This window comes from Pipistrellus hanaki, assembly GCF_964339955.1.
Source record: "Pipistrellus hanaki genome assembly, chromosome: 4".
Lineage (NCBI taxonomy): Eukaryota > Metazoa > Chordata > Mammalia > Chiroptera > Vespertilionidae > Pipistrellus > Pipistrellus hanaki.
In genome coordinates, this window is record NC_140506.1 from 4,591,334 (window position 1) to 4,734,473 (window position 143,140).

The window sequence follows — 143,140 nt, forward strand, 5'->3', positions numbered from 1 at the left end:
TGCCTCCCCCCAACCCCACCCCACCCCCACCCTACAGGATATAAATGCTTTAGAAGCAGCCTTTCTGACAGGAGCTTGTCCAGAACATAAAGTCCTGTTCACCAGAGGCCAGAATCACACTCTCCCACCATCGTATCTTGTTGATGTTGACACCTGTGCCTGAACATGAACTTTCTCTGCTCCTCCCTACTTACTCTCAAGGTGAAATGGGGTCCTCTCTTCCACAAATGACAAACACTTTATTTCTACCCAGTTTTTCCTGGATGCTTTACTGCAGCAGGGAGCTGGGAACCTCTGAGTCCCTCGTAACACCAAGGTCATGGTGTCTGTGACCTAGTAACCCGTAGGAAGCTAGCTGCCTGAAGCCGTGTCCAGACTCCAGGGTCAGGAGAGAAGAAGGGTATTCACTTCCAAACCCTTCACTCGTATCTAATATTCTCCCCTCTCCTAGAATGGGTGGGACATAAGAGATCATGTAAAAGGCTAGGGCCACAAGGTGGATGTGCCCACAACCAATGTACCTGCCCTTGACTGGAATCGAACCCGGGACCCTTCAGTCCGCAGGCCGACGCTCTATTCACTGAGCCAAACCGGTTTTGGCATCACAGCTTTTTTTGACGGACATGTACACTGCTTCCAAATCCTGGCTATCCTATTAATAAAAGGCTAATATGCAAATCGACCAAACAGTGTAAAGACTGGTCACTATGATGTGCACTGACAACCAAGGGGCAGGCACTCAATGCAGGAGCCGCTCCCTGGTGGTTAGAGAGCTCCCACAAGGGGAGCACCACTCAGCCAGAAGCTGACCTCACGGCTGGCGAACACAGCAGCAGTAGCGGGAGCCTCTCTCACCTCTGCTGCAGGCAGGTGGTAAGGAGCAAGGGGTCCCAGACTGCAAGAGCCCCAAACTGCAAGAGGGATGCCTAACTGCTGGCTTAGGCCCAATCCCCCGAGGGATCCAGGACTGTGAGAGGACGCAGGCCAGACTGAGGGACACCCCCTCCATGAATCTCATGCACCAGACCTCTATTTATAAATAATGCTGTGATGAACATAGGGGTGGTAAGAGACGCCACTTGGAATAGTGAACACTTAATACAGAATTCAGATGATGTGTTATATAACTGTGCACTTGAAACCTATATAACATTGTTGACCAGTGTCACCCTAATACATTCAATAAAAAGGAAAATAAAATAAAATAAAATAAATTTATGAATTATTTTTGGAATTTCCCACTTAATATGTTCAGACCAAGGTGGACCATGGGTAAGTAAAACCACACAAAGTGAAAGCATGGCTAAGAGGGGACTATTGTAGTCAAGTGTTCATACATCTGTCCTTCCCAGCCCTTGAGGGGAAAGTCTGTCTCATGTAGCCTACATAGCCCGGTTTCTAACCAAATACAGAGGACACATTCCATTAATATGTGGGACTGAATGAGAACAGCCAAGAGGCTATGGAAATGGACCCAGTGCCACACAGTCCCACCCAAGTGGAAGTCCAGCCTGGGGCGATACTCCGATGCTTCTGAAGCTTACTAGTGAGCCCTATCAATCCGCTATTCTTCCCCTCAGCTCTGATAGTCACTCTGCCTATGTTTACTCTGAGGCCCATTGCAGGCCCACTCCCCTGGCTTTATTTTTTTTTTTTTTTAAACTTTGTCTGCACAAGCCTAAGTATTTGCCTGCTACCTCTGAGCCTCAGTTTCTTCATCTGAGCACCACTGTACAGAGGAAAATAGGATGTGTATGTAAAAAGTGTTTTGAATTGAAATATCAATAATGCAAGCAAAAGAAACTTTAGTGTGTATTTTAAGGTAAAATATATTGTATTTCTATACAGGCAGCTAGTCTCCCCCAAGACCTCTGGACAAAGCAACTGACTAGATAAGCTTTTGCTTGATAGATATGGGTTAATTTCAAAGGACAAACCCTTCGTTGTCAATTGCCTTGACCACATGCCAACAGGTGATTGCATTTAAAGAACCACACGTGTTTTTAAAGTTTCTTAAAATGCTCTCATCACTGAAATCTCCAAGGGCAGATAAACATTTCAGAATGAATTCACTGACCCAAACAGAGTAAAAACAGATCACAGAAACAACTCCTAGTAAATGCAGCCATTAAACTTAGTTCTCAGTGTTCTTTTCTACACACAAACATCCTTATCATCGGTGGCAACATCTAACCAAGCCCAGATTTATACCAGGAAAAATAAGACATTCTAAAATTCTACCTTCTTCCAGAAGACATGCAAATGAAATGAGGATCGCGTCCACTTCGTAAAGTATTCTCAACAAAACTTTCTGCCCTAAAATCGCCAAAATTGAGAGAGAACATAACATAAGCAATAATGCCAGTGTTCCTGTTGACTCTGCTGCCTGTGGTTTTAGGTAAATCTCTTAGCTTTTGTGTGTGTGTGATTGATATGTTCTTCTTTCCCAATGTGGGGTATAAAATTAGGCTATCTTTTTTTTAACATTCGCATTCAATCACTATGCATCCTATTCCTCTACTGTGAAAAAGTATGCCTCCGCCAAAACCGGTTTGGCTCAGTGGTAGAGCGTCGGTCAGCGGACTGAAAGGTCCCGGGTTCGATTCTGATCAAGGGCATGTACATTGGTTGCGGGCACATCCCCGGTAGGGGGTGTGCAAGAGGCAGCTGGTTGATGTTTCTCTCTCATCGACGTTTCTAGCTCTCTATCTCTCTCCCTTCCTCTCTGTAAAAAATCAATAAAATATATATTTTTTTAAAAAGTATGCCTCCATCTTCAGGATGTCTCACCTCCCATTCCAAGAGAGAAAAAAACAGCGAGTCTTACTCACCCATGAGGTTGGTCCAGGTTATTCTCCTCATGATGGAAGAAAGCTGGAAACTAGGAGAAGTCCATCCACTGACAGGTGCGAGGGTCTGTGGCAATTGCTGATGGAGTATCTGTGGAAAGCGGGTGGTTTGATAGCTAAGGCAGAATACTCGGTCATTGTTGTGAGAACAGTGGTAACTTTGACACATGTGCTGGCCACCAGTCAGCCCATGGGAGAAAGGGACCGGGCCAGCAATCCACAGCTATGCCCCTAGTCTGGCAGGAGTTTCTCAAGGTAGAACATGGGAAAGCAGAAAGAAATGTTAAGGTCAGCAATACTCGACTACACATGAAGGGCACACTTGTTAGTTACCTGGCTTTTCTACATGAGTGTACACAGCACTGGAATGTATCCTGTGGTTCTGGATTGAACTGGATGTATCTGCATAATTCTTGGAAATAGAGAGCTTTGTTGTTGCTTCTTTTAAGAACTACAAATTTTATTTTTTATTTTTTAATCTTTATTGTTGACAGTATTACATAAGTCCCACTTTTTCCCCCATTTTCCTCCTCCCACCCACCCCTGCCCCCAACCAGGCCCTCACCACCCCATCGTCTGTGTCCAGGGGTTATGCAAATATGCATACAAGTTGATTGGTTGATCTCTTCCCACCCACCCTCCCCAAGCCTTCCTTTGAGGCTCAACCGAGAGAGAGCTTTGTAAATGTACATGTGTGTGCGCTTGTGTATACGACTGTGAGTTAGTACTACCACTGAGAAGGCCTGCAAACAATGACATGTGTGCAACAACAAGCATGCCTGGTTCTTAGATCTTGGTTTATAAATACCTTTATTTACTAAAAAGCCAGCGTTACTTAGAGAAAAGGCCGATTCCAGGCTTGGAGCAATAAGATTACAAGAGGATTTTGTAATACCTCGTGATGAAAATTAAGGAAATGCTTAAAGAATACGAGATCATAATCAAAAGAACAAAGACCAGTTTGAAGGGATTTCCATTCACTGTATTTAAGGCAAATGATAAAATCAACTGAGGTTAATATAATGGGTAAAAACTTGATTTACATAATTCCAAGTAATCCTCACAAAATGTATCTCCACCTTTCAGGGGAGAGATCTGGTGACCACATCACTAATACTGGCACAGACTGTACCCTGGGCCTCCAGCGTGATGCACTGAGAAGGACATATCACTTCACCCCTGCCAACAAGGCATGGCCTGAAATCACGGAGGGACATTCTACAGAACAACTGGCCTGTTCTCTTCAGAAATGTCAAGGTCAAGGAACACAAGAAAAACCAAGGCACTGTTTCAGGTCGAAGGGACCAGAGACCTGACAAGTCCTGCTGAGAGCTGGACTGAATCCTGAACATTGTAGCGACAAGTGATGGCATTTGGACATGAACTATGGCTTAGTCGTGGTATTACAGAAATATTAAGTTTCCTGAATGTAATGTCCTTATTTTCAGACAATCCCCACGAAATGATTTAGTAGAAAAGGGACTGTATTGTCTTGAACTCGTGCCCAAATGGCTCAGGGGGGAAAAAAAATACTGTTTACACATAAACACATTGATTTGAGTGAGAGAAGGAAAAATGCTAAACTAAATGGAGCAGAGCACTGACCTCGGCGTCCCAGCTCCGTCTCCTGCTTCCACGGGGTTTGGTCGGATCAGCACCAGGGACGCCCCTTCCTCCAGCCCCCATCTCTCCCGTGTCTCACCGCGTCCCGCCTGCAGGGCCACCTGGAGACCAGCCCCCAGCCGGGTTTTCCCCCTTAAGTCCTCACTGCTCAGCTGCCAGGAGCTCCCACATGGGTCCGCATTACCACGCCCAGGTGCAGGCTGGGTCACCGCCTGGCCCCGCCTCTGTGGGCCCCACCCGCCTCGGAGGTCCCCACCCACCTCCGGGGCCTCCATTGACCAGGCGGCTCTGGCTCTGGGAGGCGAAGCTGGAAGGTTCTGAGCCTCGGCGCCCCCCGGGGCGAGGGGGCCAAACTCGGCGCCAGGGAGCCCCCTAGGCCTCGGAGAGGGGCTGACCACGCCCCTCGGAGCTGCAGGCCCCAGTTCTCCCGCACAGGCCCTTTGAGCTGTGACTTCCGGCAGAACCACTTCCGGCAGAACCTCTTCCGGGGCGAGCATGTGACCCACCACCAATTGGAGGGGCTGGGCTGGGGGCATCTCTCCGAAAGGCGCCCCTCAAGTGGCCCAGGAGCCCTCGGAGCCCAGGGGCCTGGGAGGGGCCCTCTGCACCCCTGGGGTCTGGCATCCCCCCCAAATACTGCCATTCTTACCCACCTGAAGCCCTCCCCCAGGCATGGGACCAAATGCAGCAATGAAGCTTTTCACAGCAAAAAACAAAAAAAATAAATACTTGAATAAAGTACAATAAATGGATCCAAAGTGAAAACTGGTGAAGGAGTATGGAAGCTTCTTACAAAATTCCTGAAACTTTTCTGTAAGTTTGAAATTGTATAAAAGGTAAAACTGAACACGAATGGTTAAAAGTATATAGTCTTTTAAATAGGTATTAAGTGACCAACAAATCAGTGTCATTTTACTGGAGAACTTGTGAATTATTTTATCAAAAATTATTTTCAAAAATAAAATTATTCTTAAAAAGTTAAAATGATACATCTGAGTATTTCATGACAAAACTTTTAAGTCTTTATATTAGTTATCTGAACATTAAAATAATAATATGGCACATATTCAATTGTTGAGTAATTTTTTATCTTTGTCTATAATACCATGTCACTGTTTTTTGTGAATAATTTTTAAAATATGAAATTATTATTTTTAATTTTCTCATAAAATTACCCACAATGTTTTTCATTGTTGAATTATATGATTAATAAATTTGAAATTCATGACAGCTTCAATTGACCCTCCTTCTTTTGACCATAATATTTTTATTTAAGAAATCACTCTTCTCTCTAGAGGTGCTGAATGCTCTGAGCAAAGTCTGCAACACAGAGCCTATTCCAAATTTTAATTTTTAAATTGAGATCTGGAAATTTTTCAACCTAAATACTTTTACAGGCATTTTTCTTTTACCCCAAAGTACTTTCTTCAACAAATATTTTTATGAGGTGAAATTTATTTCAAAAGTTGTCCTTTATAATTCTTCTAAATGTTTCATTAAATTTAGATTATGCAATATCACAGGCCTTCTCAATTTCAATCCATTCCAAAATGGAATATAAATGTATCAAATTAAAAATAAAATCTTTGGGGGGTGGTTCAATTGGGGAAAAAAGAGACATATGTAAAACTTTAGACAATTTAAAAATAATAAAAAAATAAAATAAAATCTTTATTGAAAGTTTTTTTCCACATGTTGAGCTTTTTCACCATTTGAGTTCTCATTAATTTTGTTCACTTCTTCCCTTGCTTTTATATGGATAAATATCATTTTGCCATAAATATTTATTTCTTTTTTTTTAAATTGTTGTCAGTATTATGGATGTCTCCCATTTTCTCTTCCTTTACCCCACTCTGCCAACCCTTACCCACCTCTGCCCTCATGTCTTCACAACCCTATTGTTCATGTCCATGGGCTAAGTGCCATAAACTTTAAAAGCTAAAGAATTTGGCTATTCCCTTTGTTGAATAATTTGATAGAATATTTCCAACTAGCTTTTTAACAAAATGCAATAAAAATGTAGAGGATTTATTTCCCATGGTTGATGTTTAAGTTGATTTTCCATGTAATTCTTCAAAAAGCTCAAACATTTATAAAACTTTAATTGATAAAGACTAAAAGAAAGTACATACTGTCATGCTAGCATTTTTGTTTTTTGTTTGTGTTTTAATATCAGCTTCATCACACATATACATACAAAATTATAATGCAGTTATTCTGTGTACATACAAAAATATTTGCAATATTAAACCAGTATCGGTTTCTATTTCAATTGGTGAAAAATACAGACATTTGTTTGGATGCAATTAGGAGTTGTATGTGCACCAAAATTCATTCTAAGTATAGGGTGTCCCCAAAAATTGTACATTGGCTTTTTTTCTGATAGTTTGATGTTTTTTTCTTTTCAGATTTAAACTATTGGAAATGATAATTATTCAAAGTGTGTATACATTTTTGAGGACACCCTGTATAATTCTGCTCCATAGTTATGATTAGAACATTGTTTTTACCAGGTTTCCAGGCTCTGTCAAAATTTATATTCATAATATCATCACAGCAACAAATAATTTCATTGTCAATGTTGAATTTTAACTGAATTTATCACAGTATTACAAAGATGTCAGATGTTTCACTGTCAGCAGATGAACTTCTGAAAGCTTCACTTTGATTTCATGAATGGTCAGATGGAAAAAGAATTGAATCATTAACTTGACTGACTTCTTATTTGAAGTATCTGATGACCTTGACATAAAACTGGAATTATTTAACTCTTTGCAAAATTATTCTATTGCTAATGAAGGCAACACTATAACATTGCCTGGGACATGCACAGGAAATCTTAACATTGAAAATGACTGAAATTAATTGAGAAGAACAGACACTCGATCTAAATGAAAAGTCACACTTCAAAGAGTGAAGTGTAGATGGCACCTTTCCAGGGCTGAAATGCTGTTTCCTTTGGCCACAATCCTCTTAAAATAATTCTCAACTTGGAAGTAGGTGCTGTTGCTTCTTTGGCAGATGTGTGTCTCTGCTTTTTATATGTTTAGTGATGTCACTAAAACCCGGGATGTCAGCAACCATTTGTGCCGTTTTGTATTTGTTTATCAACTTCCTTGAGAAAGGAACATTCGAGACCTTATTTTTCATTAAATGGGTTCTTTCAAATCTTTGGCTTTACATTGTTGTCGTAGCTTTTGCTTTTGAGTTTGTTGATGCTAAAATTGCGTGTTGCACAATTTTGAAGTAGCATTACCATTACTTTTTTTGTGTATGAATCTGTCTCAGGACTGTTCAACCTTTAAATCCGACACCTAACCTGTGATTTCCTGTGTTCCCTGATAAACAGCCTCATGGCTTTGTGAGTCTCTCTGTCCATGGTACATGCCTGGGCACGGCTGGCTGGTTGACCAAGTGGCCAAAAGAGGCAACCACTTGTCAAAGAGCAAAAGGAGTTAGCTCAAAGGGCACTGAGAAGGTGGCCTGGCGCCTGGCAAGAACGGTGATGTGCCCCTAGTCAGGTGCTTCACCTATGTCAACCCATCTGATCCTCTAACAATCCTACCGCTGACACTGCTCTGACCCCATTTCACAAACTAGGAAACTAACGTCCAGGAAGGTTGTTTTGTCCAAGGGGCAGAGCCGGGTCACAAACCAGACAACGTGGCTCCAGAGTCCCTGATTTCAGCATTTATCCATGCTGCCCCTCTGCGGGCACGAGCCTGGCAGTGCCTCCCCCAGGGGTCTCACCAGGCACCTCCGCTGCCCTGGGGCAGACAGAAATCTGCTGTGTGGGAAGCAGGCAGGTGAACACACCCCAAAACAGCACATCGCAAGTGTGTGAATACCTTTCCATTCAAAACACGCCACCCATTCTCCTCTCTGCACACGGAGATGCCAGTCACTGCCCTGCCGGGTGGCAGACCCCTGTCCCATCCTGGAGCCCTGGAGAGGGAGCACCCCAGGACAGCCTGCCTGTCACCTCGCTCTGAGCTCACCCTCTCTCTTCCACGTGGTTCTCAAAGCACCCACAGCAAAGGCATCCTCTGTGTGTCGGGGGGCAGGAAAGAGGGTGCTGGGGGTCCCCTTGGATCTTGTCTGAGGTCTGAATGCTGACCAAGCCCAGGGCTTCTCGGGCACTCTCCTCCGGCCCAGACCAAATACCAGCGTCCTGGCAACCCCCGCCTGCTTTCTCTTTCCCCTGCCCTACTTTTTTTCCCCAAGCCCTTTCAACACAGCTTTCCCTCTGGACCAGAGCAAGGGGGGACAGAGGGAGAGTGATGGCGGCTCCTGGGCACATTCTCGCCGGGACTTGGTGGCCTGCACTTCAGGAGCGGTCACCCCCATCCCTAGACCCCATGCTGCCTGAGTGCCACCCCTGCTGGCACTTGGGCGGGGCTGGGCTGCAGTGTGGTCAGCTGACACTGTCCCCTTCCCCTTTGCTCCATTTCCCCTTCCTCGGAGAGCTGGAGAGCTTTGCCACGGCCACCGCAGCTCCGGGCCCAGTTCCAGCAACTGCTGCAGGACCATGGGCCACAGCTCCCAGGCCAGTGCCAGAACCTTCCTTAAAAAGCTTCCTGGAGAAGCTGTTCCTTACGATCCCAGCTCATAGCCTCCTCCTTCCAGAACCACAGTGACGCTCTGCCAGAGCCAATACCTCCACACTCAGGACTGCCTTTGTACTCCCTCCGGGAGGAATTCAGTGCACACCCTCAGGGGAGGAAACTGAGGCAAAAAGACTAGTGGCTCCAGGGAGGGAGAAGGGACCAGCTTCTTCGGTGTCTGAGAGAGACTCCAGCTCTCCCTGCACGATCCCCAGGTAAGTGTGGCTGTGGCTGTTGACTAAAGCTCACAGCCATGAACCTGGGCCCTCCAACTCCAAACCCAGCTTCTTTCCACCAAGCCAGCAAGAACACTCTCCGAGATCTCCGGGGAATATGACTCCTCGCTCTCCCACACACACTGTGGAAACACTCCCGTCTCCCAGCCCCCATCACTGTCATGGCTGCCTTTCTTCATGACCGTCTGGGAGGAAAGGCCAATGTCTTGTTCCTCTTAATAGACAACTCCCCTCTTCCATCTTGGAGGTTCTCAACAGGACTTGCTTTAAGGATATATATTAAGACAGACAGAAGAGCAGGGCCCCGGGCCACAACACAGAACCATAGATCCCACAGAGCTAAGGGTTGGCCATTACCCATTGCAAAACCTCCCTCCACAGATAAAGAAAGAGGGTTCAGGCCCCCACTGCTTCCCCTGGAATGATGCTCTTCCCCTGGTCCTTCGCCCCACGGCCAATGCTCCGTTTGCCTTGCCAAGCCCTGTGCTGTGCAAACATCTCCACCAACTTCTCCATCTCCTATGCTCACTGCTGCAATGAATTGCTTAAGAAATTAATTAATAACATCAAGAACCTCTATTGATACTTTCTGCATCCAACCTTAGCCAAGATTTCAAACACGGCTTTGCATTCCTTTTGTTCATCTCTATTTAATTTCTTACTGGAATCCATAACTTCAGTCTCAGATGCTTACCTTGTAGTTTTCCTGAATCTTCACACACCCTCTTTCCTCCTGCGGGGAACATCTGTAAAGTTCTGTTTTCTGGCATTGGAACCACCCATACACCTTTTTCATTGGGGATTTTCCCACCATGGAAGGCAGACGTCTAAAATAGCCTCTAGGACTCCTGGCCACTGCTGTACACATGCCTTCTCCCAGCTATTCAGACACTCACACTTGAACTCCCAGTGATTCAAACACCAATTTCAGATATAATTAAACTCCTGAGTTAACTGACTTTAAAAGAAGATTATCCAGATGAGCCTGACCTAGTCATGGTAACCCTTTAAATCTAGGTCTAGCCGAGACCGGTTTGGCTCAGTGGATAGAGCATCGGTCTGTGGACTGAAAGGTCCCAGGTTCGATTCTGGTCAAGGGCATGTACATTGGTTGCGGGCACATCCCCAGTAGGGGGTGTGCAGGAGGCAGCTGGTTGATGTTTCTAGCTTTCTATCCCTCTCCCTTCCTCTCTGTAAAAATTCAATAAAATATATTTTTTTAAAAAATCTAGGTCTAAAGATCAGAGACAGGAAGTCCAAGATTTTTAAATCACCAAAAGAACAGAAGGAAGGGGGGAGATCAACCAAAGTACTTGTAGGCATGCATATAAGCCTATCCAATGGACACAGATAATAGGGGGATGAGGGCATGGTGGGGCGGCGGGGGGGGGGGGGGTAATAGGGGAATAAGGACACATATGTAACACCTTAATCAATAAAGAAATTAAAATAAATAAATAAATAAATAAATCACTAAGAGAGATAATAAATGAGAAAATCTCAATCACTGGCTTCGAAGATGGAGGGGCCTCATAGCGAGGAATGCAGGCAGTCTCTAGTCTGAGTGGTGACGAGCTGAGAGCCGGCCAGGAAGCAAAGCCCTCAGTATCACCCCCACAAGGAACTGGATTTTTCCACAACCACGTGAGTCTGGAAGAGGACCCCAAGCTCTAGGTGAGCGATCAATCTAACCAACACATTGATCTGAATCTTGGAAAACCCTGAGTAGAGAACCCAAGGCCTCTGACCTCGGAGCTCTGAGCACTGTTTGAAGCCATTAAACTTGTGGTGGCTGGTTATGCAGCAGAAAAAAGCTATCTTACCGTTACAAGCAGAAAACAGTCCCCTGCAGGAATGTGACTTTTTCCGAAGCTTAACGATATCATGGTTTTAAAAAACCACAGGTCAGCCCCAGGTCACTCCCAGAGTATGGTGCCTTACACATGTTCTTGAACATTCCGCCCGCCCTGGAATACAGGTGGACTGTGTGACGAACTGAATGCAGTAGAACTGCCACTGTGTGACTCCACAATAAACAGCGTACAGCTCTCCTTGACTTCCTCCAAGAGGCCTGCTCTGGAACCCCATCACCAGGCTGTGAGGAAGACCAGGCCACAGGGAGTGGTCACAGACCATGTCCTAGCCAGCAGTCCCAGCTGAAGTCTCAATCGATAGTCACCATCAACTGCCAGACACGTGAGCTTTTGGGATGATTCCAATTCTAAGCCTTTGTCTGGCCACAACTGAATGAGAGCGCCTGACTGATAATCACCTCATTTAGCTCAGACGACCCTAGGAGCCAAGAGAAATCATCATAATAAATAACTGTTTGGGTCTGTTTTATGCCAGAGTTTGAGATGGTTTGTCATGCAGCAGAAGATGGGTTTATAGTCTAGTGGAGAAGAGCAGCCGTTAAACAATCATCCAAAAACATAAATTCAATCATAAAGATCCCGTGGAAATCTCGCCTCCCCTGGGTCACAAGACACTCCCCCATCCCAGCTCTCCTCCTCCCTTTCCCAGCACCCCTTCCTTAGTGTATCACTGTCCTGGCAAAAACCAAGACTGCTAAGTTTGAGTCATTCTTGACCCCTTTTCTTCATATCCATACTCAGTCAATGATCACATCCTGTGGATTCTACTCCCACAGGTGCCTCGCCTCTGGCTGTGTCTTACTGAACCCCCCACCGCCAAGGCCTAGTTCAAGCCCTCAAAATCTCATCCCTGCTTTAGTGAAATGTCTCCCCCAATTAGTCATTCACCGCCTTGCCTGTTCAGCGCTGTCTTTTCCTCCCCTGCTTCACAACAAAACAAAACAAGACAAAACAAAATCAAGCAAAACAAACAAAACAAAACGAAACAACTGTACTATCTCTCCAGTGGCTTAAACTTGCCGTCCAGCTAGCTCAGGCCCTTCCTGGCCGCTGCTGGCCCATGCTCTACTTTCTTCCCACACAGCTCTGCTATTGCCCACTGCATTAGGAGAATCCGGACTCTCTGATGCCTCTGAGCACTCCATCCCTCTACTGCAACTGCCGTTTTCTTACCCCATGTGTCCAGGGGTCCACCTCCTATGAACTGCCAAGGCTCCTCTGCCGTGGTTGGCACTAGACCTATGGCTAAGTCGTAATGACAGCTGCTGCCGAGTTGGCTTGCGGCCCACTGTTTCATACAACAGATGTTAAGAGTTTTACGTGAGCTCATGGCCAGCTAGACCACCCTTCTAATGCAGCGCGACACGTCATGTGAGTAAGTTCTGGAAAAAGGAATATAACCAGAAATGGTACATGCCCTCGGGTTATACCTTTAAAAGGAACAAGCATGCCCTCCCCTGGCCTTTTGCCTTTCTTGTGGGCTGGGACATGGTAAGGGCTGGAGCACCATCTTGGTTTCAGAGATGGAGCTCCATGTTGAAAATGAATGAGAGTCTGACCTTTCACCTCTGAACAGAGAAAATGAACTTCTATTATTCTGTTATTTCTCTTCTGGACAGAGAAAATGACCTTTCACCTCTGGATTTGGGGTTCTCTTTGCTACATCCAGCAGCTTCATCCAGACCCTACCTAATGTCATAGCTAATCTTTATAGTGAGAGTTTGTTATGTGGAAGACATTGCAGCCACATCATTTAATCCTTACAATATTATGAGGAAGAAAATAGGAGAGATGAGAAAACTGAAGCTCAGAAAGGCTTTGCAATTTTCCCACGGCCACACAGCTAGTAGGTGGTGAAGTTAGAACTCAAATGTCATCCACTTGATTTTAGACACTGTACTTTTAATCACTGCTTGTCCCTTCGCTTTGATCCACTGCCATAAGGCATAGGCTGTGGATCAAAGTGAGATTTGCTAAGTGTCCACATAAGCACTTAGAAAAAAAATGTGTTGTATGTGGTGGATACTCCATATACGTTTGTTGAATGAATGATTGGTTGGGTTTAGAGAAACAGTCTTTCTGAAAGTCCCCAACTCTAACAACACGATAGTTGTTCCTGGCTCGTTAGCAGTCCGGCATCCCGGTTTATACAGAACACTCTCCGAAGGGCTTATTACCAGACACTTTTCTCTCGGACCACATATCGCAGCACCTTTGGTCCGAGTCTGTATCCGTTCCATCCACAAGCACAGAGGCCTCTGTGAGGACAGCAGGCAGTGGGGGAAAACGGCCGGCTGTTGCAGTCACCTGCATCTATTTACACAGCTGTTCTTCCCCGTGGCCCAGCAGAAGACTCTGGCCCAGAAATTGGAGATGGAAATAAAATTAGGGGCCTTTTTGAAGACTGCTGTGCAGTGTCCTGCATCCTGGGCTCTCAGCGGGCATGCGGGGTCCGGGGACTTTCAAAGTCTTCCTTTGTGCTGCGTTAAGGGTCCCAGGACAAATGAGTGGTGCTGAGAGCTTGGGGCTGTGGGAGAGGTTACTCTGAAGCACACACGTCCTGCTGGGAGGGCTGAATGCGTTCCCTTCTCCGGGCTCTTATCTGCAGCCCCTCGACAGAAAAGAAACGAACAGAGCGCTTCAACTGTTCTGGGGCTGCCGTCAGCGCTCTCCTGGGAAAACTTGTAGCAATAAACACAAACCACGAGGAAACTGAAGAACGTGTTTTTTAAAGGGTCTTCAAACAGCCAGGCTTTATTTTTTCAAGTGGGGGGACTGAAAGACAAAATTAGAGCCAACTTTCTTTCTAATTAAGTTCTACGGACCTCCCAAAACACAGCCAGATGCCGGGATGACCATGAAGGCGCCCCTTCCACGAAGTGTGCTTGAACTCAGTCGCACTCAAGATAGAGAATGACTTTTCAAACCAGAGAGGAAAACATAAAAACCATCACGCAGAGACAGAGAGAGGCCGTAAAAACTGGTTGTAATCTCAGGGCTTGCATTAGTTCTTTGGGGGGTTATGCAACAAAGCGGAGTGCCTTTTCATCCGCACACGCAAAGACAAAGTCACTCGCCCCTTCTGACTCCAATAATGATGCGCCTTGAAGATTATTCTTTCTTTTTTGTGAGCACCTACTGTAGTAAAAGTCAGCACTGAACCACATAAACTGATGAACAAAAATAGATCCAGAGACATAGAAACATCAAACAGATCATCAAACCTCAGAGGGAGGTCGGGGAGAAGGTGGGAGGGGCGTAAGAGATCAATCCACGCATATGAGCTTGACCAATAACACAGACAATAGGGAGGTGAGAGCATGTGTTGGGTGGTGGGAGCAGGAGGGGAGAGGTCAATGGGGGGAAAGGAGACCTATGCAAAGCTTTCAACAGTAGAGGATTTTTTTAAGTCAGCATTATTTTGTTTCAGAATATATGGTTGAGAATAACGCCCCTGCCCTAGAGTTCCCTGGAGCCCTGTGTCTCAGGGCTGAGGGGCGAGGGTTGGAGAGGTCAGGTGGATGGACCACCTGGAGGAATGTGTGGATTAGGAGAACCTGGGTAATTATCGGAGAGGCGTGTTTGACTGGCTGGTGGTCAGTTTTCTGCAGTTAGATCTCATGGGCTAGAATAGAACGGATGCAGAGTAAACGATTGTCCCTGACCTCAAGGTCAAAAACTCAGAGAGGGTGCTGGGTCTTCCTCCTCACACTTTTAGGGTCCACAGCTATAATCCCATCAATACCATCCAGGACATGAAAAATACCATGTGTAGAGGGAACCATGTATGATATCACTTGGAGGTTAATTCATGTGAGGTGAGAGAGTCAGAGCCGAGCTATGAAATCGTTGCCAGGAAAGATGGATGATGCTGTCTTGAAATAAGCAGCATTGGAAAAAGTTGAACTCCATGTCAGAATGTTAACTGGAAGCAGTTGAAGTTTGGGGTGAATATTATTTGTCAGTGAGACTGTATTGAGGATTATTTGTACGTCATTTTAGTGTAGGGAAAACGCCAATGGAGAAATGCATCTTCATGAGCTTTCTCGTGCTGACTTTGGGTGAGAGAACATGTCAACATCAGTGATGTAGGGGATTTGTTGATGTAGGCTTTGCATATGGAGTGAACTGAGGTGGAAGATGAACGTTTCAGTGTCTCTTCTTAGTATCTCTGTATTATGCCTCTCATCGTAAACAGTGAAATAACAATTTAATCCTACCAGCATGGAATCATCAGAAGGGAAAATCTGTTTCCTTTCCTATGAAGGGTAACTTCCTAGGGCTCTTTCCAAGCCCTCACTCACTCTTCTTCAAAGGCAAAACTCCCCACTACATCCATTCTACACACTACAAACTCTATCCATTCTACAGTGTGAGGGCTAAAAAATAGGCTATACTTTCTCTCCCACTTTCTGAGTTCTTCTAGCTGGACTAATCATCAAACTCACAGAGACAGATTAACAGGAGAAAATCAATGTTTTCATACATGAGCACAGGAATCCACCGGGGCATGAGAATGCCAAAGGCAGGGAGGCAACTTGGGGCACAGAAGGCATTTCGCACAAAGGAGGGCAGGCAAGGTGGGACAGAGTAATGGTTTTCAGAAGTAAAAATGGGTGATTCACAGGTAGTTGAGGAAGAAGGGACCATACATGGCAAGGAAATCCTTACTAGTCAACTCAGAAAACTTGGGACGCAGGGGGTGTCTAGCCAACAGGTGCCACCCTGAAGCCCTCTATTTCAAATGAGGCTAAGGCAGCATCCTAAGGTCACCTTCCTGGAGCAGATTGCTCTGTCTGAATCTCTTGGGCAGGAATAAGGAAAGGATCAAAGGTTCTTTCTAAATCTTGTTTCTTAATAAACAACTTTAAATAAGTATCCCAAAAAGGCAACTTCAGGGTGGCAAAACTTTGATTCTCTTCAAAAGTAAAAGCAAACCAACAAAACCCTTAACAATTCAATAGATAAACAGGTGAATGATATGAAATAGAAATGGGACTTACAAGTAGAAAAAGATGCCCAGTATCATTCATCAAGAGAAACATCTAAATAACTCTACAATTACTTTTTTTTTTTTCCTTTTTTTGCCTATCACTATGGCAAAAATCAAACACCTACATAGAACAATACATGGGAGAAAAAAAGGGACATATGTAATACTTTCAACAATAAAGGTTTAATTTGAAAAAGCAATAAGAATCAATAAAAAAATCCTCTGGTGAATATTAATAAAGGATATTACATCATATTTAGATATTATGTATAAAATGTAGATGTAAGTTTTATTGCATTACAATTGAGGAAAATGTTACCAAAACCATGAATTATCTTGTTTTACAAAAAAATCATTTTATTGCATTAATATTGAGAAAAAATACTACTATAAAAAATAAAACTATTTATTTTTAGGGAACTAATTAAATAAACTATGATAAGTATTATTAAAATATAAGCTCAGTGAGGAAAGGTATGTTTATTTGTTTTGTTCACTGCTATATCAGAGCTTAGGAAAGTGTTTTTATAGTCAATAAATACTTTTTGAAATACCATGTGTGAAGCACATTTCTAAATTCTGATATAGTAGTGAACACACAAATAAAAATACCTTCCCTCATTGAGCTTATATTTTAATAAGATTTATCCTATTTTATTTTAATTAGTTCCCTAACAATGAATATTTAGCTTAAATACAGATGTGAAATGATGTCCAAAATATATTAGGGAAAAATAGGAAGGTGAAAAACAATGTGTATTATATACTATTGGGTGTGTGAAGAGTACATATATTTGCCTATATATACACAAATATTTCTATTTGTGAATAGTCAACCTTTTGTTTACCATAATTCAGCAGCTTTGTGTCTTTAATTTTTGACCCAAGTGAATGTATTCACTATTCAAAAGATAAATATGTAAAATTTAAACTAGCCCTAGCCAGTTTGGTTCAGTGGATAAAGTGTTGGCCTGCAGACTAAAGGGTCCCAGGTTCGATTCCAGCCCAGGACATATGCCCAGGTTGGGGGTTAATCCCCAATGGGGGGTGTACAGGAGGTGGCCAATTGATGATTCTCTCTCATCATTGATGTTTCTCTCTCATCATTGATGTTTCTAACTCTCTCTTCCTTTCCCTTCCCCTCTGAAATCAATAAAGACATACATTTTTTAAAAAGTTAACTATTAAAAAAATTAAAAAATAGTTCACTATCTTGATGTGGACATATATCAAAGCATTAATTTGTAGTCTTTAAATATGAAGAATTTATTGTATATCAATAATACTTCAGTAAAGCTGCTTTTATAATATGGTAAACGAGGAAAACACTGACTATTCAATAAATGATGTTGGAATATTTGGCTACCATTTTAGGAGAACAAGTTAAAATTAGATCCTTACATCACAGCAGACAAGAAAACAATTCCAATTGAATTAAAGTGCTAAATAAAAAAATAAAATAAAACAAAACCCTATAAAAATGTTGGAAATGTCCAAACCTGTAAGAATTTTTATGAGTTTATTTGAGCCAAACTGATGACAATTGCCTGGAAGCAAAATCTCAAGGAGTTGAGAACAAAATCTCAAGGGATTGCGCCTTATTTTATACATTACATTCAAAGGAGGAAGCTTACGGGGGTTATAGGAAATTCATTGGTCATAGATTATCGAGGCAGAAGAAATCTCTGGAATTGAATAAAAAAATAAAACAAGTAGACACATATTTCTTTTACATAGGTGGGGTTAGGGTAGTTAACAGTCAACAATTAACCTGATAACAACAACAATGAGGGGCTCTGTTGGAAGATTGTGCCCTGCGGGGTCTGGGAAAGGAAATTACCCTGGCATTTCAAAAAGGTATGTAATCACAGATGCAAAATGACAGTAGACAAACTCAAGTTAAGGAAAAGATTGACCTTCGTCTAGAAAGATACCTTTGGGAGGTGACCCCCTGCCATGACCTCCTTTTAGTTACGTTGCCGGTGGAAATGGGGTCATCCCATGAAGTCCCAAGAAAAGCATTTCTGGGACCCATGCATGGGAGGATGAGGCAGGGTGGTGAGGTTTCTTGAAGCTGGAGCAGACGCAAGGGACTGCCCCCAGGTGCCTGGCACCTGGGTCTCCTCCACAGCCAGGCGGTTCAGTGGCAGCTGCTGTGAAAGAACTCCAGCCCTGTCTTCAGCAAGCCCAGAAGGGCCAAGGGCCAGAACTTCTGGGCCTTCAGTTCCGTCCATGCCACAGCTGAGTTGGGTTCAGCCTCCGTTCCCTTCGGGCTAGCTTGCCAGTCAGACCAGGCTCTCACGTGGAGCCTGCACTTGACCCCGTGCTGCTGCTAGGCCCGCGAGGCTGCTAAGGGGAGAGAACAAGTGAGAGGGGGGGAAACAAGTGAATGAGCACAGTTACCAAGAGAGAAGCCTTTGTTACACTTTGAATATATTACCTCAGGCTTTCCAATTGACCAATCTCTGATCCAATCCATCTCCGGATTGTGCTGGGCCCTCCCCCTAGCTAATCCGGCCCCTTTCCCAGATCAGATTCCTCCTCTTTATGGTCTCTTGCTGGGTTCCCACTGAGCTTTCCTCAAAGCAAGCCTGCCCCTGTGCCATCTTGGCTTCTCCTGGGCGTGCACCCAGCAGAGGAAACCTCGCCCCCATAGCCCAGGGAAGTGAACTGGTTGTACCCCAGGTAGACTGGAAAGCCAGTCCTTCCTCCCTCAGTGTGAGGGTGGAGGGAATGTGGGTGTTAATCCCCACGGCGGGCAAGGCTGCTGTCCCCTGGAGTTTGTGAAGCTGTAGCTTCGCACCTAACTCAGTTTGGCCAGTTTTGCTCCCCTCTCCTTCATTAATGCCGACGCTAACAGAAAGTTCTCATGTCACACAATCCTGTGTTGTTACTTTAGGCCCTAAATGTGTAAGGCTGCCAGGCAGGCCTCCCCTAAATTGGTCAATCTAGTATGTGGCCCTTGCACTGAAGAATCTAGTACTTCTATATCTTTAAACAGGGAAAGGTCTTTCAATAAAGGGGATTAACACCCCTCCATCACCCTGCGAAGGGAGGAAGCACGGGCATTCCAACCTGGGGGGGTGGGGGTGGGGGGATACAACCAGTTCAGAGGGGCCATGGAGAAAAAAGTAACAATATCAAGTTTCACCGTCTAAAATTTAAAACCTCAGATGAGAAAAGACACCATGAACAAAGGTAATGTCTTTGACCAAAGCCTCAAGATGCTCAGTACACTCTCATCCCATCTTGAAGAATTTCGAGGTGCTGAGACACCACATGTGGAAATGATCTGAGACAGCGGGTGCTCTCCACCTTCAGACAATTTAATGAGGTCTTTTCTCGGAATAAAATAAAACACGTAAGTACATAAAATCAAACACAACACACATTTGAAGGGCTTGTCGTGTTTAAGATAAGTTGACATATTAGGCAACACTCCTGCTTTTTCCTCCCCGCCCTCATGGTCTCTCTTCCAATGCCTCCATCTCCTCCCCATGAATAGACAGTGGAGAGCCCCCAGGGCCAGTCCTTGAGGATCTCTTCTTAATCATCTGTCCTCTGGCTACACTCACTGCGGTTAGGATGACATCCACCTCATTAACATTAAACTGCAGTCCTTTTAAACACTGTCTAGATGCCGATTATTCTCAAACTAGACCTCTCCCCAATTCCTTCCTTACAGCTGACGGCCTATTTCACGGCTTCACTTGTTTTGATTTCCTGCCTGACCATATCCCACACCCATCTGCTCCTGGCCTTCCCCAAATCAGCAAATTACAACTATAGTCTTACAGTTTATCAGGCCAAAACAAAACAAAACACCTTACTGTTCTTTTTTTTAATATATTTTATTGATTTTTTACAGAGAGGAAGGGAGAGAGATAGAGAGCTAGAAACGTCGATGAGAAACATCGACCAGCTGCCTCTTGCACACCCCCTACCAGGGATGTGCCCACAACCAAGGTACATGCCCTTGACCAGAATCAAAGCCAGGACCTTTCAGTCCGCAGACGACACTCTACCACTGAGCCAAACCAGTTTCGGCCACCTTACTGTTCTTTCTGAGTGTCCCTCCTCCATCCCCCCCCCCCCCCCCCAAAAAAAAAAAGCCTAAAAAATGTTGGCTATCTAATTTAGCAATTTTATTAGGTATAATTCTAGTCTTTGTAATGATGTCATAGTACCCTGTGCAATAGTGTATTTGGCATGGACAGTGTTAAACAAAATGACCGTGACTCTTTTAGTTTCAGTGCCATTCCATTTCCATTGTGCATCTTCTGCCTTCATGCATGCTCGTGCACGCACTCCCTCATGCTCTCCTGCAGAGCTGTGGCTTTTAATTCCAGGGATTCCAGCTTCCTCTCTATCTTTTTATTTATTTTATTTTTAGAGAAGCACTATATATATACATATATATATATATATATATATATATATATATTATTGATTTTTTTTTTTACAGAGAGGAAGGGAGAGGGTAGAGAATTAGAAACATTGATGAGAGAGAAACATTGATCAGCCGCCTCCTGCACACCTCCCACTGGGGATATGCCCGCAAGCAAGGTACATGCCTTTGACTAGAATCGAACCTGGGATCTTTCACTCCACAGGTCGATGCTCCATCCGTGAGCCAAACCAGTCAGGGCTCCCTCACTATCACTATTTTCAGCTGTGGAGAAACTCCCTCGTTTTTTAGCGTTCTTGTTGAAATGCTGCCTCTTCCATGAAACCCTGCCCTTTCCCCACAACTGAAATAAATCTTTTCTCCTTTCTGCCTAGAGAATTTTATTTTTTAATCTCTTTGGGTCTTGTTTTGTCACGTATTTCACATCTGTTTTCCCTCTGATGCTTGAAGATGGCAACTATTTGGCCATCCTCTGTGTATTCCACCCCTCTGTAGGCCTTCAGCATCGTGGGCATTTGTCGAGCTCCGAGGGCAGAGTTTTCCTCGGGAGTGGGACTTGCAGCAAAGCAGATTTGTGTGGCACTCAAGTGCCCGAGCTTTCAATGTAAGCGGCCTGGGGTGGCTCCCAGTCCAACCACTTAACCAGGTTGTGACCTTGGCTGGTTGCTCAGAACCCCAATTCCTTCCTTGGTAAACTGGGAATAATAAAACTTAGTAACAATAGGTTGTTGTGACAAGTAAATGAGGCAAATGTAAAGCACTTGGCATAGTGCCTGGCACATAGAAAAGACTTAATAAATGGTAGCCGTTTTTATTATTATTATTATTACTAATGCCATTAGCACTAAATCTCTACAAAAATATTCTCACCGTATATCACTCTATTTAAACAAATTGGGAGAGAATTAACTGGAGAGGGATTTTGCTAGTTCTGCTAATTCCAAGGATTCCCCTATAAAGAGCAAAGACCTCTATGCTAGTAAAGAGTAATCACTATAAAACAATGCTATTCCATAGAAATATGAGTCCCAAATGTAATTTAAAATGTCCTACTAGTCCCAATAAAAGAGGCAAAAGAGGTTTACCCGGTTTGGCTCAGTGGATATAGCATCAGCCTATGAACAGAGGGTCTCTGGTTCAATTCTGGTCAAGGGCACATGCTAAGGATCCCCAGTAGGGAGAGTGCAAGAGGCAGATATTCAATGACTCTCATCATTGATGTTTCTCTCTCTCTTCCTCTCCCTTCTTCTCTGAAATCAATAAAAATATATTTTAAAAATTAAATTTTTAAAGGGGGCAAAAACAACAGACAAAATTGATTTTGTTATATTTTAATAATATATTTTATTTAAACAATATCTAAAATATTATCACTCTAACATGTAATCAATATAAACCATTATGAATGAGATACTTTACTTTTTTATTAACCCTTCAAAATCCTTTGTGTGCGTTATACTCGCAGCACATCTCAGTTTGCACTGGCCACATGCAGGTGCTCACAGCGATGTGGCTAGTGACTACCACGTTGGACAGCACAGCTTTCCGATACTAGATTTAAAAACATCTGTCTCAATACTGACTCAAAGCATTCCCAGCTTTCACTGAATATAGTTGTGTTATTGGACAGCATGTGTCTCTGAAAATGACTGGGGCTGCCAGTGAGCACTGGGTTCTGGTCTTGACTTGCACATTCACTTGTTTGACTTTGGACAAACCATTCATTTGTCCTGTGTCTTAGCTGAGTCACAAGGTCATACAAAATATGGCTTGTCCCTCAATCCAATCTGTCTTATCCCCACCACCATCCCCACACTTCGAGGCCCAGGCTGGAGACCCGCGGCACATACACCCACACAGGTTACCTGTGGCTGAATATTCTAAACAACTCATGCCTCTAGAACAGTGTTTTGTTTTGTTTTTAAAGGAGTTAACTCAGGAGCACACCACAAATCTCAAATGCATGTCTTAAAGCATACACTAACTTTATTCTGACCTTTTCCCAGATTATCATAATAACATCCAATAACCAAACGTTATTTCAGCCACGAAGATGGATTTGTGTTCAAGGCCCAGACAGCCTCTCCCATTCACCCTGTTTTCTCAACTCAAAGCTGCATTTTCTCTTGCTTAAAAAATTTGCATATTTTTCTCAGTGCCTGGTTTCTGACTCACAATAAACAATGCCCAGACCTCCTGCCAAAAAAATGTCCAACTGCGAAATAGTTGCCATAATGGTCGTTTTTGTGATGGCAACTTTGCGCCGGGTGCTTTTAAATTGTAATTACTTTTTATCCCTTACAAAAGATGTGGATCTGTCGTGATTGCTGCAATTATGATTCCATATGAGCAAACGCTTATGAAAGACTCATGTCATCGCTGCGCTTCAGAAAACCCGGGCCCTTCAGTAAGCGTCCCTTGGTGACTGTTTACATGTTTGTGTTTAATTTGTGGCTGAGAAATCTAATGAGAAGCCATTAATCACTGAGTGCATGTAAAATTCTGTGTCTTTGATTGAATAGGCCAAAGTGAATAGGGCAAGCCGGTTATCGGCATGACTTGATTTAGAATCTCGGGATGCTAATAGGGAAAGCGACTTGAGAAAAATAATCTATCTAACCTCATTTTACAGATGATATTCAAAATTAGGAGGGAGGCACGTGTGGTGTAGTTATTGAAAACCCAAGCGCGAAGCAGGGACCTGGCGCTAAGGAATCATGGCACAAGACAGTGTGACTCCTCATTCACGCATGTTTTTAAGGCAGATAGGTTGGATCCATGCATTGATGAAGTGCTGTAGGGGCCTACCAGAGGGAAGACAGAAGGGAACCCTGAGCTGGGCTCTGATCCTGCCTCCCACCTCATCCATGAGAGCAGCCCCACCTGGGTCTATTTTATCTGTAATAATTGGAATGGGAGTTCCTTGGCTTTCTTCACCATCCCCTTTTTTAAAAAATATGTTTTTATTGAGTTTAGTGAGAGAGCAAAGGAGAGGGAGAGAGGGGGAGAGAAGCATCAACTGGGATCAAGCTGTAACCCAGGCATATGACCTGACAGGGAATAGAACCGGTGACCTCTCCGTGCATGGAACTGTATTCAACCAACTGAGCCACACTGGCCAGGGCTTTCTCCCCCCTTTTTATTTTATTTTTAAAATATATTTTATTGGGTTTTTACAGAGAGGAAAGGAGAGGGATAGAGAGTCAGAAACATCGATGAGAGAGAAACATCGACCAGCTGCCTCCTGCACACCCCCTGCTGGGGGATGTGCCCGCAACTAAGGTACATGCCCTTGACCGGAATCAAACCTGAGACCCTTCAGTCTATAGGCTGATGCTCTATCCACTGAGCCAAACCAGTTAAGGCTCTTCTCCGGTTTTAAAGTTTGATGTTGACTGAGGTCCTTTTTCCAAGTCTTAGGATTGGAGATGGGTCGATGAACTCTGGTATTTGTGCTCAAGAGCAACTCTTTACTGAGCACCTTTCGTAGTGGGAACTGCGTTTACAGTGTTTGTAAGCACAGGCTCTGCTCTCCAAGGTCCCAGTCCAGAAATGGAGAGTCACAGGACAGGGCGGTAGCCACTCTGGGAAGGTAAGCCCAGGAGGGAGCTTCGGGGGCACAGAGGAGGGGCAACAACCTGTGAGGGAGGAGAAGTTTAGGACTGACTTCCCGGAAGAAATACCTTCTTTTAATGTTCTTTCCTTTGTCTTCTATCTGTCTGTAATAAAAGCTACCGGGACTTCTTTTGGAAAAAGATGAGAACACAAAGATTCAAAAACTGTTAACATTTGTCACTCACTGACTGGAATCCTGGGCAGATTCTTTAATTCCCTGTAAGTCTCCATGTAAACATCTGGATGTACTGGCCTAGTAAGTAATAGAGTGTGCCTCAAAGCATAGTCACAAAGATTAAATTAGATAACAGGAGTAAAGTGCTAATCCTATATAATAAATGGCTAATATGCAAATTGTCCCCTTGACCAGGAGTTCGACCAGGAGTTCGACCAGGGGGTGGAACTGGCCGGCCAACTGCCTGGGACCCCTGCCCTCGGCCCTGATCACCCCCCACCCCTCCAATTGGGGCAGGCTGGTCGGACCCCACCCACATCCAAATTCATGCACCAGGCCTCTAAACTATCTAATAATAAGGTAATATGCAAATTGGTTGGGACACCATCATGTAATGACTGATCAACAGGCTATGTGCTCGGTGAACACAGCCCCTCCCCTGACCCCACCCCTGATCAGCCTCTCCCACTCCAATTGAGGGTGGGGCAGCTAGCCAACCACCTACCTCCTCCCTCCACACACACACACACACACACACACATAGTCCCACGCCAAGGCCAGCCATGCCCCACGCTTTCCTGGGGCTGGGGGTTCCCAGCCAGGCTGCAGACACAGCGTTAGTCAGAGGCAAAGGTCCTGGCTGTCCCTAAAACTTCAGCAAGTGACCAAAGACCAAGACCCCATGCAAAGGTCCCAACCGGGGCTATAGCTCAAAATGCCAGAGGAAGGCTGGGCTTCTTGAACCTGCAACCCTGCTGTCTGCACACCAAGCCTTGGGGCACACCATGTCGGTGGCACCTGTGAGTGAAAGGGGGGAGAGCAGGGAGGGAGCTGAGGTGCAGAGCTGGCGGGGGGCCCAGAATCTTCGGGAACAGCCCCCACACCTGCCCCCTGGCTGTGGCATCTGGGAGTGGGGAGAGCCGCCTGCCCAAGATGCTGTGACCCATGCTCTCTGGCCACCAAGCCCTGCTCCCAGCCCAAATCCGGGTTCCGATAGGTGAGTGAGTTTCACCAACTCCCAGCCTCAACGCTCCCCAGCTGCGGAGCAGAGGGAAGCCACGCTCTGCTGCGCGACACAGCGAGCCGGGGACCCCCACACACCCTGGCTTCCTACACCGGCTCCTTCAGCTTCCGATGGCCCAAGCCAGCTGGGGCCTGGTCCAAGCCCCTGGTCAAAGCTTCTGCTGCTTGCCTTCCAGGTGCGGCTAGTTGTGCTCAGAGAAGCAGCTGCCACTGGGCTCAGTAAAACGAGAGAAATCAAAGAGCCCAGAGTAAATACCCCCCAGCCCCTTCCTACACCCCGGGCAAGGAGGCCTGGGGATGGGGGAATGGGAAAAGGCTGCTGCTTTGCATTTTATAATGAAAAGACTCCTGCTATGTAGAGAGGAGAGCTGATTCTTTCCCAGCAACCAACACCTGGCTGCTCCCTGCCCCAGCCCCGCAGCCTGACAGCACCTGGCGAAGCTGTGTCCGCACAGCCACGTGGGCCGGCTCCTGGGACTTGGGGAGCGAGTTTAAGCTGCACTGATAAAAAAAAAAAAAAAAAAAAAAAAAAAAAAAGAAGAAGAAGAAGAAGAAGAAGAAGAAGAAGAAGAAGAAGAAGAAGAAGAAAAAAGTAGCCGAAACTGGCTTGGCTCAGTGGATAGAGCATCGGCCTGCAGACTGAAAGGTCCCGGGTTCAATTCCTGTCAGGGGCATGTGCCTTGGTTGTGGGCACATCCCCAGCAGGGGGTGTGCAAGAGGCAGCTGATCGATGATTCTTTCTAACTCTGTCCCTCTCTCTTCCTCTCTGTAAAAAATCAATAAAAAATATTTTAAAAATAAATAAATAAATAAATAAAGATTGAAAAACACCTCTTTGTACTCAGATAGCACTATAAAATGCACGTGACAGCATCTGATTTTGTCTCCTGTGCTGATTTTGAGGCAGAGCGCAAAGAGGCTCACGGGAAAAGCAGGAAAACAACGGGGAAGGGAGAGGTTTCTGCCGTCCACAGTCCTGAACGTTGTTTTTTGTTTTTTGTTATTTTTCCTTCTGTTCTTCAAGTCAGTATACGCCCTTTAAACCACTTTACGGCGTTAGGTAATGAGCTAATGCTTCCTCATTAGAGCAAGCAGCAGTGCCTTTCATAGGATTCGCCTACATTTAATCCATTCACATGGAGCATACTGAGTGGAGAGAATGGTATGTGTCATTATATAAAGAACTTGGACTTATGATGCTATGTGGCTGAAGATTTCATTTATTTTGCAATTTAGAGAACGTAGACAAACCAGGCATTGAAAATGAGTGTGCATGCTTAAGTGCATGACTTTATTTTCATCTGTAATAACCAAACGACTAGTCACCGGGAGGTGCATTGTTGGGTCCCTTGGTACGCCGGATCTGGGATCTCACAGTGTGGCAGGTCTGGGTGAGGCTGCATGGTGCAGGCCAGGGCCGGGGGACCTGAGGCCACGCCCCGCACCCCAGCACTGGGATGTGAGGCTGCATCCCCTACCTGGTGGGGCTTGACAGGGGTGGAGCTGGCTGGGTCTTGGTGTCGCCCAATGGGGGTGGGGCCAGCTGGACACTTCTATTATAGAGAAAGGGCAAATAGCAATATTAAAATATTTTCTCTAATTCCCTTTTAATGTGTACAAATTTTGTGCACCAGACCACTAGTAAAACTATAAAGCCTTATAAAAATGTAGACTATTATTGTTGCTAGCACTCTGCTGAAGGCTTTAATTCCAATTAACCTACACAATCTTTTCCAATTAACCCAAAATTTAGTCCTTCTGAGGTCGGCTCATGTTGAGTAACTAGGGAAAATACCACTTCCCAATCTTACCTAGTAATAGACAAACATGTAAATTGACTGTGCCTCTGCTACTCCCACAGCCAATCAGAGTGAGTATGCAAATTAGAAGGCCAAAGATGGCAGCCGCCCAGATGCTCCAGGTGTGAAGTGGCCAGGAGGGGCAGGACGCCTGCTATGGGGTGGGAGGGTGGGGGGTGCGCGCAAAGGAGTCTACAGGAGCGGAGTGTCACAGCAAAGACAAAACTGCAGACTCTGGAGTCTATAGCAAAGACGAAGAAGGCAGACTCCGGCCAAGCGAATGCCTGGATCCCTGGTGCTGAGAAAAAACAGTGCTGGAAGCCAAGGGAAGGAAGGCCTATTGCACAAATCTCTTCATGCAACGGGCCTCTACTATAATCATAATTAATAACAATGACATCTTCATTAAAATGTAGACCCATTTAATTTTAGTATGGAGAAAATGTGTTAAATTTCTTTAAACAACCATTATGTCCAACACTTAGCTAACTTGCAATAAAATGCTTGGTATAACTTCTCATCATTTGCAGATCTGTTTAAGGGTTCCTCTTGTTCTTCTTCCCTTTTATGTTTAGGGGTTCCCCAGGCCTCGGCTCTTGCTCAGACTGCTTCTTTAAACCCCATCAGAGGTAAAAACATTAGAATGTAGTAGGACACTGTTCGGCAAACTGCAGCTCACAAGCCACATGTGACTCACCAGCAGTGCTTTGCCCCTCTATTGCCTAGCAAGTTTGCCGACCACTGACCTAGACTCTTGATTCCAATAATTACAGGCTGATGTTGTCCCTTGTGATTAAGCCCCTATCCCAGTGATCGGCAAACTCATTAGTCAACAGAGTAGCAAACCTCGGCTTGTGATACCTCATGTGGCTTGAGAGCCGCAGTTTGCCTACCATTGTACTAGGCGATCATGCTGGTGACTAAGACGAATGAAGTGGGCAGGCCACGTGACCTGGAGAGTACACATCTCCTGTCCTGGAAGCAGTCTAGACTCCATGCCAGCCTGTCCCTTGAAGGGCCTCAATATTGTGAGGTTGTCTGCATTTTCCAATGGGGTTTGCTTTTTTAAATGTCAATGTGAACTATCCCAGTTTGCAAAAGCTCCTCCTCTCTCTTGCCTAACAGTAAAATCATTCCAGTGCTCAAATCTGGTGACTCCCTCTAGCCTTGACTGGGAGCTCAAGTTCTTTACTTCGGTGTTTTGGATCCACTGCGCGTGTGATACCTCATGTGGCTTGAGAGCCGCAGTTTGCACATGTACTGCTGAGCCAAGCTCAGTTCCTTGGAGGAGCACTCAGTCTTGTAGGGAGACCTGGTAAATAGGCCTTCACTCAGAGGGCCGGAACTCTCTGTGGGCCCGCCCCTTGCACTCTGCACAATAAGGTGTGTTCCTGGGCTCCTTTGAGGAAAGGGACTGGTGTTTGGAGCTTAAGGTTTGTTGATTGAATGAATGAATGAAATAGAAGTTCTTTATAGTTTACCTCTATTGGGGTTTTCCAGGCTTTACATAGGCTAAAATAAACCCAGCCAGTTAAAAATCCAACTCACCACAGTTCACTACAGATTTTTCTGTTGTTATTGTTTGTTTTTACACTCAAACCCAGAAAGGAAAACATTTTTAAGACAAAAACGAAAGACCAATCATCACACGTGCTACTTTGAGTCCGACTACTTTGAGAGTTAAACATGGTCCCATCCACTGTCATCACACCAGTAATTTCCAGCTTCTGGAAGGAGAATTGACACACTTCATGATGACCCTAAAGGCAAGCCATTTGAACAAGGAATGACAAAATCCCTTATGAAATGGAAAGTAAAAGTAAAAAATACTCTTTAAAAGGTCTGCCAACCCATTTTCTTTCTCAACTTCCAGAATTCCCTTCTCTTGAATGTCGAAATTTGACGGTCATGTACTATATTACAGCACTTGTGGTTTTTTAAAATATGTTTTTATTTCAGAGAGGAAGGGAGAAAGAAGGAGAGAGATAGAAACATCATCCACGAGAGAGAATCATGGATCAACTGCCTCGTGCACGCCCCCTAGTGAGGACTGAGCCTGAGACCCAGGCATGTGCCCTTGATGGGAATCGAACCCGGGACCTTTCGGTCCACAGGCTGACACGCTATCCACGGAGCCAAACGGGCCAGGGCATAGCACTAACTTGTTAGTCATGATCCCTCACACTTCAAACTAATGAATGGGAGGGTCGATCTAAGGTTAGGTTGGATTTGGTTGTATCTTGTTATAGTGACATTTTTCCTCAAAAAAAAGAAAAAAATTACCCATAACATGTTTGAGAGATTTTTCAAAAGTTGCAGCATTGCCAACATGAGTTTTTCTGCACTCTGAAATACCAAAATTAATATGACTTCCTGGCCTGGCTCCTGCCCAGAGCAGCTCTAAATGGCACGCAGTCTGCAGAGGCTTGTTATAATTTCCTGATCTCTCGCTCACTCAGTACTTCTGTGAAGGGAAGGAAAATGGTTTACAGTCAGGGGTTTTAGTTGTAAAGGAGGGGGAAGGTAGAAACGTGTGCTGAGTGAGCCCAGGCCGCCCGAGGGCACTATCCTTATAGCTTTTCCAAAGGGAAAGTGGTGCTTAAAAGAAGTCATTCCCAATAGTTCCCCAGACTCATAGACGGCAAACTGCGGCTCCCGAGCCACATGCGGCTCTTTGGCCCTTTGAGTGTGGCTCTTCCACAAAATACCTCGGCCTGGGCGCATCTATGGTGAAGAAGTGGCGTTAGAAAAGGTTTTAGCTTAAAATTTTTGGCTCTCAAGAGAAATTCCAGTCGTTGTACTGTTGCTATTTGGCTCTGTGAACTAATGAGTTTACCGACCACTGGCCTAGACCCTTGTCATTCAGATGAACTCTGAACTGAGACTGCACCTCATTTTCTCATTAGGTTTTATTACCGCCGGCAAAGCTTTCAGGAGCGAAGTACTTCCCTTCTCTAGGGTACACCAGACTCCCACAATGTCTGTGCCACTAAAAGAATGAAACGGTTTTTAATCCAGCTTTAGGGATTAGAAAGAAAAGTGAGAAACTTGGGGGGGGGGGGTGGACTAGGACCTCTCATCACTATGCTAACCGAAGTGTGGTTTTTCTGGTCCTTTTTCTTCCCTGGGGGCTTTGGGGATGGGGGTGGGGATGCAGGGAGGGGGAAACCGGGATTAAAAAGGGGAAATGCCCCATGGCTTGAAATTCCACTTACAATAATTTAAAGACTTCTCTTTAAATTCCCTGGAAATACAGGTCACTTCCTTGAGAAATGTGGAGAGATTAGCCTTAAACCCCTGGCCCGGGGAAGGCTTTGGTACAGTAAATAAGCGCTTTAAAATGAAGTCACCGTATTGAGAAATGGCATCTGCTCCACACGCTTGGACCAGAAATGCCAACATAACATCCAGTGGTTGTGTTTGAACACGGAAGATTGAAAGGTATTTTGTTTTCTACCCTTACAACATGCCATCCACTTAGAGTTACTTAGTGTTTTCTATGCACCAGGCAGAAGACTGGTTCTTGTCCTCCAAGAACTTACCCTTCGGCTGAGGAGCCAAATGGTAACGGGGTTTTTCAAAGAAAGGAGCCGTTGAAGGGAGTGTGAAGTGGTGAACGAGTCACAGATGCTAAATGGCCCGGGATGTTAGAGGAAGAGGAAGATTGTACGTATTTTCAATAAATTCTCCAGATGAAGCCACATTTAAAAGTGGTTATACTTGCTGCTAATTTGTCCCTTGAAAGCATTTGCGTGATTCACCGCGGCTTCGCAGCCAGCAGCTGTTCGGAAGGGACGAGGAAGCCGGCAGGGGACCGGCCTTCAGACTCTCCCCCCCACCCCCCCTGGACTTACCGATGAAGGAACAAGACATCCCTTCTCCTTGGGTGACAGACACAGAATGTGAGCAGCTTTTGCGAGGCGAATAGGTGACTTACTGAGCAGGAATGCAGGCCCCTGGCTGTTAGTTTTTGATGTGGGTCTTTGCTCCTATTAAAACTTTTTTCTTCCTGTTAAACAACGTCTAAGCTTTGGAGGTGAGCCAGTCTTAAAGTCTATTTCCACAACCGATTTTCCTTCTTAAGAAAAGTGCACTAAACGTGCCAGCTATATAGTCTCCAGGCAACGAGACATTTCTCCTTCCTAAAAATGCTGGGGGCGGAGCGGACAAGTAGCATCCTTCAAAGTGGAGGCCTCTGTCCGCCCAGCCGCTTACCTTTCGAAAACACACAACTTCCAGTGTCTACTTACACCCTGGGCCATAAAAATTATTTTTTAAAATCTGTTTTATTGATTTTTTTACAGAGAGGGATGGAGGGCTAGAAACATCCATCAGCTGCCTCCTGCACAGCACCCCCCCCACTGGGGATGTGCCCGCAACCAAGGTACATGCCCTTGACCGGAATCGAACCCGGGACCTTTCAGTCCGCAGGCCGACGCTCTATCCGCTGAGCCACACCGGTCTCGGCCATAAAAAATAATTTTTACTTTACAGGTGAGCAAATAACCTGGACCCCCTTGTGTCACCATTGGAATCTTCGCAAGGCAGGCACTTTGAGCTGCTTCAGAGCTGCTACAATAGAGTTGAGCCTGCTTACTCAGGGGCGAGTCTCGGCTTGCGCTCTGAGTACCTTTCGGCAAGTCTGGAGAATTGTAGTGCGCAAGCAAGCTCCCCACCCCCACCCACCTCCACGCCCACCCTCGCTCCCACCACCGCCCCCGCTAGATTGCGCTCAGGCTCTCTTCCCAAGAAGTGCCAGTGACGTCCCCGATTCCAAAGGGAGGGACTCTTTCCTAACCGAGGCACAAGCAGGCCAAAGAGCACGCTCTCGGGTGTCTCCGGGGGGAGGGAGCCGCGGGGATGAGGCGCGATCGCTCCCAGAGCCTCGGAGAGGGCCGCCCGCTAGCGCTCCGGCCAGCCCTCCGGCCCGCGCTCCCCCGGCCCGGCCTCCGCCCGCCTTTCCAATCAGAGGGGCCCCACAGCGCCGGAGCGCGGCCCCCGGGGCCACCCCACGCCAGCCAGCCTGCTCCGGGGCGCCCGATGCATCCAGCCCCAGCCCCGGGCCGCCGCTCCTCGGGGAGCCCCGCGCCCGCCCCGCCCCGCGCACGCCCCGCCCCGGCCCTTAAGCCGCCGGCGCGCCGCCCGCGCTCAGAGCACATGCCCGCCGGCCGGCCGCGCCTCCGCCGCTCCCGCTGGGCTTCCCGGCTCCGCCTGGCGCCCTCCCGCCGGCTCCGGGTCCGCGGAGGTAAGTGGACCGTCCGCCCGGGCCCCGCTGGCCGCCCCGATGCCTGGGTCCCCCGCGGAGGGCGGCGCTGGCAGTGCTGGCCGGGCCGCGCGGGGCCCCGCGTGTCACCAGCGCGCGCGGTGCCTCCGGGCGCGGGGACCCGGGTGCGGACCGGAGCCGGTCCCTGGGGGCCGGGGGGCGGGCTGGGGCTGGGGATCTGGGCAGGGATCGCGGCCCCTGGCTGGTGGCGGAGGCGATCGGGGATCTGGAGTCAGAAAGTCCGGTCTCCGGCGTCCCCCTTCATCCCTCTCCCCGCGCGCCCGCCCCGCCGGGAGGTGTTTCCACCGCGTGCGGGTCTTACCAGCGCTGACGCCACGCTGGGATTGTAGTTAAAAGTCAACGCGGTGAAGCAAGTCGTCTTTTTTTTTCCTTTCCTTTCCACACTCGGGTTTGCCAGCAGCGCCCGAGGGTTTGCCAGTGACCTCCGGGCGGGCGCGCACGCAGGCGGCCGGCGCTGCCAGACACACACGTCCGCGGGCTCGGCTGGCTGGTTGGTGTGTTTTTTGTTTTTTTCTTTCTTGGCTCGATCCGTGGTCAAGATTAGGGATTAGAAATCTTGTCAAGCAGCAGGAGGTGTCCCTTGATTTTTTGTTTTTCTTCCAAAAACCATGTCCACCTTCTGCAAAGCGTTACTACTTCGACTTTGGTTGGTAACCTGGAACGCTCGAGAGAAACTGGAAACCGCACGCCGTGCTGGTTGGAATGGAAGTTGGACTCCCCTCCTCTGCTCTCGAAAGGCTCACATTTAAAATCCTCGGAAGCCGGGATGGTTTCCTCGGAAGACCTCGGTGTGTTTGCCGCGAACACAAAGACGGCTTGGCACTGGCCCTTGTGACAGACGTGGGAATTGGGGACGGCTTCAGGTGGTGGATGGATACGCCCAGAGCACTTTTCTTATTTCACAGAAAGAAAAAAAATTCAGAAGTGGCCTTGTGAAACAGTCAGATGTGGCTGCCAAGTCCCGTGGCCACTTGTGTTCTTTGCACGGCCCTGTGTCCTAATTGATAGGATGATGGTTTTTTGTTAAGGGAAGAAAATAGCCGCATCATTATGTATAACAGGGAGCTCCAATGAGAGGTGAAATCTCAATACCTCAGTTCCCTCGGTGGACCTGGCTATGCCTTCGCCATGCTTACAACACGAGCCAGCCAGTAATTATCGTGTGTTTCCCGTGCGTTCAGTTCCGCTGGACGTTTATTGAGGGCGAACATTGTGCACAGCGCTCGGCCAGGTTCTGGGAAATGGGGTGGGGGTAGGAGTGTTCAGCCGTCCCAGCTCTGATCAACCCTTTTGTAGCCTCCTGGGAGGGGGAAGACGGATTCCTTAAAAGCAGAACCCAGGCTTCTGCTCACATACGTATTCTGAATGCACATTTCCCGCACATGGCCCAGCGGATATGCACAGCCGAGGGACATTGTGATTCCTGCGGAGATTGTGCGAGTTAACCCCCACCTCTCCCTCCCCTCCTTTCTCCCCCCCCCCCCCCATTTCTCCTGGAGATGTAACTCTTGTCTCTTTCTCTCGCTCTAGGTGTGTTCTCAAGTGCCAAAGAGGCCTGGCTTTCTGGGGGTGATTCCGAGGCGTTGGGGTGCAGAGAGGAGACCCTCCTGGGAAGTGAAGGATGACCAAGAGCAACGGGGAGGAGCCCCGGGCGGGCGGCCGGATGCAGAGGTTCCAGCAGGGCGTCCGCAAGCGCACACTCCTGGCCAAGAAGAAGGTGCAGAGCATCACCAAGGAGGACGTGAAGAGTTACCTTTTCCGGAATGCGTTCGTGCTGCTCACCGTCACCGCCGTCGTTGTGGGTAAGTCGCTGGATAACAACCCAAAAGACTTGTTCCTCGGTGGCCAGGGGACACTGTCAGATGGACTGATTGTGGGTATCGCATGCTAGCCCAGGCTCCCCTCTGGCTTTGAAGATTCTTCCCTTCCCCCCTCCCCACCCCCCCACCAAGCAAATGACAGGCCCCCGGGCATGTTTGGAGCAATAAACGCATGGGAATCTGAAAGAAGCGTCATTAGGCATTCTGAAAATCAATTGATTGATTGTTGATTGATTGAGTGGAAAGGGAAGTAAATTGAATGTTTTCCCAACTCATAGAAGGACAAAAGAGGAATCATTTAATCATCAGGCCTGAGCAGTTGAATAACAAGTTAAAAAAAAAAAAAAAGGCAAGCATGCTAGATTGGGCCAAAGTGCTATCATCATACAATGTCACTTTCAGTTAAAACTGATTTATACAATTAGCACACCCAAAAGGAGATGCGCGTCTCTCCAGAGTAATTATACTCCAGCTGGTGCTGATCTGAGTACCATCTTTTGGAGGAAAGGCCGAATCTTTGAATGTGTTTGCACTCTCTCATAAAGTGACTGGGAAGGCCAATGGGGGGGAATGTTGACACAGATCTCTTTCTTTCACTGCCCTGAAGCGCCGGCCACAAACAGGCATACCTTTTTGGAACTTCTCAGCCTCTTACAGATTTAGGATGGTTGATAGTAATCTGTATTAATAAAACATTATCGTCTTGTTTGATGTATTGGCATCTGAAATGGTAGTTTGTTACTTATGGGTAGCATTGATCCTACTTTAGAATACAGCTGAAAAAACTGCTTACTTACTGGGAACTTTTGACTGACCCCGGACAGAAACCCTTTGGCTAAGAAACATGGAAGTCCATGCCATGCTGTAAAAAAAATTTTTTTTTTAATGCTTTAACTTAAATTTCTAATAATCTGTCACCATAAAATGGGCATTTTTTACAATTTCAATCTCTACCTTTGGTGTTTGCCAAGATCTTCCATCAAATATAAAGAGATAATGACAATAAACACTAAGAAAATTGTGTAGCGTCTAAATACAATGATAACTTCCCTCTCCCCTCCCAAAATCGGATTCTTCAGTTGCAGAGAAGTAGGAACACAGCGGTAGTTTGTCACAAGACCGTAGCCATATTCCATTCCAACATCTTTGGCTCCTGTTAGTAATAGTTGGTGATTAATGACTTCAGTTCATTGTAGAGATGTTCGAAGACGGTGTCCAGATTGAGGTAGGGAGGCCATGGCTTTCTTTAGCAGGCGCCCAGCTTCGACTCTGTTCCTGGAAGCAGCGTGCCAGCACTGTGTCACTGTCTTGGACGCTGATGTGAAATGCTGCGCACGCACCTCGTTTTTTTGCTTTGAATTACGGTCGTTGTCAAGACAAGCGATAGCTGCAGACTAAGAGCGACCTGCTATAAATAGTCCCATTCCGCCTACTTTCGAGGGGTTTTGTGTATATATATTAGCGTACTTGTTCCTCCCACAAGCTTCTGAAGTAAGTGGGTAGGGATGAGACTGTGATATTTACTTTATAGATGAGGAGACTGAACAAAGGGCAACTTGACCCAAGACAGGCTAGGGCCGAATCTTGAAATGTGTTTGCACTCTCTCATAAATGCCAGTGAATGCTAGAGCTGGAGGTCAGACTCAGGCTTTCTCCTTCCGGAGGCCATTCTCACACCGCTCTGCCAGCCCACCTTTCTCCTCTGCTGACCTTTTGACATCTCGTTAGAGATGCCAGGCGGGGGAATGTGGCTGTCTTGGTGGAGGCCACGCAAGCAGTGCCAATGCATTCCTACAGCACTGTCATTTTTCTATAGGATTTACCCATGGAGATCCGCAGAAAGCTTCTAAATCTCCTACAACCACACCCCTCTCATTCATTTAACAAACACCCACTTACTTTGCAATCCTATACGCATAATAATAGCGCAGTGATGCGGGAGTATGTTTGGGAAAGATGCAGAAACGCTTGATCACAATGGGATTCTAAACACCAGAGGGGTTCAGTTTCTAGGACAAATGTTTCGGCGAAAGAATAGGGGAATGGGAAGGAATAAAACCTGAGCCTAGAAAGCCGGCCGACGGAGGAGTAAGTTCATGATGACAAACATAATGTATCTTATTAAAGAAGATAATGTCAGAATTAAAGAATCCCATTTTCTCTGCGAGCCCGGGGAGGACTTTCCTGAGATGGGTGAGCACCGCAGTCAGTGGGCTGAGCTGGCCGCGGTGACTTGGCAGGATGCCCTGGTGGTTGGCTTTTCCAGTGGAAACTGAGGAGGCAGACGTAACCAGAAGACGGCACTCACAAAGGAACGCATAAAAGGAGCTCATTGACAGTCAGAGCGGCACGGAGCCTACACCAAAGACTTGGAGTCACCAATGGACAGCCTAGTAGCGGACAGAGCTAGGAGAGGAGGAAGAGCCCGTCAGTGATCTCTGGGTGCATCGCCCATGGGGGGCCCCCGGGCACAAAGGCTCCATTTAGCTTGTCCCTGAGTACCGTCTGAGCGGCCCTAAAAGAAACCGCAGGGGAAGGACATGTCTAAACATCAACTCTTAAAGGCATATTGGAACAATGAAAATAAAATAAAGTTTAAAATAAAACGTAAGTACAGGCAGTCCTCAGGTTATGTTGGACTCGATGTATGTCATTTCATGGTTACGTCACCATCTCCCATTTATGTAGTAAAAAAAAAAAGTTCCGTCATTTCGAGTTAGGAGAAAAGGAAAACATATGTATGTACATATGCACTGTATGGTTTTTTATTATTTATTTACCACAAGTAAAGGTCAGGAATTATTCTCTTTTAACTTTTAACTTTTTTTACTGTGTCACGTCATTACTGCTGTGTCTGTGCTCCATGTGAGTGACATAGGTGCTTATGGAGGTGGGTCCTGACTTCCGGCGGAAATGCCATAGGAACAGATCTCTCACTGTAGACATCAACTCTCTAATTTATTTGCTGTCCTATAGGGACAAACTGGAAAGAGACTAGCGAGGAAGAAGAAAATAGCTGCTTTCCCCAAAGATTGTGGGATCCCTTAACACAACCCCCGTGGTTCGGATTCCCCTTCAGAGTCCGGTTTCTGGAGAAGGCCGCACACAAATGAATAGACTGGAAAAAAGTTAACTTGGGAAAATGAGGGCTAGGCGGGAGTCCACCTCTAGAGGGAGGACTACCCGGTGCTCTGGCCTTTCGCCATCCCTTTTATTGAGGTTCTGAGATAAAGACATCCTTTAGGCGGGAAATTCCAACAACAGAAAATCAACAAGAATTTACATATGATTGACAAATTAAAGTTGCCTCAACTACCACTATCTCAACTAAACAATGAGTTAATAGCTCCAACCATTCAGAGCCATCAAGGTTGGCCAGATCCCTTTACATTTTACTACCAGTGACAACAGTTCGATTTCCAGCAAAAGATGAGATGAGAAGAACTAGAGCTGTTACTTAGTTTTCAAATTCTTATGTTTTAATCACTTCAACATAAAAAAGAAGAAACCCTATATATTGAGGTAATTTTTTGTTGTTGGCCAGTCTGTTTTGTTTTGTCTTTTAGAAAAAACTGAATGTACCTTTAGCATGTAGAAATGGAAACTAAGACATATTATGGAGGATTAGAGACCTGGGGCTTTTTTATTCAGAATGAAGGAGAGAGTTGGAAATATTTCTCACCAATTCCTCTGCAAGCGCAGGCATAGGACCACTGGTGTGACGTCTTTCTAAGCAGTGACGTTTCTGACATCATTTCTAAGTGATGTCCAGGTCTGAGTGGGCCATGCCATGTAACTCAGCCCATGGAATAGGAGCAGGATAGCAACCTGAGAGAAGGCAGCACCAAGTGCTAAGTCCCTGTAAACGTTCGTTACTAAAGTGTTAGACAGGCGCCTTCCAGGGCTGTTGCAAACCTCTGTCTGACAAAACCACGCTGGGAAGAGTGGTTTCTGTCTTTCTCCCTCCACGAAGTACTTCTCTTGCTTCAATTATAGTAAGTTAGAGTAACCTCAGACATCTCGCTCAAAGACGTGGAAAGTCCTGTGTTGTGTTCATGTCACAGAATGCCTACTCTTTACATGTCCAGGGAACAGACAGCACAATAAAAATGAAATCTCGGGCCAAAGCAATGGATCATAAGCTCAGCTGGGAGGGGAGGGAATCTGTAAATAGAATTGCGTAGAATCGGATATTGGTTTTACAACTAGCACCTTCCTTTGTTGTTGGTGCGCGTGTGTGTGCCTGTACATACACACAAGCACACACACACACAGAGAATTTATGTTTGGGTTATCCTTTTGTGAGTTTGAGAGAAACTGGTGTGTTTTCAGAAAAGAAAACATACTGCTTACATGTTCATAAAGCATCTTTGGCAGTAAAATTAAATTGCACTAAAATTCAATGCAATTCCCTAATATCTCAGAATAATCCTATATAATAAAAGGCTGATATGCAAATCGACCAAACAGCAGAATAACTAGTCGCTATGACATGCACTGACCACCAGGGTGCAAATGCTCAATGCAGGAGCTGCCCTCTGGTAGTCAGTGTGCTCCCACAGGGGGAGTGCCGCTCAGTCAGAAGCTAGACTCACTGCTAGCAAGTACAGCGGCGGTGATGGGAGCCTGCCTGCAGGAGTGGGCCTAAGCCGGCAGGCAGACATCCCCTGAGGGGTCTTAGACTGTGAGAGGGTGCAGGCCAGGCTGAGGGCCTCTTTCCCCTCCCCCCAGTGCATGAATGTTGTGCACTGGGCCTCTAGTTTTTTTTATAAGAAACTATTCACCATGGCCGTCTCTTGAGATAGAAGCTGGGTGTCTGAGGAATGCAATGAAAGAAATAGTACTTTCCTCTAAACTTCTTGTAAATTTGACTATGTTAACCACATTCATATATTATCTCCTAGTACTGTTCTCTGCTAAATAAATAGTTTCTTTTTTATAAAAAGATTATGCTATTCAGCAAATATCTGGCCCTGTGCTGCTATGTAATGGGGAGGCTGCCCCCGGGTAGCTTAGCAGGAGAGATGGATGAAAATGAGACAACAAAGGGATATACAAGGTTCGTAGGCAATATTAGAGAAGTTGGTCATTAACTCTCAATGTTTGTGATGAGATCATAGTTTGCATGCTGTTCTACAGATGTCTTTCTGTATCGGCACTTCAGAGGCTCCGCTTTCTCACTAACAACCCAGATATGCCGTGTGGAAGAGAATACGAATGCTGCCTTCGACCTGGATTCATGGGCCCCAGTGTTATCTAGTAGCTGTGTGATCCTGAAGGAGGAGCTGCGCTGCTCCAGCCTCGGTTTCCCCATCTGCCATTGCTCGGATAATACGTACTGCACCCTTTCCCTGCGTGCCACCACTGCTGTGAGTGCTGGTAGTCTGTTAGCTTCATTTCGTCCTCACAGCATGCCAGGCAGGGAGGTATTCGTAGTCTCGTTTTGCAGATGAGAAAACCTAAGCTCAGATTCTTACCCCACAGTGGAAGCATAGTGTCTGGGATTCCAGCCCACCATCTGGCTCCAAATTCACACTCAACCACCACTCTGTCCTGGGTGCTGGTGGCTGTCCTCAGGGAATGTCCACTCTTGTTTTATTGCGGCAATTAGCTTAGGCTGTGCATGGACATAGGGGCAGTGGGGAGGGAAAGGAGAGTATGAATGGAGTCCTCTTCACAAGTCCTGGTGATTGGTTGCCAGGGAGTGTTGCCAGGGAAGGTGGACTGCAAGCCGATGGTCCAGCTTCTGGCTTGGATGGCTGAGGCGTGGTGGTGCCGGCAGTAGAGGTAGCATAGAGGAAGACACGGGAGGGGGTGATGATACGGTCAGATGGGGGCGGGTTGAGTTTGGCAGGGGAGATGCAGTGCAAGAGGCTCCCATGAGGATTTGGAAGGTGATCTTACCATCTCCAGCAGACAGAGGCCTGGAGCTGTCTTTGAATGTTAGATGAATAAGGACCCATGAATGGGGTTTTCCTACTGCAAACACGACTATAAGTCTATTCTCAGAATAGTGGGAGCTCCATGCCCTTCTTTAAAAAAAGAAAAAAAAAAAAAGAAAAAAAAAATATATATATATATATATATATATTATTGATTTTTTTACAGAGAGGAAAGGAGAGGGATAGAGAGCATCGATCAGCTGCCTCCTGCACACCTCCCACTAGGGATGTTTCCACAACCAAGGTACATGCCCTTGACTGGACTCAAACCTGGGATCCTTGCATCTGCAGGCCAATGCTCTATCCCCTGAGCCAAACCGGTCAGGGCTCCATGCCCTTCTTTATGACTAAAAGCAGTCCTCTCCCCAGGATGCCACCGCGGAATTCTGTCTCTCCGACACATGCGCTCTGTAGAGAAATGGTTAGTTCAAACACATGGGCCCAGGTGTTGGCCAGCCATCAGAGCCGGCACTGAAGCGACTGGTGGTGGCACCAACAGGCCAACTCCTTGCGTCAGTGGTGTGGGCACAGCCTGGTGCCCACGCTGACCTCCCCTCTGCTAACGAGAGAAGGCATCGCCACACAGTTTGAACAACAGGAATCCGGTGAATAGATCCCCGGGTTTGGGTTTCTGGTTTCTCCCTCGCTCCCTGGGAATGGGAGGGGAGGAGGAGAGCCAGGGGCTGGGAGGGAAGGGTTAGGCCACATGTGTCAAACACAAGGCCCGCGGGCCAAATCCAGCCCGCCAGGCCTTGCAATGTGGCCCGCACTGCGCTGTCATCACTGCACTCCGCTGTCAGTTTATGACATTGTCAGTTTATGACTGTTCAGTAAACCATTCGGCCCGCGATTTAGGCTGGATTTTAGATTTTGGCCCCTTCTCTGATTGAGTTCGACACCCCTAGGTTAGGCCATCAGCGCTGAGAAGCGGGGGTTGCAATGCCCTGCTCTGCAGAGTGGCAGGAATAGGGTGTGAGGCCTGGAGCCTGATGCTCCTCTGCTGCTCCTCCCACAGGGGCAGAACCCAGAGACGCTGTCAGGGAGCACTCCCCCCCGTGTGCTCACGGCACCCTGGATCCCAGCCTCCCACCTTCTCATAAAGCACGGGGGGGGGGGGGGGGGGGGGGCTTCCTATCGTGGGGTGCAGGCCGTGCAGCCTCGAGGAGGGGATCAGAGCTACGGATTCTGGGCACATGGGTGTATGTCCCACTTCTGGAACTGCGTCTGCTGCTTCATGTGTGAAGCAGAGCAGTTCTGACATCGCTGCCGAGATGTGTATCTGTGTGCGCCGCTCACGTAGCCTCACACACAGCCTCCAGCCCGGGCGGCACGTCCACACACCCGGGAGCCTGGGCCTTGGCTCCCTCTTCGCTCTGGTGGAGTGAGGCCACACTGATTTGAGGAGGCTGGTCTGCAGGGACTGGAGACCCAGGGGCAGGGCAGGAGTGAGCCTCCTGTGTCCTTCCCTCCAGTGTCTCCTGCTCATTCACTCCCCTCCTCAACCCCTCCCCCAGGTGTGAGGAGGGGATGGGGACCTTTGGGGGAATGTCGCTGTTTCTAACACAGTTGGTAGAGGGTATGTTGAAGGTGTGGTGTGAACTTTGTTTTGCTGTTTCCTTCCTGTTATACCGGGCTCTGCCCTCAGCTCCTCACCTTCCACTCTCAGACCAGTCTCTGGGCCTCTGAGGCTCCCAACAGCGAAGTGGACTCTCCGCCCAGCGTCCAGTGTGCCCCCCCTCCAGCAGGATGTGTGGGGTCGGACCCTGTACAGCTGGAGGGACCTTCTTCCCGTCCTGACCACCTCCCAGTCCATCCTCTCCCCTCTGACAAGCAGCCTGTTTCTCTTGCCTTGACTTCCGAGGACCTCTGGGTGTGATGGCCACGGCGAGGGGACACGGGGAGGCCCCCGCTGCCCTCAGCCCTGGCCGGCCCGGCCGTCAGGGAGCCGCAGCCTTCCGAGTGAGCCGGCCGGGAAGAGCCTGGCTGCGGGGCAGAGGCGGCTGGAATGTGAGCAGCAGCCTCCCAGCCGTGCATTCCAGGTGCCGGCCCCTCTCGGTATTTTGGGAACACCGAGATGCTATCACTCACCAAGCATTTGGCCTGGCAGCGAGGGGAGCGGTATCGTTGCCCTGAGATGAGGAAACACACGCAGAGTTTCAGGACACCCAGTCCCGTCAGGAAGGCTTGCAGCCTTGCCGTCCAAATTGCCCCGGGCTTACTCCCCAGGCAGTGGGCGGCAAACTCTTCGGTCTACAGAGCCAAATATCAACTGGACTGCTGGAAACCGATCCTCGTCTCACTGATAGAAAGATGAAAAAGGCTGGTCCACCTTGAAGCTCTGAAAGGTCGGAGCCAACCGCTCCCTGTCTAATAGAGACAATGGTAACGGAGGCAACTTCCCCATCTTGTGATCATGTAAATCCCTACTGATGTGATAATCCCCTTATTCCCTGCCTGAGGCCTATGGGTGTTTCCCAAACCTGCGTAAGGGCAATGGGTGTATCTCATAGTCTCTATTAAAGGGGTAGCATGGCCAGAGCCTAGTGGCAGTCCTCCCACTAGGGGTGGGCTCCCGCCTGGCCCCCCATATCGCCAAATTAAATTTCTTCTAGTCTCTCTTTAGTTTGCGTGCAGCCCTTCTCCAGAACCCGAACCCTGAACGGGAACCCTGAACCACGCAGGACATGAAAGGGGCTCCCACAGAGGACAATGATTGAAATTGCTTTTGAGACTAAATTTTTTAAACTTCTAACGCCACTATTTCAAAATAGACTCACCCAGGCCGTGGTATTTTGTGGAAGAGTCGCACTCAAGGGGCCAAAGAGCCGCATGTGGCTCTCGAGCCACAGTTTGCTGACCACTGCCCTAGGAAGACCAAGACCATTCCCACCAGGATGCCCAGTTAAGGGCTACCCTCCAGTGGTTTCGAAACCAAACAGAGCAGAAGAACAAAGCGCCAGGACTGGATAAAGGAGGGTGCACCCCAGACGGACTGAGATAAGGTGGGGAAGGGCACTCCTCTTTCTCACTGGGCAGCGGATCAAAGGTTCGGACGTAAATGGAGGAGCCGCATGCTGAAAGGCACCCTGGGGTTTTGAGTTTCCAGGCTGAGTTTCTGTCTCCACAGAGGGCAGCTCCATTCTTCCGGTCCCCAGAGAGACTTCTCCGGTTCTCCCAGCACTGCCAGGCCGCAGCCTGCTGCTCCCGGGGAGAGCGCCCCCCGGGGCCATTAGTGAGGAACTCTGTGTTCGGGACCTTGTAAGATGAGGCTCATTTGTCCCTAATGAGAGCAGTGAGGGACAATGGCTGCTCTTCCTTCGAAAAGATGGCCCGTGCTTTTAGCAGCAGCATCTCTTGAAATTCCATCTTTAAAGCAAGGAAGGCAGAACCCCAGGGAGATGCATGCTTGCCGGTGTCTTCAGCTTGTCACCCAAAGTGAAGGCGAAGGCATCAAGAAAGAGATGGCAAGACCTTTAAGATTCTGCTTCTGGCCAAAGTTGTCTCTGTATCCACTTATTTATGTTTGTGTGCTTAGATTGGCTTTGCTAAGGCAGATGAAGTAGTCGTGTAAACAGAGCCGAGAGTCAATAAACTTCCCGGGGCTCTGCAAGTCCTGGCGTTGCGGTGCTTTGCACAATATGATGGATGGTGAGCCCGCAGGAGGCCTCCGCCACGTGGCTTGCAGTGTGAGTTTTCAGCCTCTGTATCCTTGCAACTCCAACGGCTAACTAATCACAGATAGGCGCAGGGGTGGAAGCAGCCCAAAGCCTATCTGTAATGACTGAGTTCAAAGGTTTTTTTACAGTCACTTCCTGGTCTCCTGGGAAAAAAAAGCTGTTCGGTCAGAAAGTGAGCCACTCACCACCAATCTGAGCACTGGTGGCTCTCCAAACTTGTGGAAGCAAACTAACGCGGCATTGAGGAGAAGCCAGCCCAGACCCAAAATGACGTTTCAGGAAGATCAAAGCATGGAACAGAAAGATGTAGAAGACGCTTCAGTCAAATGTTTAAAAAAAGGCGTGGGCCATTCATCGGGACTTTTTTAAAACGCCGCGGGACGCGGGACAAATTGTTGAAAATCGGGACTATCCCGCCAAAAGTGGGATTTCTGGTCACCCTAGTTGAAATGTTACCTTAAACGGTGGCTTCTCTGGAAATGCCTGGAAGTTTGGGCTGGAACAAAAGACCGGGACCCAGCAGACTCCTTTTGCAGGTAACTTCGTTACGATGCCCTGGGCCTCCTTGTGAAAACAATCCATGGAGCTTTATGTCCACCGGCCTCATTAGGCTGATTGGAGACACGCTTGTGACATCTCAAAAATGAGCTGCAATCTAGCCGATTTCTGAAACAGACACTCTTATTCAGTCCCTCAAATAATGACTTATTGCATACCTGTCATAATTACTGTAATGACAGATTGACATAGCATTTTTTGGACTTACATGTTTTCATATACACTACCCAGGACTGTAGAATTCATTAGAAGAAACGAGATGAACTCATACAAAGCAGCTAAGCTTTATAATGCTTTATCGGTGTACATGGTTCTTTGGTTCCTTTAAACTCTGAATATTTAGCTGAGAATATAAATTTCAAGAGGATCTTAGATACCGCCTATTTCTATGGATCCCTCCCATTTTTCAGGTTAAAAAAAAATCTCAAAAGATTATGTGATTTGAAGATATTGGGCTGTGGAAACAGGCAGATCCAAGTATGAGCCCTCATTCTGCCAACCTCACTGGCCATGTTACCTTGGACAAATGGCTTATTCTTTCTAGGGCCCAGTCTCCTCATCTGCAGGATAGTGATATTCAATCCTGTAGGTTGGCTATGAAGGTTACCGTAAATCACTTCAGTAAAGTACTTATAGCATAATTGACTGCCAGGTCCAAAAACCTCTTCTGTGACTCTCCGTCCACGGTCTTTCACACCTGCTGGCCTTCATTTCAAAACAAAACAAAACAAACCTGCCTGTGAGGGATTTAGGGATCGGGAGCTATCACTCCTCGTTTGTGAACCTAGAAATATAAGCACGAGTCGTCATGGTTCAGTCAAGAGCCAGTCTCACAGCTCATGAAAGGAATGACCGTTTGGAAGAGGGGGTGTTCCTGCACGTAGGCTGCTATGCGCCGGAGAACAGTGGGGAATAAGGTTTACTGTGTGGCACAGTGACTCCTTCATCCGGGACACCTTAGCACCAGCTGGGGGTCAGGCACTCATGCCTACTGGTCATCTGAACAGCAGCAGACATCCTGAGTTCGTTTAGTCAACAATAGATTGCCGAAACCAGTTTGGCTCAATGGATAGAGCGTCAGCTTGGGGACTGAAAGGTCCCGGGTTCGATTCCGGTCAAGGGCATGTACCTTGGTTGCGGGCATATCCCCAGTAGGGGGTGTGCAAGAGGCGGCTGATCGATGACTCTCTCATTGATGTTTCTAACTCTCTATCTCTCTCCATTCCTCTCTGTACAAAATCAATAAAATATATTTTAAAAAAAACACCAAAAAACAATAGATTGAGCACCTACCATGCCAGGAACTGTTTTGCGGGCTTAATATATAGTGAACATAACTGAAAAAAATAAACAAAGAAAATCTCTGATCTCATGGACCTTATATTTTAGCAGACAGAGATAATAATAAACAATAAGCATAATAAGTTAAGAAATTACATTGTATTTTGGAAGGTGATAACAAATGCTGAAAGAAAGAAAGCGAGACAAGGGAAAAGAAAGTTTAGGGTAGACCTTATGAAGAAAGATGACATTGGAACTAAATCGTAAAGCAAGGAAAGCTTTTGACTGCCTGGGAGGAGCTTGAGGCAGAGAGAAGAGCTAGCACAAAGGCCATAAAGTGGGATTGTGTGAACGAGGAGGCAGATGCTGAAGCAGAGGTGAGGGGGCGAAGGAATAGAGGTCAGAGCATAGTGGGGCGAGGGAGGCAGGCCAGGTACAGACACTGCATGGCCTAGGCCAGTGGTCTGCAAACTGCAGCTCATAAGCCACATGTGGCTCTTTGGCCCCTTGAATGTGGCTCTTCCACAAAATACCACGTGCAGGCACAGACATACAGTGTGACTGAAACTTCGTGGCCCATGCGCAGAAGTCTGTTTTCGGCTCTCAAAAGAAATTTCAATATTTGTACTGTTGGTATTTGGCTCTGTTGACTAATGAGTTTGCCAACACTGACCCAGGCTTTTACTCCCCTGGAGATGGGGAGCCGGTGGAGGGAGCAGAGAGGATGTTGTAAAGGGTCCCTCAGTGTGTTATGCTGGGAATAGACTGTGGGGATCCAAAGTGGAAGCAGGAAATCCAGTTAGAAGGTACCACAGTAGTCCAGGCTAAAAAGGGGGTGATGTTAAACCCTTCATTGTTTATACATTGGGGGTGGGAGGTCTGAGGCATACAGAAGATCACATGAGAGGTGAAGGCAGTGCTGGGGCTCAAATCCCAACATCACTCATTCACCGAACATCTAGAGCGCATCTTCTCCATGAGTTTGTCTGCATCACGGGAGAAGTAGCTCGGTGAATAGGCGTAGAGACTTTGCAGGTTACCCAGAACCCCTTCCCACTCAGTGCAGCTCACCTGTCAGAGTCAGTGAGACCTGTGACCTTGCTTCTAACCAAGAGAATATGGCCAAGGTGATGTATGTCACTCCGGCGATCTTGCTACATCCGACAGCGTATCTAATACATTGCATCTCATGATAGCTGTGACCTTGAGACAAAGTAGTGCTAGGTTTGTTTTGTTGTTACAAAAGTGGGGGGGGGGGATTCCTAGCTGAGAAATAGTAGTATTTTGTCATGTGAAACCAGTGACCCACTGTCAGCAAACATGTTTAATACTTGTATTTCCTTGAGCTTGCATACTAGTGGCCAGCATGGTCCCTTTCTGACTGAAGACCGATAGGCCAAGTTTTGCTGCATCGGAGTTCGGATGCCCGTTGACCGGTGGGCAGTGTAAGGCTGGCAGAGCTAGTGGGCCCACCTCTGTTGGGTGTTTGGTGGTTTTCTTACGGCCAGCCTCAGAGCGTGAGGCCTCCCGAGACCAATGTCACGTGACTTTTAGATGCTCTGCTGGCATCTGAGCAGTCTAGGGGGACCCTCTCGTTTTCTGGAGAATTTTGCATTCTGAGTAATTACTCTATAAGGCACTGGTCTGCCAATCTGTTCCTGACTCAGTGTGGAGGTGAGGTGGGAACTTTACTATTTCAAACTCCAGCGTTGGCCAAAAGGTAAATTGGGTGATTTGCTCCAAATCGTACTCATTTTTAAATTCTCAAATAACTTTCTAATATTTTCAGTGCGTTTCTTTCATTTGTTTGTTTTTTCAGGTTAAATATGGACCAAATGCTTAAAATAGGCCTTTGGCTTTTAAAGTGTTTGTGTGTGTGTATGTGTGTGTGTGTGTGTGTGTGTGTGTGTGTGTGTGTGTGGCTTGCAACAGCAGACCCACGATGTCCCCTCCCTGGGGCTCCAGCGTGCACATTGTGCCTTATTTAGAAAGCAGAGTGATATTTAATCTTCCAAAGAAGTGTTTGTTGTGCAGACTCCCCGGGGGAAACAGGAAACCCCTGACGGACTCTCTTCTTGAGCTTTCCACAGTAGGGGAGAGAAAGGACTTAAATTAAAATGCATCCTTTTTCGTAGCATTCAACCAGCAGAGTTCATTTTGATCACCCGAAGTGGTGCAGATATTTTTTAGATTCTAGAAATCTGGTTAAAATGTGGAAATGAGAATGAGAGAAGACTGTTGACTGAGAGTGAGCAGTCTGGACCTTGCTTGTGACATCTGCATATTGCATAATGTCACCAAGGTGGGAACTCAGCAGCGTTTGCTTCAGCGCTCACAGACCCTGTTGGGAGGTCATACTGCTTGTTACTGTTATTTTTGCAGAGTAATCAATAATAAGCATCCGCTCCTTTGCTCTAAAGGTCGGGTGGCCGCAAAGGGTTTCGTTGGTTCTGGGAACATCGATCAATGTGCTGCACGTAAGTGCCCACTAATGGGGTCCGCTCTGCAGAGGCCGCGAGCTGCCTCCCCCACCACCAGCTCCTTGAGTTGATCTGAATAGCAGGTGGGGGGCGCTCTGAGAAGCCTGAGCATCAAGCTGGGAAAACATGCTTCAGGGAGAGCTTTTTGTTGCTGGGATAGAATGTGATCAGAACCCTGAAGTGCTCACCCAAAAAAAAGCAGATTCACATTCAGAGCATTTCCTCTTGATTGGATGCTGATAGCCAGCCAATCTCATCACCCTGAATTCACCCTAATGCTGGTAGGAGCAGAAAGCTGAAGAAAAAGGTATTTTTTTTAATGTATATTTTTATTGATTTCAGAGAGGTACGGAGAGGGAGAGAGAGATAGAAACATCATTGATGTGAGAGAGAATCATGGATCAGCTGCGTCCTGCACACCCCATGCTAGGGATCAAGCCCATAACATCGGCATATGCCCACAACCAGGAATTGAACCGTGACCTCCTGATTCATAGGTCAATGCTCAACCACTGAGCCAGCTGGCCAGGCAAGAAAAGAGTATTTTGTTTGAAATTGGTGTTTTGTTTGAATTGGAAAATGCTAGAAAAGGATATTTTGTTTGAATTGAGAAACAATTTGTGTTGACTTCATTAAGTAAGTTTGTGTTGACTTCATTAAGTAAGTTCAACAAAACCTTTTCCCAGCTTAAGCTCTGCAGTTAGTTAACCTAATTCAAAACAGAACAAAAAGCCAGTCATTATATTTTGTACTCACTTGGGCCCTTTAAATTAGTAGCAGGACCATAGTGAGTAGGAGCCTGGGGCCTGGATTGGATAAGTGGTGTGAAGACTTCGTGGGGCACTCACCTGGCCTTGGGCAAGCAGACCGATCCCCCTCTCCATGGACCACCGCTCCAACCTGAGCCATCTGGGAGGTTCCGGCAGTTTTCCTGGCTTCTCAGTGGCTCTGGTCCTGCATCTGTGGGTCCCGGGCACTCCTAGTCCTGGCCTCCATTGTCCTGTGAGGCAGTGTCCTTGTGAGGTCTTGGGTCATGCATGTGCTGAGGACCGTTAGCTGTTGTCATTACCCATGGGAACCTGAAGCAGGTTTTTATGGGATGTCCTTTCCACCTTTGCTGCTGATGCTTTCCAAGAATTCAAATGTGTGCGGTGGAAGGACGAGGTGGACTATGTTAATCAATAAATTTCATACAAGTTTAATCATTCCGTAATAGGAGAGTCAGTGACATGCTACAAATAGCCATATTTTGGCGTCCTCGTGTGTAGGACCTGAAATGGGTTTCAAGATGTGCTGGGTGCCCCCAAGACACCTCTAGCAGATCCATGACGATCACTCCAATGCTCCCACAGGTTAGAGTTTAGAGAGGCTGAACACCCAGGAGCTAGACTCAGGCTGCAAGGATGTGCTTGTGTTGAAGAAGCATTGAAGGTAGTAGAAGGCTTTGTTTAGATCCCCTAGTTCTGTAACCTTGAATAAGATGAATTTGTGTATTCATCTTGAAAATAGACATGATAATATCTACTTCATACAGCTGCGAGGAGGCTCATGCCCCCATTAACACATACTAAGGGCTCAATAAATCTTCCCCTTCCCCAACATGATCTCTTCCCCAAGAGTAGACATGGCTCACTTGGGAAACCCAGAGATAGTAAACAGATCAAAGCATAGTCAGGAACAAAACTAATTTAATGTATTAACAATATTTATTAGTCTAAACAACTCCTGTTTTCAAAGCATTTGACTTAAAACTAGCCCTTATAAATAGGTGATGTTTCCTCTGGTGTCCCTGTTATAAGTAGGAGTTTTAGAAGATGTGGTTCCTTCACTGGAGAATGTAAAGAAACTGAGACAGACCAGATTATTGATATCAGGACAGTACTTCCAAGCAAACCAGCTTATTGACTGGAAGGAGACAGAAGAAAAAAATCTCACCACCTCTTGAGATGTTGGCTCCTTGACTGTCTTGCTGTTTTCTGTTAGATATTTATTTGGCAGATTGGGCAGTTAAGAGACTTCATCATTCACGTGGTGCCCAGAATCCATTCACTGAGCCGGCTGACTTTCCCTCCTAACCCCTAGAGGAAAACTGGCTGCACTGAGACAATGTGGGGTTCGGTGGAGGAAGAGTAGAGAAGGTGCATGGAGCCCCAGAAGAGGAAAAGGAGGAAAGCGTGCAGCTGGTGTGGCTGTAGAGGGGAGTAAAGTCCCTGTTGGCAAAGATTGGACCTTGGGGGTTGGGATCAAGTGCCCCTAGTGTTTAGAAAGAATAATCTCTTCCTCCATCTACACTGACTTGACCCTTGCTTAGCCTGTGTCATTTGTAGAGCAGCTATTCTACTTATTTTTCCTAAATTATAACTTAAATAGATCTTCTGGATTAGTGTGGATCCTACTCACCTTTGGAAATGTTGTACATGAATAGAGACATTTCTAGTAATAGCCAACTTAGAGATGACCTTGTAAACCCAAATCTGGTCTTAAATAGTTACTTGAAGGATATAGAAAAGTTCTAATAGCTTGATATGTTCAAATTCCAAGTGACCAAAGCGAGTTTCCTGTGTTTACTGTGTATATGTTTTTGTTATAATTGTTTTAATTCATTTAAATAAAGGTCAGCAAACATAATTCCAGTGAAATTACATGTGACTAGAAGTAAAGTAAAAATGCATAAATCTTTATTTATTTACTTACTTATTAGAAGAGAAAGCCTTGGTATGAATAAGCAGGAAAGACACAGGTATAACCAGAATCTTGTGCAATTCCTGTGTACACTGAAACTCGGAAGTCAATGCCTTACCCTAAACCAAGTTCAATATCTTAAAACAAAGCAAGCAAACAATCAAAGAAGTAAAACTGAATTAAAGATGTATTAAACTTGGAAGAGGGAGGGAAATGAAAGTTTATAACTCTTGAAGAAACCACTTAATAAAAAGGTACACAGACATGTGTATGTATATATATAAAGGCAGTGACAGTGATGACTGAAATGACCGCGATTGTCTTTCCCTTAAGTGGAGAGGCAGGAAGTATATGAGATGCTCAAGAATGTGAGATCTGCTGGCCAGCATGGCTCAGTGTTTGAGCGTTGACCTAGGAACCACGAGATTATAGTTCTATTCCTGGTCAGGGCACATGCCCGAGTTTATGGGCTCAATCCCAGGAAGGGGGTGTGCATGAGGCAGCCAATCAATGATGTTTCTCTCTCATCAATGTTCTGGGCACATGCCCGAGTTTATGGGCTCAATCCCAGGAAGGGGGTGTGCATGAGGCAGCCAATCAATGATGTTTCTCTCTCATCAATGTTTCTGTCTCTCTATCCCTCTTTCTCCTCCCCCCCCTTTTCTCTCAAATCAATTAAAACACACACACACACACACACACACACACACACACGCACGCACATGCACACGCACACACACAGAAAAACCAAAAGGATGTGAGGTCTGAGACCGAACCACCTGGGCTTAACTCCCAGCTCTGCCACTTGAGTAGCTACTTGACTTTGAGATTGAGTAGCTGTTGGAATTGGACAAGTTTTAAGTTCCCTGCAATTAGATTTCTCCATCGGTACCTCCTGGGTGTTAAATTTAGTGAGGCCTAAATTTTCTAACACAAGCAAAGCACAGCCAACAATGCCGGGCATATACTAAGAGCTCAGTAAAGCATGAGCATGTGCTATGTAAGTGGTGGAACCAAGATGGGCAGACTTTTGCTGACACTTTTATACATTTTCCAAATCAACCTTTCTCTCTCAAACATATTACTGTTACATTAGGATAAAAAGCAATACATATTTTCCCGAGGACCCTGAACACTGAGTGAGCCAGATTTTATTTTTTAGTCACATAGATACAGACTCTAATTGGAGTCTCAGAGTATGTCATCAAAGAATAGATGCTTCATGGCTGCTGAGAGCCAAGAGTTGAAATTGGAGTTGAAGTGACAATGGAAATGAACTTCGTGCCCCAAATCATAAGAAGTTAGGCTGGTGCATCTTCCTGGAAAGACTGCTTGCATCCTTTGGAAAAGCTGTGTCTACCCAGGATTCTCTCCCAATTCCCTAATCAGTAGCTTACATGAATAGCTACATCTAGACACATGTTAGTAATAGCTGGGCAAAAAAATAAAAATAAACAGTTACAATAATGGAACAACTAAATTTTGGGGGCAAAGAATGTAAATTAGGGCAAGGGAGAAGTAGTAAAATTTAATCACTATCTTTGTTCATTTCCAAATATTTCAAAAGGTAGCATGTGCAATTTGATTTACACATAAAGTTATTATATTTAACATATGTTTTAAAGTTTCAGGAGCAGGAGGAAAATTGAGGAGAAAATTGCTGTGTCTTTTCCTTAATTTCCTCTGAGTTTAAGGGGAAAATTGTTGGGAAAAATGTCTTTGCCCATTTAGCAGTCTTCTCTTGCCAGCAACTAACACGACTGTACAATACAGTTGCCCAGGGGATGCCAAGACCATGTAAAAAGAGTGGTGAGTGAGCACAGGAATGATGCAACTGGGTTAGCAGTGTGGACCAGAGGAAGTGTGTGATTTCTTTTGGAAAAAATAAAATTACACCACCCATTATAGGCCGCTATGCTAGCCGTTCTGAACATCTGCTGTACGTAGGGACTTCATTATACTAAGGCTTTTGTTTCTTTATATGGCCTTGTTCGGGCATACATCATTTGTCTCCTAGTTATGCCCCATCTTTGTAACTCTGTGCTGAGCCACGTCCACGTTGATTCCACTGCATTTAAGTCAGACAAAGAACTTCCCTATCAGTTCTGCTTGGAGCCCTGGATTCAGCCCTCCCCTCCCGGACGGACTGAAAAGATGGGCACACCTGATTATTGCTTCAATAAAGTTACTCTTGTCCAACAGGCATGGCCACCAGACAATCCTTATTCCATTTTCTAGGACTGTTACTTTGGTTTGAAAAAGACTGTTTTCCTCCTTTTTCTCCTCTCCCCCTCAGGGACGATCCTCGGGTTCACGCTCCGGCCGTACAAAATGACCTACCGCGAGGTCAAGTACTTCTCCTTCCCGGGGGAGCTCCTGATGCGGATGCTGCAGATGCTGGTGCTGCCGCTGATCATCTCCAGCCTCGTCACAGGTACGCGGGCGGTGTCAGACGGGGGCCCGCGGTTGCTTAGGAAACATGCTCTTTGGGTTCCTGCTAGATGCATGCTCTGTTCTGGGGAAGAAAGGAAAAGTTCCTTCAAGATGATGGAAGGGCGGCTTTAGTGATGCATGAGTGATAGCACCTTGTGTTTTACCGACCACAAGAGGAAACACTGAAACGGTCACATAGCTCTAGCCGGTTTGGCTCAGTGGATAGAGCGTCGGACTGCGGACTGAAGGGTCCTAGGTTCGACTCTGGCCAAGGGCACAGGCCCGGGTTGTGGGCTCGATCCCCAATAGGGGGCGTGCAGGAGGCAGCCGATCAATGATTCTCTCTCATCATGGATGTTTCTATCTCTCTATCCTTCTCCCTTCCTCTCTGAAATCAATAAAGAAATATATTTTTAAAAAGAAAAAGAAAAAAAACACAGGCACATAATCTGGTCTGCCTCGCCACGAAGGAGGGGCCCTGCTAAACCCTACAGCACGTCTCTGACCCCGCCGACCTGGGTGACAGAGCGCCCAGAGGCCTGTTTTCTCACCCTCTCCCACCAGAGAGCGTCTGGTTGGCCACCTGTTAGCTATTGCTGCAGGATACTTGCTCTCAGAGCCCCCGGGACGGGAGCAGAGCCTCCTGGGAAGCCCTGGCCAGAGGTAATGCTCACCACGCACTGCCAACGCGCTGCCAGCTCGGCTCTCCCTGGTGAACCCGCAGATTCCGCTCCTTCCCCAGTGTCCCCTCCCCCGTCACCGTGTGGTTTGTGGGAGAAGGGGGAGGGGTGAGAGAGTGGTCCCCATCCTGGCATTTTGTCAGTGGACACGGGTTTCCAGGGAGGGCAGAGTGTGCAGGGTAGCATCCCTTCCTGTGGTAGCAGACAGCAGTGCCCTCCTCACGTGTGCGTGTGTGTGTGTGTACGTGTGTGTACATGTGTGTGTGTGTGCATGTGTGCGTGTGTGTGTGTGTGTGTGTGTGTGTGTGTGCGTGCGCTCGAGCGCTTGGTGAGCGCCCATGGAGCCCAGATGCCGCAGGGAAGCATGGCTGTTCCTCCTGCCCACTCCCCTCCTTCCCCACCGCCCTCCGCTGACCTGGAGGGGGAGTGCCCATAGGCGCTGCCCTGCAGGGCGGTTCCTGGGCCGAAGCTGAAGCCCAGAGCTGGGTTTTACTCACCCTGACCTCTCTTCCCCCCCTTGGCTCACGGTCCCCCCGTAGGCAACAGTCCCCCACCTAGGCGAGCTGGCTCTGCGCCCCTCTCCCCGCCCAGGGGGTTCTCAGGACGTTTGCAATCTCCTCGCAAGACGTCTGCGTAATGGGAACCTCACAGGACAGCTCCCAGGTCACGGGGCACAGGCCAGTGCCCTGGGGGGCTGGCCGCTACTCGGACAGAAACTCTGCCAGGTTTCTCCTCCCCACCTGGCCGGGCAGTGCTGCCCCCGCTCGCCCAGGTATTCAGATGAGTGGCTGCACGCACAGGGCCTCCCGCTGGAGGGGCCTGGCCCGTAAAACCACCACGTGGACAGGATGCCCGGGAGGCTGGGTTTGAACCTGGCCTGGCCTGGCCTGGCCCGCTGAGGACCAGGGGCGATCTCCACCAGGTCAGGTCAGTGCTCACATGAGGGCACCGCCACGTGCTGGCATCCACACGCCTGTGAGCTGGGGAGCAAGCGCTTCGCAGCAGTTCGGGGCAGAAGCCACCTCCGCCCTGGTGTTTTCTGGAGGGGGAGTCCCTCCTCCCCACCCCACGGCTGGCACCTGAACCGAGTGCCGCCGTTTTCCTGGGCACAAACGGAGGCGTCCTGGCTCTCCATCCTCTCTCTCCGAGGGCGGCATCGGAGTTTCGAGGTTTCCGCTTTCTGGCAATGGTGCCCAGCACCCCGTGTGTCCCTGTACGAGGGGAGAGTCCCACTGGGAAGCGGTGGAGAGAGCACTGCTTCCCCTCAGCAGCCGGCCTGGTTGATGGTTAACCTTAAGTGGCATTTCCTGGTATTTTCTAATACTTAACGCGTCAAATTTATGGAAGGAGTAAGAGACTTCATTGAGTAACTGTGCTGGGAAAAAATAGTCTGAGGCAATCCCTTTTGCATGGCTGAAGGGACATTTGTGGGTAAACCTCAGTGAATTCATCCATATTTATAATGTGGCTGTTAAAGAGACAGGCAGGCTAAGCTGCAAACAGCCCGTATGGAATGAACTTTTAAAATGTAACCAGATCCCGGTCAAGAGGCTGCTACCTTCCTTTATAAATTCATTAAGGGAGCTTGTCCTAAAAGCCACGGCTTCAGTGCAGCAAGGCTTGGTAATTTTCCAGAGGAGGTTATTCAGAAGGGACATAGGAAAGCAGGCGAATCTGAGAAGACCACTCGTTCACTAAGATTATTTGGGGAAGCTTGCCTGGCCAGTGAAAGGTTGATTATGGATGCAGGAGCTGCCCCTAAGTTGCTGACTTTGAGGAATACAGACTACTTCAGAAGCTCAGAGCTGGCTTTTTTGACAAAGGTGGTAAATTCAGACAGCATTACGATCTAATGAACTTTATTTTTAAAAGTAACCTAATGGCACATTTGGGATGCTGTCACTTGGGGCCGTTAAGAAAGAAGTGGTGGCTCTCTTTCCAGGCCTGTGTGAAGACAAGGGGCACAATTATTTCGTTTGCCAAAGACCCTTTGAAGGTGTCAGTCTCAGAGAAGTCATTGCCAAGCTAACTTAGATACTTAGGGTTCGTCGGACTGCCGGATTGATCCGAGGAGCATTTCCTTCCGTTTTTAGAGCAATGATTCTACACCAAAGCGGGGTACCGCGCGGCGGGAAGGAGAGGGAGGAGGTACTTCTGCAGATTACGCCCCCCTGAGGGTGCCCGGTGTGTAAGGAGATGTCCCTAGGGGCCGCATTGCTGAGGAGGGAACAGAGTCAGGGTCCACTCTTCTGAATGGGAAAAGCAAGCTGAGATGCCTCCCGTGGCTGGGCAGGTGACCTCCACTTACGAAGCTGCCATTTCCGGCTGCTGTTCGCTTTCCTCCTCTGCTGGCGTCACAGATTCAGAGAAGTGTTTCTGTTCGGCAGGAGAAGCAGCACAGACCAGCGCGATGATACGTGGGACGTGGCCGGCTGGTGGGGCAGTGTAGGCAGAGGGAGGCCAGGAGACTAACGGGACCTAAAAATTACCAGCTCCGGCCTGTCTTTTCCAGGTGTCCAACGAGGGCCCAATCTTCTAGGTTTTCAAGAGGATCCCGAAATCCTGGATAGTCTAAGCACCTCTAGAGTTTTATGTGTTCGTACAACTAACAACAAAACGCCGCAAGGCAACCAGCTTGTGTAACCCTCGGGGCTTGAGTGTCTGAGATAAAGCAGAGATGCACTGATTAGCTCGTGCATCCATGGGGTCACCCTGGGTCTCATTCTGAGTCTCATCTGTCACCATGTCAAAGCTTAACGCTACATGGAATCAGCTTCTCAACACCACATTCATTGGCCACAGAACAAACAGCCGTGGGGAAATCCCTGCTCCCCATTCGCTGGTGTTCACCGCCTGGTGTCCTGGCTGTGCTGGGCGTTTCAGCCCCTGACAGGAACCCAAGACTAAGGACTCACAGGTCACCCTTTCGTAGGAAGTACTTCCCGATAGGAAAAGGCTGAACAGCCTTAGTGCTCGTAAGGTCATAAGGTCAAGCGTGCCAGGGCCTGTGCAGGCCGAGATCGCAGTGCATGAGCCCCTTCTTCCTTCTCTGGGGTCAGGTGTTTGGTTGGAGAAAACGCTGCACATTTGATTGACTCCAGGAATCTGGGTTAGGCTCTTGTCCTTGAGACCTCATGTGTGAGCTGTGGCCCAAGAACCCCTGCAAGTCGTGTCCTCTTCCTCCTGAAGCTGAGAGTCCAATCCTTCCCAACATGGAAGGTGTGTGTCAGCCTTCCAGAAGCTGCTGGGTTTGTGCTCAAGCACCTTTTTTATTTTATTTATTTATTTTTAACAAGAAGAGTATGTCTGTGCCAATACGCCACACAATAAAACAGGAGTTTGGCACCGGTTTACTGTTGATTTGGTTGGGATGGACAGCCAAGCTAGACAGTTCATGCCAGAAATATGAGTTGGTTTGGCTGGCTTCCTCCGATTGAATTCACTAGGTGATAATTAAATTCCATTTCAGGTTGTGCTCTGTAGACGAAATTATCGCCTTCCTCTTCACTCCTGAGTCTTTGCTGAAAGCTAGTGCTCTCCTCCTTTCTCGTTCTAAGTGTCCGTTCCTCTTCAGTCACTAACCTAAAAGGAAATCTTTCCTGTCACCGGTTTTCTGGAAGGCGGGATCGTCCCTTGTGACAAGCCATCACTGTGGAGGTGGGCACATTATAAGGAAAAGGTTGCTAGGGGGCTGTCAACAGCACCAGTGATGTCCGGGGCCTGTGGGAAGCACACAGGAGGTAGGGTTGTGACATGCGTGAAGTTGACCTGTGAACATTCACTTATTCATTAACAGCTACTTTTTGAGCTCTGACTACATCAGTCACTGAGCTAGGCACCAAGGGTACATGAGGATAAAGGGCTAGTAAGACCCAGCATGATGTATGCTGGGTGGGGAGGGAGAATTTCCCTGCCTCGCTTAAATCACCAACTTATGTAAATTCCAATTTCAACTACACGGGAGGGAGGAAGGCAGGGCCTCTGTACTCCCATCAGGAAAGAGACAATTTGATTGATTTTAAGAAATTGACCTCAAATCTGATTTTTCTAGTCTTGGCAATCTCCATCACTTACTGAAAATGTTTTTTAAATCAACATACTTTTCTAAAATGCTTCAAATCACTGTGGAAGAGGGACACCTTATTGATTTTTTTTACAGAGAGGAAGGGAGAAGGATAGAGAGTTAAAACATTGATGAGAGAGAAACATCAATCATCTGCCTCCTGCACACCCTCTACTGGGGATGAGCCCACAACCAACATACATTCCCTTGATCGGAATTGAACCCGGGACCCTTGAGTCCGCAGGCCAATGCTCTATTCACTGAGCCAAACCGGCCAGGGCGAGCTGGACAGTTCTTACTTGGCGCACATGTGGAGGGTTTGTTCAGGACTTGCCAAAACTGAAGAAACATTTAATAAGCTACTCATCGCCACGACTTGCTGAGCACGGAGGCCTGTTTGAAATACTCCAGCACTTATGTACGAGGAAAGGAATGGTTGGTTTGTTCCCTCTCCCCACACTTACATTTTAGTGTGTGTGTGTGTGTGGGGGGGGGGGTCCTCTCTCGGGCAGGGAAGAGGAGGTGCTTTGAGCCTCCCTCTCATTCTCTAAAATGAAGGTGAAAGCTGCCTGTGTCCCGGGGTGGGAGGCTGTGCGGACTGACCCCGGGCCCAGCATCTGCTCAGGGCTGTTGGCAGTAGGAGCACTGCAGCAGGAGCCGTCCTACGGTCCGCATCGGATAAATGAAAATGCTGAGCAAGAAGAGAGCACTTCGGGGCGTGTAAGTGAGCCTCCGGATTCCACGCATGTCCTTGGCCTGTGGTCCCTTTCCAATGAAAGGGAAGTTGAAGAAACCATGAAGTTCATCCAGTGACAACGTGGGAGTCAGGGAATTCCTTCCTCCCCGCTGGAGGGACTGCTTTCTGCCCCGCAGCCTGGGGTGTGATCCCCTCGTCACCGTGCCTCGCCCCAAATACTGTCACTGGTTACGCAACACCCAGTGTGTTACCCTGAGAGCTGCAGCCCAGTGTGTGGCCCCGGAATCACGCAGGCAGCACACTCCACGCGCAGCCTCCGGGCTGGGAGCAGGGCCTCCAGGCTGGGAGTAGGGCCTCCGGGCTGGGAGCAGGGCCTCCGGCTCACCAAAGCGGCAGACAAGCCCACCTCCCGGCGTGTCCGCACTTGTCATGGCGCCTGGACACCAGCCGGGAAGCAGCTCAGCCCCGGGCTGGTCCCGCTTTCCTCTCTTTCCAGGGCTGATCGGAAACATGGGGAAGAGGCCAAGCAATGGCCATCAGAGAGGGTGGTGGTGGGTAAAATGGGAGACCTATCTGAGGGGTAAAGAGGCGTTTTTATGTCAGATAGAAAGGAAATCTGGGTGATTCAATGTTTTGTTTTTTGCCTCTTTTTTTTTGGGGGGGGGGGATTTGGGTGTAGACAAGGCCTTTGAAGTCTAGCTGCCCCAGACAATGTCTACCTTTCCATCACAGACAGTCTCATCCAACAAGCATTTGCTGAGCTATTTTATGAACCAGCCACTTCGGAGGACTCAGGGCACTGAAATGTAGGAGGCGAGCTCCCTGACCTCCAGAAGTTGAAAGCGTGGCTGGGAGATAGACTTGTGATTCCATAGCAAAGGGTCATGTGACCGACTTGTGAGTCCATAGCACAGGGTCATGTGACCGACTTGTGAGTCCATAGCACAGGGTCATGTGACTGACTTGTGATTCCATAGCACAGGGTCATGTGGCCGAGGCAGGGCAGGCCCAGCAGGGAACGAAGTAGAGAAGGGGCACTGCCACCATCCCTCTTCCTGACCCTCCAGTTTCCAGCTCCCTAGTCAGGAGACAACTCTTTAGCAGACACAAAGCCTTTGTGGTTTGGTTGGTTTTGGTTTTGATTTTGGGGGGCTGCCTTGCTCTCCTCACCCCTGACTCTTTCGCCATTAAACGCCATACGAACTGGGGTTCCCTGTGAGGTTCCCAGCAAAGTCACCTCAGGGAGGATGGCCTCACAGAGGAGGAGTCAGAGAGAAGAGGCGCCTGACAGGGTTTCAACCACAGAAACTTTCCCTTCAGACGGGAGCCGCTCAGCTTCCAGGGGAGCCGGGCCCTGAGGCTGTGTGAGGGAAGGGCAGGTGGAGGTAACTGGGCACCCCGAGTGGGAATCCCCTGTCCAGCCTGGAAGGTGGCCGTCAGCTGCCTCCTGAACAGTCCATCCTCATGGTCCAGGCTCCTGAGTGGGAGTCTGCGTGGCCCTGACTGCCCCCTGGGGGGCAGGAGACAATGGGTTTTACTGCATGGTTTCGGGGGCACACACCTGAGCATGGCGAGGTGTCCCAGTCCTTCTCCTGTGCCAGGTCTTCCAGGCCCTCCGAAGGGCTTTATTTCCAGAATTGAACCCAGTGCCCAGATGTCATGTGACTGGGTCGGGACAGGGACCTGGTCCAGCCCTCTGGGAACACCAGCTGGGGTGGGGCCGGCTGTGGCATTGGCTGCCACCAGCCACTGGCTCAGGATGCAGCCTGTGGTCACCTCCACCCTCAGAGTGAGTGTTGATGGAGAAAATAATTGTGGTGCAGATGGGGTTAGTGTTTATTTGGAAGATCAGAAGCCCCGGGCTCCAGGCTCTGTGAGAGGAGACTTTCCAGAGAGTGTGGGCCTGTGTGAGCCGGGATTTCTTATCTGTGAGGTTCAGCTGCTTCAAGTGTGCCTGTGGTTTTGGTTGGTTCTGGTTTGAAAGAAGTTTCTCCACGTTTCTTTTTTTAAATCACAAAGAAAAGTTTAAGGTTTTCTTTAAAAAGGAGTTTTTCTCTGAGAAAGATAAGATTTGATCATTTCTGTCAAACCACTGTTGGGACCGGTGGTCTGCGGGAAGGGATGTGAAGGGCTGCTTTCCTTCTGTGGACACGGAATGGTTTCCAGGACAGCGCGTTGCCTGATGAACTCACTGGAAAGCTGGGCCTAGGGCTAGAAGGGGGGTACACGGGGAGTGGGGTGGGGGGGGTGGGAATGGTGCTTCTGCATGAGCCACCCGCTGCTGCGCCTCTCACTTCTGGCATGCACATGAGAATTTGTACCGGCCGATTCCGGTTACACTACATGGGATGTAGCCCCCAGACTCCACCTCCCACCCCACCCAGAATCCAGAATTCTTCAATTAATTGGTGTGAAATGAGGCCTGGGAACCGATGTTTCTTTACAGTTCTCCAGGGGACTGGACTGTGCACCCGGGCTTGAGAATCACCACTTTACAATTCGTTCAGATACCCCCTCTTCCAGGAAGCCGTCCCTGGCTTTCCCCTGGCCCCTGCTCACTAGCACATGCTCCCAAAAGAGTAGCTGTATTATTTACTCCATACGGTTTTATTTAAAAAATCACTTCACTAAAATGAATGCTTACCACTTGTATAAATGAAATAACACAGAAAAATGCAGAGCAAACCACAGGACTACACACACATGGCCATCTATTGAGTCAGATTTAAATGGACTTCTGCTCGGTGAACTGCTTATCCTGGAAATTATTGGGGACCTGTATTCCATTATAAAAGGCTTCTCTGTGTCTCATAAAGTCAAGTAAAGAGATGCTGGCATTTCTACCAGCAGAAAGACTGAGAGATAGACGGAGAGAGAGGTGGGTGGGGTTGGGACAGAGGGGGTTCTAAGCCAGACAAGGCTTTCTGTGACAATGCCATGCATTATGTTTCCGGGACACAGTGTCTGCCCTGCCTCCCCTGTGCTCCATATGTAGTGGGCATTTCATGATAAGCAGCAAGAAGGTTTTGGTGGTGGAGTTCTCTGCTGGAGGATGGACCTGCCGAAGCAACGCAGCCAGTGTTGAGGCTGGATAGAATCTATGTTCCCAAGTCTTACTGACTGTGTCTGCAAATTCATTTCTCCAGGCAGGATCAACTTCTTATTAGCTCCTTCATGAAGAAGATCTTCCCAATAATCTCAGGTCCCCAGGCAGCAAGCCATATGACCTGCTTTCAGGGGTCCGTTTCCTGGCCTTCCTCATGAAGGAACGAGGTCTGGCCACCGTTGTATTTGTTTAATTTTCTAAACAAGAGCTTGAATTCCCATCTGAGTTTTCTTCAGAGGGAGGAAACTTCCCTAAATTACTAAGGAGGGTTCCTCTCGCAGGCCATTGGATTCAGATTGGCCAGTTAGTACCTGAGCTCTGAGATTCTGGGGCAAGTGTCACAGTCAGAAGGAGGGGATGGCTCATCTTTCCGGATGCTTCTAAAGAAGAGCAGGATGATTGACAGCCTCCAGCCTGTTAAAATGACATCCATACTAGCAGGACTGGTCAGTACTGTTGGGGGGAAAACTGTATATATAGATGTGTACACACACACACACACTCTCTCTCTCTCTTATTTGATCTGTAATATGCCTGGGCCCCCTCCTCCACATACAGACTCTCCAATACTGGATTATTTTGAAGCAAATACCAGATATTTCATTACATTTCTAAAAGCAAGGAAGCATAAGACAGGTGTGATGTTTTAAATTATTTTAATATACTTTATGTTTGTACACACACACACACACACACACACACACACACGTCCCAGCAGCTGTCAGGCACTTGAAGAAAGTGTTGCCAACCAAGTTCTTTACTTTCCCTGGCACAAGCTTCTCTGCCAGCACTTCATATTAAGTACCCACGCTCCCCTGCAGCCAGAACATGACAGGCCTTTGATAGGAAATAATGCAATAACGTGCTTAGGCTATGAACCTTGGGGACAGTTTTTCATTATGGCGCAGTATGCGTGTGTCTGTACACAGGTAGCTTTGTACGTTTGTTCCTTTCTCCAGAATCCTCCCGAACCTGAGAAGCACTGCAGTCTGATTGTGCTTCTGCTGTTGGCAATTCTTTTAAAATTTACAACTTTCCCAGGATTGGTTTCTGTGTTTTATAAGGTTTCTCAACTAGATTATTTCTATGTAAGCTGTAATTTGAATGCATTGTCCTCAGAGGTGTTTGTGGTAAGAGCTCAAGTTTTTAGTATTATTATTATTATTATTATTATTATTATTTTAAATATATCTTATTGAATTTTTACAGAGTGGAAGAGAGAGGGATAGAGAGCTAGAAACATCGATGAGAGAGAATCATCGATCAGCTGCCTCCTGCATACCCCGCACTGGGGATGTGCCCGCAACCAAGGTACATGCCCTTGACCAGAATCGAACCCGGGACCTTTCAGTCCACAAGCCGACACTCTATCCACTGAGCCAAACCTGTCTCGGCAAGTTTTTATTATTTTTAAAGCCATCTTCCTGGATGTATATTGCAAAATTTCCCCAAATTGTAATATAGTGTTACGTACAAAAAATTCTTACTATCAGCATACCTAACCTTCGCACACTAAGTACTTAAGGAAAAATGGAAACATTGGTGGCTCCTATACTGGAATCTTGGGAATCCATGCTTCATGACGTATCTAAAAGCATATCTTTGGTATGGACCCCCCCAGGGTAATCTTTGAGCTGGACATTTGTGTAGTAGTTCTTAAACGTGTTTTGGAATAAAACTAAAAATTCATAACACTGATAGGTACATAAACAATGTTTGCATGTCGGATTCTCTGTGACACAGGTACACATTTACTGTGAGAGGATATGGCTCTGATGCAGAATAAGAGCAGGACTATAAGCACATTTCATGAACAGACTATGCTATTCCATCTAAGCATGAGTGACAATTTCAATTTTTCTGCTCTTGTTTAGGTATAATATTTCATCGTTTCCAACCCCTTATTCTGCTGTCAGTCGGGGGAAGAGAAGGCAAGAATCGTTTAAAATGTTTTTATAGTGAAAAATCTTTAAATGGAGAAAATTCATTCTATTGACTTTAATCTATTCATGATTTCCCACCTCGTGTCAATGTTCGTTTTAGCAGAAAACACTTGGGTTGAGCTTCCAGAGCACAGATGTTCTTTGGGAGGGTGGCTTGTAGTCACTGTGTAATTTCTCACACATCTGAGCAGCACCAAATGAGGCCAAACGCCTGGAAAGTGCTGTTCACATCACACAAGCTCAGCTTTCCTTCGTGAACGACGAAGGCACAGCCAGGCGCATCGGACTTCCCACTGCTACGGACGTACTTACGTTACTAACGTTCGCCATTCACTACTAAGCTCCTTGGTTCCTTAGAACGATAGAGATCTATTTCACAATCGAGAGCTCTTTTTGTTTATACAAATTCCCTAGCTATTTCTTAGAATTGGTTAATAAGGCAGATTTATCTTATTTCAAGATTGCACTTATTTTTTAATAGCTTTATTGAGAAATAACTTGCGTGCATACAACTTACACATATTAAGTGTATAATTCAGTGGCTTTTAGTGTGTTCAAAGCTGTGCATCTATCACCACAATCAATTTTAGAACATTTTTATTATCCTAAAAAGAAACCCAAACACCTTAGTTATCAATCCCTGCAAATCTCATTCCCCCAGCGCTAGGCAAACACCAATCTGTTTTCTTTCTCTTTAGATCTGTCTGTTTAAGACACTTTATATTAAAGGAAATCATACTATGATAGTATATGGTTCCTTGTGATGGCTTCTTTCACTTAGCATAATGTTTTCAAGGATCGTCCATGCGGTTGCATATATTCGCATTTCATTCCTTTTTATGGTTGATTGTATTCCACTGTATGGATATACCATATTTTATCTATCCATCAATTAGTGGGCATTTGGGCTGTTCACTTTTTCCCCTTTGGCTACTATGAGTAATGCTGCTGTGAACATTCATGCACATATGTTTTTATTTCTCTTGGGTATTGGAATTGGAGTGGAATTGCCACATCCTACAGTATCTCTGCTTAATCTTTGAAGAACTGCCAGGCTAGCTTCCAAAGTGGCTGCAATATTTACATTCCCACCAGCAGTCTATGGGGTTCTAATTTCTCCACATCCCCACCACTTGTTTTTAATCTGTCTTTCCTGGTTGTAGCCACCTCATTATGGATTTAATTTGCATTTCCCTGATAGCTAAAGATGTTGAGCATCTTTGCATGTGCTTATTGACTATTTTTATGGGTTCTTTGGAGAAACATCTGTTCAGATCCTTTCCTGTTTTTCAATTGGGCTGGCTTTTTATTATTGAGCAATATCTGTGAAAATTGAACTTCTTAAAAGCTCTGGACACTAGACTATATACAGAGATGACTATGAGCTTATCATAAATCATAGTTATGGTCATTCTTGAGAAAGATTCTTTACTGTGATTAATCCCAGTATAAACAAGCACTTTTAAGGTTTTTGTTACAAAGTCTTAAGCAAATGATAAAACAATGGTAAAAATGACTAGTTCTACAATTGCATGTTCTTTTGAAATAAAACTTCCTCCAAAAAAGGAAATAGTTGAATGGCATTGTCTAATACATGCATTTTGTTTGTCTTAGGTGTAGGAGGACTCTTGCTCTCCCTATAAAAATTTGTGATTTTGCTAAAACAAATGAAGTCATAAGATATGTAGTCTGGGTATTATATAATTACATTTTATGTTTCAAAATGGTAAAATTTAAATATTAAGTCCTTGGCTGTCCTAAAATAGTTGTTGTGATCTTTTAAAATGTAGATATAGATGCATAAAATAGAACTTTTTGGTACATTAAAATACAATGTGTTAATTTTTTAGTTATAGTGAAAAAAAGTTGAAAATAAGACAGTGACAAAACAATGTGAATACACTTAACACTTCTAAACTGTACATTTACAAGTGACTAACTAATATGGTAACTTTTATGTTTTTTACCACAATTAAACTTTTTTACAGTAAATTGGGTATAAATTTTTAAAAAATATATTTTTATTGATTTTTTACAGAGAGGGATAGAGAGTTAGAAACATCGATGAGAGAGAATCACCGATCAGCTGCCTCTTGCACACCCCCTACTGGGGATGTGCCCGCAACCAAGGTACATGCCCTTGACCGGAATCGAAGCCGGGACCTTTCAGTCCGCAGACCGACGCTCTGTCCATTGAGCCAAACCGGTTTTGGCAAGTTGGGTATAAATTTTTAATGTCAATTCTTTTGAAGTGGGCGTTCTAAATGGCTGTTTGCCTATCAATCTAGCCTTCCGCCGAGTTCTTCCACGAAGCTTTGGAAGGACATCAGTTAGCCTTTTCCCTGTTTTCTCTAATTTTACTTTTGGAGATGTGTACACAGATACTTGGGGTTATCCAGAATGTTCGTTTTTGAGGCCAGATAATCTCTAGAAACTGAGACATTTCTCAGCTGCCTCCGTGGTTGCCCTGAGGAGGTAGGTGATCCGGGATGGCAGTCAAGGAGAGACAGTGGGAAGTAAGAGGACCTCTGGATTTCATGCTCAAATCCCCCCATCCCTCCATCCCCCCCCCCACCCCCCAAAGAATGTGGATGCTAGGACTGGAGTGCGGACACAGATCTCACTGGCCTGAAGTGGATTTTATGAGCTGTTCAGGGGTCTGGTACATCTCAATTGACAGAAAGGCCCCGGGGCTGAAAGTTCTGGTCAGGTCTGTGACAATACTGCTGAATTACCTGTATTTGTTGTCTTTTTATTTTGAGCTATAATCCCAGCTCGGTTGCAGGTCTGTGACAATACTGCTGAATTACCTGTATTTGTTGTCTTTTTATTTTGAGCTATAATCCCAGCTCGGTTGTTTCCAATCCAGACGGAAGGTAAAGGTCTGCCTTCCTCAGTGTCTGCACCTGGGTAACGGCAAGGAGAGCCCGGCCCGTTGTCCGTTAGGGCGCCCCCTTTAGGACACCCCTTTGAAAGCGCTAGCTAAGCCTGGAATCCCATTCTTGAACTCCGCATCTTTGAAGAATGACATCTCCTTCCTTTGTCATTAGCAATAATGTATCTATTTGGATAAAAGATGGATCCCATGTGACACCACACAGCAAAATACCCACTTGTAAGAGCTACAGTGGAATTGGCCTCTGCCCGCCTCATACTCCCACACTGACCATTAGTTAGAGCCACGGTGAAGCTTGCCCCTGACCATGCTCAGTGATTTGGGGGTTGTTGTTGTTTTTATCCATTCTGCTTCTGTCTCGTGTCGGATTCCCAGCAGTGAGTTTTACTTCTAATTGATGTGCTATGTAATCACAGTACTAATTACTGCTCATTTTTGCTACCTAAATATGCCTTCAGCCAAAAAACTTCTCGCATTGATGTTGACATCCTCTTACTGATACATAATTAATGCACCAGCTAATTACAAATCATTTCTTTGTGTTCATTAAAGAAAACCCTTACGACTCTTTGGTGTAAGCTCAATTTAAGGCACTGAATTGTATTTAAATTAACAAAACTATACTGGTAAAGGAAAGCTAAAGACGTTTGCATCTTCTGAATTTGATGCCAAGATGGGCATTGGTGGTGCTGGTGCCAGAGATGGGGTAGATTATTGGTCTGACCAAGAGAACTCTGGAATTTTAAAGAGCACCAATAAAGCATAACAGATTATCTTCAAACAAGGGCTGGCTTTTTTTTCACCAACAATTGGTTTCCTCTGTTTATTTTGCTGTTTCAGATTATCCTTTCTGTGTAGAAATCCACACAAGGATTGTAAAATTAAAAACCTCAAAAAAATAAACAAAATATCCCAATTTCGTTTTTTGGAAAACGAAATGTTAAACATTACTCAGTCATCTCTGCCCTCTCACGATTGGACAGAGGCACACTCTGGTATGTGCGCTGGCTCTGTGCTTGCGCCTGTGCTGTGCTGTTGGTGGCTCGGAGCCAGAGTCCACCCCAAGTGTAAGCTGCATGAGGGCAGAAGGCGCGCTTCTTCTGATGGGGCTTGGCAGTCAGCGCCTCGGGAGGTGGCTCACTGGCCCGGAGCTGGTAACAGAGCAATGCAGCTGCGTGTATGTAGACGTGACTAGTTAGCCTCCCTCCTGGGAGATGGGATTTGGATATTAGAAGGAAAACAACTTTCAGCATCATATTTGCGGTCTCTTTAAAGGAGAAAATTCCAAGTGGTTTCTAAGTCTTAGAAAACTTTCTGTTTCAATATTTCTTTTTCAAGAGTACTCACAAATAATGCTCAGTGGGGTGTTTTTTGAGAAAAGAAGAAAAAAAGATCCCTTGAAACGTTGTGGGTATAAGTAATTCCTGCCTCCATGGGGTACAGTGGGGCCACATGAGGAGAGCAGAGGCATGGGCAGGAGTTTAAAAGCGCACTGTACCCACCCTTATTCCTCTGGCTGTGAGGTCAGAGGTACAGCTGGCCCCGCAGGATGCTGATGGGATGGAAAGGTCAGAGGTAGAATTGCTCCCATGGGATGTTTCTCATTGGAATCACCTCTGTCCACAGCCCTGGTGTCACTCACCAAAATGTATCTGCTCTGGAAATATGGATCCCATCTGACACCACTTTATAAACTACCCATGTGTCAGGGTTGTGATGGAATTGGCCTCCATCTGCCTCGTGCTCCCACACAGAGATGCAGAGAATGCTTTGTGATTCTGAGGAGTTAAGCTTTAGGTTTTCTTTTGTTTTTCTTTGGTTACCCTATTGGCAATGTGTAGTTCTTCTTCTGTAACATCAAGTAAGAGTCTAATTTAGTAATTTTCCTCTTAAAATACTCTGGGAGCCGAAACAGGTTTGGCTCAGTGAATAGAGCGACGGCCTGTGGACTGAAGGGTCCCAGGTTCCATTCCAGTCAAGGCCATGTACCTTGGTTGCGGGCACATACCCAGTAGTGGGTGTGCAGGAGGCAGCTGATCAATGTTTCTTTCTCATTGATGTTTCTAACTCTCTCTCCCTCTCCCTTCCTCTCTGTAAAAAATCAATAAAATATTTATTTTTAAAAATACTCTGGGAGCCCTGTGTGTGCACAGCATACACTCACTGCTGGCCAGGTTCTGTTTCCAGCTTCATGCCAGCCATAATGCAACTTATTAAGAGAACTGAATGAAATAATGTAATTATTTTCAATGGACAAAAGGCAGAATTAGCTGCCATGAATTTCTCTGGAGCAAAGCACACCAAACCTTTCCAAATATTTTCATTTTTGACATTCAATCAAGATACACTCAAATTCAAATACATCTTTTGTTAAGTAGGCTAGATATTTCCTTTGGCATTCAGAATGATTCCAAACTTTGCTCAGAAAAGAAAAGATATCAAAATGTATTAAAGCAAATTGAGTCAATTTTACTTTGGTACATTATCCCTCTTTATCCATAGGCCTACTCACACCAAAGAGTACTTATAAAAATTGATATAGAATCAGTAAGTCTTTCATGGAAATATATTTTAGCACCAGAAAAAGGCAGATTTGGGTCAAATTTTGACTGAGAGGCTATTATTTTCTTAACAAACATCCAGACTCCAGTCATTCCTTTTATTTTATTTTTACAACTAAAATCAGTTTTAGAGAAAAGGCAGTCACACTTATGATACTTTAAAAGAGAGGAGGTTCTTGTATTGTAATTTATCGCGGTACCTTCATGGCTTTTTTTGTTTCTTGTTTTTAATTGATCCCAAACTTTATGTGGAGGAGGCTAAAATAGGCTCTGATTGTTGTAGTGAGTATTTTGGGGTTCTGTTATTTGGATCATGCATTATTTTCTGTAGCATTATAAATATATTTTTTATTGATTTCAGAGAGGAAGGGAGAGGGAAAGAGAGATAAAAACATCAATGATGTAGGAGAGGAAAAAAAAATGATGAGGGAGAATCTTTGATTGGCTGCCTCCTGCACATCCCACAATGAGGATCGAGCCTACAGCCCAGGCATGTGCCCTGACCGGGAATCAATGCTCACCACTAAGCCATTGGGCCCGGCTCTGTAGAGAGGGGTTAATCAGCTAGTCTGCATTTCTATGTGATCACGTAGGAGTTTGGTGTTTTTTGTTTGTTTGTTTTTGTTTCTAATATATTTTATTGATTTTTTTACAGAAAGGAAGGGGGAGGGAGAGAGAGTTAGAAACATCGATCAGACTCACACAAATCCTTTCTTTTGCTTCCAAATGGAAAACAAAACTTACATGATGAGTCCCAGGTGTATGTATAACTAGAATTGTCTGCAACATGGGCATAAAGATGCACATAAGCCTTATAATTCTAAACCGGTCTCCCTTCCTAGAAAGCACCCACTGGTGTCTGTAAAGGTACAGTCTTTACCGAGCTGGTTCATTATTCTGAAGACGACGAGTGCATGTAGAATAAATGTATTCCTGGTGAAGGAGCACAAACATGGAGGAGAATTCAGCGTTTTTAGGTTTACAAAGAGAGTAGGAAAATATTAAAAGTTGGTTTTATAAAATCAAAGGAAATGTAGAAACTAGGGACTAAGCGAGAACTTGGCCCCCTGCTCTGACTTCCGACTATGGCACCGCCGCCACCCTGTGCGGACAGCATCTCAGTCCAATTCCACAGCAGCAGCTCCCTCCAGTCTCCCTGCCTGCCCCACTCCCCCTAGGAACTTGCCCTTTTCCGATCTGCGTTTTCACGTGGAAACAGTATGATCTTCCTAAGGTTCAACTCCGAGCTTTTCCCCACGTTGCTTTTGGAATGCAGGTCATGTCTTGTGTGGCTCCTGCTTCTCTCTTTCCATCTCATTTCTCGCCACCTCCCTCCTGTCTTCCTCTTCCCTGGAACCCCCTTCCCTCCCGCCTTATCTTGGATGCCACTTCCTCTAGGAAGCCTTTGAGCCCGGGACTTAGGCGGCCCCGTTGGCATTCTCCCCCTCCTCTGCCAACAGTAAGTTTTATGAGAGCAAAGGACCGTTTTCCTGGGCGCTTCACCCCTGAGACTGGCAACCATCATTTCCTGAGACCCCAGAGAGTCTTCGGTTATTTTGTCTTATCTTTTTAAATATATTTTTATTAATTTGAGAGAGAGGGAGAGGATCATCGATGGGTGAGAACCATGAGTCTGCTGCCTCCTGCACTCCCCCAATGAGGTTCAAGCCCACAATCCGGGCATGTGCCCTGGCCAGGAATCGAACCAGCAATCTGGTGGTGCATGGGATGATGCCACACAGGCCAGGGCGATCCGCAGTTATTTTAGAATGATGAAAGCCTCCGCTTTCGTGTAAAAACCTGTGATACCCTGCACAGCACTTTTCGGGGAGGTGAGCAGAGCAGAGGAGAGTCCAGTTGCAAGGTGACCCAGCTGCTCCGGGGACTGTGCCCCGGCTTCCCTGGGCGGAATCAGCAGAAGAGCCAGCATTTGGACTCCTGACGTAGAGACATATTGGCCCTGCTGCCGATGGAGGCGGCTGGCTTACTTTTTTTTTTTCCTCTTTGTCTGGGCAGAGAGAGCTTTGCCATGGTTTGCCGGAAAGATTCCCTGATCCAGTCTTCCCCTTCCTGTTTGCTGGAGTGCCTGCTAACGCCGCGGTGTGCAGCTCTGCCCAGGGCCGTGCGCCCTGAAAACGCAGCCGTGCACGGGAGGGCCTGGGTGCCAGCTAGTTCGCTTCCCGGATAGGCATTTCCGGGTGGGAGGAAAGCTGTGCTCTGGCACCCCCAGCTCCAACTGGTATGCACACACACACACTCACACACACACTCACACACACACTCACACATTCACACACAAACAATATTCACACACACACACACAACATTCACACATACACACACTCAAACAACATTCACACATGCACACACACTCACATAAACAACATTCACACATGCACACACACACTCACACACACACAACATTCACACATGCGCACACACTCACACACACTCACACAAACAACATTCACACATGCATTCACACACACACAATATTCACACATGCACACACACTCACACAAACAACATTCACACATGCACACACACACACACAACATTCACACATGCACACACACTCACACAAACAACATTCACACATGCACACACACACAACATTCACACATGCACACACACTCACACAAACAACATTCACACATGCACACACACACAACATTCACACATGCGCGCACACTCACACAAACAACATTCACACTCTCGCACACATTCACACACCCTCACTCCGCACTCTCTCCCTCGGCCCACAGATCAGCTGTCCCAGTTTGGCCTTCCGTTACCCGCCGCGAACAGCTGGCCCCGCTGCCGTCAAGGAGAGAGAGGGCACCGCTGCCGCCGGGCCTGAGCGCAGCCCTCAGAAATAGAACAGGGCGTGTTCGCTGGTTTCTTTCCAACCTGGGCACCGGGGGCAGGTGTCCGGTGACACACAGAGCGAGATGCACCCCGACTCTCCCCCTTCCCCTCCCCTCGAGGTCCCAGAGCTGCCCAGGAGCCGAGTTCCAGGAAAAGAACCCGAGACGCGCCCGTCACCGACACACGGTCACATGCTTCCTGCCCTCCTGGGAGGGACTGGGCATCAGCGCCCGGGAGGCAATGTCCCCGAGAACGCTCCTGGGCCCCGGAGAGCAAAATACACACCCCTCCCCCCCCCCCCGGTGGACAGGGGCGCTCAGGGCTCGGGGAGAGGGCGGGCGAAGATGGAGCTGGGCCCGCGGGAGACCGGGCACAGCTCGGGAGGCCCGCGGGCAGGGCGCCGGCTGGCCAGCTGCTTCCCGGGGCGGCTCCCGGGGTGTGGGTCCCTGTGTGTGACCTCCTGTGTGTGACCCCCTGTGTGTGACCTCCTGTGTGTGACCCCCTGTGTGTGACCCCCTGTGTGTGAGACCTCCTGTATGTGACCCCCTGTGTGTGACCTCTTGTGTGTGACCTCCTGTGTGTGACCTCCTGTGTGTGACCTCCTGTGTGTGACCCCCTGTGTGTGACCTCCTGTGTGTGACCCCCTGTGTGTGACCTCCTGTGTGTGACCCCCTGTGTGTGACCCCCTGTGTGTGACCCCCTGTGTGTGACCTCCTGTGTGTGACCCCCTGTGTGTGACCTCCTGTGTGTGACCCCCTGTGTGTGACCCCCTGTGTGTGACCCCCTGTGTGTGACCCCCTGTGTGTGACCCCCTGTGTGTGACCTCCTGTGTGTGACCTCCTGTGTGTGACCCCCTGTGTGTGACCTCCTGTGTGTGACCTCCTGTGTGTGACCCCCTGTGTGTGACCCCCTGTGTGTGACCCCCTGTGTGTGACCCCCTGTGTGTGACCCCCTGTGTGTGACCCCCTGTGTGTGACCCCTGTGTGTGACCTCCTGTGTGTGACCTCCTGTGTGTGATCCCCTGTGTGTGACCTCCTGTGTGTGACCTCCTGTGTGTGATCCCCTGTGTGTGACCCCCTGTGTGTGACCCCCTGTGTGTGACCTCCTGTGTGTGACCCCCTGTGTGTGACCCCCTGTGTGTGACCCCCTGTGTGTGACCCCCTGTGTGTGATCCCCTGTGTGTGATCCCCTGGCCAGGTCGGCAGATGGCATTTTCCTTGACCAAGCCGTGGCTCTGTACTGATCGGCAGCTTGTTTCAGGGGTCGTGTTGCTTATCCGTTCACCTCCTTTCCGCCAGCTTGTTCCTCCCTAAGGCCTGATGCATGAATTCGTGCATGGGTGGTTTGGCCAGCCTGCCTGCTGGTTGAACGCCTTCCTGGTTTAGGAGACAATTTGCATAGTAGCCTTTTATTATATAGGATATCCACTGAATGGCCAGATTACTATTCATTCAGAGGTCATAATAATCTGGCCACTCAGTGTATTTGCATCCCAGCACTAGTGGCAGTGATGAGCTCTGGTTGTAGTAGAGAAGCCATGGATATGTGCGTTGGGAACAGTTGCTTAATGAGTCTCAGCGGCTGAGTCTGCAGAGTTTGTCATTCATCCTCTATTCTCTAAATATCTATTGAGTCTCTACTGTGAAAGCCACTGGGCATATAGAAATAGAGACCATCATGTGTATTTTATAGTTGAAGAACTATAACCTGGAAAGCCATTAGCTGATAGGGTATTTCGGAAGGAAGAAAGATGAATTAAAGGCATTACTTTTTTTTTTTTTTCTTCCAGAGTTCAGCTTCTTATTGAACGTGTTACAAAAGAGGTTTAGTCAAAAAGACCAAAAGACTATGTCATCATCAGATTCCTCAGGTTCTTCTTTCTTTGCTTCCACTTTGTCCTCCTCACCTGGGGCGGCTGGGGTGGAGGGGACAGAACCTCCTGCTGGGCAGCCCCAGCCGCTGGGCAGGGCCCCCAGCCCCTACGTCACAGAGGAGGCTCCTGCTGCTGACATTGGCCAGAGCCTCTGCAGACGAGCCTGGCCAGAAAGGCGCACACTCACACTGGCTGCTTTAACAAGGCATGGCTCTTATTCTCCCGACCCTCACCTCATCATCCTGAGGATGAGGGCTGAGTGGATGCAGGTGAGCTCCCAGACCATGGACTAAGAGGAACCTCTTTCCATTTTTTAAATACTTCCTATAATGACATTTTGCTGTAGAATTCCTGATACAGTTTGTTTTCATTATTCTGAAAATATTTGAGTCTTCGGTAATACCTTTGACAATAAAATAGAACCTAATAAAACAGCGAAGTAGATTTTTCAACTGGCTGACCATTCGAACCTACTGAGGGCTTAAGGTAAGGTGACCAGATGTCCCGCTTTTGGGGAGACAGTCCCGATTTCTACCAATCTGTCCCGTGTCCCCCAGCATTTTAAAAATCGGGACTTTTTAAAAATGCCGTGGGACAAATTGTTAAAAATCGAGACATTTGGTCACCATGTCAACTTGGGAAGATGCCTGGTGAAGTACCTGGTGGATTTATTTAAAATCCCGTTCTGTTCTCAAACCCCCCCCCCCCCCGCTTTTTTTTTTTTTTTAATCAACATCTTTAAGACCTAGCTCCTTATAACGCTTATACATGATGTTTTTAGATGACATAATTCCCCCAAGGTAGTTTCTACCACGTGTCTATGATTATGATTAAAAATTACTTCAATAGGCTGTGATGCTGGACAGAAACCAACAAGATGAAACTGAGCAGGGAACAGACATTCACTCCTGCTTTTAGACTCAAAAGGCAATTTCGCAATTGCAGGATGGGGAGCAACTGATCTTGGCAGCAGTTCCTGGGACTAAAAGCTCACTATGAACCAGCAGTGGGATGTGGTGACTGACAAGAATAAATACAGTCGTGTGCTTCCTCCGTAGAATTGATAGTTCACTGTACCCGCCACACTGCATCGGGAGTCGTTTGTTTAGTTCCGAGAACATTCAGGAGCAACGTTGACAAAGCAGAGTAGCTGCAGAGCGGGTGTTGGATCCAATCCAAGGCACATTTATTGGACTCCGGTGTGGGGCAGGCCGCTGGCTAGCCAGTGTGGAGGAGAATGATGGGAAGAGACTGCCGGTCTCGCCTCAAGGAGCTGAACGTTTAAAGAGAGAGACCGGCAGGCACATACATGACTGCAACACGAAGCAGGCGGTGAAGCCAAGAAGCACAGGAAAAGTGCTGTGGGAATTCAGGAGCTGGACTAGCGGCAGAGTTTCCACAGGACAGAGGAATCCTTAAAAGCAGCGATGCAGAGACGGGGAAACCCAAGGCAGGTCTAGCCTGCCTGGAAGAGTAGGGCAGGGTTTAGTAGGAAATGAAGCCGAGGAGGAAGGTGTGGACCGAGCACAGGGCACTGACTGGCAGGCAGGGGGAGGGATTTGAAGTGGTGAGCATCTGGAAGTAAGGGCAGGTGAGGGCCAGTTGGAGAAATGAGGAGCACTTAGTCTGGAGAAAAGAACCCCAAGGCCCCCCCTGGGAATGTGGACCAGACTTGCTCTGCGTTCCTCCAGAAGCAAACAGTTAGCTCCGGGGAGGAGGGTTATAAGGAACCAGATGTCAGTTCTTTTTAGGAAATCAAAGCTGCCCAACAATGACTAGCTAGGCTTGGCGAAGGTGGGTGCCAGCGTGGGTAGGCTGAGTGGAAGTTTGAAGGCCACGCTCCGCAGGGAATGTGGGGAGGGGTGCCACGGCTTCCCCAAGAGCCCTGGGGGTTCCAGGAGTGACCCACGGGCTCCCGACGTGTGGTGCTCCGTTGCTGAGTTTTCTCTCTCCTTCGCTAGGTTTTCCATGAGTGTATCAGCCTCTGGATAACGCTGGCAGGTCCCGACTCTCCAGTTCAATGAGATGTCAGACTCCCTCAGCCCTGGCAGCCAGTGCTTTGACAGTGGCCACTCGTCACCCTGGCTTTGCTTTCTCACACATGCACTGTCCTTTCCCAGTGTGGCGGCCCTTTCAAATAAGGACTGAACAGATTTTTGCGAGAATTCCCCATTAGGTGGATGAAATGCAAATCAACAGCTGACCCAGGACCAGCGCAAAGAAGACTTAATTCACCAAGAATCTCCGGGGCAGTAGGTGTAGAGTTTACACAGTGGGTTCTGGAGGCGGGAAGACTTGGGTTCAGATGCCAGCAATGCCGGTTACTAGCTGTGTGACCCCTGGCAAGCGGTGTAATCTCCCTGTTTCCTGGCTTATCGGTGGGGATTGGCCATTGTTGGGCCCCACCTGCAGGTGGTTCGGGAGGGTTAAGTGAGATAAAGCACGGAGCTGGTGCCTGGCAGTGTAGGGTCCAGTTACACTTGCCGAGTTCCCACACTTCACAGTGGTTTGCCAAGGAGCCCTGCAGAGCTAAAGGGATCATTTACAAAACGAAAACATCACCATCGTCCTGGCGAATGTATATGTGCCAGATAGTGTTCTGAGGCATCACATGTTGAACTCATTGAATCCTCAGAACAAGCCTGTAAACACTGTTAATGGTCTCTCATTTACTGAGAGGTCACCTATCTGCACCAGCCCAAGCTAATGCATGAGGGAGCCAGGGTTCAAACCAAGCGAACTATCGAGATCATTTCAACCACCTCCTTTCACATTTGGGAGACAAATATTTCTACTTTCTTTCCAGTTTCATTCCAAATACTCTGCTGTATAATTTCAAGCAATTTTATTTGTTCAGGGCTGTTTCACACTAATTTGTTTTTAAGTCTTACTTATTACACTAATACACGAGGGCCCTAATGATCATATCTTTGGCCAGAGCATTGAGAAGTTCCTTAATAAAAGGAGAGTGATGCATAAATAAGTGAAAAAAAATCAATTATAGAAGCAGTTAATTTTAAAATATATTTTTAATTGATTTTAGAGGGGAAGGGAGAGGGAGAGAGAAATGGAAACTTCAATGATAAGAGAGAATCATTGATTGATCAGCTGCCTCCTGCACACATCCTACTGGGGATCAAGCCCAAAACCTGGGCATGTGCCTGACTGGGAATCGAACTGTGACTTTGTGGATCATAGGTGTCATTCAACCACTGAGCCACACCAGCTGGGCTCTCTTTCTCTGTCTTATCATTTAGTGTTCCAGATATTCCTCAAATGTACCCACCCACTAGTTGTTTTCAAACGCTGGTGGCTGCATCATTATACCTATAAATTCCAAGTTAAAGAATAACCTTGCCAATCCAATCCATGCTACATCAGTCTCACATCAACCAAACACCACTTCCACATCCTTTCTCTGCCACCCTCTTAGATCCATGAAGAATATTCAGGATAAGTGAAGTATGATGTAAGGGACTGCCCCTAATTTTCTTTGCAGAATTTTTGGGAATTCCTAAATACCCATGGGGCGATAAAATCAGGATATGAAGCTGAGACTCACATAGAGACTATGCATATAAATATTACAAAGCTAAAGAAGAATATGTGAAAATAACTCCTGACTGTAGGAGGGAAAGACCTATGAGCATTGCGCTACTGCTGGTGGACTATGCCAGGAATAATCCATTCCATTGTTGGGGCCAAAAATGCAGCCAGCCTTTCCTGTTCCAGCGGGAGAGAGTTCTCACCTCCAGTGAGGCCGAGGTGAGGGGGGTGGGGGGAGTACCCGGGTTTACCACAGACCTTTCCGCTCTGGGAAGCGATACTGAGCTCATTGTGTGGGTCAGGTGGCTGGGAGCCCGTAACCTCCCCCTCTGGGTGCAACTATTCCTTTAGAGATTAGATAAGAACAACTGATGAACTTTTAAACACCGAGAAAACTAATCAGAACTGAAAGGGAGGAGGGCTCCTGGCCACAGCCCAGTAAATAAGCCAACAGAGATAAAAGTACCTACTGAGCTTTTTCTCCACCCATACCTCTTGCTCTTTAGTCTCCCTCTCTTTCTCTTTCTCTTTCCCTTTCCTCTCTCCTCCTCTCTGTCAATGTCTCAACTCTCTCATCGCCACAATCTTCTCTTCCTTCTCTGATCAACTCCAACTCTGTCCTCCCTCAAAGGCTTAATTTTGCACACTCCCTCAACTGGCCAAAACTTGGACTTAGATTTTTAAATTTTTATTCTTTTATACAAATACTTTTTGGATTTCATTTGGAAAATAGCTGTGGTGAGCACATCTTATTCTCACTTATCTCTTTTTATATGAGAAATGAGAGGCCCAGTGAACGGCATTCATGCACTTGGGGGGTGGGCAGTGTCCCTCGGCCCGGCCTGCGCCCTTGGGTGATGTCCGCCTGCCAGTTTAGGCCTGCTGCAGAAGCTGAGCCCCCCTGGTGGTCAGTGGGCATCATAGCGACCGGTCGTTCCACCATGCATTCGATTTGCATAATAGAGTTTTATTATATGTGATATGTCTTTTAAAAATATCTCCATTTCAGATTCAGCCCATTCAGAATTGTCAGGTTGGTTTTGCTTCCAGGATCTTTTGGTGGCAAAAAATTGGGGATGGAGGCAGACAGAGGGTCACACAGTGTGTGCACCTTCTTTGGCCTCAGGAATCTCTGCTTTAGCTCTTCTGGGAATCCGGGCCAGGCTGCATTTGGGGGGGGGGGTGTGTGTGATTTTTTTATTATTGATTTCAGAGAGCAGGGGTGAGGGAAAGAGGGATAGAAACATCCACGAGAGAATCAGTTGTCTCCTGCGCACCCCCTACTAGGGATCAAGCCTGCAACCCAGGCATGTGCCCTGACCATGACCTCTCCTGGTTCATAGATCAGCACGCAACCACTGAGCTACACTAGCCGGGCCTTCTGGGTCTTTACTGTCCACGTGTTGCTTTCAGTTGCTGGGAGGTTTTCCTTTGAGAGACAGTCCTTCCGTGGAGAGAACGGGCGCCCCCTCCTGGCCCACGTCCTGCAGGCCCCTGGTGGCGCCCTTTGCTGAGCTCTGAGCAGGTTGGCCCAGCGGGAGCGCCCGGTCCCTTCAGCGTCCTGCGGCCAGGACATGTTTTCTCCATCATCATCGTCCTAGGGTCCCTCAGGACCAGGACATGAAGGCCTTTTTCCACAGCAAGGAACCCGATGCTAGGCCACGGGGGCTCTTCGGGAGATGGCAAGCCCCTCCTCCCGGCGCTGGTTGTAGATAATGGTTCTTTGGGGGAGAAAGGAAGTGGGGTGAGGTCCCTGGCCCTCCAAGAACTTCCTCTCATTAACTCACAGCAATTTGCTCTTCCTGCTGTGAAGGAAGCCGCCTCCCTGTCCCCTGGAGGGCTCTCTCCTAGGCGTCCTTCCCATCTTCTCCGTCCAGAGCCAGGTGCCCAGGTGCCACCAGGAGCCGGTCTGCCGGGCCCCTCGCCCCGCTGCCCACACCGCACTTCTCGCTGCTGTTCCCCGTGGCCCCGGGCTCCTGAGTCCTGGCAGGAGGACAGTGCCTCCTTTGTGCGGGACAATGGGGAACCGGAGAAAGGGCCGGTCCGGGCTGGCAGCTGTTGCCGATCGGGATGCCAGCTCCTCTGGGCCCGCGGCCTCTCCTTCTTGCTCCGCTGAGCGCACACAAAGAGGACGAGCCGCTCCGGCTCCCTTCCCAACAGCATCCTGGCAGCGCATTCCGATGCCCTGAGCGAAGGCAGGGCCATTGTGAGGGGCCGGTGGGCATCTCAGCCACCGGGCATCTCACCACCGCTCAGCGGGCCGGTGGCAGCTGTGGCCTGCGGGAGGGCATCTCAGAGCTGGCCTCCTGCGCGGGGCCTGGGAGCTGGCTGCGAGGAAGAGAAAGGAGGAGGAAGGCCTGGGGCGGGCTGTCTGGCAGGAACACTGCTGAGCCGATCGCTGGGCCCGTTATAAGGCTGTTGGGCTGATGAGGTCTGCTGGTCGAAGGCTGGTGTGGGTAAAAGCAAAGCCGGGCGCTCAGAGGGCCTCCACGGCCGGTTACCCCGAGAAGCAGGCCCCCCCTGTAGGTGAAGGCGAAGCCCCTCGCTTTGGAGGTGCCAGCGGTTGACTTTGAATGGTAGGCAGCGCCCTCCCCGTCTGCCTCCCTGTAGGGGAGTTCATTTCCGAAGGGCGCCTATAGCCAGGGAGAGGGATCGTCCGCTCGGTCCTCCCAGAGCGAGGACACAAGGTGATGGATGGGACTTTTTGTGCCACGAATACCACTGTCCGCTCCCTGATGTTTTTATTGAACCATCTTCCTGAAGAGAGCATTTCCCTTCACCTCCCCCACCCCCTTCTTTTCTCCGGCCCATACCAGCGCGAGAGGGAGGGCTTTTGTTGACACGTTTGAAGGGTCAGATTAAAAAATCACTTTGCCTGGCTGACCATTTGCCTGACCAGCTCCAGCAGGGAGCGTGTGAGGAGGCTCCGGTCATGGCAATACCACCTGCTAAAACAGGAGGTGTGGGAGGCCCGTGACACGGCCAGGTCTGTGCTGCCTGAAACGGCCCCGGCAGGAAGGAAGCCTTGGACAATGTGAGAGTATTTGTGCTTAATTGACTGTGAATGCCACCGAACCATTCTCAGCCCTTTGTGGACATGGTTTTAGCTCTCCCTAAGAATCACCGATTACCCAGTTCCAGGAAGCAGACCTTTCCCAAAACTTTTTCCCCCCTTACAACGTTCATAGAATTTCTGCTCCAGTGAACTGGCCAGCTACCAGAGATCCGCATGCGCTGATCTACAGGAGTGAGATGCAGGAAGGCGGCTTCTGGGGTGTGCTGAGCACCCAAGGTCATGGGAAGAGAAGATGCTAGAAAGACCAGCGCTCATGGTTCCTTTTTAAAGCCTCTGCTATGAATGGATGGGGTGCATATCAGTGTTCACAAACTTTTCTTTCTGTTTACCAGAACTGACAAATAAAATATAAATGTATTTACACTGTGACCTGGCCACACTCCTACACACACACACAGACACACACACGCACACGCACACATGCACGCACACGTTAAATAACGTTTCACAAAACTGAGGCTTACAGAGGTCATACAGTACCAGGGCCAGTAACAATACCCAAGTAATCTAACCTCAGAGCTTGAATCCTTTATCACGGTGACATAATTTTTTTTAAAAAAGAACGTGCTTCTAAAATACCTTAATAAAGAAATTTTTAAGAAGGAAATAGCTACATCAGCCATGAATGTGATAGTTGAAAAATAAAACTGCCAGTGATTGGCTGGAAGTAAGTTGAAATACTGCCTTTTAGATTAAGCCCAGTGGTTATCACCTGCTTACAAATTGTGGTTCATAATCGAGATGAGATGCAATCACTTATTCCCAACAATTTCTAACCTAACTTTTAAAGACTTGCCTTGTGTACCAGACCAGACGCATAGAATCATAGGACTATACTTCTTTATTATTTTACAATCTAGTCTGTAAGGAGTACAGAAGGAGATACTTCAGTGAAAAGAAGAATACACTATAGATAGAGATTCCATGGGATTTGTTTCATGCCCACACCCCCCAACCCCTCCCTGCACTGGGCCCTCTTGCTCACTCACCTTCCGGAGGGTCCCGTGTGCACTTGCTCCAGCACTGGGCTGCTGCTTTAGGACACAAGACCCCAGTTTTCGATCTGTAGCCGTAAAGTGTATTATTGTATTTTTAGAGTTCAACTTTCTTATTTAAAAGGAAAAAAAAAAAGACATCACCTTATATTCAAATGAATGCGGTACTTGCCAGAGCTCACCCTTGGGCCCCTTGCTGTGAGTCTGCCTGTCTTGAAATTCTAGGAGGGCTGAGCACAGGCGGCTTTCATCAGATGCGTGTTTGAGAAGCCCACCACAGAGAAGGCGTGCATCTAAAATACAATAAAAACGGAAACAGAACAATATTCAGGAACCAGCAGCTGCCATCCCCCTCCTCCGTTGTCTCTGGGCCCGATCCAATGGCCCTGCATGAGTGCTGGAACACAGTGAGGAGGAGAAAGACAGTTCAATACAGACGGCGCCTTCATCAGATTTCATGTTTCAAAGCCAGGGGCAGGAAGCATTGGAGGGCACACGGCGAGACACGCTGACGTGTAGGACATAGGTTTCTAGCAGAGGGAGAATAAAATCCATACAAATAACGGAGCCTTGGGAACGTGACATTATTTATGTACTAGAGGCTCAGTGCACGAGATTCGTGCAAGGGGCTCGGCCCTCGCAGCCCCAGCTTCATCCGAAGGTCATCCGGATGGTTGTTCTGCTGTCTGTTCTAATTCACATATTAGCTCTTTATTATATTTATGTATTATTCTTTAATACTTGGCTGAATACACACTTTATTTATCCTAGAAGCTATGCTAAATATTATGTCAGGAGAAATCTGACTTAAAGTATAGACTTGCAGACTTCCACATATGTATTTACGAAACACTTTCCCCGTCTTGGCCCTCAAAAAACCATGAATTTGGTGTACATACATTGTGCCGAACTGACTGCCAAAAGACTGTCTTCATCAATAAAAAGGCAAATGCATATGAACCCATTTGCCTTTCAAAGTGACTTCGGCCTACAATTCCCAGCTCTCGGAATAGCTCTAGGTTGGGAGCAGTGGGCAGGAGCCTCTGAGAAGAGATGGTGTGAGATGGACCGGTACACAGAGCCGAAGGTGGGAGGGAAAGAACGCATCGCGGAGGAAGAACACGCTGCTGCCTGGTTCTCCCGGCAGAGAGGTGCAGCTTATTGTGTCTGTGCCACTCGCCGGCCGAAGACGCACAGGCCTCAGTGGTGACGAGCTCAACCAATGATGGGAAGGAGAGAGACCCCCCTGACGGGAAGTATTGGAAGCAGAGGGAAGTCAAGAGATGTCTGAGATGTGGTTCAGACCTGAGGATGAACTGGGGTCTGAGGTACTCTGAAAACATATTAGCCCATTTTAAAATATATATATTTTATTGATTTTTTACAGAGAGGAAGGGAGAAGGATAGAGAGTTAGAAACATCAATGAGAGAGAAACATCGATCATCTGCCTCCTGCACACCCCCTACTGGGGATGTGCCTGCAACCAAGGTACATCCCCTTGACCAGAATGGACCTGGGACCCTGCAGTCCATAGGCCGATGCTCTATCCACTGAGCCAAACTGGTTAGGGCAGATTAGCTCATTTTAATGCTGAAGTGTGGAAGTAGCGTCATCCCAATAAATAGATACTTACCCCTAGGGCAAGCATCCAAGAAGCCAAGTTTATACTAAAGCCAGGGTTGGCCTCCTGGCCTGTGGGAGCTGTAATTAGTTTTTCCAGGGGCAGAGGGTACAGTAAACTCAGTCACATGAGACCTGGATTCACGTTCCCCTCCATTTCACTCGGTGTGAACTAAGGCGTCAGAGTGACCGAATTGTCTTATTTCTAACCGCAACCTCATGGGTTGCGGTTAGAAATAAGACTATATTGGGTGCTAAGCAAGTGCTTACTATGGAATGTATAAGTGATATTCAAATACAAATGAAATCATAAACGGAAGTTCCTGGCTTCAATTCCCACACAAGCTCTTTACCATTGAATTAAGATTTGGGGGCACCAGGCTGGGAGCGGCCAGGCCCGGAGTGGCGGGGCCCAAAGCAACCGGGCCCAGAGCAGCCGGGTCAGGTGCAGCCAGGCCCGGAGCAGCCAGGTCGGGAGCGGCAGTGGCCAAACCCGGAGCAGCTGGTTGTGGAACGGACCAGAGCAACAGAGGCCAGGCCTGGAGCAGCCAGGCCTGGAACAGCTCGCTCCTCGCCTGCCTCCGCCCCAAGGCTGCCTCTCAGACATGGCTGGAAACTTTTGGGAGAACTTGAGGGTTTGCTGAATCAAATGAGGAAGGCTTAGATCTGGATGTGTTGAGTTAGTATAGCGCTGGGGTGTTGATCTGTGAGTGCCTTGTGTGGGGCCTAGATGAGGTTGGTTGATCTATTTGGAAATGTCTTGTGTGAAGTGTATCCTTGGGCATGTGGAGGTATTATTGATTTGAGAAAATGCTAAGTAACTGATTTACTATCTGAAAAATTTAAAGTTCTGAAAGTTTAAGGTTTCTTGTCAAAAAGAGGTTTTAAAGCTAACACCTTAATTTTAATGGAGAAAGGGAATGACAAGCCCTTCCCACCCAGAACAGGTAATCCAATTCCAACCAGCAGCTATGTTTAAACAATGTGACCATTTACACTTACATGGCTACACCTTTTGATAGCCTAAGGGCAAGTTTACATGTAACAAGTTTGCTCTCAATTCCCAGGGCAGAAAAAAAACAAGGTTTAAAACTATTAGATTTTAAAATTTACTCTTAGAAGTGTAAAAGTTTATTAATTAAAAAAAAAAAACAACAACAACAACAGCAAAAAAGGAGATTGGAAAACCTGATGAACAATAATAGCGGTTCATTGTAGTAGAGTCGGTGATATGGTTGGGGAGTGGACTGACTGTTCTCGGAGAAAGGGAGGGAGGAAGAGACTGAACATAAACTGTGCACCTATGGATGAGGACAACGGGGGGTGGGGAGGGGACAGAGGGTGGGGTGGGAACCTGGTGGAAGGGGGAAGAAATGAGGAACCTTTGTAATAATATGAACAATAAAGATTGATTTAAAAAAAAAAAAAAAAAGATTTGGGGGCAAACCCAGCCAGTTAGCTGGCAACCATGGGCCTGATTTTTTCATACTTTACCTAACTCTTAACTATTTTAGTATGAACAGGTCACTACCTAAATGCTAGCATCTGATACTGATCATTTAATTATAATATAACCTTTTCATGTATTTCTAGAAATACCATTTTAAATAGCACAATGAGCTATAATTGGGTTAGCCTATAAGTGGATTTTACTGTTGTAATGGGGAAAAAGAGTAAGAAGGAAGAAAATAACTATTGAAACAGAAGAGCCCGTAATCTTATCTTTTGAGATTTTTGTGTCCTTTCATTGTTTTTTCATCCTGAGAGGCATCAAGATATGATCCGTTTGACAAGAAATGTTAAAAGTCATGCCTCCTAAGATAACACCTTACCTGAGGTAGACTGTGAACATGTCCTGAAAGTGAGAATGTTTCACATGACATGAGATACTCCAGGCCTGTGATGGAAAGCAGGGTCCGAAAAATGAGAATCCCACCCAAATACTTCATTTACTTACTTAATTATTTAGTTATTTAGTTATTTATTTATTATTGATTTCAGAGAGGAAGGAAGAGGGAGGGAGAGAGATATCCATGATGACAGAGAATCTTGGATCGGCTATCTTCTGCAAGTCCCCCACTGGGGATCGAGCCCACAACCCGGGCATGTGCCCTTGATTGGAATCGAACCTGGGACCTTTCAGTTCAAAGGCCAATACTCTATCCACTGAGCTAAACCGGCGAGGGCCCAAATACTTCTTTATAAAAGGTTTTGAATAGATTAGGTGAAATGAAACAGCAGAGAGGCAATTGGAAAACTTAGGCCTTATAATTCAATTGTACTTTAAACACAAATTGAAGAACCCTAGCTGGTTTGGCTCAGTAGGTAGAGTGTCAGTTGTGGGCTGAAAGGTACCAGGTTCGATTCCAGTCAAGGGCAAATGCCTGGGTTGCGGGGTCAATTCCCAGTAGGGACGTGCAGGAGGCAGATGATCAGTGATTCTCTCTCATCATTGATGTTTCTATTTCTCCCTCTTCCTTCCTCTCTGAAATCAATAAAAATATATTATTAAAAATAATAATAATAATTTAATGGCAGTTAATCTGTGTGAGTCGCCACAGTGCTTGGATTTGAGATATGCTTAGATTATTCTGCCTGAAAATGTTTGACTCTCTTCATCCACAAACACACACATACACACAACATACTACTTACTATTCACACTCATAGCTTCTCCAACTACTGGTGGTTGGTGCAATGATAGTGGTAACCGAGGAAAGAATTTTATTGCTTTTTCAAATCAATCGAGAGACACATGAAATCAACTCCTGGAGCAGAGAACAGTTGATAGTGTGTTTGTGGAGCAGCTGGTGCTTAGCCATTCTGTGGCTTTCCCCTCACCTGAGATGCCAGATTGAATTTGGAGCCAAGTTCACATGTTCGAATCTCATTGCCCAGTGGGATGAGTGCAGGGAAGTGTAGAAGGAAACACTGTGCCCACCCGCTTTCGCTGGCGAATCCTCTGTACTGACTTCCTGAGAATCTCCTGTTTGCCTTCCCCAGGAATGGCGGCTCTGGATAGAAAGGCGTCGGGGAAGATGGGAATGCGAGCTGTCGTCTATTACATGACCACGACCATCATCGCAGTGGTGATTGGCATCATCATGGTCATCATCATCCACCCGGGGAAGGGCACAAAGGAGAACATGCACCGGGAAGGCAAGGTCATACAGGTGACGGCTGCAGACGCCTTCCTGGACCTGATCAGGTGCGTCCTCCAAGCCCGTCCCCTCGGGTCCATTCTGACCTCCCAGCCCCTCTTATCTGGGGGAGCTAATCAAGCCCTGAAAGAGGGGTCTAAATGAACCCACCTTGCTGGACTTAAAATGGCCACATCTTTGCTTTGTTCTAACAGAACTTAAAGTTAGGCTGCATGTTCAGTCTTAGGAGGAAGAGGTAAGAAGAGCAAGGAGCAGACAGAGAGGGATTTTGAGAGCCCTGCTTTTAGGATTTAAATCTGATCGCTCAGTCCCCTCTCAACCCTGCAGCTCCCCTGGAATGTTAATAAATCTTTACTTACTTTTCTCAAATCTAGTTTTTTAAGGCTTTTATTCTAGTGTAGCCTGTTTATTGGACTCTTCTAATTCAGAACCTGAGATGTATATTATCATTCATTACACATAACCATTTCTTTCCAAAAGGGACTTTAGAGATCATCTAGTCATTCCTATTTCAAGGTCTTCTTTTTTGGTACTGTTTATGAGAAAGGAGTTGGCCGAGCAGTAATAAAAGGTTAAAGGATGACTTCTTTAGCATTGTTTTATGCACTAACCACACACTGATTATCACTGAATCGTATCTAATATTGAAACAAACTTGGTGATCAAGTTGGTCTTACATGGGACTATGACATATATGCCAAAGTTTAATCCTGGAGCCCTCTGCTTGCTCTTTCTGCCCTTGCATCCGTCAGGTCCTGGCAGGAAGCAAATGTCATTTTCAAAAGGATCATTGAAAAGGGCTTGCATCGGTGCAGGCAGAGTTAAGGGAACTTACGAGGGATGGTGTGGCACCAGGGATGGGAAGCTGTTTTGGTTCTACCTCAAGTCAGGGATAAGGACAGGAGCTGTTCCTGGGACCCAGGAAGAGCTGTGGCCTCGGGGAAACACCCTTGTGGAGGGAGGGAGCTGCTGCCCGACCTGGTAGAGAGAGAGCTGGAAGAACATGAACATCCACTTCTCTCTTTCCTACTCGGATCTTCCAGAGTGCCCCTGGACAAACCCAACAGGAAGCCATAGGCAAGAGAGCCCATGTGCTGTGGTCCCGGGTCAGCTCCCAGGGCACAGAGCAGCATGGAGAGTGGATCTAGAAGGGCGAATGGAAGGTGTCCCAGCACAGGCCTCTACATTCCCACCTGCTTAGCATCCCCCACTTACCGTGTAGCCCCACCCAGACTGTCGACCCCAAACTTAGTCGTTTCCTCCCTTCCTTACAAACTTATTGGCAAAGTAACTGGTTTACCAATCCTAGATACCAGCCCAATGGGGATCCCAATTAATCATCTGGAAAAAAAAAACTCCTACAGATTTTATTTCATATGCCAACTCAGCAACCAGATCTGGGACAGGCAGATTCCACAGAGAGCTGGGGAACAAAGGGCCTCTTTGGCCATACTTCTCAGTTCCTACTATGGGTGACTTTGTACCATCTGTATGTAAGCGTGACTCAGCCCCACTGGGCCTCTTCTTGAAAGTTAATTCAGGGAGGTAATTGCAAAAATCTGAAGATAACTAGCTACCCTATAAAATTTCATATCAAGTTGTCACCCAATTGCTATCTCTTATTTAGTTCATACAGTTAATTAAGGCTTGTCACCATTTTTTCCCCATAACTATTTATCCTCAGGTAGTTTGAATTAGAAGTATTTTATATATTCTCTTTCAGTACAATTTCTATTCCTTGTTTGAACTGTTGGGATCTTGTCATTCCCAATCTGGTTGGTCCATCAGAGTACCATATGTTCTGCCCTTCCTGGCTGCAGTGGTAACTATGTGACTAACCTGTCCCCACCCAATCACGTGGCTTAAACATTCATCCTACAATCTCCTGAACTCCCATTTCTCTTGAGGTGTGTAGAAGCAGAGCCATAGAGTGTCGATGGGAAGGGATAGGAAACAGGATGGTCTAGGCAGAAGGAAGAAAAGGATAAGAATTTATAACCTTCAAATATGACTTTGACAGCGTACAACTGTTACAGTCTCAGACTCTACAACTGCCCGGGCTGTGTCTCCTTCCCCCACAGTCTTCAATCTTGGAGCTCTTATAGTTTAAGCCAATTTCCTCTTTAACAGATGAGTCTCTGAGACCTAAACGGGTGCCAGGACTTGGCCAAGGTCACGCATCTGGTTAGAGACTCCTCCGCTAGTGTATTGCTCCTTATCTTCTCCCTGCCATAAATTCAAACACTGCTAGGAGGAAGTGACAGATCTTACCACAGAGGCCTCAAGGTCAAATGTTGTGGTCCTTCCTCCCATTAGTCAACAGAGGAGCCTCAGAAGCGCCAGCAATTCAGTGTCAACGTCCCATCCCCCAGGGGACCTCTAGGAGGAACTCTTAGAGAACAAAATTCCACAGTCTGACCATGACAGGGCACCATACCAGAACGGCCATTACTGAATAATAACTGCAATGAACCAGAATACTTTGACAAAAGGCATTTCCATTCTCACTTTGATTCTTCCAAGAAACAGGGTTTTGATGATATAATGTCTGAACGAAGGACCCCATTGTCTGACAAGAGGACAGGTGAGTTAAGTTTGGGACTTCCCTGAAAAATAGGAACTACGTGGGCCACACTTAGGGATGATTATAAGTCGCATTTTAAGTCATAAAACCCACCAAAATCTTTCTCTTTTTCCATTTGCTGCTTAGCTCCATGCAGTCTTTCCCTTAGGCAGAATGAAAGCGTATTTAAGGCGCTAACTTATTATTTGGAAAGTTTTTTCCAGTGACTGTTATTTTCTTTGCAGGAATATGTTCCCTCCAAACCTGGTGGAAGCTTGCTTTAAACAGGTAAACACTCTACAGCTGCTAATTTCCTTAGTTATTCCTCTCTGGCACACCGACATAGCGGGCCCTCTTTCTTATTTTTGTCCAAATCTCTGCAAGAAGAAACAATTTCTTAACCAGATGGGAACGTACTGGAGCTTTCTAATGAATTTAGGAAGCAGGGGTGGGTCTTACCTGACTCCGAATGCTTATTAGTTGCCAAATACTCCATGTCTTACATACAGAGAGCTTATTGGGCCTCTGTTATTTATAAGAAGGCCAATCAGGACACTCCCTCCCTCTTCCCACCCCACATCCCACACACAGAAGCCCACCAAGCAGGCAAACTCCAATATGAAATGAATTTACAAGCTGTTTTAAATGTTAGGGAGATTATTCAAGTTTCTGAATTGGATTTTTTTTTAAATCATTGGGCCATTTAAAAAAAAAAAAAAAAAGTATGCTAAAGGCTTATGGATTCTAAAGGAGGAACCATATCAGAAAGAAACGGAATCTTTATGAACTGAACGCCTCATAAGTATGATGGATGTCCTTGTGTTCATTGCACTGGTGAGGCAGCCCATCTAGGATGACTCAGGGATTGTATATATGACGGACACAAGGTCTCACAAGTAGTAAATGACAGCCCCAGATTCAAATCCACTGTATGGACTCCACATCCTGTCATCTTTCTGCTCCAACCATCTGCTTCCGAGGAAGGAACATCCCCCCTGGAGGCTATAGTGAGCTCCAGTTCCTTTCAGCCTCAAATATCCAAGCAACTCTTGGCCCTATGTGTTTTGAATACAAATATCTTAATAATAAAAGTGTAATATGCTAATGAGACTGGACATCCTTCCAGATGAAGATGGGCTTCGAGGGAAGCCCGGGTCCCTGGTGCCAGAGGGAAGCGGGCCCAGCAGCTGGGTGGGGGGAGGCCTACTGTTGCATGAATTTCGTGCACCGGGCCTCTAGTATTTTACTATTAGAGGCTACACTTCATAAAGTTCATTCTAACCTCACTTGAATGAAAAAGGCTTTTTTGCCCAGATCTGAAAAGGGAAATAATTAGACTTTCTGGGTTCAATAATAGTTCCCAAACGTTTTTCCAGATGGTTCCATTTTACCCTCGTTATAATTCCCTAACCTCTCTGCTTAGGATTGGTAAGCAAACAAAACAAGCTCCCAACTTCATGGAGGACCAAGTTTTACACTTATAAGCCACCCTTTGTTTTCCCCCCCTTTTTAAAAAAATTCTATTGACTATTTTTAATAGGCAATACATGCACACACTGCAAAATTCTAACAAAAAGCCTAAGTGGCCAAAATCTTACTTCTTTTATTCAAAAACAACTGTAACCATGAATAAAAAGCTCTTTTTAATCTGACCAGCCAAACCCAGTACTCTGGGGCTGGCTCTTCTAGTTAGTCAGCTGGCACTGGGGGACATCAAAAACGCTGGTTTCTGGAAGCACTGGGAAAGTGCTGGTGACTCGTGTAGATTTCTTGCACTTGGTTTTGGGTTCCATTTACAGGATTTTGAAGGGGAAGCAAATGTATTTTCCCAGATCTGTTTCTGGTCTTAGGTCAGAAATTGCCTGTGGCTACCATTTCTTCACCAACATGAAGGCCAGGAATTCTGCTCGCATTAAAACCATAGAGGGATGGGGGCTTTAGTTGGTAATATATTTTATTTAGTAATATACTTGGCATTCCCTGTCTGAAATATTTATGTAAAATCTCTGGGGAAAGACCACTTTCTGAATAAAAGCAGAAATACCACTATGGACTTGAGAAGTGGGCTCAACTATTAATCGAGCACCTATTCTCAAGAACTGATACTCTCAGGGATGCTTAAGACTTGTTTGGAGATTTAAAAATGTTAATACCCCCTGAAATCTCCAACTGAGTCCAGTCGCTGAAGGACACTGTTATTGAGCACCGTTAGCCGCCACTCATTTAGTGCTTTAAAATGTACGTGAAGTTCTCATATACTCTGTTTCATTTGATCATCATACCAACCCTGCGAGGTAGAACCAGCACGGTTAGTGATCCCTGCTGCACAGCTGTGGAACATGAGCAAAAGGATGTTGATGATGTGTCCATAATCCCATAGCATGAACCCGTGGACAGTAAAGGGATACAGTACTGTGAATATTTGTGTTTACGGGGTTTTTTTTTTTTGTTTTTTGTTTTTAAAGCTGTTTCTGAATAAAGCAAAAGCACATATGTATATTTAGTCAAACATCTCCAACCAGATATGTCTTTCCTATTATGATTTATTATGTGTACGAATGTGTGTGTGTGTGTGTGTGTGTGTGTGTGTGTGTGTGTGTGTGTATGCTGAGGAAGTAGTAGAGGTTTGTCAGAGATTAGATAGATAGATGATAGATACTTTCTTTTAAAAATATTTTTATTGATTTCAGAGAGGAAGGAAGAGGGAGAGAGAAATAGAAACATTAATGATGAGAGAGAACCATTGATCGGCTGCCTCCTGCATGCCCCACACTGGGGATCAAGCTCACAACCCAGGCATGTGCCCTAACCAGGGATTGAACCGCGACCTCCTGGTTCATAGGTCCACAGTCAACCACTGAGCCACACCAGCCAGGCAACAGATACTTTCTATAACACTATTATTTGAATGCACGGTAATGTATATAATATAAAAATTGGACAACAGGAAAGTATAAAGAAGAAAAAATAGCACCTTTAATCCCTGCTGTGCCTTTTCCTTTTAAGTTTAAAACCAACTATGAGAAGAGAAGCATTAAAGTGCCCGTTGCGTCTAACGAAACGCTCCTGGGTGCCGTGATCAACAACGTGTCGGACGCCATGGAGACGCTTTCCAAGATCACAGAGGAGATGATCCCCGTGCCAGGCTCTGTGAACGGGGTCAATGCCCTGGGCCTGGTGGTCTTCTCCATGTGCTTTGGCTTTGTGATTGGAAACATGAAGGAGCAGGGACAAGCCCTGAAGGACTTCTTTGACTCTCTCAATGAGGCCATCATGAGGCTGGTGGCAGTGATCATGTGGTACGTATTTCCTCTCGCGGTATATGCGATGTTCAAGGTGCGTGTTGCCATCAGCATGGGTTCTGACTGAGGAAGATGCCATCAGGCAGGGTGGCCATTGCAATGATCTCATTCTGATAAGCACAAGAAAAGCAGTGACTTTTTTTTTTTTTTTTTTCTGGAAAGGAAGATAGAAGCATCAATGATGAGAGGGAATCATTGATCGACTGCCTCTTGCACGCCTCCCACTGGGTAGCGAGCCCACATTCAACCACTAAGCTACACCCGCCGGGCAAATCAGTGATTTTCTGGACGTGTAGTGGTCCTGAGCCCATCTGTAGGCCTCTTTTAATCAATTTGCTCCCCTGTTTTTGAAAGGTGTCAACTCCTTTATCCCATGCTGATGGGATCCCTCTCTCATTCCTCAATTTAAAATCTCCTTAGCTATCGCTGTAAGGCACAGTTATCAAGTGTCTACTATATGCCAAGCAAATCATGCCAGGCACTATGGATAAAGGCATGAAGAAAACCTGTAGGAATATCCTCGATCGTGCATTCTTTTAAGGGAGACAGAAGATAAACAAATAAATCAACCTTATGCTTCAGTCACAGGTGCTGTGAATAAAAAATAAAACAGCAGGTTTTGTTTTATGTGATGTGATTAAAAAGTGACCGGGGAGGAGGCATCAAATTTGCCTTGAAAAGGCCTCTGAGGAGGTGACCTTTTCCGCTAAGACCGGAGTGACCGAGGAAGACAGCCATGCCAGGTGCCAGGGGAAGAGCTTTCCCAGTAGCAGAGAAACAAACAAAGAAGCCCCTAGACCCGTGGTCGGCAAACTGCGACTCGTAAGCCACATGTGGCTCTTTGGCCCCTTGAGTGTGGGGCTCTTCCACAAAATACCACGGCCTGGGCGAGTCTATTTTGAAGAAGTGGCATTAGAATAATTTTAAGTTTAAGAAATTTGGCTCTCCAAAGAAATTTCAATCGTTGTCCTGTTGATATTTGGCTCTGTGGACTGATGAGTTTGCCGACCACTGCCCTAGACCACCAGAAAAACAGCCTCTATTTGAGCGCTGAGAAAGAAATGCAGTGCCTGCTGATGCTGCGGCACTCCTGGGCAGTCGTATAGAATGCCAAGCCACAGCCTATAACAAACGTCCTTCAAATGAAGGGGAGAGCAAGGGACAAAGGAGAAGGCTACCTCCAAAAAGGAACATTGACCTTGAGAGTAAATTCTCTCCAGCGGGGAGAAACCCTTTGATTGGCATAACCTTTATTTTCAGTCCAGAGCCCCGCTTGGCACCTGAGGCAGGAAGCCGTCCGTTTCTAAGACAAACACTCCCCAACATGACGAGAAATATTCTTTGTCTTTGTGGCCACCGGAGCCCCAGGGACGTTCATTTTCCAGGAGTTTCCACAAGATGGAAATGAAAACGTGGGCACAAAGAGCGATCAGAATGGTGTCTCCACAGGAGCCCCCAAATGAAATCCCGGGGGCCCTTCTTTGAGATCCCGGCAGGGCTGGCAGTGGCCATTTATCTTCGTGTTATTAAAACGCCTGCACCTTTCACCTCTTTTATGAAAGAAGCCCATTCAAGGCCCGTTCCTAGCTGTGCATTTTGCCTGCACACTCGGCGTTGAGTTATTCGACATTTCTGCAGGCAGGTTGTCCTGTCATTCCCTGGCCTGTGTTTCTAACGGGCTTCTAAAGGCAGCATTGTATGCTCCATCGGAAACGAGTTTCCCCCACTTCCCAGCAGCCCCCTCTCCTCGGAGCCCCAGCCTCTCAGTTCGGGAATGGGAGTTTGGTTGTCCTTGGCGGCCCACGTCGGAGGGAGCCGAATGCCGGGCGGCGGGTCCTTTAGGCCGCCGGGCTGCTCCCACACGGACAAGCCGTGCTTTGTCTCTGCCGTCCATTCCCGCTGGGTCTCCGGGGAAAGATCCCCGGGGCAGCCTCCGCCTGTGGTTAATAATTACTTAATGAGAACACCTGTCACCTGGCGGTGGCAGAGACAGGCATGTTATTAATTCCAGCAGCTCGGAGTTTAGTGTGTGGTTGCCTTCTACCTGTAGCAAGTGGCACTGGTTTTCCGTTTGCACCGGAACAGCATCTCCTCTTAGGAGACATTTGCGTCCAGGAGTTGAAGCCGAATATGAAGTGATAGTGTGTCATGTGGGAAGACATAATAAAAGCGTCCCTGAATGAGAGTGCTGACTGCGGATCTAACACACTGACAGGCACCATGAGCCTCTTGCTATCGCTTGGGGCCTGGGCTCTGCGGGGGGAAGGGGTCCTAAAGGCTGGGTCAGGGTGGATTCTGGTGGTTCCGAGCACCGAGCAGGGGCGTGGGTGGCATCTGAGGACCCAAAAAGGGACCCAGGGGTAGTGAGAATTATCTGGAAAAAAAGAGGCGGGTAACCAAACCTCTGTCATCGTCTTTTCTCACCCATGTGACCTAGTGGTCGGCAAACTCATTAGCCAACAGAGCCAAATACCAACAGGGCAACAATTGACATTTCTTTGGAGAGCCACATTTTTTAAACCTAAACTTCTTCTAACTCCACTTCTTCAAAATAAACTTGCCCAGGCCGTGGTATTCTGTGGAAGAGCCACACTCAAGGGGCCAAAGAGCCGCCTGTGGCTCGCGAGCCGCGGTTTGCCGACCACTACCCTAGTGAAGTTCTGAGTGAGAGGGAGGCCTGATCCCGCAGTGTTCTTATTTAAATTTATGTCTAAAAGAGAAAAGACGGCAGTTCGGTTTCTCCCAGGGCCAGCGTGGCCCGTTGGCGATCAGACTCCCACTGTCCCGTGTCCCCGCGCAGGTACGCCCCCCTGGGCATCCTCTTCCTGATTGCAGGCAAAATAGTGGAGATGGAGGACATGGGCGTGATCGGCGGCCAGCTGGCCATGTACACCGTGACGGTCATCATCGGCCTGCTCATCCACGCCGTCATCGTGCTGCCGCTGCTCTACTTCCTGGTGACGCGGAAAAACCCGTGGGTGTTCATCGGGGGGCTGCTGCAGGCGCTCATCACGGCGCTGGGCACCTCCTCCAGGTGAGCGGCCGCTCCCGGCAGAAAACGCACCTCGGGCTTGACCTGGAGCCAGGATCCTGGGCTTGGGTGGAGGGAGACCTGGTGGGGAGGGCGGGTTCAAACCTCCAGGCGTAGGAATTGGCTTTTTCACTCCGGATGCTAGCCAGACCTACTTTGGGATTCAAGGAATGGCTGGGTGTATCCCTGTGGGGGCACAAAAGGAAATGGACTCTCCTTCCTGTAGAGCTGGCCTGAGGGAGAGATGGCGTCACCTGGCACAGGCTGTGGCGATGGGAAATGATGACAGATGAGGCCTCACAGAGGGCCCAGAAGCAGAAGAGTTGCCAGGGGATCCACTAAGAGGACCCCCCTGTTTCTGACCAGGCTCTTCTAAGTATGTGGGTGCTGACTCGGTTCCTTGAACAGGAAGGAACTCTGTGTCTGAAATACCACACCCTCAGGCCCGGTCCGCACCTTCAGGCTGCTCCGCTGACATGCCCTGTGTTCCTGTCCCCAGTTCGGCCACCCTGCCCATCACCTTCAAGTGCCTGGAAGAGAACAACGGGGTGGACAAGCGCGTCACCAGGTTCGTGCTCCCGGTGGGGGCCACCATCAACATGGACGGGACCGCCCTCTACGAGGCTCTGGCTGCCATCTTCATTGCCCAGGTCAACAACTTCGACCTGAACTTCGGACAGATCATCACGATCAGGTACCAGGAAAGTTCTACATGTTGTGTTAAGATTCACTTTCAATGATAAGACAGTGATCCCGGGATCAGGGGAAGAAACTGGTGGGAAGGCACTCACCCATAAATGGGAGCAGGTGGGAATAGGTGTATTTTTTATATTTATTTCATTTACTTTTTTAATTGCAAATGTGCACATTCATTAATAATGAAATTCTAATAATACAGAAATGTATAAGGTCAACCGTGAAACTTGCCTGCCACCATCACTCCCCACCGTGCTGTAGGTGGCACTGTTGATGTTTGGCGCATAAAGAATTTTGCTTATGCGGAGACATGCGCACCCTTTTACTTGTGCTCAATAGAATCACACCACACTTAGCACTGGCCACTTGATTGATGTACTTCTTAGCATATCATCTGTAAATATGCCTCACTCTTTCTCTTTGAAGAAATACCCAGAAATATGTAATGTATAGAAACAGAAAAATACATCTTTCTGCAGAATAAATAGCATGGATATTTCTCACTTCCGTTATTAAAGGCATTTAAGAAAGGAAGTAACAGTGACTTCAGACAAAACTGCATTTCTTTCGTGTGGGCTCGGCCCCACAAGCCCTGGAGGCCGGGAGGTGTCCCCTGTGTGCCGGGCCCAGGCCTGTGGGCCCATCGTCCCTGGGGTATCACCCTCACCCAGAGGGTCCAAGGTGGCTCAGCGCAACCTCCAAATTTTAGCCACAGGGAAGAAGAGGAGATGCACAGTCGCTTAGTTGCTTTCATGCATGTCTCCTTGGCCAGCAGGGTGTCTAAAGGAGTCCAAGGGAGGCTGGGAAATGTAGTCTTCACTCCGAACAGCCACACACCAGCTACTAATCCCAATCCCGTGGAAAGGGCCAATGTGGGGGAACCATGACCAGTCTCTTATCACCTTATCAGTACTGTACACCTACGTAAGACATAACTACTTTTAAAGCATGTTCACGTTCTCACCCGCCTATCAAATAGGTCTTTAACAAACTGAGCCCCAGGCAGGACTATGTACCTCACAAACCAGGTCCACACTGTCTCCATAAAAAATATTTATAGTGCTACAGAACCTCGTAGCACCATTGATAAATCTGTGGGTTTTTTCTGACCTCATTAACCATGCAAGTTCAGCATGTTTACAGTCCTCCACTTGGACAGAGAAATTCTTGGAAACAATTTGTTCTTGAACTACACTATTTTAATTTTTTAATATATTTTATTGATTTTTTTTACAGAGAGGGAGAGAGAGTTTGAAACATCGATGAGAGAGAAACATCAATCAGCTGCCTCCTTGATACATGCCCTTGACCGGAATCGAAGTAGCTCTGAGACCCCCAAGTCCGCAGGCTGATCTGATGCTCTAGCCACTGAGCCACACCGGTTAGGACTACACAGTATTCTAGACCTTATAAAATATTTCCAGGCACGTGAGTCGTCTGTAACCACCAGTTTCTTCATTTAGCAATGGCAATCATAATGGGACCGACTTCCTGATCTCACCCAATGAGATCAGCCATGTAGCGTGTCAGAGGGCACCCCGTCAGCCCTTCAGAAGCGTAGTTAGCATGATGGCGAGTTCAGCGGGCTTCCTGCAGGCTCACAGTGTTTTGAACACACACACACACCCCCCATCTGTCCGCTGGGCCAGCCGGACGCTGCATGCTGGGTGGTGCAGGGCCCGTGGGGAGGCGCGAACCAATGGTTTCCGTTTGGGACCTTCTTCCAACAGCATCACGGCCACAGCGGCCAGCATCGGGGCGGCCGGCATCCCGCAGGCGGGCCTGGTCACCATGGTCATCGTGCTGACCTCCGTGGGGCTGCCCACCGACGACATCACGCTCATCATCGCCGTGGACTGGTTCCTGTGAGTACCCTGGGCCGCCGGCCCGCGCCCACGTCCCCCTAGGGCACGGGGTGCCCACGTCCTCCTAGGGCACGGGGTGCCCTGTCCTCCTTAGGGCACCGGGCGCCTGGCGCGCTTGCCAGCAGGGCTCCCCCACGGGGGCGGCCAGGCCAGCCATTAAGTTGTCTTTATCGCGTGAGCTGGAGCCCCAGATGCCATGTGTGTCCAGTCCCTCATCGGCCCGTGGGGCCCATGTGGCTGCCGCCCGTCTCACCCCATAAAGCCACCCGGATTGGGAAACCCGTGGTCACAGAGCCAGCAGGCCGCAGGCCCTCCCGCATTGCACAACCGTCCCTGCAGGCAGGACAGCAGGCCTCCGTGCTGGCCGCCCTTCCTCCCGGGCTCCCCATCCCAGCGGCCCAGGCAGCACACGTGGTCCCTCCGAGCCCAGCAGGCCCGGGGACAGAGCTGGCACCCTGAAGTGGGTGTGACTTTGGCTCTGGGGAAGGTGCCCACCAGCAGCCTCCAGGCCCAGCCCTCTCCCTCCCGGCCGACCTCCTCCGCCTGTTTTCCCTCTGAAGTCCCGTCCACTGGCAGTGTGGCCTCCCCGGGTTCCCAACGTGAATGCCTGCCCGGACACAGTCACACAGGCTGACGTCATCAGGTCTGATGACCACAGAGGCCCTCCGGGTGTCCACGGCAGGACGGGGTGGGGGGAGGCGGGGAGAGACCAGCTACAAGCATGAGTTCCCCGTCCCTCGGATCTGTGTTCACAACCGGGCTCTGTGACACTGACGGGGCCGGCTCCCAGCCACCTGGTCTCCCCCATGTGAAATGGGGACGGGAATGGCATCGACCCTCCATGCTCCCCGGATGCTGTGGGGGTTCAGGACAGTCGCCCCACAGCCAGCACTCAGGACCCCCAGCACGTGAAGGTTATTGGGGACCAAAAAGGCTTTTTGTGTTGTGGGTCCTCTCCATCCATACATAGCAGGTTAGGAAAAACAAAAAACAAAAAAACACAGAAAAATCTAAAAATGTTGACTTCATCTAAAGGTTACAGTAATAAATTCGTTCCGTGTTAACATACTTAACCTTTTTATGAGAAAAGTCATTTTCCAAACCAGAAATGTCTTGGAAAGAACGGTATCATTTCACATTCCACAAACCACCGCCATGCCTGGCTTTCGTGCACGGCCGCTGGGGTCTCCCAGCGGCTTCTGGATTCAGTCAGTGGCATCTTTTGTGTTGCGTGTGGTCTTTGCAAGACGCTGCCAGACCTTCTGGAGGAGATGAGAGTGAAAAGGGCAAATGGCCTCCTCGCGTTATTATGGAAATAGTTTTGACCTCAGGGACGCCCGGTGGGTCTCTGGACTACACTTTGAGAACCGCTGGAGTGAAGGAAGGGGAGTTGTGGGAAAGAGAATCAAAGAGAAATCTTAAATAAAAGGAGAAAGGGAAGGGTCATTCCCCACTATTGATCCCCTAACGACTGAAAATTAATCACATACAGGTCCTCATCATTTTAAAAAATATATATTTCTTTATTGATTTCAGCGAGGAAGGGAGAAGGAGAGAGAGATAGAAACATCAGTGATGAGAGAGAATCATTGATGGGCTGCCTCCTGCATGCCCCCTCCTGGGGATCGAGCCCGCAACCCAGGCATGTGCCCTTGGCCAGAATCGAACCTGGGACCCTTCAGTCTGCAGGCCCATGCTCTATCCACTGAGCCAAGCTGGCTAAGGTGGTCCTCATCACTTTTATGCCATGATAACGGTGACGTACAGATGTATTGAGGCGCTTGGGAGATACACCACGCAGAAATTTAAGAGATGCTTGCACACTTGCTGGGGGTTCAGCATGCGAGCTGGAGCCACCCGATGTAGCCTCCTTGTTCCTTCTCCCCGCCTCCCCCAGGGACCGCCTGCGCACCACCACCAACGTGCTGGGGGACTCGCTGGGCGCCGGCATTGTGGAGCACCTGTCCCGCCACGAGCTGAAGAGCCCCGACGTGGAGATGGGGAACTCCGTGATCGAGGAGAACGAGATGAAGAAGCCCTACCAGCTCATCGCCCAGGAGAGCGACACGGAGAAGCCCGCCGACAGCGAGACCAAGATGTAGACCGGCGGGAAGACGTGCTCTCTGAGCAGCGGGGTCGGAAACCCGTGACCACGCATGTCCTCCCCGCCAGCCCCGTGCTCCCTGGTCCTCCCCACTCCGGTAGGGTCTGCCAGGGCCACTCCAGCTCCAGGGAGGGCGTGGCAGCGGCCAGCGTGTTCCTCCCACATCCGAAAGTTTCAAGTCTTTTCGTGTTGGCCTTAGACAGAAGGTACCGGGATAAAAAAAAAAAAAAAATGGTCCTGATCAGATTTTGCAAGTATATGAGACACACAATCCTGTGAATGTGCTATTTTTATAAGTTAAGGAGTCAACAAAGAGTAGGCTAAACACGTGCTTAATTCGACTTTCCAAAAAGTCCCTCAGAACACACTTCAATGTTAGGATCAAAACAGAGCAACTTGATAAACCGCACTTGGCTTTCAGTTGGACGGAAGGGTTTTCCCCCCTTTCTGTCCTGATTGGTGTTTCTGTTTTACCAGTAGCAGGACCCTATGAGTCCATACCTAGCACAGCTGTGAGGACGTGCCCAAAGTGGCGTGGCCGTGGGCAAGTTACGTGTTATCTCTAGGCCTCAGTGTCCTCACCTGTAAAATGGGTGAGTTCCCTAACCGCCTTCGCGGTCACGGTTACCCGGACATCCTGTGGCATCATGACCAGCCTGTCCTCGATCTCCCCCTGGGAGCATCCAGGAGCAAGCATGTCCCATGGAGGTAGCCGGGAATGAGGAGGGGCAGGCTGGGTGGGGGTGGCCAGGTCCCGTGTACACAGTGTCAGCTGCACACGTCACCAGGCCAGAGGAGGCATGGATTTAAATCGCCTCACTCAGTTCTTCCCAACAGGGGGAGTTTTCCCGCTTCCTGCCCTCCCCCGGGCTGGGCTGGGAAGGATCCTTCCCACCAGGCCTCCACTGGCGCTAGACTCGTAGAAACTAAAATATAAGACTAGCAGCTAGCACGGGTGCTCAGGGCCTGACTGGAACAGGACAGAGCCAGCGAGGGGAGACCATTCTAAAGAGGATTTTTAAACACAAGGTTATAGAGAGGTCGTCTTTAAGGAAGGATTTTCTAATGAAAGAGGTTCTTTTTTTTTTTCTTTTCTTAACCAGAAATGCTTTTTCTCTTCAGTTCAGAAACATTCCCCAAGGAAGTCTGCATATCAAAATATGCGATTCCTTCTTCTATGTTTGAAACAAGTCGCATGAGCGAGCGCTCTCTCTCTCTCCTCTCCAATGGAGGTCTGTGAGCTGGTGGGTGGTCTCTCCTTTGAAAAGGTTTTTGACTGTGATCAAAAGGCCTTGGAATGCGGGAAACAAGATGTTTCTTTGTGCTGGAATCCCACCTACCCACCCACTCAAAACCTTCCGCTGGCATGGGGCTCGGTTTGGTGTCATGCGTGTCCCCAGAGGAATGGCAGGCGAGGACGCGGGAGGAAGACATGGTCAGTGGGGTGCCAAGAAGAAAGCCGCCGGGCGTTGGTTCAGGCGAGGCCGCGCCTGGGTTTAGAGATTAATGTTTCACCCCCTGAGCCACACCTGGCAAACACAGGGAGTCGGAGCTGTCGGACCGCGCCCGCGGGGTTTGAGCTTCCGATCGGAAATGGTGGGGGTGGACTTAGCAAAGCTAACAGACTGAGGACTTAGACGTGTGTCCTCGGGCGTGCACGTAGCGGTGTTTCTGTGTAGCCCCGAGCCCTCTGTACGCGTAACCGTTAACCTTAGGCTGTGGAGGAGTAACCTTTCACGTCCAGGCTCTCTGTGGGGAACACGCTACGGAAGTTCCCGTACACAGATGTCATCTCACCTGGGTAGAGCAGACATTCGTCACGTCCAGTGACTTGCGACGCGACGCGATCACTTTTGTACACTAACCATTTCTTACCTAGCGCAAGGCCGCCAGGCCGAGCCGCCCGCCCGCCCGCCGCCGCGGGCTCTGCGGGGACACGCACCCGGGCGGGCGGGAGCCTTACGTTGTAGATGTATTTTCAATAAAGAAGAAACTAGTTTTACAGGACACCTGTGCACGTGGTGGTTATTCTCCCGGGAGGAAGACGAGGGCTCCTTCAGGAAAGGGGGGCCGAGCTGGGGGCAGGTACCTTGCAGAATTGTTTTCTTTCTTTTTCGAGGTAATATCTGCATTCCAGGCCGGGCGGGGAAGCCGGGCACAGGGAAATAAGGAAGAGCACCCTCCCCCTGCCCCCCTCCCAGACCGGGGCTGGGAGCAGGAGGGTGTGAGGGAGGCATCGCTCAGACAGACCAGGCCATTGCCGTGTTGGCAGGAGGAACGTGGAGTGCCACCACCGATGCTTCTGGAAAAAGGGATTTCCCGTGTGGCCCTTTGTGAAAGCTGCACGCGGGCTCAAGGAGGAGTCAGAGGAGCCATGGTGCTGGTGCGCCGTTCCCACCAGGAGGAGGGACAGGACCCCTGGCCCCTCCCCATCGTGCCTTTTAGGAAATAGGTACTTGGCAGGCGGGCCCTGCACGCCCAGGCCGCGGTTGTTTTAATCCAACCCTCTGCCTTCAGGTGGCAGCCTCTGAGGACGGGCCCCCCAGGAGGGGCCGCTAATCCCTAGGACAGTGGTCGGCAAACTGCGGCTCATGAGCCACATGGGGCGGCTCTTTAGCCCCTTGAGTGTGGCTCTTCCACAAAACACCACGGCCTGGGCGAGTCTATGTTGAAGAAGTGGCGTTAGAAGAAGTTTACGTTTAAAAAAATGTGTCTCTCCAAAGAAATGTCAGTCGCTGTGCTGTGGGTATTTGGCTCTGTGGACGGATGAGTTTGCCGACCGCTGGGCTAGGTCATCCACGCAAAGACTTCGGTGGGTTCACGGAGCCCTGGAAGTAAATCACGGGAGAGTTTTGTGCCTTCGCCTTTTTCTGGGGTAGAAATCTTTCATTTCCACCTGTTTCTCTTAAGGAGCTTCGGACCCAAAAATGTACTCGCCACAGTTAGATTGGTGCATCCCGACTTCCCCCGGGCATCCGTGCTGGTGGAGCGGCCGGTGGGGCCTGGGAGGAAGCTGCTCGCCCAGGGCCCCCGGGGGAGCCACACGGGCACCGAGGGCACAGCTGGCCACGCCTGGCCGGGCTGGCCACACCACCGGGGACGCCGGGAAAGATGAACGCACTGCCGCTGGGGGCGCCCCACTGCCCACCCGTTCCCTGACCGCCCCACGCGGGCGGCCCCTGTGGAAGGCCGAGGAGGCGTCCCTAAGGGCCCGGGCCGCTGTCCTGTGACTTCGATGCTGGGGGGAAGCAAGCACCCATCTCTCTGCAGGGGAGCGACCGATCTGTTCACGGACGCAGCCATGGACAGACATCTCTTAGGTCAACGTGTTTTAAATGTTTCTGATAAGAAAACACATTCCTGCCCTCACCGGTGTGGCTCAGTGGCTAGAGCGACGGCCTGCAGACTCAAGGGTCCCAGGTTCGATTCCGGTCAAGGGCATGGACCTTGGTCGCGGGCACATCCCCGGTAGGAGGCAGATGATGGATGTTTCTCTCTCATCAGTGTCTCTAACTCTCCCTCTCCCTTCCTCTCTGTAAAAAATCAATAAGATATATTAAAAAGAAAGAAAAAGAAAACACATTCCTGACAAATGTTTCAAATCCTCCACTTTGAGGAGTTGGGGCCCATATGCTCCCATTCAGCACCACTGCCCCCCTCCCCACCCTCAGCAGGATCTCCTTCCCCAGACTGAAAAGCCTCCCTTTCCCAGAGAAATCCTTTTCGGTGAGTTTTCATTCGCACAGGCCACGCGGAAACCAGACTCCAGCGCAGTGAGCTGCGGTCCGAGGCGCCTGGAGGAAGGGCTGGCTTCCCCCGGAGGGAGGGGCGGTGGAGGGGGCCTGCCGCCGGCCTGCGGGGAGCAGGGGCCCACGCCTCCGTCCGGCCGCTGGGCGCTGACCCGAGGCTGTGTCAGTCATCGCCCTTCTCCCAGCCGGTGGTCCCAGAACTGGCAACAATGCCCGCCTGTGTGGCCTGTTCCGGGCCGAGCGGTGGGGAGGCCACCGTAGGCAGGCCGGATGGATGAGCCAGAGAGCGGGGAGGGAGGGCGAAGGAAACGGATGGGCCGTCCTGTCTTTCTGTCCGTCTTGAGGTGAGGAAGCTCTGGGATCAATGAGGGCGGGGGAGGGGGGCGATTCCTACAGTGGCCATCAAGGGGAGCTCGGAGCCCTTCCGGCGGAGGGACTGAACTGAGTGGCCAGATTATAATTATCTCTGAACACATAATAATCTGGCCACTCAGTGTGTGTGTGTGTGTGTGTGTGTGTGTGTGTGTGTGTGTGTGTGTATATATATATATATATATATTTAGATATATTTAGATATATGTGTGTGTGTGTATATATATGTGTGTGTGTGTATATATATATGTATAAATATATATACACACTGATAGATATAGATATATAGATATAGATATAGATATAGATATAGATATAGATATAGATATTAGAGTATTAGAGGCCCAGTGCATGAATTCATGCATGGGTGGGGTCCAGCCAGCCTGGCCAGAGGGAGGGGACATGGTTGGTTGGCCAGCCTGCCTGCTGGTCGAACTCCTGGTCCAGGGGACAATTTGCATATTAGCTTTTTATTATATAAGACAGTGGTCAGCAAACTGCAGCTCATGAGCCACATGCGGCTCTTTGGCCCCATTAAGTTTTTAGCAAAGGCCAGCTTAGGAGCACCCTGATTAAGTTAATAACAATGTACCTACCTATATGGGTTAAGTTTTTTAAAAATGTGGCTCTCCAAAGAAATTTCAATCGCCATACTGTGGATATTTGGCTCTGTTGACTGATGAGTTTGCCGACCACTGATCTAGGCTATACACTGAGTGGCCAGATTACTGTGTGTTCAGAGATCCTAACCATCTGGCCACTCAGTGTGTTTCCTCTGAAAGAGAACTGGTTGTGAGGGCCCATGGGATTCCAAGGTCTGCAGTGCCCAGGCCGGATCGATATGTGAACGCCATCAGGGTTTACAGTTCTCCACCGTCCCCGTCACTGTCTCCCTGTTCCTGAGGGTCCCCTGCTTCTCCAGTCTCTCCGCCGGGAGCCCTCCTTCCTGTTTCCCGGACGCGGGTACCAAGGAAGCAGCCTGGTACCACCTGCAGCTGATCGTCCGTCTTCCCCAGGAAACTGCTGACCCGCCTTCAGTTTGGAAACATTTCAGTGAGTTTACACACAGGAGGAGGGGTGTCGATAAGATATGAGACGCCCGGTGAAATGTGAATTTCAGATACGTGCCAGTAGTGCCTTAGCATGAGGATTACATGTCAGATGATGTGCTAGTGTACTTCCCCAATCTCTAACCAATTTCACATCAGGGCCCGCGTACGACGGGAGGTGGCGTGGGAGGGGGTCCAGGGTGCCCCCACGTGGCGATGGAGAGGAAACCCACTTCCTCAGCGCCAGGGGGACAATGGCCCCTTTGCCTGGGGGGTTCCGGCTCCATCGGGCCCAGTGAGCACACAGGACGGAACTCCGAGGAGCCCCGCCTGCGGGAGGCCCTGCAGACCGTCCCCCTGGAGACGGGCAGCCTGGGCCCTGCCAGGCCGGCCCGAGCCTTTGTCCGGCGGCAGCAGGGGGGCCTGGTGCAGGGCACAGCGCCACCTCCCAGACCACCCAGCTGCCCGCGCCTCCAAAAAACAGACCGGCCCCTCTGTGTGCCAGCGCCTCCTGCCAGGCCACCCCCTCCCCGCCAGGCCTCCCCCCTCCCCGCCAGGCCTCTCCCCTTCCCTGTCAGTCCTCCCCCCTCCCTGCCAGGCCTCCCCCTCCCCGCCAGGCCTCCCCCTCCCTGCCAGGCCTCCCCCTCCCCGCCAGGCCTCCCCCTTCCCCGCCAGGCCTCCCCCTTCCCTGTCAGTCCTCCCCCCTCCCCGCCAGGCCTCCCCCTCCCTGCCAGGTCTCCCCCTTCCCCGCCAGGCCTCCCCCTTCCCTGTCAGTCCTCCCCCCTCCCCGCCAGGCCTCCCCCTCCCTGCCAGGTCTCCCCCTTCCCCGCCAGGCCTCCCCCTTCCCCGCCAGGCCTCCCCCTTCCCCGCCAGGCCACCCCCTCCCCTACAGGCCTCTCCCGTCTCCACCAGCCTCCCCCCTGCCAGGCCTCCCCCTTCCCGGCCAGGCCTCCCTGCCAGGCCTCCCCCTTCCCCGCCAGGCCTCCCCCTCCCTGCCAGGTCTCCCCCTCCCCACCAGGCCTCTCCCCTCCCCACCAGGCCTCTCCCCTCCCCACCAGGCCTCTCCCCTCCCCACCAGTCTCCCCCCCTCCCCACCAGCCTCCCCCCTCCCTGCCAGGGGGCGCAGAGGGCCGGGGAGGCCTGTGGGAACCAGCCCGGTGCAGAGGAGCTGCCTGCTCGGCCCCTCGCCTGGCACTGCTGCCACCGTGTGGCCAGGCCTCCCGCTCCTGGGGCTGCGCTGCCGGATCAGGAGGACCGGGCGCTCACTGAGCTCCAGGGAAGGCCAGGGAGAGGGGAAGTCGCCCTCTTCCCCACCCTCCACCTCCCCAGCCAGCAGGCGGGAGGGCAGCCCCCTGGTGGGTGTGGACCTAGGAACCAGGAGGCCAAGGGTCGGTTCCCGGCACGATCCCCAGGAGAGGGTGTGCAGGTCAGCTGATCGGTGATTCTCACCATTGATGTTTCTGTCTCTCCCTCTTCTTTCCCCTTTGACATAAATAAAAACGTATTTTAGAAAGAGAGAGAAGCTCTAACCGGTTTGGCTCAGTGGATAGAGCATCATCAAACTGTGGACTGAAGGGTCCCGGGTTCAATTCCAGTCAAGGGCATGTACCTTGGTTGCGGGCACATCCCCAGTGGGAGGTGTGCAGGAGGCAGCTGATCGATGTTTCTCTCTCATCGATGTTTCTAACACTCTCTCCCTCTCCCTTCCTCTCTGTAAAAATCAATAATATATATATATGAATATATATTTATTTATTTATTTTATTTTATTTTTTTTTTAAGAGAAGAAGAAGGAAGCAGGAGGGCGCCCAGCCATGGTCCTAGCAGCCCTCTGGGGGGCTCTGCTGCCGCTGAGGTGTGAGAGCCTTGCAGACGGGGTGCTGACTCCGCATCTCCTCCAGGGGAGAGGGGGTGGCGCTGGGAGAGGCAGGAGGCCCGTGGTTTTCCCTCTGACTCGCCTGTTCCTCCTCCGGGTTGGCAGCCCCAGCCTTTGCCCTCCTGATCTCCTTTGGGCAGCTTCCGCCTGAGCTTTGGGCCGCTTCCTATTTAAACGCTCAGCATCTCCGGTGCTGTCCCCGACCCCCTGCTCCGCCCTCTTCCCCACACGCTTCCTCCAGCCCTGCGACATGTCCCACCGAGGCAGGGTCCGGGCGAGACCTACCGGCTCCACCTCATGCCCACAGGGCACAGGCACAGGCACAGGGCACAGGCACAGGCACAGGCACAGGGCACAGGGCACAGGCACAGGCACAGGGCACAGGGCACAGGGCACAGGCACAGGCACAGGGCACAGGGCACGGGCACAGGCACAGGGCACGGGCACAGGCACAGGCACAGGGCACAGGGCACAGGCACAGGCACAGGGCACAGGCACAGGGCACAGGGCACAGGGCACAGGCACAGGCACAGGGCACAGGGCACAGGCACAGGCACAGGGCACAGGGCACAGGCACAGGCACAGGGCACAGGCACAGGCACAGGCACAGGGCACAGGGCACAGGCACAGGGCACAGGGCACAGGGCACAGGCACAGGCACAGGGCACAGGCACAGGGCACAGGCACAGGGCACAGGGCACAGGCACAGGGCACAGGGCACAGGGCACAGGGCACAGGCACAGGCACAGGGCACAGGCACAGGCACAGGCACAGGGCACAGGGCACAGGCACAGGGCACAGGGCACAGGGCACAGGGCACAGGCACAGGCACAGGGCACAGGCACAGGGCACAGGCACAGGGCACAGGGCACAGGCACAGGGCACAGGGCACAGGGCACAGGCACAGGCACAGGGCACAGGCACAGGCACAGGGCACAGGGCACAGGCACAGGGCACAGGGCACAGGGCACAGGGCACAGGGCACAGGCACAGGCACAGGGCACAGGGCACAGGCACAGGCACAGGCACAGGGCACAGGCACAGGCACAGGGCACAGGGCACGAGCGTCTCAGACACGCTCCCTCCTCGGCGGGCGCCAGGCCCGCACAGCGAGGGAGACTCCCTGCCCACGGGCTCTCTCCTCCGCTGGTGCCGCCTGTCCCTCGGGAACATGCTTCTCCCGCCGCCCTCCCTCCCCGGCCTCCCTGCTGCGGCTGGGCGGGTGGATCTCTGTCCCCCACTCCTCTTCCTGCAGCTAATTCCCTGGGAGCAGCCTGGCAAGGCCTGGGCCCTGACAGCTAAGGAAGAAAGTGGAGGAATTCCGAAAACTCTCTGTTCTCGTGGCTGCTGGCCAGCCCGCCGCCTGGAAAGGAGACCTGCTTTGAGAACCGGAGCCCGAACACCACCGACGCCCCCCCCCCCCCCCCCCCCGCCGGCATCGCCCCATCCGGGCGGCCGGCCGGTGCGCCCGCGGCTGGGTGGCAGGAAGGCCAGGGCGGGCAGAAGCAGGTGTGCGGCTGTGAGTTTACTCCTGTGTTATTGTGGATTATTATCGCATTGCTTCCCACATGGACAACTGTACACCTACTTTTGCTCTGCCCTGTACAGGCGTCCCCCTCAGGCGCCTCTGATGCCGGGATGGACCGCAATGAGGCGTTGCAAGCCCAGGACCTCTCCGAGCCAGACAGCCAGACTCTCCCCCGGGCGGGCGCTCTTCAAACCAGCTGGGGGGAGGAGGGGGGTACCGGCCTTTTTTTTTTTTAATGAAAGAATGGAATAGATGGGAATAAAACAGAAAATATCAGAGTGCCCACATGTTGTCAAGTATTATTTCAGGGGATTTTTATTTTAATCGTGTATGTGTGTGTGTGTGTGTGTGTGTGTGTGTGTGTGTAGTTTTGCCTGTGAGCACATTACATTTCATGATTTACAGAATGTAAAGCTACAATCAACCACCAATAGTCACCAATAACCAATCAATAACTTCTTCACTTCACGAATCCCTGGGTTTGGGTGCCTTTCAGGTTCCACAGCTGCCCTCCCTCAAGGAACTGCCGTCTCCCAAGTGCAAGCTGTTCCTCAGGAAGCCATGGTTTGGACTTTTAAAGAGCCAACTGTCCTACCACCACGCGTCTCCCCAGTTCGCTTCCGGTCCCCGCTCGCCCAGGTCCCCCGGCCAGCCTCCAGCATCCCAACAGGCTCCACCGCCAGGTTCAAACTTCCCTCGCCCAGAGGCCGAGCCTGCTGGTGCCACTCGCCAAAGGAGGGCATCCTTCCTGAAAACTGGCTCTGCACACCGAAGCCGGGGAGGAATTTGTTTTTAGCACTGCCCTCTGGTGGCCGCCACAAGGCCAGCACCTCAGGATCTTGAACTTGGAGGAAAGCATTGACCTGGTTCCCAGACCCCAACCCTGACTGCACATGAATTGATTCCTCGTGTCCCCACACCCTTCCAGGGTCACATCTCTTCTCCTCGTAGCTGGAGGAGGGGGAGGGAAAGGGCTGGGACTTAGAGCCCGGCACAGCCAGGGGCCATCACCTGTCACGTGATCCTGGATAAACTACTTAAACTCTGTAGGGCCCAGCTGCGAAATTGGGATAAGAAAGCAATGACCTACAGGTCAGGATGCCTACAGGAGGAAACCAAGTGATGTTTTCCTCTCACAATGGCGTTTCTCTCTCTCTCCTTTCCTTTCTCTAAAATCAATTTTTAAAAACCATATCTTTGGGTAAGGGTTAAAGAAAAACGAAAGAGGCCTTCCTGGGGTGCTGTGTGAAAGAAAGAAAGAAAGAAAGAAAGAAAGAAAGAAAGAAAGAAAGAAAGAAAGAAAGAAAGAAAGAAAGAGGGAGGGAGGGAGGGAGGGAGGGAGGGAGGGAGGGGGGGGGAGGGAGGGAGGGAGGGAGGGAAGGAAGGAAGGAAGGAAGGAAGGAAGGAAGGAAGGAAGGAAGGAAGAAAGGAAGGGAGGGAGGGAGGGGAAGGGAGGGAGAGAGGGAGGGAAGGAAGGAAGGGAGGAAGGAAGGAAGGGAGGGAGGGAGGGAGGGAGGGAGGGAGGGAGGGAGGGAGGGGAAGGAAGGGAGGGAGGGAGGGAAGGAAGGGAGGAAGGAAGGAAGGAAGGGAGGGAGGGAGGGAGGGAGGGAGGGAGGAAAGGAAGGAAGGAAGGAAGGAAGGAAGGAAGGAAGGGAGGGAGGGAGGGAGGGAGGAAGGGAGGGAGGGAGGGAGGGAGGGAGGGAGGAAACCGAGCAGCAATCATTGGCTCCAATGAGGACAGCAATTGGCCCCCCAAGCCTTGAGTGACAGTTCCCTTTTCGTTAATAAGCTGAATTTTTTCCTACGGCGGCTGCACCAATTACCACTGAGTGATGTAAGACAGCACAAATTTATTCTCTTACAGTTTATATTCTCTTACAGGCCTGCAGGTCAAAAGTCTACAATCAAGGTAGGTGTTGGCCGGGCTGCATTCCTTCTGGGGCTTCCTAAGAAAACCTATTTCCTGCCTTTAGTGTCTAGATGCTGCCCCACTCCTTGCCTGATGGCCCTTCCTCGCTTCCCTCCAACCTCAGGCTTCCGCCGTCACATCTGCTGCTCACAGAACCCCCCTCCTCCCCTGTACAAGAACGTCGTGGTCCACCAGGTAACCAGCATCATGTCCCCTCTCAGGGTCACTAACCACCCCTCTTCCATGTCAGGGAGCACAGTCAGGGTTCCGGAGGCTGGGCACGGACATGGCTGGGTGACCACGTGTCTGCCCACCTCAGAAGCCGGGGCCAGGTCTCCCAGCCTGAAGGCGTTTTCCAGGTCACGGCTCTGCTTCTCCAGAAGGCCCGGGCTCCCCATCATCCATGACGTGAACCTTCCTCCCCGCCCCACCGCACAGCGGTGGGCTGTGGTGCTCTAACGCAAGGCTCTGATCTGAGCTCAGCTCCTGTCGCCTCTGCTGAGCCGGACACAGGGAGGTCCCTGTGCCTCACTTGGCCTCCGTGTCCTTGTCTGTGAAGTGGAAACGCCGTCTGCTCTCGGGGTGGACATGGGAAGGTCAGCTCTGGAAAGAGCCTGATCCGTAGTAGGACCTGCAGGAGACCCTCTTGGATGGCAGTGAACTTGAGCTGCCCTGAACAGCATTGTCATGATGCTAGGGGTGAAGGGTCAAAAGAGGAGGAGGACTCCAGAGAAAAGAAACTGCTGGCCCCATAGCCAGGGGAAGAATGAAGGGCATTTTCCTTTTTCCACCCGGCCTGCCCTGTGAGGACAAGGAAGATCCCTTCCTGCTTTCTCGTGAGTCCCTGTGAGCGCCACGTGCACCAGCGGCAGCCGCCAGATCTGCGTCAGAGAACACGGCCAAGCCTGGAGAGATGCCCTTGTTCTTCGAAGATGGTCCTGGGATGGAGGAGGCTTACGAGTCATGCTGACTACTCAGTATTGCAGATACCCACTTTGACTGGGAAAGCAAAAGGCCTCAGTTGAATGGTAGTCTGCGTTTCCTTCTTTGCAAATGAGGTGGGGGTTTTTAGATACCATTCTTCCTAACTGGGGTTCCTAACAGGAACCTCAAAAAGTTTTATCAGTGAATGTGCCAGTCACCTTTCTATTTCCGAGGGTAATCGGGATTGTATCTTAGTCGTCAGCGTCAGCACATGACAGGCCAGGAGTGAGGCTCTGCTGGGACAAGGTCCTGAAACTCTTCTGTGGCTCCTCCTCTCCTCACAGGCACCAAAGCTTACACACCTTGCTTAAATTTTAAGCCTTAAAACAACTAGCTTTGCTCTAACCGGTTTGACTCAATGGATAGAGCGTTGGCCTGCAGACTGAAAAGTCCTGGGTTCGATTCCAGTCAAAGGCATGTACCTTGATTGCGGGCACATCCCCAATGGGAAGGGTGCAGGAGGCAGCTGATCAATGTTTCTTTCTCACTAATGTTTCTAACTCTCTATCCCTCTCTCTTCCTCTTCGTAAAAAACAGTAAAACATATTTTTTTAAATAAAATAAAATACTTTCACAACACATGTATAAGTATTACATGAAATTGGAAAGAAAGAATGAATTATTTAAAGCTACAGTCCCATACCTTTGCTGCTCAATCACCAATAACCAATCAATCATCAATAACCAATCAATAACTTTTTCAGTTCATGAATCCATGGGTTTGGGTTTCTTCTTCCTGGCCACACATAATAGGTAACAAAGACAAGAAGCGTAGGTGGAAGAAGATTCCAGTAATTTCAGGGCGTTATTCGGAAGGGAGGCTGGTGAGGGCTCTGTCTTTCTGACAAATGGGAGGAAGCTGGCAGAACAGACCTTGTTTCGGGCGCCTTCTCACCTGGCTGCCCCTGGAAGCGAAAAGCGAAGTTCTCCAACCGCCAAAGGTACGATGACAAAGTGGGTTCCCAGCAATAATCCTTGGCAGCTCCTAGTGCTCTGGGGAAGAAGACAAGGAGATGGACCTTGACAGGAATGAGGAGGGGGAATGAGTCTTTTCCAGTCAGCATCTCAGTGCCTTCAAAGGGGTTCTAGGGCAATTCGGTAACTGCCCCGGGCAGAGTCTCCCCCGTCGTACGCCACAGGCGCGGATGTCACCTCGGCAGGCTGCCACCCTCTGGACAACGGCGGTGTCCACATGGTTACCCGCAGATGGGTGGCGTGGCCTCTTGCACAGGACAGCTGAGAGCGAAGGTGAGCCAGGAAATGACCTGCTGGGAATGAACGGTGCACCTGCCATCGGCTCTTATTTCTGTCCTAAGAATACACTCCGCAGGAATCTCACACAGGCCTGGACCCAGCTGAGCTTCTGGCGGAGGAGCGTGTGTGTTCCGTGTTCGGAGCTGTGCCGCCCAGGACGGTGGTGCTTACCGACGTCTGCAATTCGGGGGCACTGGCCACACCCCAAGGGCTCAATAGGCGCAGGTGGCTGATGGCTCCCGCGTGGACAGCACCCGTGTAGAACATGTCAGTGGCAGAGCCTTACTCCTGAGCTTTAGATAGTGAAGGGTGCGAGCTGGGACAGGGTGCAGAAGGAATACAGGTGCCGGGCCGGAGTGGCTCCGTGGCTGAGCATCAGTTTATGAACCAGGAGGTCACAGTTTGATTTCCGGTCAGGGCTCCTGCCTGGGCTGTGGGCTCGATCCCCACTGTGGGGCATGCAGGAGCCAGCCAATTGAGGATTCCCTCTGGTCATTGATGTTTCTCTCTCTCTTTCCCTCTCCCTTCCTCTCTGAAATAAATAAAAATAAATATATTTTTAAAATACAGCCATAACTGGTTTGGCTCAGTGGAAAGAGCGTCGGCCTGTGGACTGAGGGGTCCCGGGTTCGATTCCAGTCAAGGGCATATACCTTGGTTGCAAGTACATCCCCAGTAGGAGGTGTGCAGGAGGCAGCTGGTCAATGTTTCTCTCTCATCGATGTCATTGATGTTTCTGGCTCTCTACCCCTCTCCCTTCCTCTCTGTAAAAAAATCATATATATATATATATATATATATATATATATATATATATATATATATATTTTTTTTTTTTTTTTTTTTTTACACAATTGAAGAGGAGAGGTTGCAGTGGACTTTCATGAGCAACCAGAGATGAATTCAAGTAAAAAAAAAAAAAAAAAAAAGGATTGCTATGGACTCCATGAGCACCAAACCCGAGAGAAACAAAGATACATGAATGAGATGTGGCTCCTGTCCTCAGGCAGTTCAGTGCAGAACAAAACAAACAAATCCGCATTACAAAACCACTTCAGTACAAGTTACAGCTCCAAAAGGGACACATCCTAAGCGAGTCAGAGGGCACTGGGGGGGGCGGGGGGGGTATTGATGGAAACTGAAGCTGAGAATAGTCAAGGGCTGAAGGGTGGTGGGGAAAGGGGAGCCACAGGAAAAAGAGGTTCCCAGGAGGGAGACAAGGACAGACAGGAAATGCCAGAGAGGCACCGCTGACACACACAGCCCGTGCGGAGCCAGGCCATGGGGGTAAGGTTCCCCTCATCACCAGCCACCTGCTTTTCGCTCTCATCGCTGTTTTGAAAGATGATTGCTATCATTGCCTGAGAAGACAGTGCTCTGGAGTCAGGAGCACCTGGATTTCCACAGCTGGAAGCTCTACGACTTACCAGCTGTGTGACCTCAGGCAACTTACCTAACCTCTCTGCGTTTCTGTGTCCTCCCTCAGCTACAGAGCTGGGGATTGTAGGGGCTATTTCTAGGTATTGCAATGAGGATTAAATGAAATTGTGTATGTGCAAGTTGCTTACAGAGTGCCGGGCACATGGTAGATACTCTGGTTCTGAGCGGGGCACATAATCACCTAGAACAAACACTGCATTTCCCATCTGGCCCATAGAATGTGAGCAGAAGCGATGGGTGTTCTTGCTGGGTTGTGTCTTTATGACTAGGGATGTGCCTTCCCCACCCACTCTTCCCCTTTCTGATTTCCACACACACTTGGGGGTGAGCCCTCTGGGGCCATGCAGATGAGGGCACACCTGGGGGTGGCACAGCAAGGAGTCTGAGCCTGACCGCTCACCAGGGCAGGGCCCCCACGCCGGCTCAGACTGCCACAGCCGGGACACAGACTGTGCCGTTTAAGCCCCTATTATTGTGTGTCTCTTTCTCAAGAGCCAAATTGACTTCCTATTAGCACAGGAAACATTACGCAACTACTTTACATGATTCTTTAAGAGAATGTAGGTTTGAATGTTCTGAAAGAATGTTTATGCTACATTCGGTGAAAAAAACTGGACATTAAATTGTATGTGTAATACCAGAGGCCCGATGTGTGAAATTTGTGCAAGAATTCCTTCCCCAGATGAAACCGGTTTGGCTCAATGGATAGAGCGTCAGCCTGCAGACTGAAAGGTCCAGGGTTCGATTCTGGTCAAGAGCATGGACCTTGGTTGTGGGCACATCCCCAGTAGGGGGTGTGCAAGAGGCAGCTGATCGATGATTCTCTCTCATTGATGTTTCTAACTCTCTATCTTTCCCTCTTCCTCTCTGTAAAAAAAAATCAATAAAATATATATTTTTAAAAAATAGAATTTCTTCCCCAGCTGCTGGCACCAGCTTCCCTCTGACACCCAGGATCCAGGCATCTGGGACCCGGGTTTCCCTCACAGCTCAACTAGCAGCTCTGGCTTCGTCCAGCAGGATATCCGGTCTAATTAGCATATTATGTTTTTATTATTATAGGCAATCTCAGCGATTGTTTTTTAATTCATTGTAAAACAACAACAAGGAATTATGACAAAGTGTAAATATGTTTAAATATTGTCCTTCTACTTGTCTATACTTTTCCAAATTTTCATCCAATATGCACATTAAGATAAATCAAGAGAAGATAAAGTATAAAAATTCCATCTATCCATATTTCAAGACAAAGCTGCCCTAGCTGCCGCGAATGCCTTTCCTCTTATAAAAATAAAAGTTTATTTTTTTCTTTAAAGGAATACATGCACTTGAAAAATGTCAAACAGAATCAGTGTGTATAACATAAAGAGAACGTCTGCTTTCTACTTTAGACTCTTATTGTCTTGGCTGCCCTCCCCAGAGGCAACCATGGCTTTCCCTGTGTGTCCTTTTCTACAAGTGCATGGAAGTACTGAACTATTTTCATGACGTAAAACTCTAGCTCAGTAAGCTCAAGTTAGCTAAGTGTACTAGAGGCCTCTGACTTCTATAACAGATTACTACACATTGGCTAGCTCACCACAACAACGTTTATTCTCTCACGGTTCTGGAGGCCAGAAGTCTCTGGGCCAAGGTCAGGGTGTCAGCAGAGCTGTGCTTCCTTCACAGGCCCTTCCTTGCCTCCTCCCCCTTCTGGTGGCTGCCAGCACTCCTTGGCTTGTGGCCACATCCTTTCAGGCTCTACCTCTGTGGTCACATTGCCTCCTCCTCTTCTGTGCACGTGAAATCTTCTTCTGCTTCCCTCTTACAATAAAAGGACTAGACTGTAATGACGTAGTGCCTACTGGATAATCCAGAATAATCTCTCCATCTCAAGGTGCTTAACTCAATCTCATACCTGCAAAGGCAATTTTTCAAAATAAGGAAACAGTCAAAGGTTTCAGGGATTAAGACCTGATCTCTCTGGGGACCATTCTTCAGTCCACTATGTAAGTCATGTATCATGTTGTTGCTGTTTTTAACATTAAAGTTTTCACTCACAAGTGAATGACAATAACAAGAACCAACCGTTGTCCAGACCCCATCCGTGTTACTAAAACTAAGAAAGGCTAATATTCTGATGCGTCTCTAACATCCCTCACCACTTGTTCCCTGAGAGACTTAATTGTATTCCCTTTCAGATCAGCTTAAACGCCGGGGGGAGGGGGGGGGGGAATGATCTCAGGGAATATGCACTGGCACTTTACTTTCAGTGCCTCAAGATATGGTTCTGAATTTTCCTTTCTGTCTGCCCTTTCTCAGGGCAACAACTCTCAGGCCTCCAGCCAGCCCCTCCCGCCCCGTTGCATCAGTTCCAGCTGTGGTTGTTCTAGCCTCAGTGTCAGAGTGCTGTGATGCAAGGTCTCCGGCTTCTGATGCAAGGCCGCGCTCCCTCGGGGCCCTGTGAGAGCCGGGCTGCCTGACTGGGGAACACGTGCCAGTCCCCCGAGCCCAGGTCCTGACTGAAAGCAACCGTAGGGCTTTGCCTCTGAAGCAGGAGAACGCTGAGACTCTGCACAGGTGGCTTCCCCAGGACCCTGAGGAGGGAGGAGGGGGCCGCACCCTCCAGGAGGAGGGAAAACAAAGACAACCCCAGCCTCCGCCACCCTGCCATCCTCCCTGCCATCTGCCCAACCCTAAGGGCCAGACCTTCCAGAAACAGCCGGGCCGCCCGCCTGCAGGTGCCCAGAGCTGTGTGCTTCTGTTTGCTCACACGATTCAGCATCACAGAGGATGCTTGGTGCCAGCATGGCAGGAACCCAGATCAGAGCTAGCACTTCCCTACATCTTAGGCTCCTCTGGCTCAATCTCACCAGTGGCTGTTTGACTGCAGGGAGGAAGCAGTTAAATTTCAATATGAACAGAGGCTCCCAGAACTTTCATTCAGCACCAGTAATTACTGTTCAGGGAAAGGATTAAAAAAACATAGAAAACATTCACTCCAGTTCCCCGTAGGCTGCCTGCTACTTCTTTTCTGAAGGCAGCATCCTATTTGCCATTAAATTTTAAGCCCAGCTGAAACCCATTTGGCTCAGTGGATAGAGCATAGGTCTGTGGACTGAAGGGTCCCAGGTTCGATTCCAGTCAAGGGCACGTACCTTGGTTGAGGGCACATCCCCAGTAGGGGGTGTGCAAGAGGCAGCTGATTGATGATACTCTCATGTTTCTAACTCTCTATCCCTCTCTTCCTCTCTGTAAAAAAAAAAAAAAATCAATTTTATATATATATATATATATATATATATATATATATATATATATATATATATATATATATATTTTAAGCCCAGGACGAAAAAGTCGAGAATACCATCAACTTTGTTGTTTGGGGTGCCAAGCAAGGGCAGAGCGGAGCTGTGAACCCCCATGTCTGACGGGGCTCCCTACCATGCGCGATCCCCCTGGAGGGAGGAGAGAGGTCATGCCGCAGGGTGCTAGTGGTCCAGGCTCCACGAGAGCAGCCATCGCTGTTGTTGGCACAGCAGGCCTTCGGGGAAGCTCCATCCAGCGTCAGGAGAGTGCACAGCCGGAGGTGGGGAGGGCGAGAAAAAGGAGATAAAAACAGAGGCAAGAATCAAGCAGGCTTTACAACTGTCCCTCAGGCCAGTGGTCGGCAAACTCATTAGCCAACAGAGCCAAATATCAACAGGACAACGATTGAAATTTCCTTGGAGAGCCACATTTTTAAAACTCAAACTTATTTTAACGCCACTTCTTCAAAATAGACTCGCCCAGGCCGCGGTATTTTGTGGAAGAGCCACACTCAAGGGGCCAAAGAGCCGCATGTGGCTCTCGAGCCACCGTTTGCCCACCACAGCCTCAGGCTAACAGGTACCCTGGACGCACAGTCCAAAGGGACCTTTGTTATCTGAGCGTGAGCTGCGGCCGATTGAGAAAGATTGGATCTACCTTTTATTTGTGTCAGAAAAAAAAATGGCAAGAGTGGGAGTTCAGCTAGCTCTATTGCAGGATCTTTCCCCCCAGTTTTTACAGAAATGAAGGAGCCAGGAAATAATTCTTTCCACCGACTGGGTCTGAGATGAACTCCTGGTGTGTTCAGGCTTCGAGGGCCACGGGCCTACCTGGAGCAATTGACAACGCGCCTGATCGGGTACAGCCCCCTCCCTAAGCCCAGCAGCGAGGCCTCCCTGATCAGCAGCTGAAGAAGTTGAAATTGGCTCCGTTCCCCCTGCCCTCTCCATGTGGTGGCTAAAACACACAGCGTCCGGCACCACCGATCCTGCAGCAGGGAGAGGGGCGTCACTGTCACTCCTCTCTGTATCGGTGTCCTGCATTCATCCCTCCGCGGAGGATTTGAACAATAATTTGTACATGTTCTTATTGCAAAAAACATGTACACATTATTGTCCATGTTCTTTGCAGCAAGAACATGTACAATAATATGATGATACAGTACAGATGAGCACACAGAATCAGCAGCAGGGACCGTATCCATAAAAATAGAAAGTCAGGAGTAGAGAGAGCTGATGACAAAGCTCACATGGAGCCTATCAATATAATTGGGCCTTAAATCCAGCCAGGGACCGGAGTTTCCAGGCAGCCAGAGCAGCCACCGAGAAGACAGGGCCCGGGAGGCCAGCCTCTCGCCGGAGAGGAGGAAATGAGCCGCAGGGGCCGCCGGACTCGCAGGAGGGATTGCAGGGCCAGAGCACCCGAGGCGAAGCGGAAGGACCCGGGAGTCTGGACGGGGGCAGCCAGTGAGCCAGGTCCCCAGCTCTGTTCCTAAGATGGCAGCCTAACCCCACTCCATCCCCTCCGTGTGGCCCCGGAAACACAGACCCCTGGCTTCCAGGCAGGCCCCCGTGTGCAGACAGTCCGAGGTGCCGGTTAAGGATGGACCCCGGGGCCTTTGAGATCAGAGGAGCAAGTGGTTACGAGGGTACCTGTGGACAGAGCCAGACATTTCCTCAAGATACAGGGTCTACTCTTGCCTGGCAACAAATAAATACTAACGTGGCATGCTAGGCCAGTGGTCGGCAAACTCTTTAGTCAACACAGCCAAACAATAATATGACAACTGAAATTTCTTTTGAGAGCCAAATTTTTTAAACTTAGATTATATAAGTAGGTACATTGTTATTAATTAGGGTACTCCTAATTTCGTGGAAGAGCCACACTCAAGGGTGAAAGAGCCGCATGTGGCTCGCGAGCCGCAGTTTGCCGACCTTGGTGCGAGACCATGGATCGTCTCTGGGTGTGGCTCTGCTACTCTGGGTGTGGCATATGCTCAAAGCAGGTGCTAACAATCCTTCAGCAACGTCCAAACAACCTCACAAAGGCCCTCAGGAGCCATGGCTTCCCGCTGACCCTGCCTGGTTGAATCAGCTGCCCCTGAATTAGTCCATGGCAGTGGTGACTAGATTTAACCCAATGCATTTTGGTGGTGACTAGATATAAAGCAGTGCATTTTGGAGGGAGTCTGTCAGGAGAATGCTGTGAGTTTGGGAATGGTTACTAGTGAATTGCTCCTAAAAAGAGAAAAACAATTAGTGAGCAGGACCACCTGCTCCCAATAGGCCCCTCCCGGCTCCTAACAAGAGGCCACAGGTCAGCAACGGGAAGGTTTAAAGTTGATGTCCTCCCATCACCTATAGCCCGGCATCCAGGGGGTTGCAAAGAACTTTCGAAGCATTGAAATATAATTTTGCAAATAAGTGAAAAGTGGCAAGACTGAACAATCTCAAATTATTCTCTCATGTCTTAGCAGCTCGTCCTGGCTAACCCTACTTCTGAGGTGTGAGTGCACAGTGTGCACGCTTCCCATCCTCTGAATTAACAGTATGGTCGTGTCTGAGTGCCCTGGCCCTTCCAGTCAGCTTCTTCTGATCCAAAACGTGTGGGGAAGTGTTATAATAATGTAACCCCTCTGATATGTGAAATAATTATTGTGTGAAATCAGGAAGGGACCCCTAGGGCAGTGGTTCTCAACCTTTCTAATCCTTTAATACAGTTCCCTCATGTCGTGGTGACCCCCAACTATAAAATTATTTTAGTTGCTACTTCATAACTGTAATTTTGCTACTGTTAATGAATCGTAATGTAAATATCTGTGTTTCCCGGTGGTCTTAGGCTCTACCCACAGTCTGAGAACCGCTGTCGCAACCCACAAGTTGAGAACCGCTAGCAGGGTCGCCTCCAAGTCAAGCTTTGGGGAACGAAAAGCCACAATGCAGAAATGGGTCCCCAAAGGGGGTTCTGCCTCTTCTGTGATCAGGAAGCAGCTGGCTCCAGAATCACACCACACTGCTGCAACCAGGAAGCTGCTGCAACCAGGAAGCTGCACGAAACCAGTTCTGACACAGCAGCAGGAGGGAGACCCCATGCTGCCTCAGTACTCAAGGCAACTGAGTGGCTAGAGACTGGTATTGAGGTTAATGCTGCTGCATGAGGAGGGTTGGGGGGTTGGGGGGTAATTCCTCTGTGATTGTGCTTTCTGAAAAAAAATGAATAAAAGTAAGCACAGCAGAAGTACAACCTCCATTCCTCTTCTGCCTTCCAAATCTTGCTCAACTGTGTCTTACTATCTCAGCCTAACAGCATTCAAAATTAGCTGCAAGAGAGTCTGAGTAAAATAATTTTTTGCTTTCTGACTTCTGCAGAACAGAAAAATGCACAGCAGAACGCATGAATGAATCAATCTATGATCAATGCCATTGACTATTCCTCTGGCTTTTCAACTTCTATACTTACCTTCTTTCCATGTTTAAATGTCCAAACAATGATATCATAACCACCCTTTGTAAAAAAAATAAATAAATAAATATACTCAAGTTCCCCAAAGTTTCACAAGTCTCTGCATCTATCTTTAGATGACATTCATTCCTTCTCTAGCCCAGTCACAATCCCACCATGATATTCTATAATATATAAATTAACTTTTAAAACTAACCATCACCAGTAGACCATTTATAATATTGTGATGAAAGAGAAAGGAGGAAGGAAAAGGGTATATATATCATTATATATATATATAACAGAACAATGAAGGAACCACGGTGGCTGTGACAGTTCTAGTTTCAGTCACAAGGCTACCTACAGTTGGTATTTGCCACTTTTTGCCTCCCCAGCTCATTATAGATCACTTTTGACCTCAGTCAGCACCACGGCTGGGCCAGGTTAGTTAGCTGGTAGATCATCCAGACAGTCACTCCTAGCAGATATGAACCTTGGTGATCCTGATGAGACTAGATTCTACACTCTTTCATTCAAAGTTAATCTTAAATAGACAATTCAAATAAATACACAGAATATATATATATATATATATATATATATATATATATATATATATATTGATATAAGATAACCTTTAGCACTGGGCATGGCATACTATGAAATACCCCAGGGGTTCCCCTCGTTTCCAAAAATACTTCTTGCTGCTCCCACTGTGTGACAGCAATCTGTTTCCCCTTGATAACCAGCTTAATGGCCCAGCGGACACGGTAATGGCCTGTCTTTAGCCTGTTGGTTCATTTGCACCAGGTGCCCAAAATGGTGAGTGGCAACCTCAAATTCCAACTGCATGAGACAAATTGATATCACATGCTTCCTGATGTTTTGATTGAAAAGGACACAATATTAGGTATGTGGTCTTTCTGCCAAAAATGCACAACCTGAACCTAATCATGAGGAAACAACCTGTCAGACTGGGGAAAGAGGCTTACTGATCTCCATAAAACAGGTCAGCGTGTCTCATTCCTTTTCCAGCAACTTCTCCTCAAAACATGCCCTTTTCTGAATCAATATATGGGTCCTACATAGGCTCATATTGTGTGCCCATTTCAAGAGTTCAATTCACATACCTCTCTCCAGTCCTTGACATGAGTCCTCCAGTCTTTTTTTCCTTCCAAATCTCTGACCATCCAGATAATCCAGTTTCCATAAACCATTACCAATGAAGCTGGATCTCTGAACATCTTTATTTTCAGGCAACATTGACAAGTTCTTCCCAATGAGAGGTTTTCTTTTCCTATTGCCCTTCACTGTCACCTCTGAGGGGCTGTAAGGCCACAGAAGTTGACTTCCCAGTGACACATGCATATCATATGGAACATATCCATAAACCAGGTTTTATTTTTTGTCTTTTCTCAGGTAACTTGTTTATTGGGCCTGCCTTACGAACCTATAGGTATTGACTGAGAGTCAATGCAGCAGTAGCTGATACCCCGGGCATGTGAGCTCCATGTTCAACCAGTGTACTTGTACCTTCAAGACCACTTTAATGATGAAGTGCTGAAGAATGAAAAAGAGGACCCATTCTTATGGCGTGGTTCATCAGATAACACCCAGCCCATGATGGAGAGCTCAGGTGGCATAATCACTTGTCGTTCTGTGAGAAACAAGTCAGGCCTATTTCTTTCTCTTTTTTAAAATATATTTTATTAATTTGTTACAGAGAGGAAGGGAGAGAAGTAGAGAGTTTGAAACATCGATGAGAGAAACATTGATCAGCTGCCTCCTGCACACACCCCACCAGGGATGTACCTGCAACCAAGGTATGTGCCCTTGACTGGAATCGAACCCGGGAGCTTTCAGTCCGCAGGCCGAAACTTTATCCACTAAACCAAACTGATTTTGGCACCCAGGACTATTTCTTAGAGGGAAAGTAATCAACTGACAAATAGGGCATGCCTGTGTTCCAGAACCCTAGGGACTTGTACTGTAATATCTCTATGAAGGCTTGATGCAGGCTCTATGCACCATCCTCATCAGGTAAAGATGCTTCAGTCACCATTCGATCAGCCGATTATTAGGGGAAACGCTCTGTTTGCACGGCAACCTGCACCATCGGAGAAACCTTCTCACACTCGGGGCCCCACACGAAGCTGGCAGCCTGACACGTTGCTCAGTAAATGGGTCAGAGCAGCACCCAGCTGTGGGATGTGCTGCCACTAAACACCAGAGAATAACCTTCCCAGTTTGTGCTTCTTTTTTCATGGAAGATACAACTAGTCTTTCTCTTTGGATGGGATCCCTCAAAACACTCCAGAGCACTGTCCTTCCATAAGCCTAACTGAGTGACAGACTCTTATATTTCTATGATTTTTAAAATAACCTCTCTCATGCCTGCATCTTACAAAGAACACCTCACTTCTTTTTCACCAGGCCCCACCTAATGCTGTTGTCAATATGGTGGACCAGTACGATGTTCTGGAGCATGGTGTGATGATCAACATCCCTGACAATAAAAATATCTGAGAATGTGAAAGCTGACATAGCCCCTAGGTAAGGAAAGGGAAAGAATTACTACTGTCTCTGTGAAGTAAAAGACTGTAAAAGATTAAGAAAAGACAGACAAGAAAGCTGGGTCTCAGTGGGACGCTGCCCTCTGATGGAGAGACAGCAACAGCGACCACAAACCATGTCTTTATTTAATAGCAGATGCCAAGAGGTAAAGTAAGGGTGTGGTCAAGATGTTTACAACATTCTCGTGGGTTTCAATCCTTCTCAATTGATGCACCTGAACTCTATCAAGCCCACGTCACTCAGGCACGTGGGGCCACGTGTTCAGACCATAGGTTCAAGCTTATAACTCCAGCTGTTGGCTGTAAGGGTGCTGGAAGGGCCCTGCCCTCCAAGCCCAGACTTGCGCGTGGCCATGAGAGGATTGTGCCCTCTCATCAGTCTGAGTCTTGAATCTGTCCAAACACTGTAGCTGCTCTCCACAAAAGACGACTCTTTCTGGTACCCTGTACTAACATTTAAAAAAAGTATTTGTCCAATTTATAGGTCTATACCAGGTGCCAAGAACTCTTTTAATTTGATGTGTGAAATAGCAAATACAATTGGAGTTGCCATCTGATTAAGTTGACAGTGATCCACTGTCATTCCCCAAGATCCATGGTAGTTCTGCAGAGGCCAAGTGGATGAGTTAAATGTCTATACAAGAAGAACCATATTCCCTGCGCTTCTTAAAAGTCTTCTCTGATGGCAGCAGTCTCTGTGATTTCCTCAGGGCGCAGCATTGTTTTGGTTTGCTGTTTTGATAGGGTTCCAGCTTCCACCTGACCCTTCCCAGTTACTAGCCTTTACTCCACAAAGCCAGTGCGGCAACTCTGCAGCCGCTGAAACATCTACTCTGACTATGCAACTACAGATAAGGAAAATAATCACCAGAGGGCTTCCCAGACACACTGGGACCCCTGAGAGGCAAACTCAGACCCACATGCCATTTGTCACCTCTAGAGAACCACGGTGGTATTAAGTCTTTGGGGATTAATGTTAATGACAGCTAGCATCTGATAACCCCTCAAACGTCTGGGAGACTCTCTTTTCCCACAGCAGAGTTAAGTTATTAAAGAGTTACAGGTTTCTTTGAAGACTAGGAGAAAGCTTTACACTATGTCATCTTGAGAGGATCCAGGGTTCTGGTGTCCCCTTTATTCAATGGCTCTAGATTTATAACTGGCAATTGAGTGAAGGCCTTTGACTTTTCACCATTGTGGCTTTGGTTGGGCTTGTGCTTTGCAGATCTACAGTATTTTTTGTTATATATGTCAAGTTGGATTCTGATAGAATGGACACTTAGTCATTCCTAGAAACCTCATGATAAGTTAACTGCCAGCAAAATCAGATTCCCCTCAGGCTCTGCTGTTGCTAGAAGCTGCTTCCACCATGCTTCCGAGGTTTAAGTATTGTCCCTTGTCTATCGCCCTCCAGGATCTCAACAGACCCAGTGCAATAAAAATGTTCATTTCAGCCCAGCCAGTATGGCTCAATGGTTGAGCGTCAGACCTATGAACCAGGAGGTCACGGGGGGTTTGTGTGTATGTGTGTTTTTAATATATTTTTATTGATTTCAGAGAGGAAGGGAGAGGTAGAGAGAGATAGAAACATCAATGATGAGAATCATTGATTGGTTGCCTCTTGCTCACCCCTTACTGGGGATCAAGCCTGCAACCCAGGCACATGCCCTTGACCAGAATTGAACCCAGGACCCTTCTGTCTGCAGCTGATGCTCTATCCACTGAGCTAAACTAGCTGGGGCAGGAAGTCATGGTTTGATTCTGGGTCAGGGCACATGCCTGGGTTGTAGGCTCAATCCTAGAGGGGGCGGGGATGGTGGAGGGGGGCATGCAGGAGGCAGTTAATCAGTGATTCTCATCATTGATGTGTCTATCTCTCTCTCTCCCTTCCTCTCCAAAATTAATAAAAATATACACTGAGTGGCCAGATTATTGTGATCTCTGAATGTAGAGATCATAATATACATATTAGAGGCCTGGTGCATAAATTCGTGCATGGGTGGGGTCCAGCCAGCCTGGCCAGGGGGAGAGGACTTGGGCGGTTGGTCAGCCTGCCTGCTGATCAAATTCCTGGTCGAGGGGACAATTTTCATTTTTATTATATAGGATATACACTATATTAGCCTTTTATTATATAGGATATACACCGAGTGGCCAGATGATGATGTGTTCAGAGATCATCATCATCTGGCCACTCGGTGTATATTTTAAAATGTTCATTTCAATAGCAGCATCTCTCACCATCACTCCTGACTTACAGAGAACTCCACTGCAATACTTTTCAAGGGTGTATTTCTCCTGATTTTGTTTCTCAATGCCTTGGTGAACGAGTTATTAATACTTAGTGAGTTCCTGGGTCGCATGTGAAATGCCTACCCTAATAGTCCTTTCTCCTAGACCAGTGTTTCCCAAACTTCTCTCATGATGAGAATCACCTGGTGGAATTGTTAAAATACAGATTCCTGAATCCCAACTAAGAAGTGCTAAACTAGAATTTTTGGTAACATATTGGTAAAATTATATACTTAATTTAGTGCTCTGTCTTATTTTACCTATATGTTCCCAAAAATTCTAGTTTAGCACTTCTTAGTTGGGATTCAGGAATCTGTATTTTAACAACTCCACCAAGTGATTCTCATCATGAGAAGTTTGGGAAACACTGCCCTAGACTCTCAATTCCAGTAATTACAGGCTGATGTTATTCCTTGTGATTAAGCCCCTATCCCAGTGGTGGGCAAGCTCATTAGTCAACAGAGTGGCAAACCGTGGCTCGTGAGCTGCATGTGGCTCGCACGCCGCAGTTTGCCGACCACTGTCCTAAGCGCTTGGGTTTGTCCCCCTACGTCACACCATGGATCTCTGACGCCTCTCATTCCACACAGGCCACCATTAAGTTCATTTATACCTAATCAGCCAGGCCAGCATTTGACCCATTTCCAGCTGCATCCACTAGAACCATCAAATCAGAATGGTTGGAAAATACACCCACAATAATCAGTTAAGCCAGATTTAAAATTGTGTTTCTTCTTGTCTGAGCCTAGATTCTCATAATCCATCCCCACAACTATTCCCTTAGAGCAGTGTTTCCCAACCTTCTCTCGTGATGAGAATCACCTGGTGGAGTTGTTAAAACACAGATTCCTGAATCCCAACTAAGAAGTGCTAAACTAGAATTTTTGAGAACATATAGGTAAAATTGCATACCTAACTTAGTGCTCTGTATATAAAATCTGTCTTAGAGCACTAGTTAAGTATACAATTTTACCTATATGTTCCCAAAAATTCTAGTTTAGCACTTCTTAGTTGGGATTCAGGAATCTGTGTTTTAACAACTCCACCAGGTGATTCTCATCATGAGAGAAGGTTGGGAAACACTGCCTTAGAGTTTTGCTGACATGAATGACCAAAATCTTGCCATTCGTTGGGTGTGTAAATCTTTGCTTCATAAAATAGATATTGTGTTTGTCCTTCTGGGGACATGCTGGTGGTTAACTCTAGTTAAATCTAAAACACTGAGTGGGATGGGGGCAGGAGGAAAGCTGGCATCTCTTTGCAAGAAAACTACCTCAGCAAGGTCATTACAGAGTTTCTCGCATTACATGGCGAGGCTGGACCATCCCATCAGGCCGGGGAGGAGGAGATGCTTCCATTGGGAACAGAGGTTAATGGAGTTTGAAGATCTTGGTACTCAGGTTCAATTAAACCCACCTAACTGGCTCCAATTCTCAGATCCCAATTAATACCCAAACTCTGGCACAAGAGACCTAGTGATCCTGTGAGTTCAGATTATTTTTTAACCATTAACCCACAGGATCAGATCGCATTTGAATATAGATGGTATCAGCCCTACAGCTATATTATATCAACAATTCCTCTAGAATTCATAGGACCTTAGTCCTCTGGTCTTGCCTCATGTGGGTAACTTTAAAATCTTGAGCATATAATTTTCTTTCTTTAAGTGCTCCAATGTAGGTAGACACAGCTCCACAGTCCTTGTATTCCCAGGGACCAGCATTTGAAGGAACGAATTGCCACTCCATGTCATACACTGCCAGTATTTCCTATGTTGATGCTACCAGAAGCATTGCTCCTTTCACACCCAATCAAGTTAGAAAAAACAAATCCAGTGTCTGATGTCTTTAGTCTGTTGCCTGTAATCCTGCTGGTTCCAATCATAGTCATGGACGGGGTTCAGCTGCAGGGAACATAAGCCATTCTAGCAAGTTGGAGCATGAAAGGGTTTATTACAGGGTATTTACAAGCTCCCTGAGTCACTGAGAGGGCCGGGGAAGCAGACTGAACTTGTTGGCTCCCAAAGCCACTCCCAAGACGAGGCAACAGCCACTTCTGAAACAAGAGATGATCCCCGAAGTCAGGAAGCCACCGTGTGGCGGCCCTCGTGGACAGAAGCCGGCTCCACACGAAAGCAGACGTGCTTTCATTCGCACCTGCGGAACACGCTCCTGTGACCTGCCTCTTGAAACCCTTTCATCCTCACCTGCAGAACCAGACTCCTGTTAATGCTGCCACAGAAAATACAAATTCCTCCACCACCGAACTTTTAAAGGAAAAAGCAGCAGTGAAGGCACGGCCTCTGCCTCATGTCTGCCTTCCGGGCCTTGCACCAGAGCAACATCATGGCTGAACTCCAATCCCATCTTGAGCCCCACGGCCAGGGAAAGGTGGTGTCTGGCTATCCGGGCACTACCGTGCAGGGAGGTATGTTAGAAGGGAGGTGGGTGGACACGAGGGGGCAGATCTACCAAACCCATCACTAACCCCCAATACTGAGTTCTCGTGTTAAGCTCTGACACAGAACCCATGAAGATGTCCCTCTGTTTACAACCAATGTTCATCGCTTACACTCCTTTACACGCCCCATATACCCGGACCATCCCTTGTCAGTCATAGGGAAACTGTACATCCCAACCGAGTGAAGGATTGGCTCAGATTAGAAGAATGTCACAGAGATGTTTCTTCTGAATTTTCTGACTCATTACTGGACATCGCTGGGAAGCGGCCCCTCCACACAGCTGCAGCAGAAAAGCTGTCTTGATCCCAGAGGGTCTTCTGAATCATCTGAGTAACAGTAAGTTCTGTTTGGTAGCATTGTAGATGGAAGCACTTTGTGCAACAGACTCATTTCTGGAAACTGATATAGGGAACCAAAACACCCTCTTCTCCGTCCCCTTCAAAAAAAGAGCGTTGACTCTCTCTCTCTCTCTCTCTCTCTCTCACACACACACACACACACACACACACTCACACACTTTCTCTCTCTTTTTAATATATTTTATTGATTTTTTTACAGAGAGAAAGATAGAGAGTTAGAAACATCGATGAGAGGCAGAGAATCAGCTGCCTCTTGCACACCCCCTACTGGGGATGTGCCCACAACCAAGGTACATGCCTTTGACCAGAATCGAATCTGGGACCTTTCAGTCCACAGGCCTATGCTCTATCCACTGAGCCACACCGGCTTCGGCAGAGCATTGATTCTCTTAAGGGCAGACACACTTCCATGGCCTCTTGCCTTGACGTCAGTCACATGCCTCAGGAAAGAGTCCCAGGGGGGCAGGCCATCTGTCCTCGCCAAGCTGCCCCTTTCTCAGCCTGTATCCAGTCGTCTGGAGACTCCTCAAGTCTCCGGAGTAATCGCTTTGCCTGAAACAGATAGCATCTTTGTGAGTGTTGTCAGCGGAACAACTGTCCCGGAGAAACACGCGCCTCTTTCAAATTCTGCTCTCAGCACCGGGACTTATTGCTTTGGGAGGTGTAAATACCCAATTCACACAGCGTACCCACACTCTGCACAGACCACCAGCCTCCTCAGAACTGGGGAAGGCAATGGTCACCCTGTCCACCCGCTGCCTAGAGCCAGCACTGGGAGAAAGCACTCCTGACCTAAACAGAATTGACTGCGACTTGGGAGTAAATCTAAATGGCCATTTTCTTTCCGTCAGGTGTTCCCTGCTACTTCCTGAGCCACTGATTGGAAGAGAAAAGTAGCTAGTTAAAGGGGAAAGCTTCCATTTCAGAAGCACCAAGAAAACCGTGACAAGACCCATGTGTGCCCCCAAAACGATATTTCAACGAGGACTGTGCTTTTCTCAAAAAGTTAAGGATGTAGGAGGCAGCCCCCACCCAGATCTGTCTCTGCAAACAAAGAAAAGGAAAGAAAGGAAATGGAGAAAATTGTTCTAGTAATTCAATAGCTCCCCTTCCTCCCGAATTTCTGGGATAATTGCCTCGGGCTTTAGTGAAGACTGGATTACAGCTGAGTGGCTGCTTTGGACTTGGGCCCTCAGAGCTTGTGGTGGAGGGTCTTCCTTCTGACGTTCCCACGGCAAACTTCATGTTCTTCCGCAACACACACATAACCACCCTCCACCCTCTCTCCTTACACCCACTCCGGTCTAACTTTCCTGACTAATCCTACATTCTCAAGGCTTGTCTGTCAAATGCTGCTAGGCCCCCGGGGGTATTGGCTAGGATGGAGGTCTAAGGCTCCAAAGGAAGGTGTTTAATATGGTTTTATTTTAAAAGGAATCATTAGGTGCCATTTCTACTCCCTTTTAAGAGGTCAGGGAAGAAGTGAGTAAGAGAAACCCTTCAAATATTTCTTGTTGGAATTTTCTCTGGCCCCCGGGCAAGACAGCTGTGGCTTGTTGCTTTGTGACATCTGTCTGTCACTGTCTTCCAACTCTCTCCTCACCCCCACACACACCAATGGAGGCTTCTGCACACTCTTGCCTTGCCTTTCTCAACTAGGTTTTGCTCTGCATTCTCCTCCCTATGACATCCCCAACCACACACACACACACACACACACACACAATGATCTGTTGTGAGGCTGACACATCACTAAGAACAATGGCTTCAGAGCTAAACTGTGTAGGTTTGAATTGTGGATCCACCATGTACAAATGTTGGGCAAGTTCTATGCCTCAATTTGTTCATCTGTAAAATACAGATAATAATAGCATCTACTACCAAAAAAGTTGTTTTTGAGGGTTAAATGTATGAATGCTAATCAAATGCTTTGGGGGGAAATGTCTGGCTCAGTGGACAGAGCATCGGCTTACAGGCCAAAGGGTCCCTGGTTGGATTCTAGTCAAGGACACGTACCTCAGTTGCAGACTCCTTCCTGGCCCGGGCCCTGGTTGGGGCTTGTGCAGGACGCAACCAATGCATATCGCTGTTTCTTTCCCTCTTTCCTTCTCTTTTCTACACTCTCTACAAATCAATGAAAAAATATCCCCAAGTGAGGATTTTTTTTAAAAAGAGTCTGGACAATATATATTTGCTTTTATTATTGTGGACAGGCATCTGGATGGTATATTGAATAATTACATTTCCTTCCAGTCCTAATACACAATGAAGCACTAGGTACTGGCCATGCCCACAGCTCCCTGCAAAGGAAAGTAGCCGTGGGTAGTTCTCCCTCCATTAAGATACTAGAGCTGATGGTCACTGAAGCCAAGATGAATGCCCAGGCCACAGGCAACCATGTGTATGTACGAGGAACATGAGCAAGACCTATGCCAGAGATGACTGGAGATGCCACCTAAAAGGCATCTCAAGTCATCTCATTGGCATAGGTCTGCCTTCAATACCACATACTGTATTAAAGGCAGGACTCCACACAGTGTCTCTCAACCTGTGGTCCTCACCAGCTGCATCAGAATTCCCTGAAATGATCAAGAATATTGACTCATGGGCTCCCTCTCAGACTTAATGTTTCAGAATTTCTTTGTGTGTTTTTTAAATATATTTTTGTTGATTTAAGAGAGAGAGATAGAAGCATCAATGATGAGAGAGAGAATCATTGATCGGCTGCCTCCTGCATACCCTCCACCGGGGATCAAGCCCACAGCCTGGGCATGTGCCCTGAATGGGAATCAAACTGTGACCTCCTGATTCAAAGATTGATACTCAACCACTGAGTCCACCGGCAGGCTGTTTGTTTGTTTTATACAAAGTAATTGTTGACCAAGAAATTCTCATCACAATAAAGTCTGAAATCCTCTGTCAGTGGAGACCTATGTGTTCCTAAGTGGCCAAGCAGATTTTTGGGGGGCACATCACCCCTGCCTTGTCCGGTTCAGAGCTCTCGACCCAGTGCTGGCTGTGTCACTAATCCTCCTTCATTCTATACATTTGAGTCCATGAACTGATGGGGGTGAAAAGAAACTGAGAAGAGAAGAAACATCAAGGAATTACAGTCTAAGAAGTTCACTGATGAGAAAATGAACTTGACCCAAAGAGTAGAGAAGGACAGTTAAGTCACTGCAAACAGGTATGCCTTTCGGTTCTTTTCCCACATCTGTGTATGGCCTCAGAATTTTCTTGCAGGTATCCTGTGTTATTTCCCAAACCACAGTTATCCAACTAATACTCTGGAGTCAGGGAAGATTCACCTAGTTGCCAGATTTCCATTGGGAATGTAAAAGAAATCTGGCTTGGTAACAAAGCTGTGTATTGTAATATTAACACTATCCTCTTCCATTTGCACAGTAATTTACAGTTTGAAACAGCCTCTCGGGACAATATTCTTTTAAAACTTTGCATTGCTGGAGATATCAAAATTATAATTTATAGATGAGTAAAGTTAACAGCAAACCAGGATTTGGTTATCTCCCCCAAGTAATTTCTTTTAAATACACTGAGTCCTTGAAAATCAGATCAGAAAACATTCTTCAGCTGAAATATGAGATACATGCAAACTATGACTCACAGACTGAATTTTCCAAGATAATCCTAATATCCAGGTATGTAGTCAATGGCAAAAAAATAAAATAAAGTATAAATTTAAAACAGTTGTGATTTGCCGGAAGGAAAATTAGCTCCTCTGATTCTCTGAATTTGAGTGTATAATTTTGTTAACAAAAGCACCTGCCATGAATCGGATTCTAGGAGACACATTATATCTGAAATCACTTCCCAAATGCATTCCAATCTGCCTGTTGAGAAAGGTTCACTCTCAACATAATACCTTTGACCACAAATAAAGTCTCTGCCATCTGTTTTCATGCTGGGAAAACATGATTTGGATTCAGTGGTGAAATAAAAAAAAATCCTATTCACATAGATCCAGATCTTGGTCTCTTACCCTAGGATATCTGCTGTTGAAATTACAAAAGAAAAAATTTACTTTGTTATTTAAAAGATGAAGTGCGAACATGTGTTATTCAAAAATAAGGATACCTCCACCTACATTTCCAAATTATTAACATTCACACAGCCCGTGGTTTTTCTTTGTTTATTGTCAAGGAGAGCTTTTAAAAATCAGGGCTTCAGATATCATCATTTTTATCAGACATCACAATACTTTGGAAAATGGGGGAGAATGTCTTTTTTTAATTATTTTTTTAATATATTTTATTGATTTTTTACAGAGAGGGAGGGAGAGAGATAGAGAGATAGAAACATCAATGAGAGAGAAACATCGACCAACTGCCTCTTGCACACCCCCTACCAGGGATGTGCCCGCAACCAAAGTACATGACCCTGACTGGAGTCGAACCTGGGACCTTTCAGTCCGCAGACCGACGCTCCACAACTGAGCCAAATCGGTTTCGGCTATTTTTATAGTTTCTTTTAGCTCTTCGCACCAAAATTTTTAAGGATATTTATCACCATTGAGTATCTTATTGAAATGAGAAGACAGAAGTAGGTTAGAACTTTTAAAAACTATAAAGAGGAATTTAAATCTGATTACATGAAAGAGAGATCAATATCATGGCTGATTAAGGCAGATTCTGAATCCTTAAATCCCACCCCATGGATGACTGCTGCTCTGGATTAAAAGGAGGACATTGTTCGAGGGCAAACACATAGTCTTCAGCACAGCTTGGAGTTTGGGCCCCAAATTCCTAGCCCCTTAGTAGCCAGCCAGAATAAGGGCAGCTGGGTAGTGCGAGCTCAGTTCTCCCTGACCTCACCATGTCCTTGACGCTCACACTTCCCACCAGAGAGGAAATATGGGCATGTGTGACTCCCCTTCCTCGTGCTTCTTGTCCCTGACCCCACCCACCAGGACTGGGAGCGGCTGGACCCCGACTTTCCATCATCCTGAGGCCCACGGGGCATGCAGAGTGGTTCTGTTTACAATCTCTCCACTTCTCTCAGGAAGAGCCTCACCCTCCAGTTTGCGGGTTCCCTCGGGTGTAACTAACCTTCGCAGCATTCCTCCTTTGGGGGATGGATATGGGAGGAGGGAGGAGGTTTGATCTCTGCATCTTGGAACCCTGATCAACCCAATGTCAGGGCCACACACAAATCAGAGGCCCTCCTGCCACCTCTACTTCTGGCCATGGCCCCACCCTTCTCTCAAGGATGAACATTCCAGGCCATGCTTCTACTTCTGAGTTCCAAATTAGTTCCAATAAGTCCTCCACATCGTCTGTCCGGCCTACAGCTTTCCATAGTTACTGTGTCCAGCCTAATTCAGGCTTTTATATTTGCATGCCATGATTTCTTACAAGAGACTCTTACTGGACCCCTTCATTCATCCATCTCTCTCTCTCTCTCTCTCTCTCTCTCTCTCTCTCTCTCTCTCTCTGTATGTGTGTGTCTCTCTCTCTCTGCTTCCAACAATGGGCACCATTGTCTTTAAGTTGTGCTTACGAACCCACCTTCTGGAGCTCCCTGTTACCCACCCATTGTGGTGTAGGGAGCCATTAAGAGCACGGGTTCTGGAGCCAGTCTGCCTGGGTTCCTATTCCGATTCTGCCACGTCTTCGCTCTGTAACATTGGGCCAGTTACTTAGCCTCTCTGTGCCTCAGTGTCCTTCTCCTGAAAGGGGGGTGATATATTATAGTACATATTTCACAGGATTCCTGTGAGGAGTAAATGGACTGATATAATAGCTGTTATCACTATTGTCGGAATGCAGACCAAGCTCCTTGGCCCACATCCATTGGCCTATCCACATGCGGCTCACGAGCTCCGGTTTGCCACTCTGTTGACTAATGAGTTTGCCGACCACTGGACTAGACTAAATGTTACCATATAGTTGGAAGCCGTGAGGATTAGGCAATTGTGGCATATTGTGTGCAAAGAGGAAAAGGGTAGTATATGACAGTGATTGGCAAACTCATTAGTCAACAGAACAGCAAACCTCGGCTCAGTTTGCCGACCACTGACTGTCCAATCTGTGCCCTGAAACTACACTCTTGAGGTGGTAGATGCCACCCTGGAACTCTCTCCTGGCTTCCAAACAAATTCGAAAGCGGCTTACGGTGATAGGCATGGTGGCGATGAGTCCTGCTCTGCTCTAACGGAGTAAGTCCTTCATCTGAGCCAAGGGCCCAGAAGTGCAGAAAGCTGGGAGAAGTGGTTTCTCCCCTCGGTTGCTCCCAGAGATACATGTTATGCTCAGAGAAGCCAGAGGGGAGATTGGAACTGATTATAATCTAATGTGGCTGCCAAATCAGTTTTACTTTCCAGTGCAGCGGAGTGACGGGTGAGTCCCGCAGGCCCAGAGCCAGGACTGTTCTAACTGGTGGTGGTATCTGGGTCAGACGGGTTGGCCTCTGCAGGGAGACTGGGCAATGCCATCTGCCAAGCCAGGAGGGGGCAGCCCTTGCCGCTGAAGAGACAGTGTGCCCTGGTGCTTGGAGGGCAGCTCTGACCTCCTGCAATGTCCCAGGGCGGCCACGTGGGAACAATGAAGGGGAGAGGAGAGGGAGAAGGTGAAGAACACAGCGTAATGAGGGAGCAAAAAGGACAACGCAGGTGGGATGGCAGTTCAGGGGGAATTTTTAAAGAAAAAGAGGTAAAAGGAACTGTGTAGGGAGTGGGGGGACCAAGGCATGACTGGGAAGAACCAGAACTGCCAAGAGGCTGGACCACCTAATGGATTCTGGAGACTTAAAATATACAAAACCAAAAAAATAAAACGGTCAAGACAACAGGACCCCCCCTCCCCCCCTGCCCCTTTATAATCCAAGCCCGTGGTCGGCAAACTGCGGCTTGAGAGCCACATGCGGCTCTTTGGCCCCTTGAGTGTGGCTCGTCCACAAACTACCACGGCCTGGGCGAGTCTATTTTGAAGAAGTGGTGTTAGAAGAAGTTTAAGTTTGAAAAATTTGGCTCTCCAAAGAAATTTTAATTGTTGTACTATTGATATTTGGCTCTGTGGACTGAGGAGTTTGCCGACCGCTGGTCTAAGCAGTGCTGTTGGGAAGTATGTGTGAGTACACTGAGTGGGGTGCCAAATGGGAAATGACCTGGCAAATGAGAAGGGGGGCAGCCGGGTGGGGTCCTGCAGCCTCAGAGCCTCCTCTTCAGCCACTGCAGGCGGCATGGGCGAGTCACTCGGGGGTTCCCCAGCGCGCTAGTTCTTCTGCTCCTGGGAAGCCAGGCTGTCCGATATGCTTCAGGTCCCCACTCTGCGGCCCAGAGGAAGTGCAATCAGATTGGGGGGCTGTCCCCGAGGGGTGGTTCCCCAGCAACTCCTACGTTTACACTACGGCCTGTGGAATGGAGGGCCTTAGCTTAGCAGCATCAGATACTCTGGGGGGCAGGACCTCGCCACCCCACATTCTGGGTCTCCACAAAGTAGTCTCCAGCTCTCCACACTGCACTGAGGAGAGATGGCACAAGAGCTTATCCATAGAGAGAGAGTTGCAGTTAAGAGATCAGGATTCTTTTTTTATTTTATTTTATTGATTTCAGAGAGCAAGGGAGAGAGAGAGAAACATCAATGACGAGGGAGAATCTTGATCACCTGCCTTCTGCATGCCCCAAACTGGGGATCAAGCCCAAAACTTGAACATGTGTTCTGACCGGCAATCTACTGTAACCTGGTTCATGGGTTGACGCTCAACCACTAAACCACACCAGCTGGGCAGGAGCTTGTATTTCTGGGCTCTCTGTTCCCACATAGGATACGTTCTTCTGAAGTGAATTTGCAGAACAGCCACTGCCACCTTGCCTGCCAAGTCATCTCCTGCCAACATTGCATCGGGGAGGGAGATTAGGATGGTAAATATTTCTGCAGAGCACTTTCTCCAAGAAAAGTAGGCAGAATTGCCATCGGGAGTTAACGTCATTCATCCAGAAAGCGCCCACACGTATCAGATCTCAGGGACAGGGCTCGCCCAGGAGACACACAGGAGCGGCAAAGTCAGGAGCCAAGGGGGATACCGGGTGAGGGACAGATCTGCCTGGGGCCTGGTTTCTGGAGGCCCCTGCCCCCTTTGGGCATGCTAGCCTGTGCCATGGAGGTGGCTGCTGTGTGAAAGGAGTCTGCCAGTTGGAAGGTGCGGCTTTGGGCTGATCTCCCGGTGATTAGCACCGGTCAGGTGCTTTTCATCTTAGCTCATCGGCAGGCAGAGGTGACTCTGCACGTGTCAGCCAAGACTGTTTACACAGACGCACGGGCCGCTGCTCCTCTCCCCCGCGGGGCTCAGACGCACGGCCAAGTTCACAGGTGCGGTTTGGGACTGGAGCTGCAGGGGAACCCGACCCCGCACTGGGCATCCTCCACGGGAAGACGGGAGAGCCACAAGCGGAGAGGCCAGAGGCTTGAGGTCGCGTCCCAGGCCCGCCACGTAACAGCTGGGTGGCAAGTCACCCAAGTTCTGCGAGTCCCTTTCTTACAGAGAATGAGGCCACAGTCAGACCTCAGAGGCCTGGCTCAGAGGCTAAACAGGATGTGAAGCGCCTGGCACGGTGGCGGGCCCGCAGCACCTGCTCCCATGACCCTTCACAGAAGCAGCGTTTTCTCCTCAGAGACACACAACTGACTTTCAGCTCTGCCCCGGGGTCCCTGCGCAGCTGGGGAAGGTGGCTCCCAACCTCCAACCAAGGGCTGTGGAACGATGACCCCACACGATCGCCGGGGAACGCCAGCATGGCTGCCTTCGTCTCCTGCTGCTGTTAAGTGCGTTTCGTGGAGAAAAGCATGTCGATCAACACCAGGTTGATGTCAATGCAGCGTTCTCTAAGAGAACTCGGTGCCAAAGGCAGCAAGTGAACATCTCTGGGCAGTAGCTGCTTGACATTAATTCACATAACGTGACATTGATTTCAAAATACTTTCTGCTCAAAACTGCCGAAGGCAAACGCAGCCAGTGTTTGCGTCACCTCTTTCTTTTCTTACAGTTTTGGACCTTTATAAAGTATTTTATTAAAAAACAAAACAAACAAACAAACAAACAAACAAACAATAGAGCCCTAAATGATTTGGCTCAGTGGCTAGAGCATCAGCCTGCGGACTGAAGGGTCCCAGATTCGATTCCGGTCAAGGGCATGTATCTTGGTTTCGGGCACATCCCCAGTGGGGGGTGTGCAGAAGGCAGCTGATAGATGTTTCTCTCTCATCGATGTTTCTAGATCTCTGTCCCTCTACCTTCCTCTCTGTAAAGAAATCAATAAAATATATATTTAAAAAAATAAATAACAATGGCAGGATAAAATCAAGCTTCTTTTTCCTCTTGAATTCTTCCACTCTGTACAAAGTACAATGATTTCCAATGTCACCACCAGAGGGCACTGGTGCCAAATTGAGTCACAAAGTCACCTGAATGCTCCCCTTTCAACAAATGCCTCCTATTTAAGCAAAACTTTGGATACAAATAACTCACGCTAACATTGACTGAGAGCAAAAGGTCTAACTACATGCAAACAGTGACATATACACACAAAATATTCCAGAACGGCATATTTCAGTGTTTTCTTATTAAATGTAGGAATGCATAAAATTAAAAATGGGGTGACGCCGGGAATACGGTCAGAATAACGAGGCACTCATCTCTTGGGCTCGTTTGTCTGGGTCCCTCTTGTTCTCACCGTTTGTACTACACCTTTGGGTTTCACATCTAATAAGCTTCATGGGAGAGATTAGACAAGATTTGGGTTTGAAGACCAGTGTTTCCTGGGACTTTAAGACTGTCTCTAGGGAGTCCTAAAATATGGAGACAGGAGATGTGACTTTGGGTGGTGGGCACACAATGCAACATACAGATCTTGTAACATGGAAACCCACCTGAAACCTACATGTTCTTGTGGACCAATGTCACCCCAATCAATTGGTAAATAAATATATATTTTAAGGACTGTCCCTAGAGCTCAGTTTCTTCCCCTGTAAAGGGGGGGCAGTCATACTTGCTCTGCAGAACCGTGGGGAGGCACAGGAGACATGCTTATGATACTGTCCCTGGCACATTCTGGGCAGCTAACTGAGTGCTGACATTGACTCGGATTACACGTGATTCATGCAAATCAAGATCTGGGGAAAGGAGTACTAATGGCATTCCTACACAAGACATGAAAACCAACTTAAATGACATGCCAAAGGTCACGCAGCCACCAGGTCGCAGGGTGGCTGACAAAGCGCATATGGTTGGAGGGTGGAGGGTGGGTGGGTGGGCATCCTATCTTATACTTCTCTGCACCTCGGAGGCTGATACACATGTTGACATTCAACAAATACTGGTGAAGAAGAGTACGCATGCGTCCCAGCTTCTGGGGGAAAATTAAATAAAAATATAATTTGCTGTGAAAAATCACGGAACTTTACCTGAGCCATGTATGGCTATCCTCCTCATTATTGTCATCATCATTACAATTAAGTGCAGCGCTGATTTGGCAGATTGCAGGGGGATGATACGCAGAAACCGTAATTCAGCCTCCGCCATGCTACATTTCCCAGAAAGAGGGAGACAGGGAGGCCCGGCTGGGGCCAGGTAGCTCCGGGTTCCTGAGCGGGGAGAAGGGCTAGGCCTGGGCAGGGAGAGGAACGGAGGGGAACCAGGACACTCCCAGGTAAGCTGGCAGTCCTCCCTGGGGGAGCCACACCTCCCCAGCGAGACCCCCAAGGACCACCGGCCCCTGCAGTGCCTTCCGCCCGGGAGCCAGCAAGAAAAATGTGGTCTCTGTTTGCCTCCTGGCCTGCGTGTTTCCCTCCCTGGCCCAGCGCCCACGACACTTTCCTTGCAATCACAGGCCGTGTCCTCAGCCCGTATTTATGTTCTCAATGCCAAGCCTACCAGCCTCGGTAAGCTGTCCTCAGCCTGAGAAATTGCAGGCCCCACGTTCTCTGCCACCGCCACCACAGGAAGAGGCCTTTGCCAGCGCCTGTCCTGATGCATCAGCGTCAAGGGCATTCAGCGCCCTCAGCCCTGGGGCTGGTGTTCTCCGGCTGCGTGGGCTGTAGGAAGCACAGGCCGGCGGCCCTACAGCGGACCAGGCGGGCGCTAATCACAGCCACCGGAGCCTGCCATGACTAACCAGCTTATTTCGTTTCAAAGGTTTGTTTGTTGGCCTCCAGAGCTCAAGCACAGCGGCCTGGGGGCCAGGCCACCCTGGGATGCGCTGCAGGGCTGTTGCATAGGCCCTGGCCATGCAGGGAGGGGCTGCCCCGGATACCTGGGCCAGAATCTGCCCTGGAGCGATGTCAGTTCTGTGGGGAGCGCGGTTCAGCCTGGGCAGCGCATGAAAGGCAGGACGTTGGCCGCAGAAGCCCTGAGCCAGGGAGGGCTCTCCTCGTGAAGACTAGTTTGCGGACAGAGTCAAATAGCTGCCTTCACCAAGAATCCACTGTGCATACTGTCCGGTACGTACATTTCTACACCTGTTCTTCCTGTCTTTGTCAGACGCGTATAACTCTTCAATTTTACAGGGAAAAACACTGAGTCCCCGAGAAGTTAAGTAACTTACCCAGGGTCATATTGTAATAGTCATAACAGTGACAAATATGTATTGCTTATCCTATATAATAAAAGCCAAATATGCTAAGCATCCAGTCATCAGGTCTGCCGGTCAACCAATCAAAGTGAAATATGCCAATGATGTGCTAAGGCTGCCCAACCGCTCACTATGACATGCACTGACTACCAGGGGGCAGACAGTCCACTGGAAGGTTAGCTTGCTTCTGGGGTCCAGCCAATCGTGACTGAGTGAGACGGGTTGGACACTTCCTGTATCCCTCCTGTGGCCTCTCCCTGACTCCAGTCGTTCACTGATGGGGTCCCTCCACCCTCTTGCAATCCAGGACCCCTTGGGGGATGTTGGAGAGCTGGTTTTGGCCCAATGCCACAGGCCACGCCGAATTCAGGCATCGGGCCTCTAGTTGACTATAAGTCTGAGCTGGGTGCTTAATGTAATAAGCACTTAGTCCATTTAGTCCTCATATTAATCCTATGAAGTAAAGATTATTGTGAACCCCATTTTACAGATGAAGAAACTGAGGCTCAGGGAGATTGTGTAATTGATCTAGGGAATAAGGATTTCAACTATCTTACCCCAGCACTCAAGCCCGATATCACCGTGCTATGCTGGCTCCCGGAGCTAGACGGCCTCACACCATAGGACGTAAAACCATAGATTCAAACCCAGTCAGGCTGGCTTCAAGGCCCTTTCTGCTTCCTGGCTCAAGATTATACGGGCCTCCCAATGAGGCTTTTGTCTAAGAAGCCGCGATTGCCCTTCAGGTCCGAGCACGTGGGCGCAGGCTACGCTGATCAGGGGCAGTAAGAGAGAACGGAAAGTGCATTGAGTTAGGAGAGTGGAATAAGAGAAGACGGAGCCTAGAAGTTAGATCCCGTGTCCCAAGTCAGCAGCCACACATCCCTGCCTCGGCCTCTCGCCCTCAACACAGGCAGTGAGATCCAGGCCAGCGTGGGAACTTAAGCAGATTTGTTATTAATGATGCTGCTAATGACGGCCAGTTCAGTTCGAGCCACAGTTCTCTGCTCCTACATGCATGCTCTCATCTACTATGTCCCCATTTTACATACGCGGTGACTGAGGCTCGGGCACCTAGAAGACCTGCCCACGGTGATTCATAGGAAGGGGAAAGCCAGCACCTGGGTCCAGATCTCACCTCAGAGCCACCGAGCTGAGCTCTTCCTGCCACGAGCGTCCCTCGGGGGTGAGCTAATGTGATGCCTCCTTTCATTAGGTTTCATCATCTACAACATGAGCTCATGAGTCCCTCTTCTCTTTCAGTAGGGAGGGAACATACTGAGACAGTTCTTAAAACAATCTGCCAAGATTTTTATTTTTAAAATATATTTTATTGATTTTTTTTTTACAGAGAGGAAGGGAGAAGAGAGAGATAGAGAGCTAGAAACATCGATGAGAGAGAGACATCGACCAGCTGCCTCCTGCACACCCCACACCAGGGATGTGCCTGCAACCAAGGTACATGCCCTTGACCGGAATTGAACCTGGGACCTTTCAGTCCACAGGCCGACACTCTATCCACTGAGCCAAACCGGTTTTGGCATCTGCCAAGATTTTTTAAGCTGTCACTACACAGATATGCCTCTCACAGGAAGAATACAGGACCCTTCAAAGAAGACACGCACAGCCTCAAAACAAGCTACGTCTCCGTTGTTTGTTGTAATCAATTCACCCCACAAAATAGGAACCGAAATTGTATCACTTCCCGTGATAATGTGCTACTTACACACACCACACACACACCCCCTCTTTGCTACCCTAGCATTGACGGAGAGTCCCCTGCAAGGACGAGGGCATGTCCGTAAGGACCCAGAGTACGAAGTTAAATTCCAAGGGTCACGTGACACATGAAACTCCCCTGCCCACCATAAGCTGTTCCTGCCCCAGAGGATCGGAGTTCCCAGGGAAATCCCTAGAACTTCTGTGGGGCTGGGAACAGGTTTCCCTGCCTGCTGACTCCCCAGCCAGTCCTCAGTCCTGCATCTCAGAGCACAATGCAGACGCTGGCCCAGCCGTTCCCATCGTGGGGCAGAAAGCAGCCTCGCCCCAACAGTGAGGAAAACCCCCAAAGACTCACGCTGATCTGGTACTTGCACTTGAACTCAGGAAATCCATTTAAATTCACTTTTGCCTCCCTCAGTCACACCAAGACAAAAAATTATTAGCAAATATGTCTTTAAATGCGTCATTTCTGGATATTTTCATAGACCACCGGGATCTTCTTGTGTCTAACAACTTCGGACTGAAGTCCACACCCTTGGCCGTCCCGTGTGATGGGTTTATTACTCTGTACACTGCCAGCTCCCCAGAGAGTGCAGCTTAATTAAATGCAGAGACGTCTTCATGAATAGATTTCCAATTTACTATTTCTATGCCAAGAGTCTCAGGGGTCTCGTTTCCATTCAGAAAATTCTATTGCACAAAAAGAGAGATGAATGAAATCAAAGGTCTCCTCCCTCTCCTAAGAGTGAGGCCCGCTCTGTCTGAACTCTGCATTTAGGGTGCAGCTCCACAGGGAGACCTCTTTTCCACCATTACAGGCCAGCATGTGCCCAGCAGGGAGCACCCCTGATTCTGAAGTTCCCTGTAGATCCAGCAGGGCTACTGGAACTGCAGCACTTACACCTCCCACAGCCCACTTCTCGCCCCACCCACCATCAGGGCAGAAATTCTTGTAAACCTGATTTTGGAAATAGGCGTCGAGATCTTGTGAAAACAGGAAGGCCTGTCATGGAGGAATGAGTGTGACATTGTTGAGTGCTAGGGACAGTTTTAGCTTCTGGTCCCCCTGGCAGGTTATCTCATCTTTCTAACAAGCTTACAAGAATGTGTAGCCTTGCCTGGTTTGGTTCAGTGGATAGAGCATCAGCCTGCGGACTTGGGGGTCCCGGGTTCAGTTCCAGCCAAGGGCACATGCCTGGGTTGTGGGCTCAATCCCCAGTAGGGGGGGTGCAGGAGGCAGCCAATCAATGATT

General features: G+C 48.3%; 1 protein-coding gene across 1 annotated transcript; it reads left to right on the plus strand.

Annotated features, from left to right (window-relative positions):
* The first annotated feature begins 32,319 nt into the window (after positions 1-32,319).
* SLC1A3 (solute carrier family 1 member 3) lies at positions 32,320-101,384 on the plus strand. The gene is made up of 10 exons (XM_084881767.1): positions 32,320-32,444; positions 34,014-34,285; positions 53,220-53,357; positions 86,285-86,489; positions 89,251-89,293; positions 92,012-92,304; positions 95,108-95,341; positions 95,838-96,032; positions 97,765-97,899; positions 99,797-101,384. Exons 2-10 carry the CDS (start codon positions 34,105-34,107, stop codon positions 99,999-100,001), a joined length of 1,629 nt encoding a protein of 542 aa, XP_084737893.1. The 5' UTR covers positions 32,320-32,444; positions 34,014-34,104; the 3' UTR covers positions 100,002-101,384.
* The last annotated feature ends 41,756 nt before the right edge of the window (positions 101,385-143,140 follow it).

Coding starts and splice junctions, on each gene's coding strand:
- SLC1A3 (XM_084881767.1), top strand. CDS start 34,105: ATGACCAAGAGCAACGGGGAGGAGCCCCGGGCGGGCGGCCGGATGCAG. Junction 53,358..86,284: donor CATCTCCAGCCTCGTCACAG/GTACGCGGGCGG, acceptor TGCCTTCCCCAG/GAATGGCGGCTCTGGATAGA. Junction 97,900..99,796: donor ATCGCCGTGGACTGGTTCCT/GTGAGTACCCTG, acceptor CGCCTCCCCCAG/GGACCGCCTGCGCACCACCA.